At 42.6% G+C, this 123,849-nt stretch overlaps 4 protein-coding genes across 9 annotated transcripts; 2 read left to right on the forward strand and 2 right to left on the reverse strand.

Moving 5' to 3' along the window:
• The first annotated feature begins 21,336 nt into the window (after positions 1-21,336).
• Positions 21,337-28,458, forward strand: LOC146716395 (NLR family CARD domain-containing protein 3-like). Its single transcript, XM_085452565.1, has 3 exons — positions 21,337-21,560; positions 21,702-23,502; positions 28,263-28,458. The coding sequence occupies exons 1-3, from the start codon at positions 21,353-21,355 to the stop codon at positions 28,456-28,458; spliced, it is 2,205 nt and encodes a 734-aa protein (XP_085308691.1). The 5' UTR covers positions 21,337-21,352.
• A 7,849-nt stretch (positions 28,459-36,307) lies between these two features.
• On the reverse strand, positions 36,308-82,228 carry map4k2 (mitogen-activated protein kinase kinase kinase kinase 2). 3 transcript variants are annotated; one of them, XM_085451814.1, is made up of 32 exons: positions 81,665-82,228; positions 67,533-67,590; positions 66,497-66,587; positions 66,116-66,180; positions 65,374-65,429; positions 64,443-64,490; positions 64,311-64,353; positions 64,145-64,217; positions 63,402-63,533; positions 63,217-63,279; positions 63,028-63,109; positions 61,648-61,764; positions 60,481-60,559; positions 57,614-57,672; positions 57,472-57,518; positions 54,209-54,247; positions 53,534-53,567; positions 51,700-51,850; positions 48,207-48,376; positions 47,993-48,034; positions 47,447-47,531; positions 46,899-46,978; positions 43,159-43,219; positions 42,956-43,079; positions 42,738-42,796; positions 42,550-42,653; positions 40,925-41,102; positions 40,765-40,836; positions 40,603-40,689; positions 40,450-40,520; positions 40,291-40,346; positions 36,308-37,823 (listed from the first exon to the last, which is right to left on the reverse strand). In XM_085451814.1, exons 1-32 carry the CDS (start codon positions 81,755-81,757, stop codon positions 37,736-37,738), a joined length of 2,607 nt encoding a protein of 868 aa, XP_085307940.1. In that variant the 5' UTR covers positions 81,758-82,228; the 3' UTR covers positions 36,308-37,735. The 3 variants fall into 3 exon arrangements, with proteins under 3 accessions (XP_085307940.1, XP_085307942.1, XP_085307943.1); XM_085451816.1 differs by lacking the exon at positions 54,209-54,247; XM_085451817.1 differs by lacking the exon at positions 47,993-48,034.
• Positions 82,229-82,800: 572 nt separating this feature from the next.
• Positions 82,801-94,194, reverse strand: men1 (multiple endocrine neoplasia I). Of its 2 annotated transcripts, none has more exons than XM_085451819.1 (10): positions 93,936-94,194; positions 92,065-92,554; positions 91,784-91,992; positions 88,589-88,717; positions 87,936-87,976; positions 87,190-87,277; positions 85,497-85,633; positions 84,630-84,774; positions 84,109-84,282; positions 82,801-84,026 (listed from the first exon to the last, which is right to left on the reverse strand). In XM_085451819.1, exons 2-10 carry the CDS (start codon positions 92,498-92,500, stop codon positions 83,499-83,501), a joined length of 1,887 nt encoding a protein of 628 aa, XP_085307945.1. In that variant the 5' UTR covers positions 92,501-92,554; positions 93,936-94,194; the 3' UTR covers positions 82,801-83,498. The 2 variants fall into 2 exon arrangements, with proteins under 2 accessions (XP_085307945.1, XP_085307944.1); XM_085451818.1 differs by having other exon boundaries at positions 93,884-94,194.
• Positions 94,195-94,784: 590 nt separating this feature from the next.
• On the forward strand, positions 94,785-121,148 carry rtn3 (reticulon 3). 3 transcript variants are annotated; one of them, XM_085451822.1, is made up of 9 exons: positions 94,785-95,120; positions 102,177-102,224; positions 106,948-109,395; positions 114,806-115,013; positions 115,678-115,816; positions 117,016-117,085; positions 117,240-117,286; positions 118,587-118,645; positions 118,731-121,148. In XM_085451822.1, exons 1-9 carry the CDS (start codon positions 95,030-95,032, stop codon positions 118,777-118,779), a joined length of 3,159 nt encoding a protein of 1,052 aa, XP_085307948.1. In that variant the 5' UTR covers positions 94,785-95,029; the 3' UTR covers positions 118,780-121,148. The 3 variants fall into 3 exon arrangements, with proteins under 3 accessions (XP_085307948.1, XP_085307946.1, XP_085307947.1); XM_085451820.1 differs by lacking the exon at positions 106,948-109,395 and having other exon boundaries at positions 94,818-95,120; XM_085451821.1 differs by lacking the exons at positions 102,177-102,224; positions 106,948-109,395 and having other exon boundaries at positions 94,820-95,120.
• The last annotated feature ends 2,701 nt before the right edge of the window (positions 121,149-123,849 follow it).

Here is a 123,849-nt window from a genome sequence, read left to right on the forward strand (position 1 = left end):
AAATGTCAGGAGTCCGAACCACAAAAGAAGCACGTATTCTCGGAAAAGTAGTTGCAGGAGGTGAGCTGGCTTCAAACAAATGATGAACGCACAGAGATGTGGTGCGGAATGTGCCGTGAAAATTTAATAAATGACAAATTAAAAAGGCATGAACATTTTTTTTTGTATCGAAAAAATATCGAACCGTGACACCAAAGTATCGAACCGAACCGTGAATTTTGTGTATCGTTGCACCCCTACTATTTACCCAAACAACGTAACTTGTTTGGGTAAATAGTGGATTACTGTAATTTTAGTCTATAAGTATAGCAACCTGAATTCATACAAACACACAGCTCTAAATCTTGAATTGTAGGCTGCACAATAATGATCATTTGATTACTATGGACATTTAAATCAGAATCTATTGAACCATTACACATATTCTTTATAGAGATTACACAATCTCAAAAAAAGAAAGTGTTTAAGAGGATAAGTAAAGAAAGCTCAAAGTGTGTTTGTATGAATATTGTCTTAGTATGGGGTGTCAGTAAGTACATGAGTATAGAATAGGTGTAACAGTGGTTTTCCACATCTGTGCTTAGACTGCTCTAATACAGCGGTCCCCAACCCCCGGGCCTTGGACTGGTACCGGTCCGTGAGTCGTTTGGTACCGGGCTGCGAGAGTTGAGGCTCAGGTGTGAAATGTATCGTTTTCAGGATTTTTATTGGTTTTCAGCGTTATTTTGTTATCGTTTTATCGTTAACTCGGTTTTCCTTGGTCTTTTCACGTGTGTTATGAATAAATCTTCTTTTTTTTCGGTACCGGTACTAGTTTTATTTTGTTGTATTTATTCGCGACACCTTAAAGGCCGGTCCGTGAAAATATTGTCGGGCATAAACCGGTCCGTGGCGCAAAAAAGGTTGGGGACCGCTGCTCTAATATATATAGATAATGGGTCAGACATATAGTTTGACCCATTAAGTTTGTTTGAAAAGTTCATGAAGGTCTCATCCAGTGCTATGTGTTTCTGTTTATCATTTTATGAGGTCACACAGCTGACATGAGTCAGAGTAGAACCATAATATTCATGTTAATGATTCTACTGTTTACAGCTACTTCATGATGACTTTCATCCTGGTCACAGTACTATGTGAAAAGCTGTAAGAGGTAAAGTTAACCCAAATATTATCTGATCATAAGTCACTCTCTAACATTGATTATTTTTCAATATAATTTATTCCACAACAATGTTCTTTATTTTATCCCTGTTTCTTTAAATATGCACATCTATTGTTCAGCTGTGTGACTCTCCATACCTAAAGTATATCACAATGTGAACTTCATTTCAACAGTATTCCTTAGTTTGGTACCATATTCATCATCAAATTAGGAAACTGTAAACTAATTGAAAAAAGAAGCTTTTGAAAATTTCAATGTGGCATTTGGATATGTTGTTTATCCTTGCCACACGGTATGTGCAAAAAACTCCAACAAATCAGAGAACATATTTTGTTTCTCACTTCCCATGTATAAATATATATATGTATATGTATAAATTTATAAAATAGCCTGTGAACATAAACATGGCAAACAAGGATATGTTCACAATTCCAACGGATGCTTCAATTGTTTGTATAGATTTTAGATTAATTTGGTCAAACATCTGTTTGAACCTGTGGTTATCAGAGTGTTGATAAGAATGCCTTGAAAAGTTCATGACGGTCACATTCAGTGATATGTGTTTCTGTTTATCATTACTTTTGAGTGACACAGCTGACTTGAGTTTTGATCAGACAAGAACCATAAAGCTGTTAGTAGTAAAGTTAAACCAAGCAATAACTTATCATAAGTCACTCTCTAACACGGGGCAGTTTTTCAAGTATTTATTAATTGATATTCAATTAATTTTCAATGTTATTTTTTCCACAACTTTAACGTTCTTTATTTTTTTCCCGTTTCTTTGAATATGCACATGTGAATGTCTGTTTTAATTCACTGCCTGTGAAAAAAGCTTCAGGCGCCGCTCCGAGCTGGCAGCCAGTATCAGCAGCTCCAGCCTGACAGAGTCCTTTTTTCCCTTTAATATTTGTTTCTTTGTTGTTCTTGTGAACCTTGTTTTTGTTTTTCTATTGTGGACTGTGGACTGAGCTTTTCTTTTGTGGACTGATCTCCCACAATGGAGCTCGGAATTTTATGGACAATCGTTTTTGTTATTGCATTTGTCACGGCATCTGTGTCCGGAGAGCGCGTGGAGATCCAACCTCGCATTCTTTACAGCAGGGATCTGTTGTTAGCCAGAAGCTGTTAGCCCTCGGCGCTTCTGCTGTTCTGCCTACCACCGAGCAAGCCAACATCCCCCACAAGATACTGGACTACCTCACAGAACGCCCACAGTATGTGATGACACAGGGCTGTGTCTCTGATACACTGTCTACAGTACGGCATCCTCACAGGGAACTGTGCTGAATCTGTTCCTCTTCACCTCCTAGACTGCAGACTTCTCCATCACCTCCCCACGCTGCCACCAACAGAAGTTCTCTGACAACTCTGCCATAGTTGTCATCACCACAGGTCTGTACTGAGTCCACTGGTTTCAGGAGAACCACCTGCTGATCTACACCTATGTACATTACTTTTCTCAGTTTATATATACACCCACTTATTGGGAGTTACATGTCTACTTTTTAATGCACAAGTACGATACACAATCTGCAGTTTTGTAATTATTCTAAATATTCCTAACTATTTAAACATTTTTCAGTATCCTGCTCTGTTTGCACCCGATCTGTACTCAAATTTTAACAACTGTACTGTACTCTGCTTTGGTAACTATTGTCCATGATGTAAATATGTAACAATTGTGTTTCTGTAATGTGTCCTGTTCTGTTTGTATATGTGGGTTTTTTTGTGCTGCTGATACAAGCACATTTCCCCTTGTGGGACAATTAAATGATTATTCTAATCTATTCTATTCTAATTGATATCATATCCACCCAGAAAGCTCGAGTTCATCATTTTGCCCTACCACAATTATTTGAATTAAAAATTAAAAGAGCAGGAATGTTAAAATCAATAATGAAAGGAATTTGTTGGCTTTTTCAAAAGGTACAAATCAAATATTGTTTATAGACCTGCCCCCTTTATTATCTACAAAATTCAACATTAAGCTTTGATCAGTTCTGTTATTCTTCTTTTTTTAAAAACATTTTATAGCCTTCCAGTGTTCCAAAAATTACAAACAAACACAAATATAAGATTATTATGTAGAATTTTTAATATATAAATACTTAACACTGGAAAATACTAAAACTGTTAACTATAGTAGAGAACTTAACAAAATATCATTAAAAATTATAAATACTAATAGGAAAAAAATTCATACTTTTGAAGTTATAAAATACAATCCCATTTTTGAACAAAGTGAACAAAGGAACTGTACATTTTGTTTAAACTATTCGTATTGATATTTTTGAATATGTACAATATGGTTTCCCTTTATTTTAACAGTAACTTTGATTGCTGCCTCCTCCAGTTCCTTGTCAAAGGGACTCCACAGCTCACTTTGAATGTAAAGGCTCTTTCCATCCTCCAGTAACACCTCCAGCTGGTTTGGCATTTCTGCCGTGGCCACACCAATGATGAGAATGTCAGCTCTCTCCTCGACTTTTGTCTGTTGACACAGCATAGGCACACATTTAGCCCAGAAAACGTTGGGCTTCTTTATCCAACAAGAAAAAAAGAAAACCTATGGTCATCACGTGGTTTCACGAAGTCACCAAGACACATACATACACACATTATGTCTTGATGCATGCTCAATCATCCAGGTAAGTAAATTCCAAAATGGTTAATTATGTTCACCTGGAAAAAAATACCCCGCTCGCCCCTGCGGGCGGTCAATCCTTCAAGCTCGGGTCCTCTACCAGAGGCCTGGGAGCTTGAGGGTTCTGCGCAATATCTTAGCTCTTCCCAGGACTGCGCACCACTATGTCCGGTTGGCTAACCAACCGGACATAGTGGTGCGGGATGTCTGTCCAGAAAAGTGCAGTTCTAGGAACAGCTAAGATACTGCGCAGGACCCACAAGCTCCCAGGCCTCTGGTAGAGGACCCGAGCTTGAAGAATTGACAGCCTGCAGGGGCGAGTGGTGAATCTATCTATCTATCTATCTATCTATCTATCTATCTATCTATCTATCTATCTAGTGTTTGTGTGCTGTAGATTTTTAAGGGGAACACGTTGTTTTCCCGACAGCACCTTCTTTACAGCAGAAACCTGAAAAGTAAATTGAGTGTAGTTATCTGTGATAGGTTTTTATTTCTTCAGTAATCTGTTTAGATTATGTTATGGTTGTTGTTAAGTATTCTGCACATGCCATTTATCTTATCAGAAGCAGTTTTATCTGTATCGGTCATTAGGATGTTTTTCATATACTGTGATTATGAAACAGGTTGTAGGAAATCCTTCTGTAAACAATACATTTTGCAACTTAGTTTAAGTGACAGCAACATAAGTGAAAAGTTTGCCAGTTTCAGGTATACAAAATCTATTTGTTTTCCATTATGTCCAATTCAGGGTACTTTTTGACCATTTCTGTTGTATCTGCTTTTATTTTTATTATAAAGGATATATTTAGATTAAGACTTTTGTGCGAATTTATATACAGAAGTGTATAAAATAATTATTCTGTTTGTTTTTATTATCAAGTAGAGACTGTTCATTAAAATCTAGCCCTTACAACACAAATGTACGTAGGCACAATGCAAATTGGCTGCAAAAATACCAGAAATGGTCTGAGGAAAATATTTTTTAAAAATTGTGCTTAACAATCTTAACAGAATTTAGTCTCTGCTTGACAGCAAAAACCCAAATTATTTTCACTGTAAAAAATACCGGCAATAATGGGTTATTTGGAAACCTAAATCCATGTAAATTCTGATGGAACCACAAATACTTACCTCCACCACCTCCCCTTGAACTGTCATGAGTCCCTCATTTGTGGAGCTCATCTTGAGTGGGGTGAGAGGAGCAAGAGGATGCAGAAGATCCTCTGCTTCTTTTACAAGACCTTCCCTCACACTTAGGGTCGGTGCCCTAAAAAATTGTGTTCTGGGTGTGACACTGATGTTGTAAGGGGGGCCTGTGCCCCTGAGTTCATGGCCTCTCATAATAAATGACCCCCCCTGCTGGACTTTAGAGGCATATTCTTCAAATATTGTGATCTTTGTCACAGTCTGGCCATCGGTGATTGCCGCAATGGTGTTCTTCTTTGTTATCAGGGGTGTTGGTGTTGCATCTTTGAAGTCCCAGCTAATGACTTTTAGCTGGTCACAGGACTTTAAAATTTGTATGTGCAGTGGGGGTGGCCGGAAATATGGCGTGTCAGGGCGGTTGTTCAAAAGCTTTGTCAAAGCCATTCTGAAAAAAAAGCAACACAAAAAATATTAAGGGGTTAATACATTTCTGTTATAGCAAGGGTCATATAATATGGTAACACGTGTAGCTTTTGTGCAGTCTTTTTACTTTCTGATGTCAAACAAAACTCATAAATACCTTTCTGAGGTTCCTGCTTAAAAATGACAGGCCAAAAAACACAGGCTTGTCTAAAAGTATTTTTTGATATACAATGTTGGTTTTAAAATAAAGCTGACAGTTCTAAGACTTCTATGAATTAATCTAAATATTACAGCAGAGACAAGTTGGTGAAAGTAACTTAGGACTGAACTCAAACTCAATGTTTTTTCTCACCAAATTGTTATTCATTTATTTTTTGTATTTTCTAGCATATAATCTCCTTTGAAAATACTGACAATAAACAAGAAATCATCATATGAAGATTATCTGTGCAAAGATTGATGCTGCTGAAGTGAAACAGTGAAATTACAGTTCTATTCATATTTCACAATTTGGTCTGTGGCTTTGAATTTCTAAAGAGCAGAGATGATTTAACTTTATTGAAATGCCTAAAATGCCCCCCCACACACACACACACACACACACACATACACACATAAACATAATGCAGTTGCATAGTCTCTGTGGCTCTTTCTATTGGTCCCCTGTGTTAATCATTTGAGCCAATAGAACGACAGTAATGTACCCTGTTTTCACTTCAGTCTCACCCTCTGTAACTGCGCAGAAAATGGCTTTTTTGACGAGAGGCACTGTGGGAGATGAAGTTATTCAGAATATGGTTTCCATTAGGTTTTTGTTTAACTCTTTTAGCTTAATTCCTATTGGTTATTCAGTTTTTGTATAGCTTAATTGAGAAAGTGCTAGAAAGTGTTGTTGCCAGGGCAGAGTGCCAGCCTTAAGCAAATTTAGAGACTCACAGCTCAAACTTAACATCTTAAAGTTTATAAAACTGTTATAGATCTTGAAGATTTGTCAAATTCGTTAAGATCTTAATATTTCATATAAAAAATTAGGACTGAAATTATTTTTCATTAATACATTTAAATCTTTTTTCAATTAAATACCCATGAGACAATAAGTTCATCAACTATGACACCCACTAATACATTACTGTCGATGTGAATTTATCGATAATGAATTTCTCTGCAATAGAAACGTAACATAGGAAAAAGAAAGAAAAGTCAGATTAAATTTTGGTACTTTGACAGTCTTTATATTGACAGCAAGTTAAATGGCTAGATCTTGTGTCTTGCCCTATATTGTATTATACATATTATAAGGGTAGTAAAAAAAAACACCCTCAAAATTCAATACTTACGTTTTATGAAGTTTTTGAGAACAGTAAGAGTCGTCTGTGTCCCTCGAAGTATCTTAGAAAGATGCAGAAAGATCAAATAAGGCTCCCGCCGGTCTTTAAGTTACAACTTGTGATGTAATCTGTTGTCACCCGCCCTGATTGGCTAACTACGATTGTGTTTCATGATTGGACCGCCTTGTGTTGATTTTATGTTATCACTGTTTTTTGGGTTTTTTTGTTCGTTAACTCGTCTAATTTTAATTATGGAATTATCATTACTATTTTATAAGTCTCAAACGTAAAATTTGAGATTTATAAAATCTGTTATAGGGCTTTGGAGTTGACGTCACGCCGCAATGCATTGTGGGAACATGCCACCATTTTATCAGGCCACGAATCAAAACAAACACACTCATTTGGAAGGAAGATACAAACCGTACTTAAAAGCAGCTCAAAACAAAAAGAACTTTATAGACTCAGATTGTGTCAGATGCGAAGAGACAGTACTAAAATAGCATACATTGGAAATGTGGACCCGTATGAAAAAACGGCAGTGGAGCAGAAACCCCGAAGCCTGATATATTTCCGTACCTGTGGAGTCAGCGCATACACAGCGAACCAGTTTCGCAATTATAATGTCTGGAGGCGCACATCCGATTAACCAATGGTTGGTTACAAGGTTTGGCTATTTTTAGACAGCTTGAGTACTGCCAGTAAAATGCGTTTGATTTCCCTCCGAACATTCAGATTAGTGCAGCATAAATTCATTCATGAGGGGAAATTACAGTGAGAACATGTTGAGGCTCTGTTAGATGGATAACATAGTGAGTTCAGTGCACTGATATGACCATTGTCCTGAAGGATTTAGTCATTCTCTATGGTTAAAGAAATTGCACTAATGAATTCATATTTATTATATGTAATTCTAATTACACGTCTTGCTTCCGTGTTTGTGTGCTGTGTAACTAAAATACATTTATTTTAGTTTTATACATTGATTAATGACCTGCAGTCTTTGATCGTCACTTAAGTTGAACTTTATGTGTTGTCTTATAAATCATACACAAAATGCCACATTGAAAAAAGGTTTTATTATCATTTTGACACTTGAATTAAATTTATTTCCAGAAATAACTTTTAAAACGTAGGGTAATTGAATATCAGTTACCTGTATTCTAGTGCTATTTATTAAAATTACATTTTAATAAAGGTATGCTATTTGGGTACTCTGTTGGACACTGAGAAAGGTCAGAGAAATTATACTCTGAGAGACTTGGTAAACAATGCATGCATGGTTGTTCAATTCAGTCCAGTGTTGCTGTTTGTCTACTTGTAAAAAGATGAATTCACAGAATTCTAAATGACTCTGACTAACTCAGCTTCATTTTGAGTGCCATCATCTAGCCCTCTTTGTACCTGGTGGATGTCACAGGCCTCTGCCTCTCAATTATTGTATAGCCATTGTGTGTAAGACTGCCTCTCTATGTGCTTTAGTGCAGACAGAGCAGAGGTTCGGGACCCTGTTGTCCTTATTTCTGATCGGTGTTGGTGTGTAGCTGGCAGTGTTGTCTGGGCTTATGCTGGGCAGACACTCTGTGATTTTTGGCCCATTTTGAGCCGATTTCTGAGTGATCGGCCCGATTTTTGCCTTCATCGTGCATCGTGTAGTATACGTGGGGTAACGAGAAGCGATTAACACCTCACGACCAGCTCCCGATCATCAATCGCTTGGTCCTGAGGATTTCAAACCTGTTTGAAATCCGCGACCGTCGTGAGGGTGTCATCGCAGCTTCTCACACTGCGCACGCGCAAGCACATATGTCAGCGAAAAAGATGGCGCAGCACGGCAGTGCAGCGTGTGATCTGGACACAAGCGATGGAGGCACTTGTAGAACTTTGGAAAGCTCATCCGAGCCTTTTCGATGTGGCCTCACAAAATTATCACGACCACAACAACCGTGAAAATAGTTGGATAGACATTGCTGCTCAACCACAGCTGCCTGATCAATGTTTTTCATTAGCAATTTAGCAAAGCTGGTGGCGGTGGTGTGTCTGTGTGAGTGAAAGACAAAGAGGGAGAGCGAGCGACAGAATTTCTGTTATAACCTTCATTTCATGGACGCACAGTGTGAGCACTCGGGTCGCATCAGAGCATCGGGTCGTATAGTGTGAGACCCTGCATCGTGACGTACGAACTTCTAACCCCTGCGAGTCAATCGTGCAGTTTGAGCAGGAGCTGAATCGCGCGACTGACAAAATCGCACAGTGTGAGCCTTGCTCTTTCAATCAGAAATGAAGCTGCAGGTTGTCTCTTCACACCTACACCGAGACAGAGCAACAGTGGGACAAACCCAAACAGCACTGAGATTCATATTCAGGCCTGACCCTTTAATGTTCTTTTCTAACCTGCAATAAATAATATGTTATATGCTTGTTTGATAAGTATTTAAAAAAAAAATTGTTATTGCTTTTTTTCAGGGGTTGGAACCAGGGCCAGCTATTAAAATGGTCACCACCAGACCAAGGCTCAATTGAGTCATGGAAGGAGGAATCAGGTGAGATAGTAAGCTGCTGTTATATACAATATTAGTGTACAACAGTCAGGTAACATGCTCCAAGCACAATAGAAAGTGCAATGTTTAAATATAATTATATATACATCCTATAGTAGGGCTGCACGATTAATCGTTAGAAAATCGCGATCTCGATTCATACTTATGTGCGATCTCATTTCCAAATGACAACGATTAAAAAAAAAAAAAAGAGGACGACGACGATTGTACCGCATTTTGATCCGGGACGTACTCTGCATGAAAACAAGCCCTCACTCTTCCTGCTCAACAAATGACAAGGGCGGAGCCTTACACCACGTGATACAGAAGCTGTGCCGTGTGATGCTAATATTAGCAGGGAAAAAACAACGGAGAGCACGTCAGGGATGACGAGAAAGTGACAGGAGAAAATCCGTCCCGGTCAACCACCCAAACATCAATAACGGGAACCTTGTACAGCGCTTCCCTATACCCGTCGAACTCCCGCAGGCACAAAGAAATCACGGAGGCTATCACTTATCACCTGACCAAAGATATGGCTCCCATCAACACTGTGCAAAACGAGCGATTTAGAAAAATGATCAACACCCTAGACAAACGCTACACAGTGCCGTCCCGCAACTATTTTTCTGTTGTTGCACTACCTGCTCTATACACGCAGTGTCGAGCAACGGTGGAGACGGAATTTCAAGCAGTACAACATTTTGCGGCAACCACAAAACGTGAGGCATTTGTTGTTTTTATGTTTATTTATTGTTTTTATGTTCAGTCTCAACTGTTACGAAGTTGATGAGCAGTTAATAAGTGCAATAAATATTTATACTGGAAAAGAAAATCGTGAGAGAATCATGATCTCAATTCTAAGCCAAAAAATCGTGATTCTCATTTTATGCAAAATCGTGCAGCCCTATCCTATAGCAGCTATTCACAAAAGTAAAGACAAACAAACATAAACAGTAAAACTTGTAAACAGACCATAAACTGTCAGACGTTGACAATCCAGTTAAAAGTGATTTAAGTGATGAATAAAGTGCTCTAACTTTAAATGCTCAGGTGCAAAACTATTGTGTGCGGGGTAGTTTTTAAGTGTATATATTGTTGTTGTTGTTGTTGTTGTTATTATTATTATTATTATTATTGTCATTATTGCACAGATGACTTTCACAGTGCCTCATTTTACCCTCATATTATTATGTGAGGCATTTAACAGAAATAAACTGTACAACGACTTGGCTGGTGACCCACTTCACATCTCCTTGCTAAACACTGGAGAATCATGCAAAGACTTTGATGTAACAGATTGACCTCTAACAGCAACTGTTAGATATTTTAGTATTATGGGAGCATTTATTGGGTACTTTTTTTGATGATATTAGACAGAAGATTCTGTGACTCAACAAGGCTCTTTATGTTAACCGTCATTTTCTCTTGCTTTGTCAACTCAAGATTTTATGGTGTGAAAGTAGATACTAAGGTTGGAGGGAAAACACCAACAAATCACTCTTTTACTTATCACTCCCTTGCAGAGGATGTTTATGTGAAGACCATCTGGGTTGTGTCAGAACTCACGGATGTAGGAGACCTCTGTATAAGATTTATAGGCCTTGAGAGTGCATCTTACTGCAATTGTAGAACAAAGGATTCTAACTGTCTAGTGTTTAACGGACCTGTCAAAGGTATGTTGAGATACGATAGTAGAAGGCCTCTTTCAGAGCTGGGGGACCTTCCTTATATGGTTTTAACTTGAAACTTGTTGACACATGAACTTTCTGCCTATAAATACTGCTGCACAAAAGAATAAAACTTTGAGTTGATTTTGGGAAAGCAACCTGAACAGTCTCTGTATCATTTTGTTCTCCTAACTGCTCCCGACGTCGTAACTAACCCGCTGACGGCATATCTGAGTGCTACTTGAGAATATATTGCTGAGTGTTACTTAAGAATACTTTTGAATCTTATAGGGTAAAGACAAAACTCTGCTTATAGACGCCCACGCCTCGGGGAAACCCGATCCACGGACCAGACCCGGGACGGAGTTTCTTTCAGTGACCACAGTGCACACTGATGTCGCTCACAGTGGTCCAAGGAACCGCTCAGGGAGTTTGTGTGTTCGCTCAGACACCTGAAAAATTAGAGGGAACATTGGGCCTCTGACATTCAATACCCAGTTATTAAAATGTTAAGTGTAAATCATCCCCAGCCCACAATAGCAGCTGAATTTACTAGGATTTCAGATCTTTTTACACGTCAATAAGAAACCACCGATGTGTAAAACAGGCTGACAACAGAATGACGTAAACCACACTGCTGCAACTGTGCAGCTCTCAGGTTTTATCTATTGTTTCTCTGTGTGGCCAGCAGGGGGAGGTGTTTTGCTTAGTTTTTTTTTTTTTATATATTAATGAAAACATTTTCATGAAAGTTGCAAATTTGTTATCTGTTTTTATGACATTTTTCACTGTGGATTACAACAACATCAACATTAGAAAATGAAATACATTTATAGTAGGTGATCATTAATCACTATTATTGGCACTATTAAAGGGCCCCAAAAATCAAACTTTGCTTAGGGCACCACGGAGGGCCAATCCTTTTTACACTTCAATGATTGTACACAAAATACAATCATCCATCCTTCTATCTATTTATTTTTGTCCACTTATATAATTCAGCATCACAGGGAAGCTGGATCCCAGTTGTTTTTCACAGAGGGCCAAGCAGTGGAGGGAGCTGCCGACCTCCCAGCAATACATGTAAAAGCTTTATTTTATGCTGACTCTGGTCATCTTTATCTATCATAAAAATTTGCTTCACGATCTGAAACACGTAAGTGTGGCAAATATGCAAATAGCTAAGAAATCAGGTTGGGGTAAATCGTTTCTCACTGCACTTCTGTTAGGCGACTGAATAAAAACACAAAGTCAGCAGTCTGGCTATGAATGTCTTTAATGTTTCCAAGATCAGAATCACATCAGGGTGTACAACCTCACCCCTGGCGCCGTTGCCCACCTCTCAATTTTAAATACACGTAGACATTGAGGGCTACCAGGAGAGGCTATGCGCTTACCTGCTGCTGAGTAATTGCATATGAGAGCATGAGGGTGGGAATGGATGTTTGTATCTGTGTGTGCCTGTTTGTCTGTGTCCATATGTCAGGTCGGGTATCAGACGCCACCTCTCTGGGGACATCTCAGGCCCTCCAAGGTATGGAGGCCTATCTCCCCCCAGCACTCCCCCTGCCAGTGGCAGACGCCTTCAGACATCGGTGCATTGGTGGTTCTTTGTGTCTGGGGATGGGCGTCCAGGTACTGCTTGTCGGGGCCTGGAGCCTGGGGCTCGCTCGGGCTCCTTCAGGGTGCGGTGCCTTTGGCCTCTCAGCCTGGGGCTCGGTCACTCTGGCACAGCTGGCTGCCGGCGGAGCTCACGGGCACGTCACGTTTAAATCATGCTTTTTATCTGTTTTTGTTTTTTAATGTTCTGTAAAGAACTTGGGATCACCTTGTTGTTGAATTGTGCGATATAAATAAACTTGCCTTGCATTTTGGCTGCTACCTCAAAGCACACTGTGCGCTGTCGATCTTACGTGCTGCACAATAATATTCAATATTTAGTATTTACAATTATATTCACATAGATCATCGTGATGATGTTGTTTATTATATTGCTCTCTTTTGTTTGCTTGTTTTCTCTTTTTTCTTTCTCAACAGGTGATCCAGGTGATTGATAGATGGATTTTTTGTCTGTTTGTTTTGTTGGCTTGGACAACTTCCTACCAGACCCGTGGAAGTGGAAGCTTCAGTGAAGAAAGATTCCTGCTCCCAGCCGTTCATTGGCTCGGCATTTTAAACCCCTAAAGGGTCACCTGGCCTGTAAATAAACAGGGCCAATAAAAAAAAAATCACAAGAATAATACAAAGATTTCAGCCAGTTTATCTTAATACATTAACTTATTCTTGTGTACACAGTAATTCATAAATAAATAATGTATATTATCAATAAAGATTGATCTAAACAGTTTAACTGCTATGTGCAGATAAAGGTTGCATAGCTTTAAAACATTTGCTATCCAGCAAATATCAGTCAAACTCAACACAAAAGGAAACACAACAATGGTTCAAATTGTTTGGACCGGTGATCCAAATCAACTGGTGTTGGTCAAACAGATGTGTGGTAGACTTACTCTGAAGGAGCTGCTACCGACAAACCAGCAAATAAACACCAAATATTTCATCTGTGACGTTTGTGAGGTTTCCTCAAACACACTCCGTCAGTCTTGTTGCTGTTGAACGACAAACTATTTAAAAATGTCGCGGGTTTACCTGGTCATATTCTCATTCACGGGGCGATCGCCAAAACAAAAGCAAACCATTAACACCACGCCGATGCTGTTCACAGGACAGCAAGAGTAACGATCAGGAGCATCTGGTCTTCGTTATCGTTCCCCTCGTACGTGTTATTACTGCGATTTCAGCGTTTTCGCTTCACAACTAAAGTGTGCAGTTTACTTTGTGTGCACTCAAATGGAGTCAAGTCAATTAGCGCCACCTGTGGTCAAGTGCCATAGCCTACAGCCAGATGAACTTGTGACACACATCTGAGCCACGTTTGAATTCCTGTTTCATGCACAATACATTTGTAACTTTTCATTTTTTCTGTTTTGTGTCTTGCAAATAAACCTTTAAACTGATTGAAATGATGTTATGTATTTATTTTTGGCCTATAGCTACGGTGGCCCTGAGAGGCCAAACGGACTGCAACTTAAGAAAACACCAGCATTAAGAAAAACGCTGCAAATGCACAAAAAACACAACTGAAATAGGAAAAAAGAAAACACAAATAGGAAAAAAGACAACGGAAGTGTTTCTGGGGAGACAATAGTAATCAGTAATAAACAGAGCCAGTGTGACTAAGTGGAGCTTGTGAGAGTGAGTGGATTGAAGAAAGTGAGGGACTCAGATGTGTCAGTTGGTTTGTCTTTGTTTTTGAGTGTGGAGGAGAGATTGGGTTGGTTTTAAAGCTAAGTTAAGAATATTCTGAGTTTCAATTCAATTTTATTTATATAGCACCAAATCACAACAAGTCGCCTCAAGGCGCTTTATATTGTACAGTTTAATTTCCAAAACTTGCATATGATCTTCAGTTTGCAGCTGGACTATCACATAGCAGCTGGAGCAGTCTCACATGGAGGCCAGTCCACTGCTGCCACCTGTGGCCAAGTGCCATAGCCTACTACTAGATGAACTTGTGACACACATCTGCAGCAGAGGCTGAGTGGCTGCTCTCACACCTGGAGCATCCAAATCGACCCACAAACACGCTGAAAGATGCAATGCCATCAATGTGGATTGTCAAGACTGAGAGACCTCTTCCCTCTGACCCCTCCCCAAACCCTCAAACCCTCCTACCCACCTCGACATACAAACTCTGTGTGGCTTCACGTGTTCTGTTGATGTTTACATGATCGAAATAACATGAACACAAACACAAACAAACAAAGAGGAAGACCGCACCGGAAGGAAACAACTACAAGTCCCAGCATCCTCTGTGTTTAGGGAGCAGCAGTGAAAGTGAAAGTATTGAGCCTCCGTTCAGAGCAGCAGGAGGAGGAAGGTGGAGCTGAGGCAGGTGAGTGTTTACATGAATATGTTTCTTCTTATGACATAAAATAATTCCACGCTGTTCGTGTCTGTGGGTGAAATGTGAGGCCGGTCGGCTCCTCTGAGCGCTGGTTTCCTGTAAGTAGAGAGGAAGTGAGTTTAGCTGAGCCTCCGTTTAGTGTGAGAGAGCAGGAGGAGAGTGAGAGCTGTGCTGAGGCAGGGTGAGTGTTAACACCGCTCTGACATTACTGTGTCTCTGTGGCGGGAACAACAGGCTCCGTCAGTGGAGGCAAAAATAATCAGACTTTGGTTTTTCAAAGGAAACAACTTTATGTCGGAAGTTCCCGCACGCTCATTGGATAACGATGTGTCAATCTCAAGTTATTGGCCAATGAGCGTGCGCATTCACAGAAAGACCCGCCTTTATCACGGGACTTTTTAAAAACTACAATGGCGACAGAAACTCCGTGAGTGGCAAGGGTGTAGATTTGGTTGTGGCATTGGTGGGGACGGATGATTCAACCATCGACCCCTGCCCCGTTTCTTATTTTTTCCTTTTTGTTTTTGCTTCTTGATAAAAAGAGGAGAAATATTCTTGCCTACATGTGTTATTCTACATGCTTTTAAACCGTTTAAAATTACAATTCATAGTTTTATATGTGAATTATATAATGTTAAATTACTATTAAGCAAATGACTGACTAAGTATTTCAGGCTTTAGTTTACTTCAGCCATATTCCATATAAATCAGGTATCATACAAAAGTAAAAATAGCTTCAAATACATTCATGACAATAAAAGAATATGACTTTAAGGACTTAACAACATTACTTCAGTTATAGTACGCCAACATCTCTGATACATTAGCACTAAGGGAACACTGAATGATCTGGTGGGTTTTGTCCATAAAACTACTCATCTAGGATTACCACAAAGTAAATGATCTCTCAGCAACATTATGCAACATTTTAGGCACTACTGCCCTCTATCAAATCAGTGAGCTGGGATGTTTAATTCTAAACATGAACTACTGTTACAGCAACAGATATGGACTACATGCCCACACAACAAACACATGCCTGCTCCTGTCGTTAGCTGAAATGAACTGCTGGCATATTTGTTTTACATCTATACTGTCCAGTCTCTCCTGGTGGACATGGAATCACATTATTCGTGGTTACATACAATTTTAGACTGATGTGGACCAAGCCTAGCACCTACTTGCCAACCTTGAGACCTCAGAATTAGGGAGACATTGGTTGTGTCCAAATTCATGGGCTGCATCCTCCTGAGGACCCGGCCTTCGCGGTCTACGTGGGCCGGGTCCTCAGAAGGTCGGGTAGGCCAGAAGTAAACGGCTGGGGAAATTGGACGGTCGAGCCTTCTGATTAGTGTCCCCGCTGTCTCGGTGGAGTTTAATAAACTCGGCCGTCTGCTCCTTGCTATCTAAAATATAACAGGACACTGGCGTAAATTCTCGACCGTCTCACACTTCTGTTTAATCAGTTTTCTGTTTAACGTTTATTCAGCTGTGTGAAAAACCAAGGAGGAACCCACCCGGGGGATTAATAAAGTTTTATTTTATCTAATCTAATAACTTTAATCTCAGCCAAACCGATTTACTCACGAACAAACAAAACACTGAAAAAAGCCCAACAATAACATTTTTAGGTTGTCTAAGTGACTTATATATTACGTTTAACCCGAGTAGCGAAAGTCCGTGGTGATCTGAAAATGATGTGCCGGGAGTTGTGCCGTTCTCGGCCACATCAGTAGTCCTCGAGCTCTCGGCTAGCTATCGAGCTGGTGGGTAGCAGACGTCTCTGAAAACGTCGAAGCACTTTTGCAAATATGCGATATCTTGATAAACCGAGCAGATATTTGATGTTTACACAGCTACTTTCTCACCTGAAAATATGTTAAAAGTTTATTTTGCGACCCAGAAAGATTAGTATGAGTAATTTTAAAACTTAGTAGCGGCCGCCATTGTTGGAAACTGGAGTTTGGCTGGGCCGCGCTATGAATTCTGGGATATGGTAGGCCACGAAGGACACACCCGACCCATCCTTCAAATTCGGGGAAAAGGAGGACGCATTTGTCGGCTGCATTCGGAGGAGTCTACAAATTTGGACAGCCTTTGGCGCGTCGCTGTGACGTAATCGATCTACAAATGCGGCCTCAGGAGGATGCAGCCCATGAATTTGGACATGACCATTCAAAGGGGCTGAGGGGGGGATACATGTACATATATATATATATATACAAAAAACTTGAAACTTACAGTGTTTATTTATCGGATAAAATAAGTTAAATGTCACTGTTATTATTGTCCAGCCGGAAACAGGCCGGCGGAGTCCAACTTCAGAGGCTGCGTCCACCTGAGGACGCGGCCTTAGTGGTCTAAGTGGGCCGGGTCCTCCGAAAGCCGGGTAGACCGGAAATGAGCAACTGTGAAATTGGACGGTCTAGCCTTCAGAATTACGTCACCTGCCGTCTGTTCCTTGCTGTCTAAAATATAACCGGACGCTGGCGTAGATGGTCGAATAAACTGCTGTTTTCACACAGCAGTTTATTCAGCTGTGTGAGAACCCCGGCATAGCCTGTAACGTTATTGTGACGGACACATTATATGAGTGAACTTGACTTTAAGTGACTTACAGGTTTCTTTGAAAAACAATTTCTTATATGCAGGTTCTTCCTTTGCGCTGCCATCCTCCTCTCCTCCTCGCAGCGCAGGTTTGCCGCTGCTGAAACTAAACAGAGCTCCCTGAAAGGCTCAGCCAATCACATTGGCCATATTTGTCACATGATGTAGGACTCCAGTAGAGAACGTAATTTAACTTTTTCTGCTCCGCTCGCTGAACGAGACGCTGACAGATCGTTTTTTTCTTACTATCGGGTTTGTTTTTCTTTACTCGAAGAGATCAAATTATTGGTGGGGACACGTCCCTTCCGTCCATGCCAAATCTACGCCCTTGGTGAGTGGAGTTCAGGGTGACGTTATGAAACTGTGACGTTTGAGCCACTTCCTGTTCTCAGTCCCAGCGTCCTGATCACCGAGGTTTCTGTTGCTCTGATATCTGATATTGATTATATTGGTAAACAGGCTGTAGCATAAACATCAGGTCTGTTCTGAAAACTGGCTTTATTTTTTCAAAGTAAGGGAATATCTGTGGTCTGATACCGCGGGCTCATGGGCTAAGGACTTGGATTGACAAGTCAAGCGCAGATGATTGTGTTGTTTCTTATAAAGGCTTGTGTGTGTGTGCCTTCCTGTGTGTGTCCTTGTGTCAGTGGAACTGAATCAGTGTGTTAGAGAAAGTGCTCCTCTGCTGTGCCGTCATCGTGTGGACGCTTCTTTTAAAGTTGGAACTCATGTTTTTATGATCTGCTTCATTTCATTGAACCTTTATTTCTAACCATGAAGTCCCTTTGAGGTTAAAGCCTTCTGGTTAGGTTTAGGCTGTTATTGTGCTTCAGGCTGAAATATGAGGAGGAAGGAGTGGGGCTGGTTAGCCCTCATGACCCTCACCATAACACATACGTCATAGGACAGTGTTTACCACAGAAACTCCATGAAATGATCAATGAGAACTTTAGAAACCCATCAGTGTGATGCTTCCAGTACAACAGCACCTCTGAGTGTGTGTGTGTTTACCTCTCAGACTAACTCCACCCTGACATCAAGAAGATGGAGGAAAAGGATGGAGCAGGATCTGCAGCATCCAGCTGTGTGTCTGTGAGGAGTGACTGGTCCAAAGGATTACTTCCAGACTTCAGTAATGAACCTGCAGCAACAATGTAAGAGAGCTGCTGACTCATTTATTCAGTGGAAATAATGATTTTTGATGCAATGGGAGAAGAAAAATGACAAAAACAGTTTTAAAAATAAGGATTAAAATATTAAAAACTATGTTTTTGAGTTTCCTGATGTAGCACAAAAATATATGAACATAACTGTATATAGGACAGATATTTACGGTTCTTTTAGGCAGCACCAAAAAACAAAAAGACTATTTTAAGCTGTCTGAGGTAGTGAGTCAACATGTCACACTGGGTCAAAGGTCAGGGAGTAAAAGTGTGTTTTAAAGGAGGTTTAAAAGCAGCGAGTGAAGGAGCCTGTCGAGGTAAATCGTTCCATAACTGATCAAATTCAGTTGGTGGACCTCTGTGTGAAATCAAGCATCTGGTTCACAGAGGATAACCCTCAAATGGGCTGTACAACATTATATAGGGAGACAAAAACAGAGATTATTGTAGCCATCGCTCTCTCGCATGGACGTGGCAGTCTTGCTGTCTGCTGCGAATCCTCCCCGTACCTCCGTGACCTCGTCTGGTATCTGCTCCCTCCTCTGTGAGAGACAGTAAAGGAAAACACGTCTCTGCCTAGTCTTGAAAATCTAATCTTATCATCCATTGTTCTTCTAGGGCCTCTTCTTCTTGTGGCCTCAGCTAACTGCTAATATTTAAATGGCTAACATTAACATGTGTGCCATTAAAGTAACAAAAGGTACTTTAATGGCACAGTTTTTTTTCAAAAACGTACTCAAGTAAACGTAACGGAGTAAATGTAACTCGTTACTACCCACCTCTGGACTTGACTGCGGTAGTTTGTAACCAAAGATCATCACACTGCCCCTCTGATTGTCTCCCCCCAACTACTCTTTCAAGGATTGTCAGGTTGGAGATTGGCCTATAATTAGCTAAGACAGCTGGGTCTAGGGATGCTTTTTAAGTAAAGGTTTAACTACAGCCAGCTAGGGATGGGTACCGTTTAGATTTGAAAACCTGCTAAATCAGAATCAGTTGCTGATGATGGCTTTTTTCTTTTACATCAATCACGTATAAACTTAACTCAAAGTGAACATAGACTTGATTGAAGTAACTCAGATCAGCCAATTCAAAATGCTAATTCAATCAACTCTGAGTTTATTTCTAGACTCAGTTTGTTGGCCCTGCACCTTAAATATTGTTTTCACATCTTATGTCACGGCTAGCGGGGCGAGCCATGTTGAATTTAATAAAGGACCCAAGATGCCGACACTGCTGTGACGTGAGTGAGCTGTATTGCAACGGTGAAGTGCAGTGGAGATGGCCTGTGTAGAAGCTAAGATAACCTCTACTGAAAAAACCAAAAAACTAACCTGAAACCTTAAACGGAGACACGGGGAGACAACACAGACGAACCAGCAACAAGCAGGAGAAAACAAAGGGCTCATATACACAAAAGAGCCATCAGGGAATGAGAAAAGGGAGACACAGCAGGATTCATTGGACATAACCAGACAAGGGGAAGCAAAAGTAGACACACTAACATAGGACATGGCACTGTCAAAATAAAACAGGAAGTGAACACAGAGACACAATACTAACACAGTACAGAGGGAACACAGAAACCAAAACCTCAGAACTAGAAAATCTTAATCAGAATGAAATTGTAACAAAAGACAATAACAATCAAAACAAAACCACTGAGTCCACAGACTCGGGACATACATCGGCTCAAACTGTGGTCATAAATATTTTGTACTTGTAAATCAGACTGTGTAGTTTTGAACTGAGTTTTGTAACATTGTGAAACAAAATATCTGGAAAGTTCATGTTTTTGCGTTCATTGATTTGTGTGTGTAAAAATGTAAAAATGTAATAAATGTAAGAAACATTAGAACTACTTTTGCTGACACAAAGTTTGGCGAGCACTGCAAGTTGTCCCTTTAAACCAGTCACTGATATAAAGAGAGCACCTTGTTCCAGGGCATCTGAGCATGGAGGGAAAGCTTTATGCAGGAGATGGTAAGAGCTGTTGGGACTAAAGAAACTGAGCAGAAAACTACAGACATCTGGAAACTGAGTTGTTAATTCTCAGTGGGATCAGCAGGACTAGCAAAGCTCCACCATGACAGTCATCTGATTGACTGAACCCATCCAAACATCACTTCATGGACCTTTAGCTTGTGTCTGTGTGTGGACAGACATAACATGAGCTAATTATACATTACTCCTCCACAGAGTGGACCAGCAGAGAGCAGAGGTTTCCACTGGTCAGTCTGCACAGCAGCATCAAACACACCTGGACTCTGTGGTTATGGTTTGTAGTACTACGTTTACATTTGTTCTTTTCAGTCACCTCTATGCTGCACTTTGTGGACCAGAGGATTGTCATTGTGTCCAACATAAATCAGAGTTTGGGCTCCATGATTTCAGTCAGATTGGGGTGACTGTAGCTCAGGAGGGGAGCAGGTCAGCTACTAGTCAGAAGGTTTGTGAATCAAACCCTGGCTGGCAAATGTACTGGGTAACGTACTAAACCCAAGCTGCCCTCTGATGCATCCATCAGAGTGTGAAAGAAAGTATTTAAGCATAGAACAATGTGCTTGGTTGAATGAGGCATGTTGTATAAAATGCTTTGTGTGCACAGAGTATCAAAGAGAGCTATATAAGAACCAGTCCATTTACCACTGGGTAATTCATATAGTCTTCTTTTCCAGCGGCTGGAGGAAAACATCACCATGTTTGTGAAGAACGAGCTGAAGAAGATCCAGAAGCTTCTGAGTCCAGATCACCCAGAAACTTTAAAGAGCCAGATGGAGGATGAGGAGATGTTTGAAGGAGAGGATGAAGATGAAAGAAAGAGCTGCAGAGAAGCATTTCTGAAGATCACACTCCACTTCTTGAGGAGACTTAAGCAGCATGAGATGGCTGACCATCTGCAGAGCAGTAAGAGAATTTCTCTAAAGACTGAATATTGATCTTTCCTAATAGCTCAAGAAATGGACCAATAGACATTCATCCTTTCAGGGTACTGAAAGGCTATGATATTTATTATATAATATTTTTTTCTGAATTTCTTACCTTCAGAAATATTTGCTCCACTCTGTAAACGAGAACTTAAAGCCAAACTGAAGAAGAAGTTCCAGTGTGTGTTTGAGGGCATCGCTAAAGCAGGAAGCCCAACCCTCCTGAACCAGATCTACACAGAGCTCTACATCACAGAGGGAGGGACTGCAGAGGTCAATGAGGAACATGAGGTCAGACAGATTGAAACAGCATCCAGGAAACCAGACAGACCAGAAACAACAATCAGACAAGAAGACATCTTTAAAGCCTCACCTGGAAGAGACGAACCAATCAGAACAGTGCTGACAAAGGGAGTGGCTGGCATTGGGAAAACAGTCTTAACACAGAAATACAGCCTGGACTGGGCTGAAGACAAAGCCAACCAGGACATCCAGTTCATATTTCCATTCACTTTCAGAGAGCTGAATGTGCTGAAAGAGGAAAAGTTCAGCTTGGTGGAACTTGTTCATCACTTCTTTAATCAAACTAACGAATCAGGAATCTGCAGGCTTGAAGACTTCCAGGTTGTGTTCATACTTGATGGTCTGGATGAGTGTCGACTTAATTTGGACTTCAACAAAACTAAAATCCTGACTGAAACAAGAAAGTCCACCTCATTGGATGAGCTGCTGACAAACCTCATCAGAGGGCACCTGCTCCCTTCTGCTCGCCTTTGGATAACAACACGACCTGCAGCAGCCAATCAGATCCCTCCTCAGTGTGTCAACATGGTGACAGAGGTCAGAGGGTTCACTGACCCACAGAAGGAGGAGTACTTCAGGAAGAGATTCAGAGATGAGGAGCAGGCCAGCAGGATCATCTCCCACATCAAGAAAGCTCGAAGCCTCCACATCATGTGTCACATCCCAGTCTTCTGCTGGATCACTGCTACAGTTCTGGAGGATGTGCTGGAAACCAGAGAGGGAGGAGAGCTGCCCAAGACCCTGACTGAGATGTACATCCACTTCCTGGTGGTTCAGGCCAAAGTGAAGAGGATCAAATATGATGGAGGAGCTGAGACAGATCCACACTGGAGTCCAGAGAGCAGGAAGATAATTGAGTCTCTGGGAAAACTGGCTTTTGATCAGCTGCAGAAAGGAAACCTGATCTTCTATGAACCAGACCTGACAGAGTGTGGCATCGATATCAGAGCAGCCTCAGTGTACTCAGGAGTGTTCACACAGATCTTTAAAGAGGAGAAACAACTGTACCAGAACAAGGTGTTCTGCTTTGTTCATCTCAGTGTTCAGGAGTTTCTGGCTGCTCTTCATGTCCACCTGACCTTCATCAACTCTGGACTCAATCTGCTGGAAGAACAACAAACAACGTCCATGTGGTCTAAACTATTTGATAAACCAAAACTCCAATCTCTCCACCAGAGTGCTGTGAACAAGGCCTTACAGAGTCCAAATGGACACCTGGACTTGTTCCTCCGCTTCCTCCTGGGTCTTTCAATGCAGACCAATCAGACTCTCCTACGAGGTCTGCTGACACAGACAGGAAGTAGCTCACAGACCAATCAGGAAGCAGTTCAGTACATCAAGGAGAAGCTCAGTGAGAATCTGTCTGCAGAGAAAAGCATCAATCTGTTTCACTGTCTGAATGAACTGAATGATCGTTCTCTACTGGAGGAGATCCAACAGTCCCTGAGATCAGGAAGTCTCTCCACAGATAAACTGTCTCCTGCTCAGTGGTCAGCTCTGGTCTTCATCTTACTGTCATCAGAAGAAGATCTGGATGTGTTTGACCTGAATAAATACTCTGCTTCAGAGAAGGCTCTTCTGAGGCTGCTGCCAGTGGTCAAAGCCTCTAAAAAAGCTCTGTAAGTTATAAAGTTTTTATTATTTAATTTGGTTGGTATGTTATGAAAAACACACTGCCATGAACCTCTGTTTTGTTATTGTCAAAATCACTGTAATATAATCACTGTACCTTTATATACACGTGACTTGTATTAATGCTGCTGCCCTCTTGTGGCTAAAGTGTAATTATGTTCTTGTTATTAGGGAGGGTTTGAGAGTAACATGCCAAGTGAGTCAGCAGCTTCGCTTTAGCTTAAAAATCCAAATTCTTATGTCATCAGTTATAGTTGCATGTATTCATTATCATAATTTAACCTTTAATATTAATGTCTTAAATTTATTTTGAGTAAAGTAGCAATAATTTTATGGTTTATTAAATAAATACATCACTAATGAATTATTTATTTCAGTAATTAATTAAAAAAATATATTGATAATGAATTATCGGTTAATTTCATTTAAAATAATTCATTATTTATTTATGTACAATTCTAATTAGTTAATTACATATTTAATCAATTATTGGTTTGTTTTCTATTTTAATTATTTTACTGACACATTTAATGAATTATTTAATGATGTATTTATTTAATTCACGTTGCTACTCCTGGCCCTGCATCGTTGTTCATAAATACATTTTATTTGTCAGCTTCACCCATCAAAGTCAGGGGGCGGGGTTAATGCTGATCAAGTCAAAACCATTGCTTTGGTCTGGTGGGCGTTCTTTTAGTGGGCTTTTCTCAATACTAAGTAGGCCTACACACCAGGGTTTGGACATGTGTGGACCCAAACTATACTTTTACCCTTTTTTGTGTGTCACCAAATACACTTTAATATTTTCTAGACAAGAATGTAGTGGCATAATCTTTAACCTCTTTTGGCTCCAAACAGAAGTGACAGACTTGAGCAGGGTTCATTTAAAGGCTGACAGAAGTGGAGTGGTGACGGGGAGATGTTTGACAGGACAGTGTTTCAGCCTCCACAGGTTCATGTTGTGCTCCATCAGTCAGTGAAGATGAAGTCAGTGCTGATGAGGCTGTAGAATGTGTGAGGGATGTGAATGAGGATGATGAAGATCTGATGATAGCAGATAAAAACAGGCTGCAGAGACTTTGAGCCATACAGGGCACACAGTGTGTGTACAGAACAGCTGAAATCATTATGGAGGCCTCACTGGGATATGGAAGCATCACAGTACAGCTTCAGTGAAGCATTAAAGTCTCTGATATGAGATGAGAAATGAAGCAGCCAGAGCTTTTTCATGAGTGGAAACCCACTGTGACTGTGAGCTGCTGCTACAGCCTCCAGATTAGCCAGCAGCTCATCCTGCTCAACATTTTCTCACCAACTTTAATGGAAGTGTGATGTTTTCAGCTGGAGTGATGGTCAGGGTGGCCTCCCTCTCCTCTTCTTCTCCTCTTCCTCTTTCATTTGTAAAGCCACTTCTGCTGCTTTCATTCATTTGGAAGTCCTGTAGCTGAGTTTGGGAGAGACTAACAGCCTCGGCAGCAGAGGGGAGAAAGGCTGTAACACCACCACTTTACTCTGTTCTACCTGTCACATCGTTTTATCAGGAAACAAATATGCTCATGTTTTTACTATGTTGGTCTTGAAGATGTAAGAAGATCACATGGTGCTTTTTATTATTGTGTTGGTTTGTTTGCTGTCTCTTGGATGGAGCCCAGCTGTGCGTGGCCCCTGGACCTGTGGTCAGAGTGTGTGCTGGATAATCCGGCCCAGGATGAGGCCAAACTGACATGGGATGAAATGTCTGTCACATAATTGAGCTTAGTGTAGTTTCATTTCTGCACAATTTAAAAACAACCAAAACTTTGTTCTGTCTTTTCTGTGTTATACTGTAGACTTTCTCTGATACTGTGTCCAAAAGGAGCAGCTTTTACTTTGAAGGGGAGGCGTCTCTGTTTCCTCTTCAGGTTGGATGATGGAAGCAAATGAGTGTGTGATGTTCTTTCAGTGTTGCACTTTGTAGACGCTCCCTGAGCACTGGTCTCACAGCCAGCTGCACATAGAGACCAGTGTTGTTAGTCCAGGTCAGAAGATGACTTGTTGGAATGAAAATGAGCTTGTAGTTTGTCTGCTTTAATAATGTGACTGGAAAAAGGTGTTGGACTTCAAATATGTCCATTTCTTTCACACTTCACCTTTAAAAGTGAAGCCTTGTGGTTCCTGGAAGGAAAAACACGACTTTTTCAAGTCTTTGTCCTGTTTTTATGATAAATGTACGACTTTAATGTGAAACATTCAGAGTTTTTTCTCGTGTTATGTTTGTTTGAAGCTGCTTCCTGTTGGCTTCAGCTGTTTGGAGTTTCCATTTTCTAAACTTCTACATTCTGAACCTTCTTCAGCTCTGAACAGATGATGAAACACTGAATGATTTCAAGCTCACACTTTGTCTAATAAACTTACATCTTTCATTCTTTATACAGATTGTGGGGCTGTGGTTTGTCAGAGATCAGCTGTGATTATCTGGCAGCAGCACTGAAGTCCAACCCCTCCCATCTGAGAGAGCTGGAGCTGAGCTGGAACAACAGGCTGCAGGATTCAGGAGTGAAGCATCTGTGTGGTTTCCTGGAGAGTCCAGGATGTGGACTTGAAACTCTGGGGTCAGTCAGCATGTTTTAGTTGTGCTGAGATGAATATGATGTGAAAGTTGTGCTGACACTAAACTGCAGACATCAGGCTGATATTATACTGATCCACACTGAGGATCTTCATGGTAAAGTCTGTTTTCTTCTTCTCTGGTTTAGTCCATTGACTGCAGCAGAACAATGTTCACATTTCAAACAGTGAGACTCAACGTATGGCCCGCGGCCCACACGCGGCCTGCCCACCTTTCCTGATTCAGAGAGAGGGGACCCTGATTAACTGTGTAGTGTTCTTCCTCACAGTTCTAAGTATCAGACACAACAATGAATAATCCACAGCTGACTGTCTTTAGCAGGTCAAAGGTCACGGCACACAGCAGACAGTGGGAAATATTATAACTCTGATCATTTATCAGCACATATCCATATGTATAAAAACAAAGCTGACACTGTGAGACTTGATCAGAGGTGTGATCATCACAGCAGAGGCCTTTGTGTCAAAGTCACTGAGGATCAAACAGAAACACATGAAGCAGATTTTCCTGTTCTGGCTTTTTATAGCAGATAACCTTCAAAATATTCTGCAGTCCATCAAAAACTGAAGCAAACCATGAATCAACATGTGAACATGAGCTGATGCTGCTGAAGTGAAGCAAAGTTACAGAGGTTTGATTACAGACACAGCTGAGAGTTTGTAATCTGTCATCATTTTAAAAGGTTTACATTTCTTCAGTATTGAACAGCAGAAATGAGGCTTTGTTTTGGGAGGCCGACAGCAGTGAACACAACAGCAGACTGGTGCGTAATAAGCAGTGAATAATGCAGGAAACAGATTTTTGAAGGTAAACTGTTCTTGAAGTACACTGAGAGAGAGAGAGCTGTGCAGGAAGTAAACGTCAAAGTCAGAGAGAATTCATGACGATGTTCATCAAACGTAAAGCGTAGTTTGGATCTTCTTCTGCTGCTGGTTCACTCAGTTTTGGTTGGAGACAGATGAAACCTGCAGCTTCAGGATCTGTGAGCTGTCCACTTTCAGCCCCGACGGCGTGTCCGTGTACGTGCCGTCGAGTGAACGATCCACGCTCTGTGTTTCCATCTTTGTGTGTTTAGCTGCTCTCATTTACTGTTTTATCTGTTTGCTTGTTGTTGAAATACTTTTGGGAGCTTTAACCTGAGATTCTGGCAAAATACATTTATATTAAAAATCGATTCAGGATTGAATGAATCAACATCGCTTTATTCAAATTAAAACCATTTAAATAGGAAAATCCATTTTTTTACAGCCGCCTCTAATGCTGGGTAATGTCAGCTGGTCCATGTGCAGCTGGCTGTGAGGCTCAGGGAGCGTCTACAAAGTGCAACACAGAAAGAACATCATCCATAAATATTGAGTAATAACTGGACTCTCATACAGCGAGACTCAAATGCCTTTAAACATCAGCTTATCCTGCTGATCCAAGTCCAACACTGAGTTTGTAAAAACATGTTTGTCAATCATTTTGTTTGGTTTCTGAGGAAAATGATTCAATAACTTGCTGCTAATACACAACATTTCATCATATGTCCTCATAACCCTCTTTTGTCTGACCATTTGATCCCATTTGAATTTGCAATAAAGGATCCACAGAGTTTGGTGACAATAATGACAGTAGATGTTTGTGTGGAAGTGCTGGAAGCAAATGAGTGTGTGATGTTCTTTCAGTGTTGCACTTTGTAGACGCTCCCTGAGCACTGGTCTCACAGCCAGCTGCACATAGAGACCAGTGTTGTTAGTCCAGGTCAGAAGATGACTTGTTGGAATGAAAATGAGCTTGTAGTTTGTCTGCTTTAATAATGTGACTGGAAAAAGGTGTTGGACTTCAAATATGTCCATTTCTTTCACACTTCACCTTTAAAAGTGAAGCCTTGTGGTTCCTGGAAGGAAAAACACGACTTTTTCAAGTCTTTGTCCTGTTTTTATGAGAAATGTACGACTTTAATGTGAAACATTCAGAGTTTTTTCTCTTGTTGTGTTTGTTTGAAGCTGCTTCCTGTTGGCTTCAGCTGTTTGGAGTTTCCATTTTCTAAACTTCTACATTCTGAACCTTCTTCAGCTCTGAACAGATGATGAAACACTGAATGATTTCAAGCTCACACTTTGTCTAATAAACTTACATCTTTCATTCTTTATACAGATTGAGTCTCTGTGGTTTGTCAGAGATCAGCTGTGATTATCTGGCAGCAGCACTGAAGTCCAACCCCTCCCATCTGAGAGAGCTGGACCTGAGCTCCAACAACAAGCTGCAGGATTCAGGAGTGAAGCATCTGTGTGGTTTCCTGGAGAGTCCAGGATGTGGACTTGAAACTCTGGGGTCAGTCAGCATGTTTTAGTTGTGCTGAGATGAATATGATGTGAAAGTTGTGCTGACACTAAACTGCAGACATCAGGCTGATATTATACTGATCCACACTGAGGATCTTCATGGTAAAGTCTGTTTTCTTCTTCTCTGGTTTAGTCCATTGACTGCAGCAGAACAATGTTCACATTTCAAACCTTCAATGAAGAAGAAAAATCCTCCACTGGATAATTCACTGTGAAACTCTCCAACTCTTCATTCCACCTTAAAGTCTGTCTGACACTGAAATCCAAAGCAAAATGTGCGTTTGCTTTACAGACAGCAGTCCAACACAAACATACACACATCATCCAAAACACAGTCCAACATCCAAATCTCCTCCACTGCCAGCATGAATGATGGGAAAGAGAAGGAGGAACACTCTGACATTCAGGGTTAGAATGAGTTTCATGAAGCAGACTGTGAAGATCAAAGCTGCATTAGAAAGCTTACATGAATGAATGAGTGGACAGAAGTGGACAGAGATCATCTGAAGCACTTCAAAGGCTTTAAATCAGCACATTTCTCTTTATTCTTTATCAACTCTGTTAGTTTCTCTCAGTTTTCTGTGGAATGAAGCTAACAGCAGGCTAATAAGATGCTGACCAATAGGTTTCTATTAAAGGTTGTAATTTGTATATGAAAAAGTGCTTTGGCTCAGCAGGGATCAGCTTACAGGTAGAATACAGCTGCTGGATGGGATTAGCATGTCATAGCTATCTACCAAACTGCTAACTGGGGGATTTCAGGCCATCTATGGATCATTTTTGCTAACTGTTTATTCAGCTTAGGCTCACAGGGCTGCAGCCTGTGCCCTAGCTGTCATAGGGCAAGAGGCGTGGTCCACCTGCACAGGTGAGCAGTCCATCACAGGGCCAACAGAGAGAGACAGAGAAGCACTCTCTCACATCCACACCTACAGCCAATTTAGAAGCACCAATGAACCTAAGCAGCATTTCATTGGACTGTGGGAGAACATCCAACCTCCACAGAAAGGCCAACAAGCTTCAACCTACAACCTTCTTGCTTTAAGGCACTAGTGCCAACCACTTTTCCCCATTTCAGCCCAAATCCTGCATCTTCCTGTTTCTGACTCCAGGCCAGCTCCACTAACACTTTCTCATCAGACACTGCCACCTAGTGGAGGAAGTCTTAGTCCCATTTGAAGCTTCAGATGACAGTTAGTTCCTTTACAAAGAGGTGGAGGTGGTGGGGCCACAGCACCATCATCACTGAGTGCCATAGGACACTTAACCTTTGTTTCCATATGCTGGGAACTTCCTGTTGTTCCAAGGAGGACTGGAAAATGTGTGAAAACCTCCCAGTCAGTTCCTCACAGCACACTTCAATCATTTCCCTCCCACAGCATCAGGACCAGGGCTTTTTCTCTCTTTGGTCCCACTAAGAGATTTCCACACAAACACCTCATCAGTGGGACTCTCAGAGCTACCAGCCCTTTGCTGCAATCACAAAGCTCTTCATTGAAATCAATGATATCAAAGCTGGAATCCAATGAGTCCAAGTCTTCTGCTGATTCAGCATCACATTCATCTTTGCTCCTTGTTCTGCATCCCCACCATGGACTTCATTCCTTTCCAAGCCAGCCTTGAGTGTCCTTTATTCAGCTCATCCTCTGCTTTACTTTTACACCTGATTTTAGCTGCTTTATCTCTCTTTCAACAAGTTTCTGTGCCTCAATCTTTTTCTTTTCTCCCTCATAACAAGACAGCTTCTTCTGCCTGAGAACATGTTGGAGTGATTTACTAATCCAGGGCTGCTTATTGGGGAAAATACTTCCTGTTTTCAAAGTACTCCCCATTTTTCCCAGAAAGAAATGTAAGTAGAAATCGATGATCTAAGTGAGAACATGAGCCTTTAAAAAGTCCCAGTGGGTGCAGTCAAAGCAGTCCCTCAGTCCCAGTATAGAGTCTTTGGTCCAGACTGGAACAACTGTGTGCCCAGTTTGAGCTCTCTTCAGTCCTGTGACCTGACAGACCCAGAGGGGCCATCACATCACATTTAGAAGCTCCCCTAATGGAGCCACAACACATGTCCAACACTTCGTCTGTCTTGTTGGACCAACTGGAAGAAATGATTCAAGGACTTAGTCACAGAACAGAGATTCAAATCTCCAAAATCCAACTGGCTGCATCAGGACATATAGTCTGAAACTCTGCACAGTTTCCTGTTTGAAGCTGCTTCCTGTTGGCTTCAGCTGTTTGGAGTTTCCATTTTCTAAACTTCTACATTCTGAACCTTCTTCAGCTCTGAACAGATGATGAAACACTGAATGATTTCAAGCTCACACTTTGTCTAATAAACTTACATCTTTCATTCTTTATACAGATTGAGGAGCTGTGGTTTGTCAGAGATCAGCTGTGATTATCTGGCAGCAGCACTGAAGTCCAACCCCTCCCATCTGAGAGAGCTGGACCTGAGAGGAAACAACCTGAAGGATCCAGATGTGAAGCAGCTGTCTGATCTTCATCAGAGTCCAGACTACAGACTGGAGACTCTGGTGTAAGTAGAGTGATGGAGTGAGTGGGTGGTGCTGTCAGCAGTATTGTACTAAACACAGTCAGTATGAAACAAAGATCCAGTGTTTCCTGTAAAGCTGCCGCTTCTCAGTGAAGCTGTGAGAGGAGAATGGTGACAGGCTTCAGGATTGGACACAAACACTTCCTGTTTCTGACCTTTATGGTCACCATAGTAATGGCTGACACGCTCTGATCAAACACTGTCAACAGCCAATCAGCTCTCTGAACAAAGCAGCACGCAGACCAATGACTGCATTCGTTTCCAAGTTTAAAGCAGTGAAGAACACAGTCTGTAGGTGAGGAAGAATTTAGTGAGAGCAGATGTTTGGATGGAATTCCTCCAGTTAACAGCTGGAACCGTCCATCTGGATTGTTGGGCTTGTTGTTGGGGTTCCTACAGAGCTCAGAGTGGACACACCAAGGTTCTTCTAATGAATGAAAGTCCAAACTCAAACTAGGAGGGAAAAACATTTTCATCAACTTCAATAAAAATCCAAAGATTAGAAAAAGTGAAGCAACAATGAGTCCTAGTACAGTCCCAGCACTGAAGTCCCTGCTGCTCTTTATACTGGATGTGCTGCATCACTGACTGACAGCTGATGAAGAGTCTCTGGAAACACTCGTTTATCTCCTCTGCTCTTCCTTCTTCTCTCTGCAGGTGGTGGTCATGGTAAACAGGACGGTGTGTGTGCTGAGAGAGGAGGAGCTGTGTCCTGATGATCCAGAGAGGTTGAAGCAGCAGCAGCTTGTGTGTAGAGACGCTCTGACTGGGCCATGTTACTGGGAGGTGGAGAGGAGAGCTTCATCCAGCAGTGACTGACAGAGGAATGAGAAGAAGTGCAGATGACTGTCAGTGCTGCAGAGTGAACTGCTCTGAGAACAGCTCCACTGTCAGACACAATGTAGAGTCCAGCATCATCCCTGTGTGTCCCTCTGGATCTGACAGAGGATCATCAGTGTATCTGGACTGCTCTGCTGCTGCTCTGTCCTTCTACAGTCTCTGCACAGTCTCTGTCTGACTCTGGCTTCAGACCCTCCTGGATCAAACTCACCTGGAAAGACTTTCAAATTCAAATTTTATTTGTCACACACACAACCATACCCAGTATGACATGAGGTGAAATGCTTGAAGCTGTGCAATGCCCGACCATTAAATGACAGTGGTTTTACACTATTTACAATTTACAGGTTGTCAGGTTTTGTATTGTTGATTATCATTTATGCTTAGAAATATCTACTTATATATGCTTAGTTTTATAATTAGTTTTAGATTGGTAGAGGTTTGATCCTTAATAGTCTGCAAAGGCTTGGTGTGCATTCCAGAGTGTTCTGGCATTCACACCTACATCCTGGGAGCATGGGAGAGGTCGTACCTTGTCTTATTGATTTATGGTAGGATAAACGTATCTGTAAATGTTAGGGAAAATGTTCTAAAACACTTCTTCAGTAAAGACTCAGAGAAGAGAAAACACACAGAACTTCTTGCTAGCAAGGGCAGCCTCCACTCTAAGAGACTCCAGTGAGAGAACTGCCCCGGTCTTTATTGTGTGTGTGCGTGTGTGTGTGTGTGTGTGTGTGTGTGTGTGTGTGTGTGTGTGTGTGTGTGTGTGTGTGTGTGTGTGTGTGTGTGTGTTGATCAAAGGGTCATATAACATGAAAGCACAAAAGGTACATCCTTGGTCATAAAGAGGGTAGTCTCCCCCACCCTAGATGGCACGGTGAGGAAGTCCAGCAGTTAAAGCACTTAGACTAAAACAGACATAGCTACGTTAAAACAATAAAACAAGGTACGACCTCTCCCATGCTCCCAGGATGTGGGGGTGAACCAAGCCTGCTAAAAATCACACATCCTGTCACTACCAAATAACTACAAACAGCATCCTACCATAAGCAAACTTATATCACTAAAAGATTATACTGACTACTAAATACAATTTTCCATTGACAATATCTGTTTTAGTCTAAGTGCCTTTTGTTTAGATGAACTGCTGGACTTCCAGCGTTCGTCTGTGCACATCCTTTATCTATTAAAATTACAGAAGGAGAAGAAAGTAATCATCAGAGCAGGAATCATGATAAATGATAAATAGATTACCAGTACATACAAACATAACACTTGGATAATTTCTCTGATAACGCTGCATTGGATGGGTTTATTAACTGTGGGCTGAAATTGTACTTCAGTCTGCTGGTGAGGAACTTTTTTGAGTGTTGAATAAAATGTCCTCCACAATCTGTATATGAATTGTCATTAAAACCACAGAGATTCTTACTTATAAAGGAAAGAAAAGTGGGACAAAGCCCATCAACATATAATGTATATTTTCTGAAACATTACAAAGATGCAGGTAATTCTGGGTTCACCTGAATTACAGATTAGACTGGTGGACAAACAGAGATGTTGTGTACAACTGGTGACAGCATCAGTGACAACAAATTAATCAGCAAGGCTGGAAGCAGAATTAGGAGGCGTCAGAGTCAGCGAGGGTCAGAGATCGACGAACAAATTTCCCACCTTCATGGATAATGCATCCCCCTCAGAAGGATTCAAAATTAGGCCACGAAGAACAGTTCAGGAAACCTATTTTGTTTCGTCTGTGAAACTGTATAAATGAAATGTAAATTATGTTAAAGGCAAACACATTTGTAAGCCATAAGAAACAAACATGCTTTGCATTATACCTTCAAACATCTGTATAGATTTGATACATTATTTATTAATGGTGATATTTTTGACAATGCTTTTAAACTTGATAAACAAATTAGCTCTGTAGTTAAGGGATCTTTTTATCATTTGCGGATTTTAGCCAAAGTCAAGTCTTACCTTTGCAGGAACTATCTAGAAAGAGTGGTCCATGCTTTTATTACTTCACGGCTGGACTACTGCAATTCCCTCTATGCTGGCCTAGATCGTTCCTGTCTACATCGCCTTCAACTGGTGCAGAACGCTGCCGCTCGCCTGTTGACCGGTTCAAAAAAAAGAGACCACATCACTCCGGTTCTCTGCTCTCTCCACTGGCTCCCAGTTGCCTTTAGGATTGATTTTAAAATCTTATTGCTGGCTTTTAAGGTTTTAAATGGCACTGCACCTTCTTACCTGTCAGAACTCCTTAGTACTTATCGCCCCAGGAGATCTTTGAGGTCAGCCGACCTGATGCTTTTAGATGTTCCCAGGTATAAATTAAAGACAAAGGGAGAGAGGGTGTTTGCTGTGGCTGCACCCAGACTGTGGAACAGTTTACCTCCTCACGTCAGACTCTCCAAAAGCCTAGAAACTTTTAAAACCGCTCTTAAAACTCACCTCTTTTCATTGGCTTTTAGAAAGGTTTAATTTATTTGTTTTATATATTTTTATTTTATTTTTATCAGCGAGGTGTTATTACGAAATTGTGTTCTATTGTATTTTTATCTGTATTTACTGTACAGCACTTTGGTCAGCCTTGGTTGTTTTTAAATGTGCTCTATAAATAAACTTGACTTGACTTGACTATTAACTGAATTTGCTAACATGTCTTACATAGTGAGAGTATTTCTTTTACTGATGATATTTCAGTGATATGTATTTTTTATGACTAAATAATGCTCTATCGAACACCTGGCAATAACAGCAGGTGTGGCAATTTTGTAATTTGTTGTTTAAATTTGATATTATTGTAGGCAGTATATTTTCTTAGCCTTTGTCATACTCATGCTTAACCCTCTCAGGCTCAAATTAAGTTTTTGTTGCTAATGCACAAAAGAATACCTGCAGTGGTACTTCTGAGTAAAAAAAACTCATAAAATATGTATGTGGGGTGATCAGGTTGTTAGCTTTTAACTGTTGCAAATCTGCAACGCCTGCCTTGAGAGGGTTAACACAGCAATCTCAGAAACAGTACAGTAATTTTGGGTGTGGCTCACTGGGTAAAAAGTGGAGATGGCCTAGAGTCAGAATCCAGTGAAATATCAGTGTCACCTCTTACAGTTTTTGTGTAATCTGAGCTCAAAGATGAGGATATTAAAAGTACAGTACTGTATATAGGGTAAATTTTACTGTAAATTTTCTCTGAATCGTACAGTAATTTGGGCTGTGGATCACAGGGTGAAAAGTGGAGATGAACCAAAACTGGGAGTGGATTGTGAAGTAAAATAGTGTCAGGACACAAAAGACTGCATTTCTAAGCCAGTCGGCACCCGCACCGTAATATGCATAAGAATAGTGCAACAACATTTTAGGTGCGGCTGGCTTGACTGTGTGGTCGTAAGTGAGGGCTCACTTGACCGCGGTCAAATATGGTGCTGGAGAAACAAACTACAGAGAACTTCGTAAAGAGAGTATTGAGTGCTTTGGCGATGTAAATGGACTGGTTCTTATATAGTACTCAAAGCACTTTAAAGAACTTGCCTCATTCAGGTGTACGCAAGCACTTTTCTCTGTAAGCACTTTCTGTGTAATGTTCACACACATTCGGAGAGCAACTCTGCGTTGGTATCTTGCCCAGGGATATTTGGCATGCAGACGGGGATTGAAGCACCTTCCTCTACTACCTGAGCAAAGCCACCCCATGTTCGTCTGTGCACAGATTTCTTTCAATACAGTATTATCACAATTGTGCAAAAATACAGGCATGAAAGCTTAAAGTGCGCGATCACAATAAAGGTGACGTTCAGAGACTGACTGAGTGATCTGAGAACTCATCAGCGCTCATCACTGCCTTCACTTACTTGCTGCTATGGGTGCAGGAATAACACAGTTATGCAGTTACTTTCTCAGTCTGCTAGAGCCTCCACTTGAACGCAAGAACCTTCATTTATCTTCTCAAACGGAATTCAAAATGTTTTTTACAAATTGAAGGATTAAGGGCAGCACGGTGGTTAGCACTGTTGCCGCACAGCAAGAAGGTCCTGAGTTCAATTCCACCATCAGGCCGGGGTCTTTCTGTGTGGAGTTTGCATGTTCTCCCTGTGTTTGCGTGGGTTCTCTCCGGGTACTCCGGCTTCCTCCCACCGTCCAAAGACATGCAGCTTGTGGGGATAGGTTAATTGGATAATACAAATTGTCACTAGGTGTGAATGTGCGAGTGAATGTGAGTGTGAATGGTTGTCTGTCCCTGTGTGTTGGCCCTGCGACAGACTGGCGACCTGTCCAGGGTGTACCCTGCCTCTCGCCCTATGACAGCTGGGATAGGCTCCAGCGCCCCCCGCGACCCTGAAAAGGATAAGCGGAAGCGAATGGATGGATGAAGGATTAAGATATAAATCGCAGAAGCATCGATCCACACATTCAAAGAAGAACAACCCAACAAACTCTTCATAAAACTCCAAGAGTATGAAAATCTTTATTTCTGTCTATTCTGTGTTGTTAATAACATCACATCTTCACATAGTAGCAAAAACATATTAAACAAACATTAATCTCAACATGCATACTGTACTTCAAGTTTCTCTCATGGAAAGGCCAGTGTTACTTTTATAGTATCCTTTCCATAAATATCATAAATATCTTTACCCATGTAGTGGAATTATTTTATTTTTTCATTTTAGTTAACAAGTATAATGTGACCACATTCACTTTTTATCAGGACAAGCTACACCACCACGGTGGTTAGCATACAATAACACTGCCTTGTTCTCAAAGCTTCTTGCTAACTGTACTTTTTTCTGAGATGTTCTCTTTAAGTAAGGATACTGAAAGTGTAAGCAGTGTATACGGTCACATCACGTGCTTAAGGTTGTGTTAGCACTGATAATTCCTTCACAGTTCTTTAAAGATGCTGAAGTCATCATATCAGCTGTAAATGCAGTGCTGCTGCTGTCCTTACGCTATACTTTCAAGCATCACACTTTCTTACTGACCAGTTTATTTCCACTTTTTATGCTCTAGTATGGTGTGACTGAATGAAGTCAGCAAACCAAATTCTGTCCATCTGAGGATGAGAAAAAACTTGCATGAAATGGGAAGAATGAGATGAAGATGGCTCCTATGCTTTAGACGTGGCACTGTTTCTGCCATTGTAAGTACGCTAATGCTTGAAAGATCCATTAAAAGTCTGACACTTCACTCTTCAGCTGGAGCGTCCATCAAGTTTTACATTCCAGGTTTCCTCGTTGGGATTACGACTCAGACGATGATGTGAAAAATTAGTTATTACATTAAACCCATAAAATCAACACTGGCAAAAAAGCCGTGCACTTCACAGAGCAGCTTTCTATGGCCGAGCAGCTCCTGCAGGTGTAAGGTGTAGGTGTCACAGCACTCTGGTCCAAAGAGGTTATGTGCAGCATGCAGACAGAAAATGGCTTTACAGAATATGACTGAATGTTGAGGCACCAAAACACACTCAGTCTGCCCCTCAGTCTGATCAAGAAGAAAACCTGACTGAGCGCTTCATAACATCAGTACGATGATGTCCCAGAGGCCATGTTCAGGTTATTCTCCCGTCCACACTGAGCGGGCGGATCAGTGGAGTCTGCATTAGCTTTAACAGAAAGGTCTGATTTAAGCAGGTAAGCTGAATAGACAAGAAAAGCTAGAAAGCTTTATCAACTATAACCCCAGCGAGGACCTTGACAGGTGTCTTGTGTACAGGTGAAGGCTGGACAGTCAGCAGGATACCTTCCTAACATTTGTCATTCCCAGCATTGAACCGTTTCCTGGCACAGCCTCAGTGAAACAGAGCATCGTTTCCACCCCACAGTTACAGACAGGCTGTGCTTTTCTTTGGTAACACCGTCGAATGAGCCCCGTGTCCTCTCTCAGTAGCTGCTTTCGTGTCCTGTCAGGATGTACAGGCTGCTCAGTGCTGACGGGTCATCAGTCGGTGTGCTCTGAAGGATGATGTCTCTGCACATTGTCAGCAAATGAGAAGGAGATGAGTTGTAAAGGAGAACCAGAGAAAGGCAGTACTAACCTAAAGCCAGTGCCTCCACCTGCTTCTACTCCTCCCACCTCTAGTACTAACACTACTCTACTGATACTACAACCACTGTAGTTTGACTTTAATGCTACACACTGGTACAGTACTGGTACACTTACTGGAGTTTTACTCCTGTTCCTGCTCATCACCACGCCTACTACTTTTTTAAACTTTATGATAAGTGTGAACATTTACACACCAGCATACAAACAAGTTTAAAGTAGAAAAAAGGAAGCAAAGAGCTGAGAAATACATAAAACATAACACAGAAGAAAAAGAAACCTTTGCAGGGATTCCTTCTACACCCAGTTTGAGTAAAAACTAACTGAAACACAAGGAAAGAAGATAAGATCAACTAAATAAGGGTTGTATAATAATACTTAGTACTGGCAGCCAGCAGCGCTAAGCCTCAGCCTCCCAGTAGACACACCTATGGTACCGATTTAAAATCCTACATGTCTTTGTTCTCAGGTTATCACGTTCACAAACTTTGGTGTCCACGCTATTTGCCTGCCAGGCTGACAATGATTTAGATCACAGAAACTTTTTTAAGCTGTTATTCCTGGTTTCACAGTGGAAAACTCCGGGTAACGTCCATTATCTTTGCTCCTGTATAAGACTTTCCTGAATGCTGAGGTTTGGTCTTCCACATGAAATTCAGTACTTTTGTTTCAGTTTCATTAATGATGCATTGATTTTGGACATCGATGTAATACATATGTGATACACGACAGTCTTTGAGTCCGTCCTTCTCATATATAATCCCACTGTTTTTGCACTTAGTAATGACTGATTTAAAAAAGAAATTGCGAAATATTTCTAATGAACTCACCACGATTCTTATTACAAACTTCATTAAGAGCTGCTGGATCAACAGGGGTGTCCTGGATTTGTTAGTAATATAATATAGTAATATATTATTATTAGTTTTAATTATTTAGTCAAAAATCAATTCCAGACTGCTCTGAAAGAAATCAAAAAGAAAAGGACATTTTCTGAAGACTGAGCTTTAATGCCAGATATCTATACGATCCAAATGTAAACACACACTTGTAGTTACTGAAATTATTCATTTTCACAGGTTGTGTGTCAATTGTTTGAGAAAACCTGGTGTTAATGTCCCCTCCTCCCACAAAAATGATCAAAAGGAAGTGCTGAGGTTATTATCAGGATGTCCTAAAAGCTCTCAGTTAATCCAACATGCTGCAGCGAGAGTCCTGACAGGGACTAGAAACAGAACATTTATTGGCTCCAGAATAAAAGATTCAAAATCCTCACATAAAAGGTTTTGAATAATCAGCCCCTGTCTTATCTTAATGACTTTATAGTACCATATCACCCCATTAGAGCACTTCGCTCCGAGTATTTAAAAGTAAAATGGGAGCCAGACCCTTTGGTTTCCAGGCCCCTCTTGGTAAATGGTAAATGGACCGGTTCTTATATAGTGGTTTTCTACTCTGAGCACTCAAAGCTTGCCTCATTCACCCGTTCACACCCATTCATACTCTGACGGATGCACTGGAGAGCAACTTTCATGCAGGATATCTGGCATGTAGACGGGGAGTAGGTAACCTGCTCCCCCACCTGAACTACAGCCACCACTTCTGTGGAACCAGCTTCCAGTTTGGGTTTGGGAGACAGACACCCTCTCTACTTTTAACATTAGGCTTCAAACTTTCCTTTCTTCCCTGAATCCTCCCTTAGTTAGCCTAAGTCTAGGCTGCTGGTGGGTTCCCGTGATGCACCAAGTGTTTCTTCTTCAGTCGCCCTTTTCACTCACTATCTGTTTATACACCTCTCTGCATTCAATCATTAGTTGAGAATATTCTCTGGCTCTCTTCCCCAGATTGTCTTTGTCCCGTCTTCCTCCTCTCACCCCCCCAACCAATCGCAGCAGATGCCCGCCCCTCCCCCAGCCTGGTTCAGGTTTTCACCTGCTAAAAGGGAGTTTTTCACCTTTGTGCACCATAATTGCAGGGCCTTTACCTTACAATATACAGTGTCTTGAAGTGACTATTGTTGTGATTTGGCACTAGCATAAAGAAAATTAGCACTAAGGAAAGTAGTTTTCTGTACAAAGTGTCAGGTAGACGGTAGTTGGTAACTTTAATGGCTGTTTTTCTTTGGAGGGCTGCATGCAAACACATAGGCTGCATTTCCTAAATCCTTGGATCTGAGTAACCAACAGAACAAACACTCTAGTGTGACTCCTGCTTTAATGCTACCATTAATGCTAGCAGTATTCATGCTACTTCCACATGCTACTCTGAAAATCACTTCCAGGTCTATTAACAATAGTATCAAGAAAAATACTATCCTGATTACTTCTGATGTACTAGGATTACTAGTTTCTCACAGTGATTGATAGTTCTTGTCAGCATACAGTTAACATACCTGTTTGTTCCCAGAACTCTGAACACACGACTCTCATCTGTAATTTCTTGTGTTACCTGCACATAAAGTGAAAATTCACATGTGTAATGACTTAGAACTAATATGATAAGCACATGATACGAGCTCAGCCAACGTTGGATGAATTTACTAGTTCATCACCTCATCTGAATGGAAACTCCTCCCTTTGAGGCCATGCTTCCAGAACGCCAGCACACTATCCTGCAAGCAGACTGACAGAACAGGAGGTGTCACTCAGCTTTCAGGACACACATCAGCTCTCATTCACTTTGTTTGTCACATCATCATTTCTACCTAGTGTTTCAATGGGGAAGTCAAAGACTATTTCTGCAGCCAGCTGTCTGGATGGAAGTCCTTGCAGGTTCACGACCTTTACAGTTCCTGTCCAAACGGTACACAGATTGAGAATGAGCATGAAAGACATTTGAAGGATTCACAATATGCGAGGGGACTTACTTTCCAAGGTGATGAGAACAGTGTCTCGGTCCAGCTGGGTTACCTGCACGGCTCTGAGTGCTCCACTATCTCCTGATGCACGGAAAGAAGGAAGCTTGTTGAAACAAGTTGAAGCTTGAAGCTTCAGGAAGTCAGCAGAGAAATTCAGAAACGGTCCTACCTGGCACTGGAACAGGAGCGCCGTTCAGCTCTATAATATCAAACCTGAGCTGTTGGCCGGTTGGTGGTTTATCATTACTACAGTCTCTCACTCCAACACACAGCTGAGGAAACTCATCTGTTGCCAACACCAGCAGTTCAAATATCGGAAGAGAATCTGGGAGTCTGATGGCGAGTTGCTGTGAAACAGTCACCAAGGAAACAAGAAAAACTAAATAAATTCTCATGATGGTTAAGTGATGCTTGTTAAACCGGAGCTGATCCTGTTCATACAACCGTCCAAAACAGCACAACAGAATTCTTGTATGATTAGCAAATCTTGAGATTAAAGATAAACTGATGCCATCCACCCATCCATCCATCCACCCGTCCGTCCGTCCATCCTGCCGTCCATCCAGCCGTCCATCCACCCATCCATCCACTCATCCATCCGTCCATCCATCCATCCATCCGTCCGTCCATCCGTCCATCCATCCATCCATGCGTCCGTCCGTCCGTCCGTCCATCCATCCATCCATCCATCCATCCACCCATCCATCCACCCATCCATCCATCCAGCTGTCCATCCATCCACCCATGCGTCCGTCCGTCCGTCCATCCATCCATCCGTCCGTCCATCCATCCGTCCGTCCATCCATCCATCCATCCATCCATCCATCCATCCACCCATCCATCCAGCTGTCCATCCATCCATCCATGCGTGCGTCCGTCCATCCGTCCATCCATCCATCCATCCATCCATCCAGCCGTCCATCCATCCAGCCGTCCATCCATCCATCCATCCATCCATCCACCCATCCATCCACCCAGCTGTCCATCCATCCATCCATCCGTCCGTCCATCCATCCATCCGTCCGTCCATCCATCCATCCACCCATCCAATCATCCGTCCATCCGTCTGCTTCCGGTTATCCTTTTTCAGGGTGGCGGGGGGCTGGAGCCTGTCCCAGCTGTCTTAGGGCGAGAGGCGGGGTGCACCCTGGACAGGTCCCAGTCTGTGGCAGGGCTAACACATAGACACAGACAACCATTCGCACACATTCACACCTATGGGCAATTTATCGTTTCCAATGAACCTGTCCCCTAACTGCACGTCTTTGGACTGATGCCACTTTTCCATAATGTTGTGACACAGGCGTGTTTCTCCAAGCAGCACTGTGTTAGGACTGCAGACAGGCTTAACACAGAGCTCTGTTCTCACAGTACATACATTATCTTCATGAAATGTGCGAGACATTCACAAAAAACCTGTCAATTAGTCTGCTATGTGATCTAATGGTGCATGCTGGCGTTGAACTGTGTGCTGATAACACTGTTCCTGTAGCACAGAAAACACATGGTAACCATTCAGTTACACGAGCTTGGACCCAGAGAAGGTGCTGTTGGTGTTTTTGGACGGCGTTTATACAACGTTTCTTTTATTTAGTCTCTAAAATCTTGTTGGGCTTGAATAAAAAGTATGCATATGTTATTAAAAAAAACAATGACATGCTTCAGATTTTGATATGCTGTCTGTCTACTTTTATGTAATCCAGGTCTAATGGCTGGTTTGCATTGTGGAAATCGGGGTAGAGTTAGAAAGGAAGACATTTATTCAGGTGGCAAGTTTGACATATCTGTACAAACCTTTAGATGCATGAACTTTTGAAGAGGCTCATACCACAAGAGTAAAACCAGGCCAGATGGGACAGCCCCGCACAGAAATGTGCTATCTGTGTATGGGTTTCTTGCTGAAACAGAGAGAGCAGGACTAAGTGTCTGCAGTTGTTCTCCGTGAACAAACAGACTGACCAGAGTAACTCTGCATTGCTTACCTACACTGCACCTCCTACAACCTTTAGTGTCAGGAATCTTTACAGATATGGTAAACTTTCTGTGGCCAACAGAGAATATCCAGGTCAGAACAAGCAGACAAAATTGGGTTTACAGTATCCTCCTTCCTCAAAATCAGGTGGTAGCATCATACATGACATTATTAACACTGCTGCACCTACAGCTCCTGTTTCCCTGCATCTGTGATGGCGTGTCGTACCTGAGACTGATCCGCTCAGTGAGGCGGTTGGTGCTGAGCGACAGGCTGCTGTGTTTCTTGTGCAGATGTCCTTTCTGTTCAAACAGAGCTGGCAGGCTGTGCGAGTAAAGCTGGGCCGACTTGCCTGCAGGATGGAGCCTTTTTAGAGCAGCATATTATCGAGTGGACACAATGTTCTCCGTTTGTGTCACGCTGTTTGTTACCTGATACGGACATCAGCACATTGTTCATAACATATAGCCATATACATCGCTGAGGGAGGAGCTGTGGGGAAAAGACAAGCAGTTCACTGAGACTTCAAACATCCAGCTTCAGTCATCAGACTGTTCCAGAAACATCATTTCCTGGTTTTCAGTGCTCCTCCTTTCATCAGGAGCTGCACTCCTTACTCAGGTTTTTCAGGGTGATGCGATTAATGACTTGCACTTTGCTGTTATTACTTGCATTTTTACACAATGCTCTTCTACTCTGACTGACACTTTCAACTACCAGCTTGACCGCGCATCACTCTTTTCTACCTCAAAACGACCAGTTACACATGTCTGCATGAATTCTGCACGCACGTTTGCACTACAAGCTGCACACAAACACGTGCACACACATGCGCACACTCACATGCACACATCCATGATTTACTCCAAACCTAACCTTCGGCGCTTTTTAACTTCCAACCCCTTCAGTGGAAACATCGGGAGAAGTTTGCCAGATTTAGGGTTTGCAGTGTTATTGCAGTGTTAAGCATAGACTGGTTTTAAGGAGGTCGCTCCTTACTGGGGTTATATTGTCATAGTATCTTATGCTGCAGACCTAACCTGCGCTGGACCGAGTTATTCCTCCTGCACGTCTGTGCACGGATAGTCGAGCATCTTATGAATATAGCCACTTGACCTTTGACCCATTTCAGTATAAGATATTGTGAAAGTATTAGTCTTAGCTGACTTTCCTTCGTGTTTCTAATAGAGATGGCACGATACCACTTTTTTATGTCCGATACCGATGCCGATATCATAAATTTGGATATCTGCCGATACCGATATGAATCCGATATAGTGTTTTTTAATCAACAAAACTGGTTTTTTTTAAATATCTTGCTCCATTTTGTATAAGTTCATACTCAAGTTTAAAACAACAACTACACTAAAGCTATTCTGTTATAACTGTATACAAAAAAAATCTTTCATAGTTCAGCACACCATGCTGTGGTGTGCTGGGGGAGCAGCACAGCAAAGAAGGACTCATCCAGGCTGGAGAAACTGATCAGGAGGGCTAGCTCTGTGGTCGGCATGAAGCTGGACACTCTGGTGACAGTGGCAGAGAAAAGGACATTAAAGAAACTGATGGACATTAAGGACAATGCCAGGCATCCTCTGCACACGGCCATTAACAACCAGAAGAGTCTGTTCAGTGACAGGTTGCTTCTCCCCAAGACAAGAACTAACAGACTTAAAAACTCCTTTGTCCCACACGCCATCAAACTGTTTAACTCCTCTCTGGAGGGGAGAGGGAGGGGAGACAGGAGGACAAAGGAGGGGGGAACAACTAAGCTGTAGTGCCTCTTCACCTCACTGTGCAATACCTTTTGTGCAATACTTTTGTAAATAGTCAACAGTGCAATAGACTCAATACTTGAAATGTGCAATTCACTTGTATTTTTATTTTTATTCCTATTTATTCTATTTATCCCCTTCGTATATTTTATTTATATTGTCTCTGTATTTATATATATGTGTGTGTGTATAACTCTGTAACTTCTGTCGGTGCTGTGCTTTTTTGGAAATCGAATTTCCCAGAGGAACCCACCCGAGGGATTAATAAAGTTCCATCTTATCTTATCTTATCTTATCTTATCTTATCTTAGCAATACTGATCAATCTAATAAACTTAAACCTACACCATCCTCCCTATTCTGGTATTTTAAAGAGTACTTAGCGTAAATATTAAGCAACCTAACTAATAGGGTTCCAACTCCCAGCAACAACAAAAATAAATAAATAAAAAATAGGGAACCACCCCTCACGCTCCACCTCATGATGCTTAATCAACGTAATCAACCTTAATTTGATGCAGTGTGAAAAAAATGCACAGAAATCAATTATTTTTCAAGAAATATTAAATAGATTCAACATCTTTCTTCAACAAAATTGCAGACTGCACAGATGGTACCTTCCCAAAGGAAAATGTACTATAGCTTACTAGGATATATATATATTAGACTTAACAGTTACTATATACAGTAATGGACTTCTATACATTTTACATCAGATTAAAACTTTGGGTGTAAGATTCAGATAATTATTTAATAACAGCCAGACATTTTAAATGAGAATAAGAAAGAAAAGTATGTCTTTGTGCCCCCTTTTCCCTGTTCATGCCCTATCGGCCCCCCTGGCTAAACTTTGCTAGATCCGCCCCTGCACAGTTACAGCCGTCAGCTGCGTAGAAAAGGATCCAGGTCTAGAAAGTAATATTAAATACATTCTAACAACAGCTTATCAAGCTTAAACATGCTGCTGTTGTTCAGCCGCTGGTTTCTTCTTTCTGGTGCAAAGTGGGCCAAAAACAAAGAAGAGAGACGGAGTCGTGACAGAAAAGCCGATCAGCTGATCATTAAGCAGTTTCATGATTGAAGTAGCAGCAGGAGAGGCAGTCGCTCGTTAAGCTTAACGCAGGAATGCTTTACAAACATTCAGAGATGGACTTACACACGTGCTTTACTTCTCTCGGGGATAACTTTGTCGGAGATGAAATGCCAGGTTGCTAGCGAAGCTCCAAATAAGATAAGATAACTCTTTATTGTCATTGCACAGTCATACATAGTACAGTAGTACAATGAAATTGGAAAAACTGTCCTACGTCGGCACTACATATAACACAACACGACACGATATGACACATCACAACGTAACAAACAACACAACACAGTATATTAACTTAGTATAAAAAAGAAGAATAAGTGTATGTGTATTGCACACTGTTATTATTGCACATTAATTATTATTGCACCTTGTTATAAATATAAATATTATTGTTATTGTTTTAAACATTGTTACCTCCCCCTAAAAAGTCCAGGGAGGTATCCAGTCAGGTCAGCTATTTACATTGATCAGGGCTATTGCCCTGTCCTTGAGTCTATTTGTTCGGGACCTCAGCAGCCTGAACCTCCTGCCAGACGGCAGCAGCTTAAACACCCGGTGTCCTGGGTGTGTGCTATCCAGACCACCGACAGGTCCCGCATGCCACAGCTGCTCTATCACGTGATGCATACTGCTCGACGTGCTAACGTTCTGAGGTGAGTTACGGCGTGTTGCAAGTTTTGTGAGGTGCTTTCGTGACATTTAATGGATCGGATTACATTTTTTATTTTTCTCCGATATCCGATCCAGTAATTTAGGTCAGTATCGGACCGATACCGATACGTAATATCGGATCGGTCCATCTCTAGTTTCTAATGTTCTTGTGTTACTAGTAGCCCTGATGTTTCCCCTGTCTGACCTCTGTCTCGTCTATGTGTTGCTCAGTTTTCTGGTGTGTCGTGTTTTTGTCCGTCTTCCCTCCTTTTCCTCTCATCGCCGTCATCTGTGTCCAATCATTTTAGCCCGTACCTTGATCCCCATCTGTTCATCTTTGTTCTAATCCCTGTTTTGTAGCATGTAGCATGTCTTCCACACATAGCTCCTGCCTCTGTGCTCATTTTGGGATTCTGTTTTGTTGTTGGCTAATTTTGTGCACAGCTAAAGTTTGCTTTGCTGACTTTCCCTTGGTGCTTTGCAAATAAGTCGTCTTTCCAATAACTTCACCAGAATGGAGGGCAATGAAAAGCATTAAAATGTTACCAATTATACTCATTAAACACAGGACATGTAATAAAGGATTCAGGCCAGTTAAGTGGAGTGGACAGCATGGCTGTTAAAGCATTATAAATGTGAGAGAATTACGATCTTACCTTCTCTAATGTATCTTCATGAAGTTCATTAAGGTTCAGTGTGTAGATGCCTTCTTCTGCCCCAAGAATAAGATACTGATCTAAGTAGGGAAAGTGTTTATATAAAGAAGTTTCCATCAGCACCAAACACCATCGCATCACAAGGTTCAGACACCAGACCTGCTTTCACTTTGGCTGCTATCCCCATTAAGAGTGCCTCTTTGTGCTACAATGTCAGGCAACAGCACGCACATGACCCATGCTGTGTGCAGGCACCTGGCCACTACAGTGCCACATCACATTCATTGTGACACATTGAAGGACGTGCACACGTAACAAAGAGCATCTCTGCACAACAAGACCATCTTAAAGAGAACACAGCCACATTTAAGTCAGTTACAGCTTTCCTTTCAAACAAGAAGTCTCCTTTTCATCGTACCTTGCATAAATGAACTGTCTGCTCACATTAATATAAACCTGTTATAAACCTGCTGCTGTGAGATTTCTGAGAAAACGCTCTCATTACTCCACTATGAAGTAAAAACAGAACCACAGACCAAACCACTGACCTCTTGTTTTGGGAAAAATCCAGGTGACGGCGCAGTTGATTTTTAGAGGGCAGCCATTGAAGACTTTAGAGAAGCAGGCTCCCATCTACAGAAGCAGCAGAGCAACTGAATCACGTATGGTCTGGCATGTTTAGATTGACTCTTCAGTTTAGGTATGTTATCTTTCCAACAAAACCAAACTGGCTGTTATACTTTTATTCAAAGTTGCACAAGTAATTTTTTCTGTTCAGTCATCCAGGTCACGGTAATCTGAGGAGCTTTGTCTCCCAATAGGGCTTAAAATCTGGGACTCTCCACCTACTGCTCTTAGAACTGAAGGAGCTTCTCAGATAAGAGATGAAACGTCCCTTTGTCTTTCAAAGCTCCTTAGATCACAAACCAGTTTGCACAAGAGTTACTCTAAAAGTGAGGAAGTAGTGAGAAGGTGCAGAGGTTTGTGGAATCTGTTGGCAGGACGCAGCCATTAAAACACACGGTTGTACGTGAGGAAGCATATCGTGTTAGTCATGAGAGCTTTGGGCGTAAAATGTTAAACTTCACACTTACATGGACTTGAGGGGTGGGAGGAAGGCCATGACAATCAGCGCTCTAAAAATGTCAAAGGTTACACATAACAAATGTTATTATTTTTTGTAAATGTCACAAATCAGCATTTTGACCGTTACACGGTGTGTAGTCCGACACCTTTAAAGGATCCAATCATTAGGAAGTTATAAGGTTAGCAAGTCACACAGGCTGATATGCTGAGGCTTCCACTTACATCATCCTTCGTCTTCCTCCTCAGTGTGCTCCATTCTGGTGATAGTGGGGTCTCTCGCTTGGGTGAGGAAGCAGTAGTAACCAACTCTGCTGGCACAGCGCCCTCCGCTGGCCGACATGTTTCACTGCAGCCCTTTGTGATGTCCTGAGTGGCCGAACACCTGGCCAAGGCTAAAAGGAGAAAGAGATTTCTGTGGGACTCATTCTGAGCTTGGTCAGCTTAAAGTGGAACTATTACGGTCATAGCTGAAGTTAATGCATGCATGAAGTCATGTCTGCAGTAACTGCAGTATACATTATTACATGGTATTAAAGTTCCACATCACGACATCACGACATTTACATTCATTAGCGTACAAAACAACAAGCAAGCGCAGTGTGTCAGCCTGAAAAAGCAGATACTTTGACAACCTCTACCAAAGTACAAAGATGACTAAAATATGCAAGAAAACTGCTCCTGCTGAAGGTGGAAACAATAAACAACAAACGTGTTTCACCACTTGAGGCAAAAACACTCCATCGAGTACACCCAGATCACGATGGCACACAAGGAGGAGACACTAACAACGTTAAGCAGTTGTTCAAAAAGCCTGAGCCAAGATACAACATCCCAGGTAGAAGATAACTTTTTACTTTATGTGATGATATTGTGGAGTTAGAAGGTGATTTACTTTTCTGTTAAAGTGTTATATGTTATGTTTTGAGTTTTCTACGATACTTTCGTCCTTACATTTGTCTAATTCTGTGTAACTGCTCTGCACTCTAACTCTGCTGATGCAGGCGCATTGTAACAATTCAATTTAATGTATATATCAACAAATAATCACAACATTTGCCTCAAGGTGCTGAATAGTGTAAGGTAAAAAACCCTACAATAATACAGACAAATCAGAAAACCTCAACAATCATATGACCCCCTATGAGCAAACACTTTGGCCACAGCGGGAAGGAAAAACTCCCTTTTATCAGGAAGAAACCTCCAGCAGAACCAGGCTCAGGGAGGGGCGGGGCCATCTGCTGCGACCGGTTGGGGTGAGAGAAGGAAGACAGGATAAAGACCCATCAAGCAACTTATAAGGATAAATGTGCAGGCAAATTGTTTATATCCAGCAAAGCTGAGAATAAAACTGGACACCGGAGAGAAGACCTAACAGAGGCCGCACGGCGGCTGAAAGAGCTCTGAGAGTCTGAACAGGGCGTGGAGAAAGAGAGTGCATCGAAGAGGAGCTGAAGGAAGGCTGGAGAAGCAACAGGGAGGCAGCGGTGTCAGCATCAGACCTCAGGGCCCTTATGCAGGAAGAACTCTAAATTAACTCAATTCTAGAACGACTTGAATATGTGTTGATTGATACGTTGAAAGTGACAAAAGAAAGAAGAAATCGAGACAAAGAAGTAGATGCACACAACATACAGTGGATGTTTTGTTTCGGCCAAAACATCGAGGCAGATAGGTTTCAGATAGTAAAATATCCCATATTAACAAACAATATATTTATAAAGTTCAGACGGGGGACGCGTTCAGGTTTAACATGAGTGGATTACACTCACCTAGGATTTATTGACCGTTTCTTATCAATTTTTACTCCCTGAAGAATTTTTTAAAATTCCATCATGTTGGATTTTATACTTGATTTAAAAAAACATATCAAATAATGATTTCGTACATTGATTTAATATTTCTAAGCGTGAGACTCAAGAAAAATACAAATAGAAAATGCGAGGTATTGAGGGGTGTCATGTAGGGGGTTTGGTGGTGGGAGGAGCTCAGACGGTCACGTCCCAACAGGTTTATTTTGTTCATAGTGAAAGGTAAGGACTCTCACTGGCTGCTATAAGCATGTTTTGACGTGTTTTCTGTGGCAGTAGGAATGAGTATAAACACTCTGCTATCAGATTTTTTTCATGCTTCAACATTCAGGATTTTGCTTGCTGTATCAGCCACACTCGTGTTTTAGTTCTGTTTTATGGCTCCGAGAGGTTGTGTCATTTCTCCAGACAACTTTGGTTTGATTTGTGCTGAATACACTGTTAAAAGTCAACAAAGGAACATAAGGGATTTTGCGAATAAAGTTTATTTTGCTTACTTTAAAATGAAACTTTGGGATCGAGACAAAACACCCTGATTTTTTGCAAAAAAACAAACATTTTTGGATTCAGCACCCTAAAAATATCCCATTCTCGCGTACAGAGCAAAGGGGAATATGCAATCATATAGAGAAAATGACACATATGCACTTTGTTAGTTATAACATAAAAGGAATTAATAACCTGATTAAGAGAAACAAATCCTGGGACAGTCACAGAGACTGCAGTGCTCTGCAGCTTTGATTCTAGAAACCGACCTGAGACAGAACATCATGTAAGGCAAAAAGGGACCCCAGACCTGATTAAAGATATCTCTCCCCTTAACTCTGTACATGACCTGTTCATATCAACAAGAGTTAGATGATGCAGTATTATCCTGCAACCTGTCATAACAGCCAGATGCACCCAGAGCCTCTGTCTTCCAGACAGATTCATGCTGTCAGGTAACAGACCCAGGACACACAAAGCTGGAGTCTTAGAGAGATTAAGATGAAAAAGATCATTCATAAGGTTAACATGTATTTTCCACATGCATACAGCATATGAACTGACATCCTGGCTTCTTTCTGACATTTCCAGCAGGTTCTGGAATAACTCCTGGATACTAGATGGAGGGTCTGGGTTAGTCTTCAGATTAGATCAAGGTCCAGATCCCCCAGCTGATGAATTCCTGCCCTAGCACACGCATCCCACTTGAACGCTTTCTTACCAATAAATACTTTCTTGTTATACCAGACAGAGGTGAGAGAGGTGAGAGAGGGATTAGTGTTGATGAACTGGGGAGCTCTAAACTAAGTCTCTTGTACAAAAGCCAAAAACTGGACCTTTAAGGCCTCTAAAGGTGTAGGAGCCACTAAGCTTTCATCAGTCGCCACCTATGATGGCAGGAGAGTTATTCATCTTAACTAACTGAGAGATAGTGGCATAGTATCCATTTTCTATCTCTGATAGCATATATGTTGAACTGATTGAAGGATGGCTTTTGCCTGCCCACATATAACCCTCCACACAAGCCGTCGAGTTGCCAACAATATAAGGAAAGCTCTAAATTTACAAATCGCCTTTAATGTTTCTTAGCTTGGATGCTGAGAAACATTCGACTGAGTGGGTTGGGTATTCCCGGAACAAACACTGATAACAATGGTATTTGGAGAAACATTTGCTACATGGATCAACACTCTCTATATAAAGATCGTAGGGGGGGTCAAAGGTCACAGTTAACGGATGCTACTCTGATTTCATCAAGTATATAAAGACATCGCTGGGATCACATATGTTTACCTCACTGTCTGAAATAGTCTAATACAAACATCTGAAACTGCAACGTTATGTGGGACAGGACAGAAGTTAAAAGAAAAAGCGTCTGTTTAAAGGCAGACAAAGCTGAGGTCTAATGTTGTGATGAGTACCTGTGGTGGAGTCGGCTGTGACAGCGCTGTCGGGGCCCAGTGTACAGGTCGGTCTCGGTGTAAGATCTTTGTCCTCTGTGCTGGGAGTCAAAGAGCTGAAGGCTGGCAGTGAGGCCGTAGACGGACTGAACACACTGCTCTTTCTGCCTCCCTGAGAAACACCATCAAACATGTTACTAAATACAAATACACATTACTGCATGTGACAAGGCTGATGTGCATGGGAATGTTGCTCCCATGGTTTCATACTGAACACATTTCTGCATGTTCATCAGATGGAATAATGCCTCTGTGGTGAGTCATGGTGTTTCCTCCCTTCTCCACTGGCATTAGAGGGTGTTCCCAGGACCTCAGCTGTCGAGGGCATTTTACCCCTGCTACAACTGGACCAGACAATAAGCGATTAAAAACCCCACGAGAGGTGCAGCCAATGCTAGGGAGGAGGGGGGTAGTCAAGGGTGAGTGCCTGGTGGCTGGGCCCCAGCCAATGGTGCCTGGCCAGCAGCACCCCAAAGGAAGCCTGCACTCCTTTGGATCCACCACCTGCAGGAGGCGGCCAGAGGGATTCAGTGGCAAATGGATTGGGCAGTGGTCAACTCCTTGGGGGAAAGTTTCTTAAGGTTTAGGATGGCTTAAGGAGCCATCCTAGTTGATACAACTGAGAAGGTGCCTCTGGATTGGGAGATTAGGGCACCCTAGGAGCCTCTGGGCCCCCAGCATCCCTGTGAAGGTCTGTGCTAGGGTACAGGAAAGAAGAGTCCAGCAGTTAATGCAATCTTGGATCCAGAAAGAATAAAGCAATTTTTACCCTGGTCATGGAAGGCTGCACCAAATCCTTATTCTCCTGGGGACATTCAAGTTTCCCCAAAAACTCAACACGTGTTTTTGGACTTAAATTAGGCATTCAAGGCCTCCCTTGAAGTGTCCTATTATAGTGTTGATAATTATCAGATTGGAATGAAAATAATGAAGAAGCCACTTTGCCTTTGACACACTAGATCCTGCTGGACTGGAACTGAACTGTTGCTAGACAAGCAACAATAAGTTTGGACTCACACATGGTTTGATCACTCAGAGACATTCCCAAGCATTTACAGAGTCAGTACATGGGAGTAGGTTTAGCTGGTTGAGGGGGTTATGTAGCTGGCTAAGTAAGCCTTCTTTACTCTTTATCTCCTTTACATCTATGGCCAATTTAGAACTGCCAGTTAATCTAACATGCATGTATTTACACTGGGACGAAGCCAGTTACCCAGCGAAACCCCAAGAGGCAGGAGGAGAGCGCACCAGTGCCACACAGAAAGGCCCCAGGTGGGGTCTGAACAAGAGTTACCCACTGTAAAACCACGCCACCTAGAGGCTGGTTGGAACAAATGACCTGTACTGTACTGAGGCAAACGTAGAATTTGAGGAAGGCTAATTTAATTTTAAAGTTAGTAGAACGCACAGGCAGGAAACTGATGGAAAGTCATAATTAAAGCTTTCTGCACAATTTTCATCTTCCATTAAAACACTTATGCTACTTTGCATTTTTAAGCATTTTTTGTAATCTTCAGGTGTACACATATTAAACTAGTATGGAAGAGTAGAAACTGCACATACTACAAAAGTATTCGCTCATCTGCCTTCACACGCATATCGACTTGAAGCCAATTGATTCTATACAAGTTGGAACAGCTGAATTTGATGATCTGGACAGGTGAGTGAATACCTTTAGCAACATATAAACTAGTATATAAAAGTTGAAGATACACACAGACACAGTATATATGAACAACTCTAGAGTGACTGAATTGTGACAGAGATTTTGTTTATGGTAGAATGATTCACTCACATCAGCACATGGCACTCTCTTGATGGTTAAACTCCTGAAAGACAAAGGAGCAACAATGGTCATGCTCTAGAAGGCGAAGACGTCTTATAATGAAATCCACATCAAGCATAATAGAAACAAGCCGGACATAAAGGCAGGTGCTGGAGATGCTGAGGGTTGGCTAAGAGCAGGACATGAACAAAAATCTGAAGGAAACATTACAACAAAGCAAGCAAACACCAGACGTTCACTGAGGCGGTGCTGGTGTGGAAACCTTTTAGAATCAAACACTATGCAGGAGGTAACAGCTCCCCTCCTATATCCAACGACATCATGGATAAAAAGAAGAAATAGAAAAAAAAAACCTGCACTGTCCAAAATCTAGTCAGTTTTCCACATAATGTGAGGGAATCAGCACAAGCACCACATCAGTGACAAGTAACACAAACCCAAAGAAGTTAACAAAACAAAACACGTACATTTGTGCTAAATCAAACGTGCTCCCAAACTCCAGTTCATGGAGGTTGGGATTAGATCAGATTGAACACAAACCTGCTGATTATACCCAACACACAGACAATGGCTGATTTTCACATCAAGAATAATTCCATGACAAGCAGCTTATTTCAGGTGAATTCAGGTGGGATGGGGAGACATTGGTGTTAGGAAAGGCTAGAGTTAATGGACATGGCCTACCTCAGCTCGAGAGCTTGCTCCACACATTCCAACAGGCTCCTGCAACACGAAGACCTGATGTTTATCTGACTACAGGCCTGAATGGCCCAAGAAGGAATTAACCCAAGGTTTGATCACTGTCTATCATTTCAAACTCAGGCTTAGAGCACTCGTTTTTGTGCCAAGGGTTATTTCCAGTTTACCTACCATCAAACACAACTCACCCAGTTATATGCTTGAAGAGTTGCAGCAGGGATTATATACAGTTGTGGTTAAACGTTTATAAAGCCTTTTAATGGACTTTTAATGATTTCTTTTCCTTAATGACTTAAAAAAAAACAAGATCTGGGTGTACAAGTTTGAATTTAATTTGAATTTTTGCAGATCCACACAGAGTCAAAAGTTTGGACACATCTTCTCATTTGATGTTTTTCCTTCATTTTTACGACTTTCTACACTGATGTTTTCAGTTTGTAACTACAAATATACGAAGCAAGACATATGGAATTATGTCGCGAAGAAAAAACTGATAAATAATTCTAAATACATCTTATACTTTCAAAGTAGACTTTGCTTTGTTGACAATGCTGCAAACCCTTGGCCTTCTCTCAATGAGCTTCATGATGTAGATGCCTGAAACATCATGTTGATGCACGCTCAATCATCCAGCTAAGGAAATCCACAAAGGTTGATTCTGTTCATCTGGACGTTTTCAGTGGGAGAAACGTTTCGTCACGCATCCAGGTGACTTCTTCAGTCTCAGCTGACTGCAGGTTTCCAATCTTATAAACAGTACATTTGCACAATGACTGAAACCAGCCCACTGAAGGAACAACAACCACTGATCAGTGGCCACGAGTACCATTCACAGAGAGCCTGTGACCTGTGGTATGAGGTCCGGTCAGTAGCTTTGTCTTGTTCTAACTGCTTCAGACAGTCTGTCCCCCTCTTACTGTAAACACTTCCTGGGTCTCGTTTCAGGGGCTCGTGATCAGTTCGACTAGCGGGATGGATGTTTTTCTCCGCTTGGGTGAGCTGTTTGTCAGACAAATTCTTCACCCACTCACTGGACTGACCAACACTCAGAACAATGTGGAAGTCCAAGGAACTCAGTCAAGATCTAAGAAGGAGAATTGTAGGTTTATGCAAATTGTCAGGGTCTCTGCAGATTCAAAGGTCATCAGTTCAAACTTGTACATTAGTACAAGTTATACCACTTTGGGTTTTCTTCCGGACTTTGACAAACACCCTTGGATGACAGGAAATGAGCCGGGGCGTTAAAGAACAACCCACAAATCACCAAGGTTCAAGACTCAAGACTGGCATGGACCAGAAACTGCTCAACACCAGCATCACTGTCAACAATGAAGACAGTTTTACGTCGCCATAGCCTGAGAGGGTGCTAACCAAGCAAGAAGCTCCTGCTCCAAAATCGACACAAGCTTGAGGGAAATTTGCAGCTGCCCACATGAACAAGCCAAACGCCTTCTAGAGAAAGGTAGTTTGGTATGTGTGGAGGAGTAAAGGTGAGTCTTTCAAACCTGAGAACACTGTCAAGCGTAGTGGTGATAGCATCATGCTTTGGGGCTGTTTTGCTGCCGGTGGTAATGGTAGGCTACACAAAGTGGGACACTGCAGGACAATGATCCCAAACACACATCAACATACATCGCTGGTTCTAGAATGGATAAAACAAACAGGAAGCTTATGAAATCACCTTTCCAAAGCTCTGACCTCAACTGAGGTCGGGTCTGTACCAGGAAACCAACCAATTTACCAAGTTTTCCAAGAACAGTGGTTCGATAGAATTACACCAGAAGCTTGTTGATGACTACCAACAGTGTCCAGTCACAACTTGTTAAGAAATATTTAAACAAAACTGCATATGCAGCCAGCATATATACTTTGACTCTATGTGGATTAGTGAAAATCAAAACTTTATTTAAAGTTTGGTGTTTTTTTAAGTCATTAAAGATGTTGTTGTGTTGATTAAAGCCCAGAGTGGACGTAAACATCTGATCACAACTGTAAACGATTCCTTTGTGCACATGTCATCATTTTAAAAACAAAATAAAAGAAATTAAATAGAATATGCAACCATCTTTTTTTCATAAATATACACTTATTGGCCACTTTATTAGGTACACTTGTGGGTACACTCGATTTTTGCCGGTCGTTGCTCATTAATGCAAACATCTGTTGGACTTGAAGTTCAAACTGAGCATCAGGACGAGAAGTGACGTGTGAGACGAGTGTACCCATTTTCTGACAGCTGCTTCAGCAGGATAACGGTCTTAAAAATGACAGCGAGTTCACTGTGCTCCGCGGTCAAAGGTCTCAGTGCAATCCTGGATGTGCAGCAGCAGTGCATGCAATGCCATCATGTCAGTTTGAACCGAAGTCTCTAAGGAATGTTTTCAGCACCTTGTTGAATCTTTGGCATGAAGGCAAAAGGGTCCAACACAGCACTACCAACGTGTACGTGATAAAGGGGCCAATAGTATAGTCTCCATTATTTTAACTGGCACCTGGAAGTATCCAGACATACGGAGCATTACTTCATTATCACAATCTGTGAATAACGCAGTTAGATTGGATCAGCTGGAGGGCAGAGGCACAAACTAACTAAACAGAGTCTGCAGTTGATTCGTGTTTTGTTTATTGTTTGTTTATTCATCCACTCTTACTGCAAACAGTTAACGTATGCAGTTAGAATAAATCATACTAAATTTCTTTTTGTTTATTTGTTTTTACTACAGGTTACTCCTCATTGCTCTGGGAGGACACTCTGTTCTGTTGGTACCTGCAGTAATACTGTTCTCATACTGTATGGATAAGCTGGCATTCTGGCCACATAGGAACCACACGTATACTTTTATGAGTTATGATTTATGGTGCTACATCCTGGAAAAAATACCGAAATCACTCCATGTTGGCTGAACAAAGCAAACACCTGCTAAAATAATTCATGCAAAGTTTTTTCTAAACTTATACATGCTACCCATCAGTTGGATTTTGTAAATAAAAACAAAACAAACAACAATATAAAAATCCAGATAAGTTAGCCTAGCCCAGTCTACAAATGACTGATGTGGCTACCTGCTACCTGACAGAGTAACAATCAACCACAACAGAACACAACTTCCCTCCAGCTGATCCAATCTAGCAACTTTTTAAATGCACCTTGTTATATTATAGTGTGCAGTGTGCCAATGTGACATCTCAACAGCCAAAAGCAACGATATTTAATAAGCAACTGAAGAAAGATGAAACAAAGGTCTTACGGTGAGCCTCCTTCATCTCCAGACAGACTCCAGTCATCATAACAGGCCTGCAGAAAGGAAAACCCAAACACAACCTTTGGTCAAATCCGCGTGTTGTCATGGACTGAATGCCATCAGTATACCTGCAGGAAACATGCATTACCAAGTCAGGATAAGGCTCTGTCACTTTCCTCAGCGGAGGCCCAAACTTCACCTGGTCAACTGCAAAAAGAACACAACACTGGGCTTAGCACGCTAACAAAGGCAGACCAACACATTCACACACAATCCCGGTACTTTCACAGTGTTTACGGTGCACCGATTCCCATCGGTGTGCACTCCAGAGATAACCTGTGACATCAGCAGTGAACAAGGGCCGAGTGAAGTCTGCAGACCTGACCCCACACATCAGGTGAGCACAGATATCAGAGAATAACTACATTTTTACTCGATGACAAAGTGTCATTGAGAAGAGACGTCTGAACACAATAAACAAGGTACCATCAAAATCATCTGGAAGAATCAAAAGGTTTATAAGCATTTAGGGGCTGATAAATCGTAGCTACTGGTTTCAAATGAGAGACAAGATGACAGCTGGTTTAGAAGCTCCCACAGGAAAGCTTTTTAAAATGACATTAGATGGCTTATTCTACCTGTAGTATATCAGAGTATGACATTTGTCATTAATGTTAAAGCCTGGAACACGCCTGTGTGTGGGGAGTGACAGCTGACATGCATCACAGTACCGCTGGAAGAAGACACGCCTCCTTCAATTCAATAGAAGTATTTGTATTCCTAAGTATGTGTGTGTGTCTTAATGCTCAGTCAAAGTGACACTTTTGATTGCAGGTCAGGCAAAGTGACAAATTGAATGAACATATGCTTGAATTGGAATGTATCAAATGTACACTGATATTGAGTCAGGGCCCAAACAGGGATGGAGCTGGGTGCAAAAAACAGCATCACCAGTCAAAGAAATTTAAAAATTAAAAAGAAAAAAAAAATCACACTGAAATTATGATAAGAAATAGAAATGTGAGGTAAAAAGAAAAGGTTTCACTGTTGGTATTCAGTCAGTTTTAGGGTGTTAGCAATTTAAACTAAAAGTCCAAGATGATAGGAATACCAACAGCCAGGTAATAAGACAAATAAGAACAGGGCACAAAATGCGACCAAGGAGTATTTATAACATCAGTTTAGGCAATTCCCTGCACTGCTTTCTTGAGGCAGCAAGTCAAAACATCAAGTAATGGCTCGATATGCATCAAATCTCACCACTAGATGTCATTAGACTGCAGTTAACTGGATTCTGTCTTTTTACATCTCCCAATTCAAGTGGAGAATCTCAGCTACTACTGCTGTACATGTAGTACACAGTACTGTGATGTCATTACTGTACAGGATGAAACAAGGTGAAAACACTGGTTTCCATAGTAATCAGATAGTTAGTTAGCAGCCCTTTCTTTTAAGATCGTTTAAACTAGTCATTAGTTTGTTTGTAAAGAAATTAGAAATTGCACACATGTGGCAGCATGCAAGGTCTTCGACTAAGATCTGCAGAACAGCTTTTATTAGCATCTTGCCTCAGTTTCTCTAATGACTTCACTGTGATGTGAAAGGAGGAAGCACAGCGATCACATGATCATTTCGCTTTGAAGCAGGAGATGAGGAAATGACTAAACCAGAAAGCAGAAGCTGCTGCTGCGTTTCGGCTCAGTTACTTTACAAGGTGTTGCTGAACGCCTGCAAGTGAATTTGAATAAGAAGTCCAAAGTTTTTCTGTTTGAAATGGGATCAAAGGAGCGGTCTACAAAAATGCTCTCAACATTTCAAAAGTTAATCTTCTGATTCAATCACCTCAACAAAGTGAATACTTTGGAAACTATTTTGCCCAGCAGTCATCGGTTGCTCATGTCACAGTTATGGTTAGTCATGTTACTGCATGAAGATCATCGTGCAGAAACATGCAGCAGAACACCAACACCTTACTGTTGCAGAGCAGGGCTTGGTGAAGGCTAATTACTGCATTACTGTATTTTCAAGTAATTATTTGTATTGAGTAATGCAGCAGAAGCTCAGCAAAGGACGACAGCAACAAGAAGATGATGGACAAAGGTGAGAAAGCTGGTTTTCAGGCTCGTCAGTTGTAAAAAGGTTAGAAACTGCACATTTATCGAGACAACTTCCATCCAAATATGCAAAAGCTGGAGGGACACAGTGTAGCAGTAAGACTGAATGACCTTCCTATACTTCCCCAGACTCATGTACATGAACTGGCTGTGCTAAATAAACCAGTAATCTTGTTTCTGATACTATTTAATCAATACTAAAAGCATAGAGGTGTAACACACAGACCATGGCACTAACAATATACATTGTATCAGTGTTGACAATGACAGATACAGTATATGATACATTGTAGCACCTGTGTAAGCCTCTAAAACCATACTGGTCAAAGGGCAGTGCAGGTGTTTGTGGCTTACGGGGCTGTGTCTAGCACACTAGACTACACTAGTAAGGGAAGTTGAGGTCAACACCAGACTGATTTATGATTTGGTGTGTGAATACAGTCTGTCACACCAGGAACACAAGCAGCCCATTGGCATCTGAGCAGTATGAAGTCAGACAGCAGGCATGTTCCCAGCGCCATCCTCTGACGAGGCCTCCGTCCCACACGTGTGGATGGTTACAGAGCGAGAGCAGCAGTCAGCACGCTCACTGAGGGGCTTTTGTTTCTATTCATATTCTACAAGCTGCTTCGCTGAATACAATGGGACAATGAAACCACTCTCCCAGTACAACCGACATATATTATATGTACACATATGTACACACAGGCACACATTCAGCCATCAAGTGCACTGCACGGTGTAGTGCATCAGAGACAAGCTGCAGGGTTTTTATTCCCTTTGTTCCATTCTAGCACAAAGCCGGTGACCTCACTGTGACGACGAGACGCCAGGAATCTCATCCTGCTATGTTTAAGGAACCACCCACTGTGTGCGTGTGTGTGGAAGGGGCGGGACTCACATTGTTGTTCAGACGGTGTCCTTTCCACAGGCAGGTGTTTCCCTGCTGACTGAATCTTGTCAGGAGCCATTACCCCAACCTGTCAAGACAGCAAAAACCGTACAGACACAAATCACTGCGGAAACAAGTCAATCCCAGCTTTTCCGAAGGAAGAGCATTTCTGTAAGTTCACCTCTGTACATCATCACAGTGGACTTGGAATCAAACAATCAAGATGTGATTAAAGTGCAGATTTTCAGTCCCCATCTTCAGAGGCTCACAGTGACTGTTTGGATGTTCTTGGATGAACTTTAGACTAAATGCAGGTTTCCTCCCTTCAGTGCTCTGTCAGGCCTTTACTGCAGCCACGTCCCACTGCAGCTGGTTTGCTGGTCAGTCTCTACGTGCAGTTTTGTTTTCAGTCACTGACAAGCACGCTCTGTGGGGCTGATATCAGGTGACTGACTTGACCATTGGAAATTGAGAATTCTTGGGTTTAGCAGTTTGCTCGCTGTTATGTGCACAGTGAAGCTCTGTCTGGTTAGTTTTGCAGCGTGAGGTTATCGCCCTGTGCACTCCTGAATTCATCCAGCAGTCACATCATCAATAAACTCTACTGACCTGGCTTCACTGGCAGCCATGCATGCAACCGATCTCCTTCTCTATACTTTTGTCTTCTCGTTGTTCTGGTACAAGTTCATCTTTCCAGACTGGACATGCTCCAAAGGTGTTTTCAGTCAAAGTCTAATATGGCCTTCATGTTCCCGAGTGTAACCAGTGGATTGCACCTTGTTGTAAACTCTGTATTTCCATTTGTGAAGGCTTCTCTTGAAAACAATATTAAGACGACCTCATCGATAGTGTTCTTGCAGAGTGTAGGTTTCCTTTTACCAAAGTACCAGATTGTTGATTTCCAGAGAAAAAGAACCCAAATGATCCATGTTGAAAGCTCCAGATATTTAGTCCGTTTAACTCCTTGTGAAATAGAGCGGAAATACGAGTGTTCAATCACTTTTAAGCGTCTGAAATGGAACACCATGTTTAGAAAAGACACTAACCCTAAACAGGTAACACACTACTCGAATGAAGCTGCACGTTGATAACATCTTAATTGTTTGGTTTCAAATCCACAGTGTACAAAATCAAATGTCCTTATCCAGTGAGTTTAGCTACGCTGTGAGAACTGACCTCCAGCTCAATGTCATCCATGGTGTTTGTGTGGGGAGTGTGGAGCTCGGGGTTGTTGGCCATGTCCAGCAGCTCAATGATCAAGTTACGGGTCAACAGCTGTGTCACAAACGGATGCTAAAGAAAGAAGGCACACACCTTAAACGGGAAATGATGGCGCTAATCTCAGGTCTCTCTTTCGCTTTGTTTTTGTCTTACAGTACAAAGAAAATAAAGTTTCTTATGTCTGATGTGCAGCAACAAGTGAAAGAGAGCAACATTTTACATAACACTGGCTCTGCCCTTTGACCACTGCAAACCTGCGGTCGACTTTCGACATTTCAGAAATCTCTTGCCTGAAGAAGCCTGAAGCTCTAGAGTCCATATTCGAACCCTTCATGGCTGTGACATTGACACTGTTAATTGTTACAAATACTTAAGATTGCTCAGCTCGCTGAGAAACACATGGAGGACATGGAAAATAAAAGACTAAGACATTATGTTTCTGTGTGCAAATAATGTAACAATGTAACAAATGCAAACATGCAAATAATGTAACAATGTAACTAGATTTTTAGAAATGCGGTATTAAAGCTCTTACTCTGTTTAACAGCACTTGGGAGATACATTTCAAAAATGACATTTTCATAAATCTGTCCACTTCTGTATTATTTCTAAACTGACTATGAGGTCCAATCAAAAAGCAGGACGTATGCGACTGTGTATGAAAGAAATTAAAGGCATAACACAAACGGTATGAGCGTGTTTGCAGGTGAATGTTGTAAAAAGTACTTTGATAACAGCTGATAGCAGCCAGTCTCATTGCAAAACATGCCACATAGAAAAAAAAAACCCAAACCCAATTAGCTATAAATGTAATTTTGGGGTACTGTGGCCATACAGCAAGAAGGTCCTGGGCTCAGATCAGCTGGTGGCCTTTCTGTGTCTGGGTACTCTAGCTTCCTTCCTGTCCTGGGTGCACCCCACCTCCCATTCCCCACAGCCCTTAACTGGATGGAGATGGACAGAACTATATCTCCACCAGCAGAGCAAGCGACCCACGCACTGAGGGCTCGGATGTTTTTGATCGTACATCATTTGATATCTGCTGATTTGACAGCTCTGTAATATTTGTAGCAAAATGTGACATTTAGATTTTGTGTAATATCACATGTTCATCAGCATGTGAAATTTTACTGAATAGCTCCCAGTATAAACTGTACAAATGCAATGCAATCATTTCCAGTCGCTCTCGTAACAGCCAGCCTCGGCCAACCACCTCCCTTTGTGCTAATGTTACAAACAGAAGAGAAAGATGTGCTTACAGCTACTGTACACACAACAGTGCCAGTGTGAAGACGGACGGTTGGTTCGTTTTTCCTTGTTTAGTGACAAACTAACCTGCAGCAGTGTCTCAGCTGAGGGCCGCTTACGAGTGCTTTTAATGAGAGACATCTTCACAAAGCTATGGAAGCCAGCAGACCTGCAGACAGAGGAAGACAAAGATACATGTATCAGCAGTGAGGAAGATACTGATCAGATCACAGGTGCTTATGCACTTGAATTTCAGACCATCAGCAGCACATTTACCACTTGGCTTTGTCCTTAAGTTTTGGAGGCTGGAAGCTGCTCTTGGACATCAGCATCAGCGCTCTGAAAAACAGTGTGAGAGACGTCACTGGACTGGAAAATGTCCAAGCAGCAATCACCCAGAGTCTGCCAAGTCTGTCTGTCTCCAACTGTTTGTCCAGTCCCCATTGTTTATGCTGACTCACCTCATTGGGTGCAGGTCAAACATGGGCGGCTGCAGCTCTGCCAGCTCGATGGCAGTGATGCCGACGGCCCAGATATCACACAGGTGGTTATAGCCACCCTTCTTCTCCACCGCAGCCACCTCTGGAGCCATCCTGCTCAGAGAGGAAGAGTTAGTGGGCCTGATTCGCAAACAGGTGTGTCCAGGAGTCAACCACTCATTAACTTTCAATGACAAATCTGTGAAACATCAATATTTGAAGATGGCAGCTGACTGCGAGCGGTCTGTGGCTTTGTTAGAAACTTGATCCTTGAAGTGATCAGGTATCGTTGCAATAACTGTAGCAGTGCTTCACCTAAAGATAAATATGTTTACCTATATGGAGAAAGACAGGTCGTGTGTTTTTTATCACTTTATTGTAAATCGAACTAAAACAAATCTGTCCTTTGCACATTTTCTTTCATAGACTTTGGTTTAGTAGATGCTTTCTGAGGGTTAAACAGGCTGATATATTGAACCGAGGCTATAAAACAGACACGAATTCAGCTAAAGTGAAAGCAGAACACTTAACTGATACTGTGACACAAAAGCACAATAGATGAACCTACAGCTGAGCATAAAGACAAAGAGCGCTGGCAGCATACCAAGCTCACAGTGATAGCAGCACTGTAGAAAAACAGAGAGGTCTGTGTCACCATCGACAGACAGACACTGTTTGCTCAGGGTTTGGTAAGGTTAGGTTTAGTGGTGATGTATTCATCTTACCAGTAAGGAGTTCCAATAAATGACTTCCTCTTGGCCACAGAGGCACTGATCTCTGCTGCGATTCCAAAATCAGCTGGACACAGAGGAGAGACGCAGGGTCACAGTGCAGCTAAAATCCAACATCGTGCTTACCTAAGCCTGCATAAGTACTGCAAATCACACTGACCCAGTTTCACATCTCCACGCTCGGTCAAAAGGATATTGGCTCCCTGCAAAGACAATAAAGATCCAAGCTTGTTCACAGGATGATCCACAGTCTGAGCGTCACTATTAAACAGTAACAACTAAACAGCTGTACCTTTATGTCCCTGTGCATTTTGCCAGTTTCGTGCAAGTGATACAGGCCCTGGAAAAGATGGAAATCAGCCGATTACTGTGAGAATGTATTTAATTACTGCTTAAGTCATGGTTTACAACACTGAACTGGGAAGAGAGAGAAAACATACAGCTGAACTGACTGACTAACAGTCTCCAGGGGTGGCAGAGCGCAGCCAATGATTTGGGCGGTGTTAATGACCCACTGCACAGCACTCCACCCAGGCAGTAGGAGAGCATGCTGTCCCATCTTCATCTAGTCTTGCATGATCAGGAACAATATCTCTATGTTTCCTTAGTTTGATTTTTGTAACCTTTACGTGCTTTGAATGCAGACTCACTGATCGTGTACAGCACTGGTGAAAGTTTTGGAAGCACTTTTTCTGGTGTTTTTTGCTGTCAGTCTGCAAAGCTGATCATCCAACAAAGCTTTGAGTGGGCAGAAGGTCACGGTCTATGAAAACACAGTGTGCCGTATGGCTGCTGTGGCTCAAGAGGTCAGGTGGGTTTTCCAGCACCACCAGAATGTTGGCAGCTCCTCCCACCTGCGTATCCACCCGCCCCTGGTAAAGACACTGAACCGCATCCTACGCATTTATTGCGGTGAGCATGTGTGTGTGATTGTTTAAAAGGAATTAAAGGAATAAAATGAACTGCAGTGTGAGTACAACTGTATATAGGTGAAAGGGACTTGTAGCACTTCGTTAGAAAGAAAAGAGCTATATCAGGACCAGACCATTTATCATGTTCTACTGCAGAGGCAGTTTCAGAACATCTACAATGCACTTAGTGGTCTGGCACGACTGGAGCTGCTCTGAAGTTGGGAAAAAACACATGACTCATTGTGTCAGCAGGGTGTCTGTAAAGACTTTGCAGTGCAACAGTAACAAGCTTCCTGGACTGAAAAGCCTTACCTGGAGAGTTTCCCTGCACACAAATGCTATCTGCTTCTCCTTCAGTGGACCCGTCACTGTGGAAAAGAGTCTGATTAACAGCTGTGAGACATGAGAGTAAGAGTGGATCATTGTGCCTACTTCCACATCTGCTTTATACCAACTATTCAAATGACTGAGCGTTAAAGTGGTAGTTACAGTTGGACATGCTGGGAAATGCTTCAGCTGCCTCACTCAGACTCATCGGGTGGAAACAGTACTCATATAGTTATGTTTAAACAGCTCCACTATGGTCGTATTCATCCTTATTGGCTCATTTGGAAAGTGTAACGACAGAAAGAAATGCAACATATAGCTTTAGTTTGTGATTTTAGCTTTTTAGTTGTTTCTTGCTTTGCAGTGCCTAAAAATAATTCCTGGTCCTGAGAAGGAAACATTTCCTCTTATTCCTCTCTCTTTGAGTAGTTCACCACTTATATGTTAGGCTAGCAGTCTTTGTTTTTATTTTAATACATATTAGTTGGTTCACAGAAGGACAAACTAGAATCTATGACTGATAATTATTTAATTACATTTCCCTTAATGACAATCCTTTCCCGTATCCAATCCACGTGAGGTACATTCAGAGATTCACCCAGTCAATCACAGGCCCTCATTACTAAGAGCGGACGACACTAATTTAATCACATGCTGTGAATTCAGCCGATCGAGGACAGTAGATGCGTCGTGTTCTGACATGAATTTTAGATGTGTGTGTTTTTACCATGGTAGATATCCTGCAGGGAGCCTCCACCGCAGTACTCCATGCAGATCCACAGCTTGGTGTTTCTAAAGAGAGACACTCAGCTTTTATTTGACATGTCTGACATGCGTGCTGCTCTCTGTGGCTGAACAGCTGTGCAGGCATTGGTTAAAAACAAGTACTGCGTTTAAGAAGGAAGCAGACAGGCCTTAATATAATGAAGTCAATGCATTTACTCCCACAAGCACACAGTATCATGCATGAGCTGGTGGGCCAACAATGTAACTAAGCAGTTGAAGGAGTGGGAGAGGAATTCAGCGCGTGCAAGATAAAAGTCAAATTCCACATATTTCAGTCCACCAACAATCCGAGGAATTCCACACATCAGAAAACACCCAGCACCTGTGGTAGCTCCCAAAGTAGGCCACGATGTTTTTGTGCTTGCACTCCTTCATCATGGTAATCTCCTGCTGGATGGGGGTGATGTCATCACCTGAGCACAGACAGCACAGCGAGGGTTTACTGACTCATGACAGCTAACTTCACACAGTTACAGAACAGCAAAACATAGCTAGACAACTGGGAGGACTGGTAGCTTCTCCATGGAGCAAGGGATGTAGTGAATCTGGGAAATTCCTTTAGTGGAAAAAAATACTGCACACCCACGTGGTGCTCAGTGTTATCAGCTGTGTTGGATACAGTGAAATCAGGTCTGTTTTTTACAACTACTCAAATGGCACTATTAGTTATTCAAGGATAGGTTCACTTTTTTTCATTTCTAAGCTAGAAAAGGACTCAATCCGTTCCTTATATCATTCCAGTATAACCCATATACTGGACAATATATACGGGACAAATCCAAAAGAAAATCTTTGTAGTGCAAAACACCTTCCTTTAAAAAGAAGTTCATGAAAGCAAAGATGGCAGTAACAAAGACTTACACAAAGCTCCATACAGCATTACCACTTTGACTCTTTAGTACTTTCTATATGAACACAGCAGACTTCTAATAATCGTAGTTATCGGGCCTTTCGTCAATTTTTCACCCATAAATCCTGAAGTTGACCTTTGACTCTGATGGATGTAAAAGAATTTGATTGGATTGTAAACATGACCCCACTCTCACTCACACTTCATCTATAATAAAGAAATGAATATTACTGATAATAGCATAGTGGTGATAGGAGGGCCCAGCCACGCCTCTGTGATCAGAGCAATAACATCACAGTTAGCAACATGTGTGACAAAGCAATATAATAAGCCATTGCTTGATTGCTTAATCCTGTTGTTGCTGTGCTGTAAACTGTAAAACAGCTGATGTGACCCTGAGTAATATTATTTGCAAGTTTCACTGAAACTGACCAATACTGGGAACTATGGACGTTGAATGGACACCTTACTGTGCACTTCCTGTGCTGTGTTTGGGCTTTTAACACACCTGAGTCGAGCTTGACAATCTTGATAGCTGCCAGTTCAGACGTCCTGATGTTTCGAGCCTGAAAGGAAAGCAAAATAGTCTTTATAATAAATAACATATAAGATAAAAGGATACGCAGGTAACTGCACCCAAAAGAAGCACAGTGGCCTGTGTTTGTATAGCGCTTTACACATCCAGTCATCCACACATTCACACACTAGTGACGGGCTGCGAGGCTGCCGGACACTAACGCCACCGGGCCCTCTGACCACCACCAGTAGGGAGCAGGTGAAGTGTCTTGCCCAAGGACACAACGACCGAGACTGTCGGAGACGGGGCTTGAACCAGCAACCTTCCGATTACAAGGCGAACTCCCAACTCGTGAGCCACGATCGCCTGCCCGGCCTATTTGGCCAAAAAGCAGAAAGTAGCTTACAGAAAACTGAAGTAAGACAAGACTTTATACGTTTTACAGAGTGAGTGTGTATGTTTGTAACACAAACTTGGACCAATCTGGACGCTGCAATAACAGACAGCACACTCATACACACAGAGTCAAACACATCCTTCAGTGGCTTCGGCAGAGATGGAAAAATATCCAGAGTACATCTTGTCAAGTGGTTAACTGCTTCATTCAGCAGCAAGAAGACTGTTTCACATTCCTAAATGTGGGCAGTGATGAAGGAATATGGGATGCCCGATAGTGTTATTAGAATGGTTCAGTTTAGTGGGAAAGCTGTTGCCTTTTAAACTGGTTCAACAAGGAATGTGAAAACAAAGCAGTAGTTCTGAAATGGGAACATTTTAAATCCAAATGACAAAGCATGAGTAACAATTGTCAGTACCCATATTATACCAAGATGATTATTTCTTGCTACTTTGTTTCCACTACAGCACAAAGTCATGATGATTCTTAATGAATTATGTGTTGAACTGATTTGTGGGACAAACCGTGACGTAACAAAAAGGTGTCCAAAAGCAAAGTGAATGGCAGCTTGGATGTGGCTGACCTTAGTATCACTTAAAATCCTTTTTATTAAATGTGTTGGGAAACACTTTGGGTAGGGACAATGAGGCCGTTTGGTCCAAGTTGAAAGGAGAGGTCGGTCTGGTGTCCCTAACACACCTAACATAAACAAGAATCATGTATGCACAAAGCAAATTTATAGTATAATTAATGAAAACAATAATGGGGGTTGTAATGTCATGCTCACTCATCCCAAAAGGTTGATTCTGGTCATCTGAAAGTTTTCAGTGGGAGAAACATTTACATCCACACACAGCAGAGCCACCTCGTCAGGCCAGGACTCTGCAGTCTATTTACACCTACAGGCCAGTGACACTCTCTCAATCATGAGGATGTAACATCCTGGACAGGGAGGAACGCTGGTTTGAGGGCGGAGTCAAGGAGCCCATTTACGTGAAAAGGGAAAGACCATCTCTGAATCGAGGAGGGGCCTAAGGGTACATCTGTCACCATCTTACATGCTGTGATGGCAGCCATTCCCCAACTCTCTGTGAATGGTACTCATGGCCATTAATCTGTGGTTGTTGATTAATGGTCATGACAAGGAAGGAACTGACATCACAGCCAGCCATTGTTCTCCAGTTTCAGTCATTATGCAAATGTACTGTTGATAAGATTTCGGGGAAACCTGCAGTCAGCTGAGACTGAAGTCACCTGGATGACGAAACGTTTCTCCCACTGAGATGAACAGAATCAACCTTTGGGAATAACGAAGGTTTAACACAGTATAAATGTTTTAAATATATGAATGTTTTTGGATAGATTTTAATAAATGTTCTTTATGTGTTTTGATGTGTTTTGAGAGTTGAGCTAGTTACAGTCTGGAAGGACAAGTTCAGAGAACAGGCCCAAGTTTCAGTCACCAGAAGAAAATCCAGGTGTGGAGAGGTGAAGAAGTCGTTTAGAATAAAGGTTTTATTTGCTAGTGACCTAGCATTAACCAGACCCAGCCTGTCAAAAACAGGGTTGATGTCTGGCTGGGACGCACGATTGATGGGATAAAGAATCTGGTGATCAGAATCAAATTGCTTTATTAAACAAAGCGCGCTGTGTGTAGTTGCTGCTCCTCAGGAAAAGTTTCACTTTTGTTCATTGGAGAACAAAACTTCTCTCAATCCACGTTTGAGAGAAAACTATTCAAACAAACACTCCGTGAATAAGGAGAAAAAAGCTGAAGCAACTGAACGTGCTGCATGGCAGTTGAGATATGTGCACCAAAGACTCCACCTCTGTGAAGATGGGGCGATAGATGCCATGAGAGCTGGACAGTAAGATGCAGAAGCACAGGTGTGGTCCATCGGTGAGTCAGTTCCAGGGATCGCCAAGAGACAACCCGAGGTCCAGGGAAAGTTTGTTCAGAAGAACGTGGGGATCAGTTATCGGAGACGCAGCCATGCAGTTTTTAAACACACTGCTCCGTTTCCCCGTCTCCTGTGGCATTTCTTCCTGGGAGGAAGGCAAGGTGGGCCTTGGTGAAGGAGGATTGGTGCGCTCTACAGACAGGTGGGATACAATACTCCTGACATCCTGGGACCAGTCGCTCTTCAACAGTGGCTCTGATGCTGATGAAGTCATAAACCAGGACAATGGAGACATTTTTTAAGAAAACAGATGTCAATAAAGCAATCACAAACAGAGCAGGTAAGCCACACACACCGGCGCCATCTATCCACCATCCAGCAGATATCAAGAAATCCTCCCAATAGCTGGAATAAGCTGACTGAAAGAGGATGGCTGTAGTGACAGATGTAGCTTTACTGAGTGATGAAGAAAGAACACGAGAACCTCGAGAAATATCAAGGCCTGAGAGAGAAATTCAAGAAGATGTGGAGGGTGAAGACAACAATGGTCCCTGTGGTAATCAGAGCACTCGGGGCAAAGACCCCCAAGCTGAGCGAGTGCCTCCAGCCGATCCCAGAAACATCATCCCAGATCTCTGTCCACACAGTCCTCAGGACCCTCAAGCTCTCGGTCCTCTAGCAGAGGAAGTGCAGCCGACGCTGATGCTCCTACTATGTTATAATTACACTTAACCAACATAACAATTTAACAGATTTTAACAGAAAGAAACTTTCAGCACAACCAAGCAAGAGATTAATAATAACTAATGATTAAATGCACCGTGGGGTATAAACACATAATTAGTAAAAAGGTGGGTGAGGACAAAACACAGGAGCCTACATCTATTACAGTGAATCTAAGGGAGGATTCAGGGTTACCTGATCCAGCTCTCACTATATGCTTTATAAAAAACAAACATTTTAAGCCCAATATTGAACATGTTGTGGTTTTGAAAGCCTGAGGTGGATTCTCACAGCCGGTGTCAAGCTGCTCCAAACACCAGACGAGGTGTCTGTTTGGGAAATCCAAACTGGAAGCTGGTTCCACAGAAGAGGGGCCTGAAAACTGAAGGCTCTCCCTCCCATTCTACTTTTAAATACTCTAGGAACAACAAGTAGGCCTGCAGAGCGAGAGCGAAGTGCTCTAATAGGGTGATATGGTACTACAAGGTCATTAAGATAAGATGGGGCCTGATTATTTAAGACCTTGTATGTGAGGAGCAGGATTTTGAATTCTGGATTTAACAGGAAGCCAATGAAGGGAAGCCAAAACAGGAGAAATATGCTCTCTCTTTCTAGTCCCTGTCAGCACTCTTGCTGCAGCATTTTGGATCAGCTGAAGGCTTTTCAGTGAGTTTTTTGGACATCCTGATAATAATGAATTACAGTCGTCCAGCCTGGAAGTAATAAATGCATGAACTAGAATAGGTGAGAATAAGGAAGGGAACTTGTATGTTAGAACTTTGTTTTTCTAAAACCAACAACAGCACAAGCATGAGTGGCCCACAGACAAGCTGTACCACATATATTTTGCACTGCCTCCATTTGACCACATAGCTCTCTGCACCAGACGGGCAGTCCCTCATCTGCCTGCAGACTACAAATATCTCTGCAGGACCACAAGTCCACTTTTCTCCTCTCTCTGCCCATTTGTCAAAGTCGGGCAGTATTTCACAGAAGACTCACACCTCTGCTCTTGTGACCCTTACTGTCCTACATGATGTGCCAAACTATGGGCACTCTTCAACAGATGCACCTCGTTCTCAAGTGAAAAAAGTGTCAATGAGAGATTAACTTGAGAAGGAGATGTACATGTAGTGTCAACCCACAGAGCACCAGAAATACAGTAGCGTCATATGCGTCACATGCGTCCCAACGCTGTGGCAGAAAGCAGTTTTGTGGTTTTGACAGCCTGGGTGAGATGCATTCAGCTGGCATAAAGCTGCTCTGTACACCAGACCAGACATATTGTGTTGTGCACAACAAAGATCAATGGTCCCGCGTTATTTAACACGGGGCCAACAGAAGCCAAACTATCAAAAGCGGTCATGGTTAGGAAACTACTGAGGTCCCAGGTGGTGGTAGTCACATATTAACTTTTTTATTTTATTTTATTTTAACACATCTATTGCAAAAAAATATGTCTATGTTATTATTTATGTGATGCATTACTCTGTATTTTGGATTACTTGGTGCAAAACCTTCAATACTGTTCTTCTTCTGCTCCGTGACTATGCAAAGGTCCCACTTTGTGATGTTTGCAGGCACAAAGTATCACAACCTTAGTGAAGACACACACACACACACACAGAGAGAAATGGAAAAAGTGTACTTTGAGTTAGCACATGAGTCAACACATAAGCACAGCTCAGAAAGGCATTAAAAATAACACCAGAGCACCAAAGCATCCACTCTGGGTTGAGAGAGCAGTACACCAAGAGCAGACTGACTAACCTGAGCAGCACCTGGACTACAACAAAGCCTCAACTTTCAATTTATTTATACATCGACAAATCACAACAACAGTTGTCAGTTAATGCAGATCAATGCCCCACACATGGATGTGCTTGGCACTGTACAACACTAATAACATACATTAGGAACTCAGTGAGACTGTGGAAGGAAACACTGGAGGCGTGAACTGCAGGGCAATTCCACATGTCACCATCAAGTGCAGAGTATACCAAGCTGATGCACTGCCCCCACTGGATCTGACATATTCAGACTGTATAAGTGTGGCCAAATGGTGGGAAAGTGAGGTGGAGCGGCTAGAAGGCATGATAGCATACATCCAGGACAGCTACAAGTACCTGGGTATTCCACAGACTAACGGAAACCATGAGGATTCAGGATTCAGCCAAAACCTCCAGAAGGTGCTGAAAACCCATCTGAACTGTAGGGATAGAATCCAGGCTATCATTACCAGTAATGAGCTACTCAATAACAAGCTGGCCACAGGATGGAAAGATGCCACTGAAGTCAAGACATGAAATCTCCTCACAGTCCACCCACAGTCCTGACGCTGTTCAAGCAACAGGTGAGGATTGGTGAGCGTCAGAGCTACGATCTAGAAGGAAACACGGACTATCCACAAATATACACCCAGAGACCTTTATTTAAACTGCACCCACACTCTACAGAGAGGAGACTAAAACTCAGGATAGTTTGATTACATCAGAAAGGGTTACATTAAACTGCAACGTATGGACAACACAGGCTGTGGACTCATGTATCACAGTAAGAGCTCATTGTCTCCCAGAGGACTGGTGATGGCTATCTCACACCCAAAATGCCAAAGTAGTCAACATACGTTTGTTTTCAGTTGGATGGGAGTGAAAACAGTTCGGTTTGTCAGGTGCATGTAGCATTTATGACGGGATTTAGTGCCAGCTGGTCAGCCTGTGTCTGTCTGACATACAATATCAACAGAGAACCACGTTAAAGCAGAATAAACTAAAATACATGAAAATAAAATTAAAAAACATCAATAACAAAACGTCTGTGAAGGTTCTCAGTCATCCAGGTCATCATAGTTCGTAGGTCACACAAGCCACACCCGCTTACACACCTTGGCTCATGTGATTAGGTAGAGGATCAATAGGGGGTCCACGACCCTCTTGGGGACACTCCCAAAGGGCCTAAATCTGGGACTCTCCACCAGTCGCTCTTAGAACTGAAGACGCTTCTTGGATGAGAGGTGAACTCTTCAGGAAACTTAAAGAAGTCCAGACGCTTTTCTTTCCAAGCTCATCAACAACACATGAATGTCAGCAGATCTGATTAAACAGAAAAGTGTCTTTTAAAAGACTCCACAGAGTCGCTTAAACTTAGCCGGAGTGGTAAACTGTTCCAGACCCTTGGTGCCCAGCTCTGTCTGTCATGGTCCGATTGAGTGTCTGGGAATTTTCCATCTGGAGCCTGCGTTTTCCTGTCTCAAGGTCTCACCTGAAATCTGTTGGCGGCTAATCAGCAGAGGGAATCTTCAAACTGCTCTCCTCCAGTTTTTCAGCTACCTTCTGGTGGTAACTAGGCCTTCATGTTCCTCATGCCTCTAGTTCCCCGCCACTTTTTCAAATCTACTGGACGCTGGTCACGCCTGCGAATATTGTGTTTGCAGGTATACACAGCAAACTGTTTTAAGAACCAGTTGGACCCACACACACGTACTGGCCTATCTTATCTTATTCATAGCCTTTTCCTTTTTTGTTTTCTTTAGGTCACGAGCAGTTGTCCAAGCATTTCACTGCATATCGTACTGTGTATGACTGTGTACGTGACAAATAAAATTTGAATTTGAATTTGATTTGGCCCTGGGTCCGTTTTAGTATGAACTGGCCGGAAAATGGACCCAACAGATCCAATGCAGACTGCAACTGCTAAACAGGGATCTGGGCTCGTTCACTGCCTCATTATAAGAATGGAGCAGTTCTTTAAAATATTGTATATGGACAATCAAACTTGCAGTCGACTGACAGGGTTAAATAAACATCAGCTCTCGAAATATTCAAGTGCGTTGGCCGTCTCTCACAGTCCAAAGACATCCACACATTTTAGGTTATTCTAACTCACTCATGGTTGACAAGTAGATAAATTACTTAAAGGGTACAGAACTCTGCACTGTATAAAAGTACATTAAATGTGTATAAATAAATAAATGTATTTAAATTGTAGTCTAAAGTGCGTTGACTGGTCAGGTAGACAAGAAAACTGTTACATAAAAGCTCATTCAGTCCATTTTCACTGATTTGCCCTCCTGGTTGGAGCTCTGCTTCCTGCCTGCTCCACTGACTGACATACATACCTGGGCAAATATCCAACAGCTCAATAAGCTATCTTGAAGTTGAATGTTTCTAATGATTGTAAACTACACTCGACACTGAGTTTACCCTGCCGTCTCGCTGTCCACAGGTTAGACAGTCTCACAGACAGCTGCTAGTTAAAGTAGATTAGAGCTAAAGTAGATGTTTTAAGGGGTGTATATATTTTCAGCTTCCTCATGTCTGCCTGAGTACAACAGTCATCACTAGCCACTCACTCCGATGATGTCACATGGACACAATTTCATTCTGGCCATCCACAACAAACAAGGCAGCGATAAATGGGATAAGCACTTTGGCTCAACACAACCTGTGGCCCGCCTCTATTCACTTCCTGTTTTCTTTCCTGTTCCACCGCAGAGCTTCCTGTGACTGCACTCATAGTAACATCTCTGGCAGGCTTTTCATGCAGCCAGGCATGAAATAACACCCAGCCTGGGTTACGTACAAACGGTGGTGGAAGAGGAAGCGTCACGGCACTTTGATCAGGCTCCCACATGACCTGTGACGATGCTGTGTTTTGCTAAACTGCAGTGTGCCGTTTCCCACTGAATGCAAATGTTAAAGTGGAGCGTGCGTGGCCTTTCACACTAACAACAGGTTTCACCAAACAATGAAACTGGAAACCTTTGAGTCAAGAAACCAGGTGAATTTGAGCTTATATAGTTACATTTACTAAAAAGTGAGATATTAAAGTCAGATTGTTGGCATCACATTCTAACACGTTTGAACTGGGACTTAAAAAGCTGCAAAAGGCTCTGAAACTGTGGAAATAACTTCTTACAGTTTCAGCCTACAATTTTCAGGTTGACATGCGCCATCTCAGCTTTGCATTTTTGCATTTCTGATCCTGGTCTAGCACGAACGAGCAAAAAGAGGAAAAAAGCAGCAGTGAAAACCCACACGCACTGATCTGATCACATGCTAACAGCGAGACAGCCAATCGGGTTTAAGACATTCAACTTGAACCTTGTATTTGTCACGTACAGAACTGGAGAGAGAAATGCTAAAAGCTAACTGACAGCATCACAACAGCTCAACACCAAACTGTAAGACGAGCACTTTAATAAAAATGAGATCATTCTGGTTCATATAAACCACACAAGGCTTTTCAGCAGTCTGACAGAAAAATGCCAAATTGTAACAAAATCACCATTTTGTGTCTGTGCACTCTAACTCCAACCAGTGTTGTTACAGTTGCGTATTTTAATCTGAACGATTTTATTTTTGAACTAACACATGGCACTACGACATGTTCAATTATAATGAGGACGATGAAGAACATTGATATTTTAAAAAATCAAACCTTTTTATAAAAGTAATATTTGGGAAGCTTCACTTTATCACGACAAATCCGTTTTTATGAATCAAGTCAAAAGTTGAAACATTCTAAATGTATAAAAAAAAGCATTTATGCTACAAAGTCAGAAGCAGTCTGCATCTGATTGGCTATGCTCTGTTAGAGATGTACACTTTGAATAACAGTAATGTTCTGACAGTCACATGTGCAGCCCTCGCTCTTGACTCACAGCTCCACCAATCCTGTAATCGTTGTGGGAGATGAAAACGGGCTATTGTCTGGTGTGTTGCTCACAAAGGCTGCAAAATGTCCAAATGTTACTGTCCTACAAATATGCTGCAGAATGTCAGCATGTAGCTTTGCTTTCAGATGAGATCAGCTGTCACTGACACTGTTAGCTCCCTTTTGTTTGTACTGCTGCTTTAAAAGAAAGTGGGACTAGCAGATATAAGAAATATAAAAGTATTGCATCCACGTAAACTTCTGCTCCACTAAAGAGGTACTGAGAAAAAAATATCTTGTTCTGCCCTTTAATTCTGCAGTGATCTGAAAGTGCTGTAACTCAATTTAAGCACATAATTCCTCTACTGTTATCTTTTTTAATGCCAGAGGAGCTACCTGAAGTCTGCTCCCACAAATCCAAATCAGAAGTACTTGACACCCTGTTATAACTCTCACACGTGCACCTTAAAGCAGGTAACTCATAAGCTGGCATCATTATCAGTGAGCATGGAAGAATAGTTTGCTGCTTTAAGAAAAAACCCTACGTCTTACTGCTCATCGCTGATTAAAGACAATAAGAACAACCCCAGGTTTCTCTTCAGCACTGTAGCCAGGCTGACAGTCAGAGCTCTGTAATGACTTCATGAACGTCTTCACAAATAAAATTTTAATCATTAGAGAAAAAATTATTCAAAGCCATGCCATAGATGAAACATTCAGTATAACAGCTTTAACACCTGGTGACATTTCCTATCAATCTTCTGTTTACTTCAATTATTTATTCCCCTGAACCATCAACGGGTCCTTTAGACCCTATTCCTACAAGACTGCTGAAAGACATTACACCAAAACTTCTTGAAAGAGTAGCTGCCAAAAGGTTAACTAATCATTTGCAGAAGTTTATTTAAATTTCAGTTTCAGTCGGGATTCAGAATAGTGAAAGTTACAATTGATCTTCTTATGGCCTCTGACAGTGGACTCGTCTCTGTGCTTGTCCTGCTACACCTCAGTGCATGCGACCATAATATTTAACTTACTGCATGCCGTAGCTGGTTTGTATCATATCTATCTAATTGTTTATATAAATGGAGACTCCATAAACAACTAGAGGTTAATTATGGAGTTCCACAGGGTTCAGTGCTAGGACCAATTCTGTTTACACTATACATGCTTCTCTTAGGCAGCATCATTAGAAGACATAGCATACATTTTCACTGCTATGCAGAGGATACCTACCTTCTATCAATCTATCAAGCTAGGTAACAAACACCAATTAGTTAAACTGCATAAATATCTTATAGACACAAAGACCTGGATCAGCTCTAACTTCCTGCTTCTTAATTCAGATAAAGCTGAAGTTATTGGACTTGGCCCTAAAAGTCTTAGAAATATGGTAATTCAGATGCTTAGTGTGGATGGCACTACCTCAGGACATTCTAGGAGACATTTTTGAACACAACACGTCTTTCAATGTGCATATAAAACAAATATGTAGGACTGCTTCCTGCCATTTGCACAGTATCTCTAAAATTAGAAATATCCTGTCTCAGATTGATGCTGAAAAACTAGTTGATGCATCCCTTACTTCCAGGCTAGACTACTGTTATTGTCAGGCTCTCCTAAAAACTCCCTGAAAAGCCTTCAGTTAATCCAAAAATACCCAATCACCCATTTTTCCTTTGTATAGTAATAATAGCAGCAAAACACAACAACAGTTGCTTCAAGGTACTTAAGAAACTCCAACAATCAGATGTCCCCTCTATGAGCAAACAGCTGCTTGCTCATAGCAGGGGGGCCTGGTCTTAGTTACACTGCCATGGGTCTAGCCTGCTGGGGGCTTCCCATGATGCACTGCATAGTGTTGCTATTATATTCATCACTTTTCACTCACAATGTGTTTATACACACCTCTGCATTTAATTAGCAGTTATTGCCATAGGTGGCTGACAAAATGCCATGCTCTCAGACACTTGTGAGCTTGTTGTGCACACTAGTGAACATCGCTGTATCACTAACACTGAGGCTGTGCTATCTCACAATCGGCACCTATGCCTATCCCAATAAGGAAGACACACACACACTTGGGGATGGCAATTTCAAGCAAACAATACTTCTAAATATGAATGGGGAACTATTCAACCATTCTTCATAACAAACAGAAACATCTGGGAGATTCATGCTGCTGTAGTGTCATAGTCGGGCTCTGGTTGTTTGGACTTCCTCTTATTCCTCCAAGCAATCATCCCGAAGGCACGCTCCTTTTCTTTGGGTGGAGTTTGGGTTTCCTGCTCTTCAGCTGCACACACCTGCCTGTCATCCGTTTCCTCAACTTCAGTATAAAAGGACCAGCTTTGCCATCCATACTCTGCCAGATAGTCTGCCTCCAACAAGTGGCAAACACCTTGTTCCTTAGCAGTTTCCTAGCATTCCTATTCTCACGTGCCTCTGTCTGTTCCCATGTTCCTCCCATCAGCTGAATAGCTTTTCGTTTCCGTTATCTTCCATCAGATGAGAAAGTTGGTTCGTTCACAGTACCCACCTGGATCACTCTGCACTACTCTTCCATCTGCCTGCTCACCCACCTACGGCAACGCTTACCTGAACTCAACCAGCACACTGTCCCTTCCTTTTTGGAAAGTCTCCTTCTTCCCCCAGACCCGGAGGAAGCCCCTGTGCTATTCCCATGGCCCCTCAGTACTTACCTCAATGTTTTCATATGTACAGTAAATAAAGACTGTAATACTTTGATACGTGTCTCTGTTGGCTCTGCTTTTGGGTCTACACGGTTGTTACAAGAGTAGGAAGCAAAGTTCTTCACTCCTACTACAAGCTGATTCATCTCTGCTTTTAGTATCTGTAGAAATTAGGCTTTGGTTGTTTTACTTAACATCCCGAGTTGAATCTTTTCTCTTTAAAGTTAATTATGATTCTCTAAAATAAATGGCAAACAGAAAGGCAGCCTCTTCAGTAACCAGGGCCCTTTACTACAAAGCTTGTTTAACATATGCAGAGTTTCGTTTCATCATCTGGATTCACTTATCCTAGCATTAGCAAACACGAAGCTGGTCATCAACTCCAGTTAACCCAGGATTTCCTCTACGCGTTCACATTAAAGTCGGCGTCTGACAGCCACAGAGGGGGTGGATTCACAGATCCTATGTCTCTTTTTTAATGGAAAACTGTCCCTTTGAGAGCCACCTACTCCAAACAACGTATTCAATTGTCATTAACCACAAGTGGTTCCCCTCAGCCTCCAAGTAGACACACCTATGGCATCAATTTCAAAATCTAACGTCACCTTGTTCTTGAGTTATCACATTCACAAACTTGGGTGTCTAAGCTGTTCTACCTAACCATCAGCCTTTTAAATCTGAGGGGTAAAAAAGGATGAGAGAAAATCCTTCTGTTAATTTGCTGGTTTGCACACAAACATTCAATTCATCACTGTATGCACTCTCTCTGCTGCTGATTGCTTCTGAGGTGATGGCTGCACATTAGAGCTCTGAAACTTTAAACTGGATCCACTGTCCCACAGCCTGCTGAGGGAGGCATGGAAACTACTTCAACTTCAAATAATAGTGACTGAACAGGTATCCCTGGTCTGTGTTTCCAGGAGTGTAAAACATTTGTCAATGTTTTAAATCATCAAGTTAATACTCGGACATTCCCGTGACAAGGTGACGCACAGTTTGTTCTTCCTTCAGTGGTGTTAGTAAAGGTACAGCTGAACAAGCTGCACATATAAAACCCATTCCTTCAGTCTTAATGCTTACAGAACAATGAAACTGCTGTAAAACAGTTTTTATAAATGCTCATTAGGGAAAAACAAAGACGTTACACAGAATTAAACTTCAGAACTTCCTCAGCTGCACCTGAAGATAACATAACACTCCCAGTGTGAACATCTCAGCCATGCTGGTGCTGTTGGCAGGCAGGACACAACACTGCTGCTGTACTCGTTCAACATTCAGCCCACAGTGTCGTGTACACAGGCTGTCAGGCCTGCCGTGTGTAAACCACTGAAAACAAAGCAAAAACACAGCACGCCTGTTGCCATATTTCAGATGTCGTGGGAAAGACAGCTGTAAACGATAAATTGTGGATTGAGAGAGTCTTCAGCAAACTGTGCATTTTCTCTTATTTGAGGACGGTTTCATAAAGAGTTACAGTGATTTAGTCTTTGATGAGATTTCTGAGGTTTCACTGTGGAAAGTTGTTCACTGTGACCCATTTTAAAGAACAAAAAGAGTCAACATCCTGTTTCTGTCAGTTAATGGCCTTTTCTATTGATTTTTTGGAGGGGGGGGGGGGGCATCTCTCTTGATTGTGTTTTGTGTTAAACAACAGTGAAGTTTTACTAGGACATCAGCGCTAGTACTGAAACTCTGCTCTGTCATTGCTGTTTAGTCCTCTTTGTCCGGCTCATGCATTCTGACCAAGCAGACCAGCTAGTTTGTGAAAGGTATTGCTGAAAGTTATTAAAACAATATATATAAATTATATAAAAGCATTATTGGATACTATGTATCTAAAAATTTAAATCTCACCTAAAAACCGAGATGTTTCTTTGAAACGTTTTTGTTTCATACAGTTCACCACAACACTGTCATAGAAGTAAAAGGTTAATTATTGCTTATTTGGTTGCTGTGATCCTTAAAAGTTTAACTTGGAAGAACAAGAAAGTGCTACATATGCAGTTTGACACACCCCTGCTATATTTAAGATAACCTGACTTAGAGCTGAGGGTGGATGCCTGGCAGTTTAAGACACACTTTAGTCTTTTATTCGTTGAACATTAGACTCACGGCCGCAAGCTGCTAAAATAAACGTGTTTGTTTTTCCATAAAGGCAACAGGGTTGCTGTCCGTGCTGTCAAATACAAACTGGATGCACAAGCCACCAGGGTGTGTTAACTGCACGGTTCCAGTCAGGGGTTAATATTTCGATTAGATGACATGGTTCACTTCAGAATCCTGCCACCTATGTGAAACGGCAGATATGACACTACGAGGAACGCATTTGTTGCACATCTGACAACATCAGTCTTTCTTACTCGCTTGTTTCGTCGATAATGTGTTGATTCTGCCACTTCTTCAGTGACAGCAGTGAAAACAGGAGATTTCTCCGCACACCTCCATGAAAACATTACGAACCTGTGGCCCCGCGCACGCAGCACGCTAGTACCGCAGCGCTCTGCAGGAAACCTGCACTACAGCTTTGTTGGAGGCGCACAGTCTGACACACTGATCATGTGTCAGTAAACAAAATGCAACTCGGACTTTTTCTGATTCTGTGCCTCGGTAGGGACTGCTGTGTCACATCAGGCTCTGTACATGTCCAAAAAGACGAAGTTTCACCTTGATGACAGGAAGTGACATCCCCAGCGCCCTGATGGAGGCTTTCTCTCTGTCAGCGCGGTGCAAACACGGGGACAGGTTCTCACTCACCTTGAAAACATCTCCGTAGGTGCCGCACCCAATCCTGTGGATGAGCTCGTAGTCATCCAGCGGGTCCAGGAATGACACTCCTATCCGGTCCATGTCTGGAGACACCTCTTGCTGCTGCGGGGAGCCTGGCTGGCTTTTTACTCACACATAGCCGCTGCTGATATCGGCGGAGAGAACGGAAGCACGGGCAGACGAACTCTGTGAAATGGCCCAGGGACGACTGATCGGAACCGGCTAATTATACCGTTTAGGCAGGCAGAGGGAGCGCGGTGACACAGCCGAGAGCCGCTCGAGTCAGAGCACGCGTGAGCGAGCACGGTCCCCTCAGTAAGCCTCCCACCTCTGCGCGCTCCTGTGCCCTCAGATGAACATCCTTTTCAAACGTGGCAAAATCACGTCTGAAATAAACCCTTGGCACGAACACGCTTAAAGGCGTGATTTGCGAGCTCTACGAGAAAAGCCCGTCAGGCTTGTTTTAAAGTTTGACATCAGTTAGTTTCCGCTTAGAGTTCTTCATACGTGTGACTTTCTCTCATCGCAATCTGGACCTGAAAATACTGACGACCTAACTGTTCAGATGGCAAGTTCAAAAGTCGCGCATGCTCACTGATGAGGTGAACATTTCTGTCTCAGTGTTTACTGTAACGGACTTCATGCATGTGTGGCTTTCTTACATGAACATCCTCCATCACATGCTGAAGCAGGAGGCTTTCAGCAGACTTTCAAACATGAAGAATATTTTTACTCCTTCTGAAGTATGAAAACACATAACTGTACATCATCACTTAACTCAGCATTTTACAAGGTCTGACTTTGGCCTTTTGCAGCTATTAGCTTAGCATGTTATGAACTTTTTGAAAAATATTTAGTGACACTACTTCATAGTAGTGAGGCCATGCAGTCTGTGCCTCTTCTGTTTTGAGTGGATATGACGTGGAACTTTAGCGCACACTTTTGCTCAAGCAGAGCTCGTGTCGTCTCTGGAAGATGATCGTGAGGAAGGCGAGCCACTAACGTCCTGCATGATGTACCAGATGATGACAGAGGCTGTTTAAAGTTGATATTACTGACAGCCACTCACAGCATGTGAAGGCGCCTTCATATATATGTAATACACATCATTGGACCACATGTCGTTCCATTTTCATCAGAGCTTTATTATTGCAGATAGAAAAACAAGAACACAAACCACGAGTCAATCAAATTTGATGGAGCAGTGCCATCTAATGTGGCTCTGTCTCAACAGTGCATGGTCTTACTGCTCTCTTCTCATTGTTAGAAATCCGTCTAACTCAGCTATTCTCAAAACTAAAGGCCACCTACTTTAAAAAAGAAGACAGGCAAAGTAAGGCAACATAGAGCTGATAAGAAAGAAGCTGTCAGTAGAGCAGAGTGGACAATGTTACACAGTAACTATCCTAAATTTAAACACTTCTGAGGCTTCAGTCATGAACAGGTTAGTTCATGTTGGTATTTTACACGTCTGAAAATCATGTTCTGGTCCTCATCACTTTGGCTTTAAACATCCAGACAGCATGTAACGGATACCTAACAGGCTGCCAATCAAAACGCAAACTGACGATCAAACCAGGCACGTCTCCAGAAACCATTTCTTAAATAAAAACTCAATTAAATGTTCCAACCTGATAAGTGACGCTTAACTCAAGATAATCTGTGCATGTCAGACATATTGCTCGAACTAGGATATTGACTGAGAGGGCCCTCTGGGTGAAAACACTGGTAAAAACGTTGACAAGCAGGATCGAGGTTAATCGGTGTCCCCGTCTCTGTTCACAGTATGTCCTACAGTCTCTTCCTGCAACAATCAGGATGTCTACAGTGACTTACGCTGGCGCTTCAGGAATGACATGGAGTAATCTCCCGCCGGAGTGCTCTTCTGCCTCTTCATCTGGACCTGTGACTGTGCGGTGAGCTGCAGCTTGATGGCGCTGGAGTTCACCTTGGCAGCGCACAGGAGCTCCTTCATCCCCTTCATCTTCTCACTCTGAAAGGCGATTACAGTGCCAGCTGGCGAGAGGGGGGCCTGCTCCGGGGAGAAAGGAGAAGATGCGGAGTCTGGGAGACTGGGGGACTTGGGTTTTCCTTCAATGTCTCCAGCACGTAGTCCCTGGGAGGAGCGCCGGCGGAGCCCTCCTTCTCCCACCTTCTTGGGCTGAGCTGCCACTGCAGCCGGCTGGCTGCACGGGGAGGTAGGAGCGGCAGAAGGAGGAGAGCTCTGGTCCTCCAGCTTGGACTCCCTCCTGGGGCCACGCCTGCGCCCTTCCCTGAAGTCCTCGCTCGACTGGTCGTCGTCGTCCTGGGGATCTGGCTCTTTGGTGATGATTGTTACTTTCTGACGCACCTTTGGAATCGGAGCACAAATGTGTGTTTAGCTAGAAAGCGCTAACACGTCTGTGGCTCTCCTGCAGTCACGGGCAACTCACCTGGGCATCAAAGCGACTCAGAGACTGGACAAGGTATGTGGCCCAGCCCACATGAAGGACCGGCGTGGGACTCCCCTCCTCCCACTTGCAGATGCCGTCATAAAAACGCAGCAGATGGGCAAAGCACTCGGGGTCCTGCAGTGCAGAGACAGCCGCTGCCTGCTTGGGCTGATCCTGCAAGAGAGCAGAGGTGCAAGACTGAGGCCACATCTGTCAGTGAGTAATATTCATGATGTGCATCTAACAACATGATCTAAACTCAGGTGGAGGTGCGCTCTGTTGGTGTCTGTTAATGTTCACGAGTTTCTACATGTTCCACATGCTTAATCAGAGAGAAGCTGGATTTGGAAGTCATCTGATAAGGAGCAAGAGAAAGAACATGTTCTGTTGGGTTGAGGTGGTAGTGTGATTGTTACTGAAGAGAGAATTAGAGCTTTGCATTATTACAGAACAGCTGCTAGTGGAGCCCTTCTCCACCTACGGCCTGTCTGTGGGTGTATGTGCTCTGGAGAAACAGTCACCTCGTCCCCTCCTTCTGTCTCCTCTCCTCCCTCCCCAGGACTCTCTGCTGCTGTCGCCGTTTCCTTCAGCAAGGTAGGGATGACATCATTTGCAATGTCAAAGAACTCCTTGTAGATCTCCTCATCCTCGCGGAAATAGTTATAGCTGCAGGAAGGTGGAGAAGGAGCTTTAATACATACATGCGCTTTTCTCCTGTCACAGCATGAAGTCCAGAAAAAAATATAAGAGTAAAAACAGGATGCTGTGACATGTGGCAGACATGACAACAAGTGAGGAACAAGTGGACAGGTTCAGAAAACAAAACAAAGCACGGGCACGTATTTCTCTGTGAGGCAGCAGAGCGTGGGCTGAACCTGAAGAACAATGGGGAGCAGGAAACGGAAGCTGATGGATGTGGAGAGAATGTGTGTGGTGGGTCAGAGCTGCTATTTATAACTGCAGATCATGAACAGTGTTTAGAGGGAGGAGAGCACATGAGGATGCAGAGCTGGATACTTCCTGGACTGAGCACCACACCTTTCCAGGCCAAGTGTGACTGAGCCCTTAGTGGTGGCTGGGTTCATAACGAAGCAACAAAGAACCACAAGGGCAGGAAACACAGCTGCTGGTTTAGTGCCATCTTGTGTTCATCTGCTGAAATAGCATTCACGTACAAATGTCATCTGGGACCAGCTAAAAGAAGAAAAAGGTGTCTAGTGTCTGAATAACACTACTTAAAAGTGAGATCAATATAATTTTGTTTTCTTCTATTTGTCACTTTATCTAAACACTTCATTCAGAATCATCAGCACGCCGGGGGAGGAGCTGTGAGGATGCAGAGATACTGGACGCTTCCTGGATCAGGAGTCTCATTAGTGTGAACTTACTCCTGCATGACCTGGGCGGCCTCAGCCCAGGACCTCAGGGCCTCCCGCACACTCCTGTGCCTGTAGTGGAAGCCAGCCAGGTACATGTAGGGGTAGATGTGCTCGTTGTTATAGTGCTTCTGAGCAGAAGTGACGGCCTGAGAGACACAGACAGATCAAAGAAAGTTAAAAAAATGATGCTGAACTCAGAATTAAGAGGGTTCAGTATCAGCATTCAGCAACAGGTCATGGTGGAGACGTTTATTCAGTTTGACAACGAGCAGCAAACCAGAACTCCAGTGATCCCAACAAGCACTTGGACCTGAGCATCAAACAGGAAGAAGGGTGTTAACCAGAGAGATCCAGCAGGTGTGCAACTTCCTGCATGCTGTCACCACCAGTACCATCACAGTACCGCTTTTCTGTGGAACCGGCTTCCAGTTTGGATTCGGGAGACTGACTCTAGGCTGTGGGGGATTCCCATGATGCACTCAGTCACCTTTTTCACTCTCTTTGTGTTTATATCTTGGTCCTCTTGGCTCCAGCCGAGCCTCGGGTACATCGGTGTTATTTTGGATTCTGCCATGTCCCTAGAGCAACACTCTGGACAGTTAATTAGGAACAGCCTTCTTCAGCTAAGAAACATCTCCAAACTGTGAACCTTGTTGTCTAAATCTGAGTTAGAAATGCTTTTATTTCATCTCTCTTAGATTGTTGTTAAAGTCTTTTTCTTTGTTTGAGCAAAAAGAATCGTAACCGTCTCCAGTCGGTCCAGAAGGCTGCTGCGAGCCTCTTAACAAAGGCACAAAGACAGCACTGGTTTTACTCTCATTACACTGGCTCCCAGTACGTTTTAGAATTCATTTCAAATTCTTAGTACTGACTTTAAAGCTCTGAGTGGTGACGCTCCTGCCTACATCTCTGATCTTTTACAACCCCAGGCTCCCTCTCACAGCCTGAGATCAGCCCCACCAACACGTTTTAAGACCAGAGGAGGTGGATCAGTTAGAGCGGAGGCCCCCGGGTTATGGGAAGCTTTACCTCCATCGTAATGTTGCCTTGATTGTATTTATGACTTATTTATTTAGACTGGCACAATTAGAGTTGTGCTGTATGATCCATTGTGTTGTTAATGTTATTGTGAAGGACTCTGTGGTTCTTATCCTGTGAAGAGTGAAGTAAAGTTATTATTATTGTTTTATACACCACTCTGCATTTAAATACTAAAGTGCTCTGCACAGTCTGTCCACTAGAGGGTGCTGGATCATTACGGTATAGTCTAACTACACATGACGTCATAAAAGGCCTAGCCCCCCTGGGCCAGCAGAGCGCTCAGCATCTAAGTTTGACAGTCCTCTCACACAGCCAATGGCAGAGTGAGGCTGTTATTTATCTATGCAGCAGTCAGTTGGACACGTGTAAACAAACAGCCAGTCACTTTCAGTGTTGTTAGCACCCCCTCCTTGGTTTTGGACTCAACCGAGCAGTAATGCTTACTCCAGGTCTCTTTCCACACTATGTTTTGATAGAGACCAGCAGCTGATTTCCAGTAGCTTGTGTTGTACAGACAAAGATGAAAAACTGCTGTCTGATCTTCAGCCCCACTAATGCAGAAGATCTACACGAAAAGTTTGACATGTTCTGTAAATATGAAGCCTGTAAAAGTCTTCCCTGCTCGCCGCTATGTGACCTGGGAAACTGGTTGATGTCTTACCTTCAGGTGGATTTTCAGGGGGTTCTCTTTTCCTGGAATTGGTTCCTGGTCTTCAAGGTCTGCCAGAGTGCCCATGGCCATGGGATATCTGGTGCGTAAGCCGAGACAGAAGCACAATGTCAACTTCGAGGAGTTACGTAAGCATTTTTTTTAAAATACAGCACATGTAACATTTCTGTTTTCTCCAATTATGGACGCCTTAATGACCCTGGCCCTGCATAATATAGAACACCGTGACACACATTATTCATCAAAGCTGGACCTTCTAAATGACAGCTCACAGCTATGTGATGAAATCTGACCTTCATCACAGTAACGAGTTCACTGTAAAAGCATATTTTATAAACTGTAATAAGATATGTAAATATTACAGCAAAGTGAATGAGGGAGCACTAGTGTTCACCTTAGCCAACTAAAACTACATACACTGTCTTTTTAACTCTGTATTGTGAGTTTATGAAATATGTTCAGACTTCAACGCTTTGGTCTCTGCCCCCTCCGATTACTGTGGGTTCAGTCACTCTCTAAAAGCACTGGGTGGAAACCAAAGATGGCAGGAAGAGAAGCAACATGATGACGCACTGTCCTAATCTTGGGTCAGCCTGAGTTGTGTCGTGCTGACAGACGTACATCGATGTACCATTAAATGTTACGGCAAAGTGAGCACGCTTGCTGCTCAGCTGGTGTCAGGGCAAATCTGAAAGAGTCTTTAATGAATCCTCAGCAGTGCACTGGTACACACTCACCTGTCCAGGTCGCCTCGTTCATACAATAGCCAGAGGAGTTTCTGGTAAAGCAACGGGAAAAAGAAAGGTGAGGAAACCAAGTGCAAGACTGTAGCGTATTTCCTTCATGTGTGCCTGGATGGACTTTCACAGGCAGTACAATGTTTCCAGTTGTTCCAGGTGTAGATTATAAAATTACAATGTAATCACAAACTGTACGACTGAAGGTTTCTGTGCTGCTGAAAACGAGAGCTGATGATGGTGTGGACGTTAATCAATATCAACACTAATTCACTGCCCAACCTAAAATCCCTCAGGTCAGAGTTTTACTGTCCATGTCCAGAAAAGCTTTTACTTCTATATTTTTAAATATTAACACAAATTAATTGAGCCAGTATTTTCTATTATTTCACTTTTAATCATAAAAATGTTATGAAAACCTTTAAATGAAGATCGTCTAGTACACACCGCGCCCCCTTTAGACTCACCCTGTTTGCTTCCGTGTGAAATAAGACGGCTGCCGTCAGCCTTCAGTGAGCTGTATATATTAAATGTGGCAGCGGACTAAGTCAACAGTTCATCTGCATATTTTAAAACAACCTCTGGAGGCTTGATGCAGATTTTTTGCTGTGTAAAACAAACATTCATCGTTACCCTGTAGGTGCAGGCCTCACCTGTTGCAGCAGCAGAAGCTCGGAGCTGTCTGTGTGCAGGTCCAGTGATGGGTTGATGGCACAAACCATGAAGGCCACCTCCATGTTTCTGTCACACTTCATGTAGGAACCCTTCAGATACAGCCAGCTCTGAGGGACAGACGAAGGATCACAGCTACACTTTGTGAATAAATGGTAAATGGACTTGCTCTTATATAGTGCTTTTCTATTCTACTGGAGCACTCAAAGTGCTTTACACAACATGCCTAATTCACCCATTCATACAAGCACTTATCTATGCCTGAGTGCTTTCTATCCAACATCCACACTGCGATGGACGCATCAGAGAGAAACTTGGAGTCGGTATCTTGCCCAAAGATATCTTGATGCATGCTCACTCATCCAGGTAAGGAAATCCCAAAGAGTGGATTCTGTTCATCTGGATGTTTTCAGTGGGAGAAACGTTTCATCATCATCTTCAGTCTCAGCTCACTGCAGGTTTCCCCAATCTTATCAACAGTACATTTGCACAATGACTGAAGCCAGCCCACTGAATGCTGGGAGGTCAGGTCCTTGATCATAAATATGCTAATTCTCATGACTACTGATCAGTGGTCCTGAGTACCATTCACAGAGAGTTGGGGAACGGCTGCAATCACAGCATGTAAGATGGTGACAGATGTACCCTTAGGCCCCCTCCTCCACTCAGAGATGGTCTTTCCCTTTTCACGTAAATGGCCTCCTTGACTCCACCCTCAAACCAGCGTTCCTCCCTGTCCTGGATGTTACATCCTCATGATTGAGAGAGTGTCCACTGTAGGTGTGAATAGACTGCAGAGTCCTGGCCTGACGAGGTGGCTCTTCTGTGTTGTAGCCAGAGGTTGTTTGGTTTCCCCGATGTATAAATCCTGACAATCCTCCTGCACTAACAGCTACACTATGTTACTCTGTTTGTGTCGGGGGACCTGATTCAAAGCTGCCTACCAACGGGTTGAGGATTGAAGCCAAAAACGTTGAAATGTTAACGGTGACCGAGTCGATCATAAGGACAGTTTGTTGTAAAGGTGCATCCTGTTTATGTCTTCGGTAAACTATACAGACTTGGTGTAAATTCCCCTCCGTAATGCCTGTGGTATGACGTCCGGCCAATAGCACCGTCTCATTCTAATTGCTTCAGAGAAACTATCACCCTACAGTAACCACTTCCTGGGTCTCATTTCATGATAGCCTTTCTGGTTTAGCAAAACCATCCACCTACCGTTGTCTGCTGCGAGGATGATAATGTTGTTGTCATTACTAAGTGATGTGAGTGCCCTCCTCTCCTCCATGCTGATTTTGGATGCTGGGGCTTTGTATTGTTGAGACAGGCTGAAACCAGTTGCTCTGCTTCCACAGCTGCAATGTTGCTGTTTCAAATTGCTGTTTCTGTGGCTGTGATCAGCTCCACTAGCAGGATTAGTCTCAGCGTCACAGCCCATTGTTCACTCAGTGGGCTAGTTTCAGTCATTGTGCAAAGATAATGTTTATAAGGCTGCGGAAACCTGCAGTCAGCTGAGTGGTGACAGAATCAACTTTATGGGATTGCCCATGGATACTTTGATTTGACTGGACCAGCCAGCCAGGGACCAATCTGCTCGAGCTCCTGAGCTACAGCCACCCCGAGTCCCAAGATTTGCCTAAAGCTGTGTACACACTGGAAGCACTTCACAGCAACATGGTGATCAGGGATTATAGAAAGTAAATGCTTTTTGGATATTTCAAGTGATTATGAGTCAAAAAACAGCTGGTGATGCAATAAATCTGAAGTACAGAAAGTAACTTTTGAGGTTTAATAGAAAAAAACCTCATAAATATACTGATTAGTGTGTAAGTGCATTTTCAGAAAGCTAATACTATAGCAGCTAATGTTGGTCTGCCCTAAAAATCACACTTTCCTTCTGATAAACAGTTTGATTACATTCTCAAATCTTACGAGAGTTTATTATCAGTGTCAATGTTAGGATCCGCTTCACTAACGCTAACTACCGGCTGCTAACAGCGACGACACCAGCAGTGCTTACCAACAGGAAAGGTTGGAATATCCACAACAACTCGCCTCAGCATCGCTCTCATCACACAGAATGAGCTTTGCTGACCTGTAAACTCTTATTTGACTCCTTACACAAAGTTTTACAGCCTCCTCGCTGCAGATGAAGAGTGCCACTGTTTGTCCTACAGCGGATCGGATTGCACACTTGGATTGTGAGAAGTAAGAAAACAGAATTCATTTAACTGCAGTTGAATGAACAGATGACGTGACTGACTTCCTCAAGAGCTTTGATGTGTGTCAGATATATTTGAGTCCTGAAATGTGCAAAAGTAACCAGCTGGCAGCCTCAGAGCGACGTGTGACGACCAAATCACTCCCAGTGTGTACACAGCTTAAGATTATTTTTTAAGCACTACATACAGCTTGACTTCATCTTCTAAATCCCTGCAAATGTAACCAATCCAACATTTATTGATCATTTTCTGAGCAAAAATATCGTACATTGGTATCCTCTTTGTACAAAACTCCTTTACATCGGGGTCATGATCTTGTCCTTGATGGAAATATGTAAAATTGTGTATGTTTCTGTTCTGTGTCTTGTGTACCGTTTGTTTGTATATGTGTCTTCCTTGCTGCTGTTACACCCAAATTTCCCCTTGTGAGACAATTAAAGGATTAATCTATTCATCTGTGCATAGAAATTTCTTTCTGTCTGCATGAACAGCACACTGGTTTTCCCACTTGAGGTAAAAGCAAAGACATGGAGTAGGCCTCTTTGGTGCTAACATATGACCCATGCAGTCTCACTCCTACTAGAGCACGCTGCTGTCGCTGGTGGAAAATGTCCTTCTTTTACTTACACTGCTCACTATAGTGTCAGAATATCAACCCAACGTGATGTCGCTCTAACTCTAATTCCAACCACATGAGTGGTTTAGCACCACACTCTTCTCGTGGAATTAGTATCAACAACTGTACATTGACCATCTCTCACATTTCTATGCAGGGAAGACTTTTCATGATGATTTTCTTTTTTTAATCGCGACATTTTAAAGAGCTTAATGATCTGTAGAAGTTAAAATACATGAAAGAAATAGGCTTGACTGTGGTGTCTAAAACGTGTCTACACTGAGCATACTGATAGAGCTAGAGGCAGCTGGTTCATTCTGCTGACAGACGGGCCTCACCTTCTCATTGACTCCAGCTGTGACGGTTTGTCCTCGCCGGTCCTCGTTACCCTTCCCGTGCCAGGTGACTTCTGCTGTCTCCTCACCATTTTTACCAAATATCACCCAGGCGTGGTCCTCAGATAGTGCCAGGTGTACATCATTTAGACCCAAGACCTGACAGGCAGCCACTACTGCAAAGGCCACTCCAGAACTATCCAGTTTGGTACCTGGTTCAATTCAACAATTAATCAATAAATGTTGGACTCACCTAACAAGCATCATGAGAAAAACCATGTTACCTGTGATGAGGCTGAATAGGGACTGGATGTGGGCTCGATCCTTGAAGTAAGAACGACTGAGACTGTTCCAGATCACATCCGATACCTTCTTCACCAGCTCTCGGCTGGATCCCGCAGCAGTTCTCCGATACTGGGACAGATCCACAGCCCCACGGATCTGTGCTGTGAACCGCTCATACAGAGCAGAAATCATGCCCAGCTCCACTGTGGGGAAGCAAGACATGGGACAATCCGGCTCCAGCGGCTCAAAACGGACCCCTGGAACATTTATGGGGATGACTCGGTTCACAGCCAGGAAGTGCTCAACAAAACCCAAGACCAGTGAAAGAAGAGCCAAGTCCGGCTCTGGTTTCCGGAGCTCTGCATCAAACAACTGAACGACTCCATCGATTCCCCGCAGAGGAAAGTGCTTCTTCTGGGCCGAGTGCAAACCCATGATGCCTGCTGTCAGTCACAACTTTGATGTATGCGTGCCTCCTCACCTGCAGTACTGAACGGGGAGAGCAGTCAGTTCATCTGTAACTCCAAATCACACGCTAAACTGTGGGAAACAGGCAAATTCCAAAGCTGACCCATTAAAAATAATTCCTTATAGAAAACCACGTGTTTCCTACGTACTGGCTCATCGCCAAGAACTCTGGTTTCTCAATGAAGATGAAAACATTAAAAACAAAACAGTTCACAACTATAAAAGCAGACTTATTTCATTAATCTTTAAATAAAAGTCAGTAAGTTCATACATTATTGTTACTGTAAGTTTTAAATTACTTAATTCATTCACTCGCCTCTGTCAGTGCGCTCCAGGGCGGCTGTGGCTACACTGTAGCTTGCTATCACCAGTGTGTGAATGGGTGGATGATTGTGTATAGTGTAAAGCGCTTTGGGGTACTTAGGACCAAGTAAAGCGCTATACAAATACAGACCATTTACCATTCACAAGGAAACATTTGCTGTGGCCGCGGTTCTCTGGTCTGCTGAATGCGTGTGACAAACCACGTCAGCACAGACGAATACGACACTAATAAAAACTGGTTTATTTTTAATATTTCATATCCGAACGTAAGATAGCGATACTGTAACACTGATTTCTACACAGAAAGCTAACAGAAGTTACACCGCACACAACGCAGCATAACATGTGTCACGTTTGGTTTACAGTCTCGGGTATGAAGGAGTATACGAAACATTTATTGGTTATTAATGAAGGTTAATAATGCCAGCAGTAACTGTTAAGTGCTGAACAGACTAAGACATAAACACTGACATAGCACTGGACCGGGGCTGAGTGGCTGGACTTGTTGCGTAATGCCGGTTACATATATGCCGCTAACGCCGGTTATATGGCGCTTCGGTGGGCGGGGCAGGTTCACTGCTACCTGCGTACATTCAATGCAGAGCTGCAAACAGCCGCTCTTTTAGAGTTTCATGACAACGATCACTGTGCCGAAACGCATCCGGAACACCACTGGGGCGAACACTCTGTCATCCTAAAACGAAATACTCCGTTAGGTCCATTTATATGGTAGAATAATGTGTGACGTAAGCTAACTAGCTAACTTTACTAAATTAAGTTAGCTACTCATTTCGCCTTTCAAGCCGCGCTAATTTGCTGAATTAGTCCTGCTTTGTTTAAATAAGTCGGACGACATGCAGACACAAACCAAACCCGAAAATGAGTCACACGCTGAGGGGAATACGTTATCTGCCTGAATGAGCAGCTATTAAGCTAACAAGCTAACGAGCGGCTATCAGCTAAAGTCACTACTATTGGAGCTTTTGGAAAATATATCGCACCAGCTATACAACAACACCAACTCACCCTCAGCTCTACATCAGCCAACAATCTGACCAATGTTTAAGTGATCGCATACCCGTTTTCTCACAGCTCGCGCCACATGTTTTTGTTTGTGTCCCCTTTCTTTTGCCGCGCAGCTCAATCTGCCCGAAAGTCAGTTGGCATATGTCGACGTTTGCGTCTCGAAGCAGATCTCGCAGCAACAAGCACGCTTCTCTCGAGCGCAAATGTGCGCCTTTAGGCCCATCCCTATGCTTCGAGATCGTAAGTCCTGCGCAGTGGGGTTTTCCTCGTGTATGCTGGGAAATGCAGTTCATTTTAGGGTATTCCCCTACACCCCCAGTAGAGGTCACCACGACGCCTTTAAGAGATACGTGCTTTAAAATGGAACAACAGTAAATGTTACATAACGGAAAACGGGGCACGTATGGAGCATAAAACATTTAGGATAACATAAGAATGTACCGCAGAGTTGAACTCACGGCATATTTATCTTTAATATGTCGTTGGCTAAACAGTATGTCGTTGGCTATGACACAAGCTCAGACATATGTGTGTCTACAGAATAGAACAGAATAACCTGTTATTGTCATTGTACACGTTGATCGAAATCGTGGATTTGCACTCATGATCTAATATTTCAATTAAACGTATTTCAAATTCAGTCTACCAGTAAATTAATAGCTAATTTCCGAAGTACACAAGGTATTGTCCATGGTGCCCTGTGCTAAGGAGTCGTTGTTGTGATGCTGTGGTCTGTTTTTTATGTGCTGCTCGGGAATTCAGTGACACTGCACTGTTGTAGTTGATATAATTTTTTTAAATAGTAGAAGCGAGACGGACAGATCAGCCAATGGTGATAAATGATAAAGGCTTTTTTTGCTGGTGTTGTTGAACGCTGACACGTCCTACTGGAAGCGTAAGCCTTGAACGTCTCACACGCAGACATTTTTTTGCCCCTCCTCCACATTCTGCCTCGTTTCCCTCCGTCTCCGCTCCGCTCCCAGTGCTCGGACATAGGCTGAAGGTGCAGAGCCGAGTCCCGCTTTTGAGGGAAATTCGAGGAAAGTCAGACGTCACAGACACCCTGATAAACCATTACAAGAGGAACCCATCCGAGACGACAGACGTTTCGCCGCTTCTGTGCAGTTGTGTTGTAACTTATATAAAATGGATCCAGTGACTCAGTCCGCCCAGATATCGTCGTCGCAAGGCTTTGCCGATGGACAAAATTCTGCTACCAAAGAATCAAAGCTGTCTGGTAAGAAGTAACCAAAGGATACGGTAGCTAGCTAAATGTAGAGCTTGATGCGTGTTTTATTCGTACCTTACGTTAAGCTGTATGTGTTGGGCTTTTATTTACACGCATGAATATCGGTTAACGTCCAGTTTATAACGCAGTAACGTAATGACTACAGCCATTGTAATGCTGAACGCCCTCACTGTGTCTCCCGTTGCCTGGATGAGGAGCTGATTTCAGCTGTGATGGGAGACACCTGTGGTCGTGGATATTTCCTGACACACGGCTGCCCAGTCACGCTCCGTGCAGCTGTGGCCTGCCTGCTGTCTGGGCTCGTTTTAGGCGAAACAACAAGCTAACACGGTGTTTGAATCCCTCTTTTTATTTGGCCTTACTGACAAACAGGAGCACAGCAAGTAGGCGGCCCTGCAGAATCGGGGATCATATATTTGACAGACGGTAACCAGCCTGCTACTGAACGGCGTAATACTGTTGAAAAGGCCTCGTTTAAAACAAAGGGAACACGTCTGATTAAAGTACGTGTGCGTGGGACGTTTGATGTCAGCTAGATTTAAATGTAAATCCTGCTGTCCGAATAGAGCTACATTCTTATTCATAAGTGCAGAAACATTACATGACGGGTTTTTCTGCTGAACGTTGTCGAAATGTTGCGTTTGCCTGCAGTGCAGAGGCGTTGTCACTGTGCAGTTACCACAGAGGCACCTCTTAAAGGCACATCGGCCTTTTCCTGGCACTGCCTGGATTATGGGAGCCAGATGAACATCAGCATAACCGACGAGCTGCGGCACGCTCATTTACTACTTAGTTTATAGCTGTCGTCAGCTCCACTTCCACATGGAGCCCGTTTTCAAACAAAAACTCACAACCTGGATCTACAGTTTCACCATCACGCCCTCTCTATATCCGCGTATGAGGCTGACATGATTTAAACTCCATGGTTGCGCCACCTGAATCCTACAAAGCTGAAGCCGTGAATCATAAGATTGTAGACTTTCAAGAAATGCAGCAGGTGTGGTGATGCCAGCAGCTGGATCCTACAGGGCGTGGCACATTCTTCCTGCTGAAGTAGATAACTGTGGTTTGGCAAGTTTGCAGAAATTTCCATGTAATGCGTAACATGATAAATAATTAAGGACAATATATTTAACAATAAATGTTAAAATTCAGTATTCGTATAATCGGATTATTCAACAGTTACAGATGGTGCAAGTAAGTTGAGTTGTCTGTGCTTGTATGAATCCTGGAAAAACATTGTCAAGTTAGTGTGAGGTGTAACTGGTTTGTTTTTTATGAATGAAGCACTGAACTAACTCGCCTGGTGTTTAGACTCTGATCAGCAGCCTGTCTGCAGAGATGCTCCTCTACAAGGAAATAACTTTGTCATCCTTTACAACTTTTTTCAAATGCATGTTGTTAGTGTGTAATATGTGTTTAGGGTTATCACAGTACTATAACTTCTTAATTGATATTCATATCAATAAGTTTGCAACAGTATCAACACTAGCAGAATAAAAAAGCACTAGTACCTACTCGGCCTGACTCGACTAAGTTTTTATGGTTTTCCATTAGCTGGTAGTCCCTTTCCTTTTAGTACCTACTCGGGTTCCAACCAAGCAGAGTCAAGCCAAAAATGTGACAGACTTCTTGCCACTGATTGGCCAGGAAATGACTTCACTAGATGAGTCATTAGAGTGACTCCTGCACAAGAATTTAACCCGACAGCGAGGTTTAACTCTCTCTTGTTTGAGTCTATGGAGAGAAAACAAGACGGAGCAGCAGGTATACCATCAGCTCAACAGTTTGTTGTGTTTGTGTCAGGGATAAGCCACCCACACTGAGGTGGTACTCTAATGGAAGACGACCGAAACTGAGTAGACTCGAGTTGAGCCGAGTAGGTGTTATTGAAAATATAAAGGTTTTAATCTCTTAATTTAAACATATTTGACTGCTCCTTGTGTCTTATCTAATTAAACTACGTGTGTCGTTTGTCATCACTAACGGATTAATTTCTGGGCACTATCCCACGAATCCTGCAGAATCTTTTTTTTAAATATATTTTTATTGCATGTCCAATATGCAAGGTGGTAAGAAGAGGTTAAATTTGTGTGCACAGAACTTAAGACCTTTACCAATACTGGCCTCATTTCCACATTAGTAAATGAGGCCAGTATTTTTAGGCTGTCAGAGGCTGTGCTGTGCTTTTGCTGTCAAATAGAGCTGGTGAGGAAGGCTGCCACTGTTTGTCTAGTTGCTCGTAGACTTTTCTTAGCTTTAATCTCGAAACCTAACAATAACATAATTGTGTCTTTGTCTTAAATTAACACCACGTTGACATTACAGGCAGGCAGAACTGATGTTTGCTGCCTAGTTCCTACATTAATTTTTTTATTATTGACCTTAGCCACTACCTTAATGTTAACTAGGGATGGGAATCCCAGTAGTCCAATTCCTTCGATCGATCCCGCTTATCTATACTTGCACTCCTGCTACAATCAGCTGATTTCAGGTCGTGTGTCGGAGGAGAATAATAGTGGGGCAGTCTACAGCATGGACATTACTTTTATTTTTATTGCACAAAAGGATGAGAGCGCGGCGGTAAAGTGAAGACTGCAAACAACTGCAGTATACTTGTTAACACAACGTTGGCTCTTTGCAAGCACCTGAACTTCAACAGGTAACAAACCGGCGAGCAGCCAGGCTGCAGCCTCCGTTTCTACCTGCTCATGTTTCTGCTAAATACTAAGAGGAAGATATGTGTGTCCTCATTAGGATAGGGATTTATGTTGGTGTGTGGGACTGTAGCCTCAAGTTTATGCTGTTAATTGGTAATTATGAGACTGCGCGTTTCAGATCATTTTACAGAGTAACATGAAAGTAACTTAACAAGTAGTGTAACGAATGTCTTTCTCCTGGGAGTAATTAAGTAACGGACCTCATTACATTTAAGAAAAGTGTTCTGTGTAATACGTGCAATCAATTTTTTGAGTAACGACCTCAGCAATGATCACAACAAAGATGGGAAATACCCACAGCATGCAAAAAAGTCCACTCGGCATGTAATTAATTTGCATGAATGTAATGTCTTTGATATGTTGCTTAGAGATGGTGGTGACGTTCAAAGTGGAGCCAATGAGAGTCGATAATGGAATCTGAATTGCTAACTTCTCATCAGTTCCCATCGCTGCGTGGGGGAGTTCGCCCAGACAAATGTGTTTTAAAACTTGGAGGAGAGATTCGACAGCATCCTTTTGGGGGATCCTGTGGGAGGTGCTACTCGAGTATCTGGCCTGTTGCTATGAGCCATTCAGTTCCTGTATAACCGCAGCAAGAGCTCGGTCCACCTTGTCAGCAATAAGTCAAAGTCGTTATTGATTCTGTTCATAATTCACAGAATTTGTAAGTGTAGGCAAGTGTCTGAGGCCTCTACTTTAGTGGCGTCAGGATCACGTGCCTGCTTTTTGCAGATGATGTGGTGCTTTTGGTGTCAAAGATTAGATTTTGAGACGAGTCCATGAACATGACTTATTCCTGAATAATGTTGGAAAATTCTCCCATGATTCTGCTTCAAAACAGCATCAGCACACTGCATCTTTCCCTGTGCTTAAGGCCCAGTTATTACATGCGTTATGCTAGAGTTGTATTGACAAGAGAAAATTATTATTGTAGTTTTTGGGGATTTTTTTTCTTTTCAGGATCTCTCTTTTTTTGCTTTTTAGAGAATTGTTGGCAGCATTTTTCCTGGTAATTGTCTCAGGATTTTGAGTCTGTGGATGTCAGCGCGAGCAGATGTCCTGGCCTGCCCAGCTTCTATCTGTTGCTCAGCCCATTACACTTGAGTTCCACAGTGGTGATTGGCTGTAGTCACAAAGGAAGTGGCACACTTTGAAATGGGGACCTCATTTCTCAAACTATGTTGCATCATATTTACAGGACGAGTTGGCTTTGGAATCCATCAGAGTATCGCTGCAGTTTGTGGTGAATTTATGCAGCGCTCATAATCATCAGCTCATAATTTGATGGTTAAAATCCTCTACTGTGTGCATTCTTCATATTGCATCATGTGCACAAACAAACATTCGTTAGTAGTGAATGTTTAACCCCCATCAGTCTGTTTTCCCTTCTCTGCTTTGCTCTAATGCAGACTGCAGCTACTGCAGTTGACAGTATCCAGGAGTTAGTGATGCGCTACCTACAGCCAGAACCTTCTATATGACTTTGTTTATGATTTCTTGTGAGAACGGTTCACCACTGAGCAGTTAAAAGTGAAGCACACAATCGAAGCTTGAAAGAACAGTGAGTTCTTTCAGCCCCCATCCCCCTCGCTGGCTCTCTTCCTTCTTTGCCAAGCTGACCCTCCTCTCTCCAGTCCCTGCTGAGGGTCACAGAGGCAATCAGATAGCCCTCAGGGGTGGACAGTACAAGATAGCTCGAGCAGGAATTGCAGGCATGGCAGTAGAGCCTCCCTTCACTTCCATTCAGGCCCTAAACTAAGAAGCTAGAGTCCATTTTTTCCCATGCCGGTCTGTGGTATCTGGATGCTTATTGTGATTGCATGGAGCCTCGTCGTATAGGCACTCTGTTCCAGATCCATGATTTCTGCAATAAGACATTGGTTAAAGCTGCACTAATGACTACTTTCTATTTTAAGGAGTCATTTGTGGCTACAGATCCACAGAGAATTATCTCTAACTCTGGAGTTCACCTTAGCTCTGAGCTGTATGGCCTCCTTTAGCTCGTAGTTTGTTTTTCACCTTTTAACTGGATTTCTCAGCTAACGTTTATGCAGGGGGACAAAAACGGTAAACAAGCAGCTGTTTCAGGTAAAAGGCAACACGGTCTCTTGTTCCTGCCATCCTCTTTCATATGTAAAGTGTTGTTCTTGTTGTATTTCCACACTTTTTCAAAGAAAACCCCTCATTTTTACGCATCTCACAATTTGTGACCTGATGTATGTGCAGATTTGTAGGTGTTGATTTGTTGTATGCAAGCAGATATGAATGAAGCTATTGAAAAACATAAACTTGCATCAGTGGTTCATATGGATTTAGCTTGGCTTGGAGTGCCTGCAGCACTTTTAAGGTTGGCGGTTCGATCCCTGGCTGTTCCCAGTCTGCATGCCAAATATCCTCGGGCAACATACTAACCCCAGGCTCCTCTCCTGTCAATGCAACCATTGGTATGAATGTTTGAGTATTAGAAAAGGCACTGAGTGCTCAGGTAGAGTAGAAAAGCACTATGTAAGAACCAGTCCACTTACCATTTAGTTCTTGCAGTCTCGTTAAAGACCAGAGGTGTGGTGTTTTGAAAGGGTAACAGTAATATGAATCTGAGAGAAGGAATGTTGCACCACACCAACCCTAACCTGCCCCACCTGTACCACCTTCAGTTGAGCTGAAACAAAAGCAAACGCCACACCTCATCTTTACGCAGCGAAAGTTCCTTTCCCACAATTCAAGTAGTCGTCCAATTTTGATTGATGACAAGGAAGAGTGAAGCATGAGCTCCTATTGGCTTCCACTTTACCGTGAAAGGCAGCGTTCACAGTAGAGGTGGGAATCACCATATATCCCACGATACGATATTATCACGATACTTAACGCACGATACGATATTATCACGATACTTAACGCACGATACGATATTATTGCAATTTTTAAAAATATTTTGCAATATTCAGATTCTGTACATAAAGGTAAACTTTATCAATATTCATTTTATCTAATATCAAAGTCTCACACTCAGTCTTTCTCTCATTTCAGTCAGTTTTATTGTTGACAAACTGAACGGTTTGTATTACAGTCTAGTCCAACTTAACTGAATGGAACCATCTGGTACAATTATAGCTATTCTGAACTAAGCAATTTATGAAAAATATGCAGCCCATTCAGCAACTGAAGAATTTGAAAGTAAATTAAAACAAAATATAATTTTACATTAAATAAAAAAGTTTTAAACTTAATTAAAATAAAAAATGTCTTAAATTAAAATAAGTAAACTGTCATGTTTATTGCTGCCATAAAAAAGTTAAACACATTTGGACAGTGAAGGAATGTCAGGATTGTTGCTCAGAAAAAGGATCAACGTGCTCTGAAGTCAGAGCACAAAAACCTTTTTTGTAACAAAATATCGATTTCTGCTGTCCCTGTATCGATACATTATTAGCAAACAAAATATCACGATACTACACAGTATCGATTTTTTCCCCCACCCCTAGTTCACAGTGGAAGATATGAAGTTGGGGTTGACTAAGAGCGAGTGGACCACAGCATTTTTACTTTAGGTAGATTCTGTAAGCTGGTTGGTGGCATTTAGTCACATGCAAAGCTTAGTGCAGGCCCGCTTTACATTCTGGTCTTGTTGGAGGTTGTTGCAGATGGAGCGCTGTCCAAGCTAGTCTAGTTTTTACACACTTGATTGGAAATCTTATGTGGAGCTCCCTTTGTGTACCAGGGGTACGAATAATCCAATCGTTCTATCGTACCAATGACTGATAGAATCGTCCAACCACAAAGTAAATGTTGTGGCGTAAATGCAACAAAAACTGAATTCACACCATAAAGACCAGTTTCTGACCGATGGACCATCTACAGTTCAGAAGAATGGCTAACACTCCCACAGCGTTGGTTATGTTACCTTTGTTTGTATCGGTGAAGTAGAAATGGAACGTGTGCTGTTTAGGTTGTATCCCAAACCAAGCTGCAGTCCAAAGTATGTGGAGATGGGTACTGGACAGAGCTGTGGAGCAATGACTGTGTAAATTAAATGTTTGTGTGTGAAGCTTCTGTCTCTTCGAGTGCTTTTGTCTGCTTGTTGAGTACATTGTCTTGATTTTTTTCCTGCGTAGCAAATATAAGTGCATGTGTTAAAGTTTTTGTAAGTTTGAATGAAACGATGGCCACCTGTAAGCACTGGTTTGTTCTGGTCCTTATGTGAAGTAGTACATGTGTAGAGTTGTTAAGGCTGGATAAGTTAACTTTTCTTTTGAGTGAGGACGGTGGATGGAGATGTTTGTCTTCTTCTACGATGATTATTCTTCTGTCCTCTTTATTTTTTCAGATTCCTTTCTTTCCTCTTCGCCTGTATCTCTCATTCAGTCTCCTCAAGGCAAGTGTATGGTTCTCTTCGATTGCTCGCCTGCTCTCTCTCCCTCTGCCCTGTACTTTCTTGCTGCCCTGCTGCTGTGCAGTTCTGCCTCATGCCTCTTTCTAGTGCCCCTCTCCTGCCAAATAAGAGCCCAGTAAAAACAGCTCGCCTGCAAAGAAACAGCATAGGTGGCTGTGGCCCTAACCTGCTCTTACCCCGCCCCTCCTGCAGACCTCAGTCTGTTTTCAGCATTCCTTTAGGCTGCTGCAGTTATTCTAAGCTGACCAGTCAGCAAAGCTCCCCTTGTTTTCAAGGACTATTGACTGATTGATTGATTTTCTTTTCAGGCTCCTTAGACACACCTATCCATTGCCATAATCTGAGCCGCAACAGCTCTTGTTCACATAGTCATACTGTAGAGTTAAAATAACGTCTCTTGCCACGAGTCACTGGCACTCTCAAAGCCTTCCTTGGGCCATATGAGAACTCACTGCTGCTTCTTCTTGCCCAGAATTGTACACTAAGAGTGTTGCTCATAAAAGCCTCTGTCTGCAGCTGCTAGCAGTGTGATCCATCTCAGTCTTTGCTGCCTGCTAGCAGGCATTATTTAGGTCAGCATCGCTCACTGTAGGTTCAAGATAATCCCGAGATTGCCACCTTATTTTAGGAAGGCAGAGAAGTTCAAGTTCACATTGTGCATAAAGGACCAGAAATCTAAAAAAGGATGAGGTTGGTGTCTCAGGGGAATGATTCTACCTTCCTGCTGCCCTAGTATCTGAATTCCCCTTCCCAGTTTCAGTCCTAGAAGCTATTGTGTACTGGAGGATGAGTGGCACTGGAGATATCATCGACCGCCCAGTGGCCTGGGTCTGCCATTGCCTGTAGCTCATTCACCCTCCATCCCACTACCTACTTACGGCTCTATAGGCTTTGTGCATGTCTCACATCATTGCTTATGCAAAACAAGTAGGTACATTTTTCCTTAACCCCCCAATTTAGCTTCTTCGCTTTCTGATTCTTTTTGAACTGTTGTTTCTATCACCGCCAGCATTCTTTACTTGTTTGTTAGACAAGCCTAGATAAGGGATAGCGTGAGTGATAACATGAGCTGCACCAATACAACACACAAGCAGCCGCCCTGAGGTTTGACCGACTATGACCACACCCTGTGGAATCTGCACTCGGACTCACTGGCTTCTCAGCAAAGATACAAACTTCACACTTTTTAGCTGTTTTTGCAGAATTTTAATCAATTTTGGACCCAAATCCAAGTACAAGTTCAGTAAGCATAAACAGGAGTAAAACTCAGTCTTGGGTCTTTTTGCTGTTTTATCAGCTGCCACAAATAACAGCTGAGTCCTGGAAGACTATTTATGTGGCACCTCTGTTGTTGTAAATGGCAACAAGTATTTGAGGGATCAGTGAGAATATAGTTGAATAAGAGCGTGTTAAGTAGATGAAAGACATTTAGAAAACCAGGATTTTTATATCGTCTCTAATAAGGCAAATGTAATGAAAAATGAGTGAAAATGTAAATAATTTATACTGTAGTGAGCTCATACACAGACTATAATGATGCTAACATAGACCATCAGACTGCCAACCTAAAAGAAACACCTGTGAGTGAAAGCTCAGGTGCACTAGCACAGTGGCAAGGTCCACCAGCAGACAGGTGTGGGGTCACCCACTGGAGCTCACAGATATTCAGACACAGCGCTGCAACCAAATGAAAATATGGAGTCACTCTGGGCCAGTTCATAGTCTCCATGATTTTCCATTCTGTGGCTACACAACAGCTCCACTCAACTCTCCATTAGTGTAACAGCAGATTGCACGAAGCAGAAGGCTACTCATTACCCATTTGTAAGATGCCACACGATGGCACATGGGGATTATTAATATGCAAATATGGTGACAGTTGTAACTAAACAAGTTCTTAAAGCTACCTTTGAATCGAAGCACGAACGTCCTAACAAGGAACCCGAGCACTAATATGTGTTTTGGGATTTGTTTACAAGTCCAAAGCTTCCGTAACGTTGTTGGAAAGATGGAAAGTGCATTCATGTGGCCTGGTTTGAACAAAGCATTGTATTGTGGTGCAGGGGAGGTGGCAGCTCTACCAAAGACACAGTGGAGCAGTCAGCTGAGTATGGCTGGAAAACTCTTATACAGAGAGCAGGGAGGGAGGGGTGCTGACAGCTCCCCAAAAAGTAGAAGAAAATGTAAGTTTGGAGTAAATTGAAAAGACTGATCAATGTCAAATTACAAAGTAAAGCCTTGGTCATGAGAATTTGGATGTTGCTGTGCACTGGTTATACTGGGCTGATGTTCATTTCTTAAAATATGTGCCAGGTACTTGTCACCATGGGGACTGAAAATGACTCATCTTTGTAGCCTGGAGGATTGCCGAGGGCACAGGGTTACTGCAGCCGCAGTGAGAGAGCCTTCAACACTCCAAGAGAATAGAAAGTGCTTCAGTGGCCCAATTTACTGCTCAAGGGCAACAGTATTATCTAACTCTTCACATATTTGTATAAGCACGTTACATAATCGCGAGCTAACGACGAGCCAGTGTTAATTATGTAGAAAATAACTCGACAACTAAAAGGCAATTATGACTGTTTTTATCTTCTTGCTTTTTTTAATGAAATTTGTATTAAAAGTTGTAATGAAGGCTTGAATTCATTATAAAAGTCTGTTCTGAACTTTTCCTATAAGTTCACTGTTTAACTTTATTCACCTTTAGTGATGAGTATTAGTAATTGGGCTGCCAGTGTAAAGTGTTTCTGTTGCTGGCCTGCACGGCTTGGATATGAGTCAGACACAGGACGTCTTTCCTGGTTCAGAGTTGGTTCTGTACTCAGAGCCTGGGTTAAGGGATGTAACCAGTGTTTACTGGTAGTGTGTTTTTGTTTGTGTTAGGGCTGTGCGATATGACCAAAATCCCAATATAAGACATTAATCGTCCCGACAACGATATATATCACAAAAAATTTACATTTTCTGTAAATTCGGTGAATCTTGGGCAACTTAACTTGGGTAAAGTGTTTCCAGCTGAGCGTCGTGTGCCTGGAGTCGAGTGTTACACAAGTTGAAATGGCCGCAATTGTCTTTGAGTATTTATACACGCCGTGCTGCGAGGAAAAGCCTGTTCTAACGTTTGACTCTAAGGTTTATTTTTTTGCACCTGGCGGCTCTTTTTAGCTTCTCCGTAAACACTCTGCATACTATTTCACGTGATTCGGTTTATTTTGAAAAATCTCAACAGGATCTTCAGCTTTATTGTGAAAAGTTTATGTGGAAAATAAACAAGCGGACGGCAGAGTCACGTGATGGTTTTACCGTCATTATTGCTAACGACAACACGTAAAAACAGGGGCTTGTCCGTCCGCAGTGTGGTTATATTAAATATAAGAGAAAGCGAGAACTTTAAAAAAATCCTACAGTGACCATCAAAACGATGAAAAAATATTGTCGTAAACAGTTTATTTTGCGACACCACGAAATAAACGATAAATGTTTTCATATCGTCATCCGATATATGTCGTTATATCGAACAGCCCTAGTTTGTTTGGGGTTCTTCTTCTTCTATTGACTTGCGCCACCTGTACCTCTGTCAAACAATTAATATTTAATATTTAGCCCATTGTTTAACAGTGTTCATCCACATAAGAGGTAAAGAAGCTGAACAAATCTGAATTTTAAACCAGCTTTGCCTCATTTAAGTTTTTTTGGTTTTTTTGCCCCAAATTCCTACACAAATATTAATGCTGCCATGTTCCTAGTTTCCTGAGTTTCCATAGTAGGGACAAACAGCTTTGAGTAGTGGTTTGATTGCTTCTTCTTAGTTCCAGTGCTTGACTGTTTGAGGTGAACTCACTTGTTGTTTTTGAAAGAATGCAGTTTTGTTTTGTTTTTTTGAAAGGTAAGTGCTATATAGCTTGTTAGCTAGGCGTATTGTTATGCCTGGTTTTGGAAATGGTTGTGTTCATCCCCTGTTACTTTAGCTTTTTAATTCTGCGCTCTAAGTAAAGGTAACGTTAGTCACTGTTGCGTCGTATGGAGTGGCTAGTATTAGCAAAAAAAATTATAGTGTGTGTGTGTGTGTGTGTGTGTGTGTGTGTGTGTGTGTGTGTGTGTGTGTGTGTGTTTATGTGTCTGAGAGAAATCAGAGGGGGGTTTCAGTTGTAAATGGCGGGAGAAATCTCTTGTATACCCTTGGACACAACCACAGATTAATTGAGATGAAATCAGGGGTCGAGTTTGGAAATGGCAACAATGAATATCTTTAGCAGATTATATCTCAGTGGAACTGCTACCAAATCAGCGTTTTCAAGGTGCACAAGCAAATGTATATTGTTCAAAAAGAAATTGTGCTAAAGTCTGCAAGTGTGAAACAAGTCACATTTGTTATACACACTGCAGTGAACATGCATCATCACCCTGTCCACACATGATGTACTGGTAACATTTTTATTTTCTTCTGTTGCCTTTTTTGATCATGCTGATAATTCCATTTCCATACTAAGTACTCGTTAAACTTATGAGCAGCATGGAAAAGCTTGGATATCATCCATAGTATCAATATGCCATTCATTTCCATGATGCAGTGCATGAATGCTTAAGCTGTCGCATTAAGGCCTTGCTGAACGATATTAAACTGCACGTGTGTTTAGTGTGTGACGTTTATGACCTCACCTCCTTTTTCCCTCTTGGCTGTCATTCCCCATACACGACATTCCAGACAAAAGAGTGGTTTTGGGATCTGACAAGTCCTGCGAAGGTGTAGCGACATCTCTTCGCTTTCCTTCCAAACCTGGTTCATTTTCCCTTGGTAATTATGGAGGTGAAGCAGGACCACCGGACGCACCGCCGGATTCACCAATAAAGACATCCCCTGTTTCTGAGCGAATAAAGGCCCTGGAGGCTCTCGCTGCCAAGAAGCAGCAATCTGATTTTAGAAGCGATGGAGGTTTCTCTCTTTTCAAGGACCGCCACCATGAGAAGTCTCCTACTGACAGCTCAAAATCCCCTATTGAGAATCGGATGTCTCCAAATGAAAAAATTACACCAACTATTCAGAAAATGGGAGGTTCTTCTGAGCAGGAATCACCAGGATCCCCCTTTGAAGTTCTTGGAGATTTGAGACAAGTAAACGAGTTTGAAGAAACAGAAGAGTGGATGAAGGCTCATTTGCCACCTGTACCAGACTTAACTTCTGTAGATTTAACTGAAGGCACCAACAGTGTTGAATCCAAGGACAAGGGGACTCGGGTTGTTATACCTACTTCCTTTACGAGTGTCCCTGATGCTTTTATGGATTCTCCCGTGGAAGCTCCCTCAGTGAAAGATGACTTTGATAATGCAAAGAAGCAACCAAACGTTGAGGAAGAGTTTGATTTTAACTTTTTGCCAACAGCGTACATGTGGGATCAGCAGGACAAATCGGATGACCAGCCTCCTTCAAATCTTGACTCAGTGATTGCATCACCTCCTGCAGGCTTTGGCACTCCATGTCCAGAGGCAAAGCAGAATGCTTCAGATGAAGAGAAGGCCTCCCTGACCCGCGATCCAGAGCCCCCAGAGCCAAGTGAAGCAGACAGCTCAGGAGAGTCGGATGACACTGTTATTGAAGACGAGGCGGGTGCTCCTGCTTCTGCCCCCCATCCATCTTTTGAGCCACAACTTTCGAAAGATCCCACCGCTACACCTGCATCTTCGAATGTTCCCCCTGCAGAAAAGGAGACTCCTCCACCAAGGTCGGAGAGGAAATTAATGCAGGTTCCAACAATCAATGTTATTGAGACGGATGAACCAAATTACAGTGAGGAGGAGATGGAAATGGAACCTGAAGCGGAAGATGTGGATTATGAAATTGAAAATCCCCCAGCCAGCGAGAGCCCAGAAACCTCACATTCACAACCTGAAGACACTAAAACCGAACTACCCAAAACGCGTCCCCTGGAAACTGAGTTCATGGAAGGCTACTCGCCTCCATCCTCACCTGTGGATTCTGATGCCGAGTACTCGCCCAAACGCAACATCGTTGCAACTTCTCCAGAAATAGACAATCGGGAATCTGCAGCCAAGTCGGAGACCCTACCCAAACCCCCTGCTCCAAGGGACACTGCATCGGGCATCTCCCAAGCACAAGCTGATGAATCACAGATTCCTCCAAGTAAAATGAATGAAGAACCTTCCCAGTTCACACTCACAAATGCAGAAGTGGACTTTCCAGACAATGATGATGAGTGGTCAGACGAAGCTCAGGAGCACACACTGCCCAAATTGTATGAGAAGGGTAATATGCCCACAAAAGAGACTTTCATAGAGACTGTTCCTCTTTCTAAAACCACCTTTATGCAGGATGATATATATGACAGACAATCATTTGATTATGATTATGATGCATCTTCTCCCTTGTACGACATTGACCATAAAGAGCTGAGCAATGCTAAGGAGCGGTTTCTTTCTGATCCTTCCCCAACTGACCCTGATACGCCGAATGCATGCTCTGCACAAACCGATGTTACCGAGGACAGGCGAAGTTTGGGTGATATCGCTTCACTGAAAGATGAAGCTTCCCCAGAGCAAGCTGATCAGCCATCTCTACAAGAATACCCCCCAAATCCTTACTCCTCTTTCCAAAGCGAGGCACAAAGGAGCTTCAGCGAGCAAGAGTCCAATCAGGAAATGAGCAATGACGTTGTTGCAGATGGTGCACAGAATGAGAGCTCCATCTCCGAACGTACAGACAGTTTTGTGGAATTCATGCGGGAATGTCTCAAATCGAGGCAAGATGAAGAATATCCCGACAGCGTGCATCAAGGTGTTCACGGAAAGAGCGAGCTCAACAAAACCAGTTTGCATCCTTCCCAGTTACCGCCAACCGTGGTGCTGGATCTTGAACAAGAACAACTAACTATCAGTGCTCTCAAAGAGCTTTGCAGCAGTCAGGAGGAGGAGGCGGTGAAAACCCATACCAAGGCTTCAGCCCGAGACCAAACTGACCTCAGCGCTGCATCTGTACAGCAGTCTTCCTTAGCATCAGTAACTAATCCTCCATGTTCCCAGCACGTCCGTGCTTATGACAGCAAATATTCCAAAGAGGTAGAAGCTATCGATGAATTGGTGGCCGAGGCCTATCATCTTGCTGAGCATGTCTTGACAGCAATACTAACCCACTTATCAGGTAACATCTCTTTCTTCTGGGCAGCAAGCCTGCTAACCTCACGCACGCTCCTTAGCTGGAGCAACTTATAACTGCCTGTGTAGCAAAAGGATTCCTGTTGTTGTTTATCGTCAGCTTTTTGGCCCTCTCAGCCTTCTTATCTTGGACTGTGCAGTGTGTCATGTCCTGTGACACGTAGCTGAAACTTATCACCAAGAAGCAAAGATTTATATTAAGAGAACATAAATAACTAAAACAAAAAAAAAACAGATCATGCTTAGCTTCTTACTTCTCACTTACAGCGAGGAGAAAAAGAGTAAGCATGATCTAAGTTATTTATGCTTGATTCTGGGTGATAAGTGACAGCTACATGTCACAGGACGTGACACACTGCACAGTCTAAGATAAAAAGGCTGAGATTTGTTTGTTTTTTTCTTTTTTGTAAGTGAAAAACCTCAAAAGCAATACAGACAGTGTTGGGGGGGTTTAAACTTAGCAAGCCACTGATATCATGTTCAACATAACAGTGGATTTTGCAGCTGAATGAAATTTCTGTCTACATGATTGTGCTTGGAGTGAAAGGAGTAGTTGGTGTTTAGAGCCATCCTTTACTTGAGCTGAGTTGGTTGTCAGAGTTCAGTGGCATCTAAGAATTACTGAGAAGTGTAATCAAGTCAGTTTTATTTATACAGCAGCAAATCACAGCAGCAGTCGTCTGAAGGTGCTTTATATCGTAAGGTAGACCCTACAATAATACATACAGAGAAAAACCCAACAATCATATCAACAATCAACGCTGCTAAAATCTGCCTCCACTTAAAATGGCTAGCTGCATATCTGATTGTTAGAGTGTCCAGGCACTCGTTAACACTCGACACTCATCAATCCATACTGAGTACAAGCATGTTCGTCTGTTATCTTCTTTTTGTCCTAACAAACTTTGAAGGGGAAAAATAATTTTTTTATATTTTTACGTTTTTAGCTGGATTTTTTGTTTTTGGGGGGGTTGTGTTGTCGTTGTCGTTCCAAACCACTTACAGGCTCGAGCTCTGTTGTAGAATTCAGTTTGTTTACAGAGTCACTGGAGTTTGAGCTACTTAAAATAAGCTTTGGCCTGATTCTGACAGACAGTCTGTACTGTTCATGAGGTGGTCACCAGATGGGAAGATATTATATGTGCGCACACACACACACACACACTGCTGTGTCTGTGCTGGTGTTCTTGAAATTAGAAACCCAGTAGAGTGTGCAGCCACACACGTAAAGAAACTTTAGTGTGACTTTAAAGCTGCTATGAGCCTCGCTCTCTGCTCTCAGTGGACATTTTTGTAAATGTTTGCTAACTGTATTATTAATGAGCTTTGAAATGAAGCTCTGTTTTGCCGCCCCCTCCCCCCACGAGCTTGTGCTATTTTAGTGCTGCTCTGCGAGGTTATTAAGTGGGATATTCTTGGCTGGGTTTGTGTCAGTGTGTGTATCTGATGTCATGCTGATGGGAATTTTGGAAACCAATTCGCAGACCTTTATTTTTTCTCTTTTAAATATTTATTATTGCTCATTAATAAGGCAAGAGTATTTCTTATCAGATTACGTCAATCAATGGAATAATTAATAGATTAATCCATCACTAAAATAATCGATAGCTGCTGCCCTGATCCTCATGCAAACCCAAAATATCTTCTGTACATGGATATAGATCCTTTTTAACGTGCCTAACACTAATGTACATAAAAAAGATGAGCATAAACCGTTTAGTTACAAGCTGATTACCGAATTTCCCAGAGGAACCCACCCGAGGGATTAATAAAGTTTTATCTTATCTTAGATGGAAATGAACCCATTTCACTTTCTTTCCTCTTTAAATGGATTCATCTGTTCCAGCAAACTTTCCAACGAAATTTGAAGCTTGTGTCTGAATGTTGCTGAGAAGTAGAGCAAAGGTGTTCCTCGCTTTTTTTCTTACTCAACTTATTTAGAATGAAAATTAAGTGTTAAATGCCAAAAGCAACGTGTGTGTTTGAACTCATGTGGATGTTATTAAAGATGCATTTGAGGCAGAGTTGCTTAAATCAGTAAGAGTAATATAATCGCTGACGCCCAGCATCCTCATTGTCCTGACGTGCTGTTTAGTCTTACTGAAGGTGAAGGCACTCCATGAATTATACAGTGTCTTTGTTATGATGGGACGCCTTGTGTGAGCGTTGGTTCACTGCGTTCGACACTCTGAGCAGTTGTTCACAATTGTGCTGGTGTGTTCTGTCGTGCACGACAATAAAGTTGTGTCGATGGGTGATGAGACTGGTGATTGTTTGTTAGCTGAGGCAGGTTTATATGCTCATGTTCCCATTGAAGTATTGAATGAATATCACAAGATTCATATTGAATCTATAGTGTCATGTCACACCTCTGCATATACCAAAAACAACCTAACTGCAACATAGACGAGTGGGCAGTTCAGGGGCTAATGGAAGATAATCTGACTGCATTTGAAGAAACTTATCTATTTATATATATCTACGTGTCTTTTTTTGCCCGTTGTATCTCTTTGTTGGTGCAACAAACTCCTGTGAGTGAGGGCAGGGGTAAAGAGACGGGGGATTTCTCTGCGAGAAGAGAAGCTGGTCTACATGTTGTGGATTCAGGCAGTTCCCAGTAACAATGTCACCAGTAGCTGGGAAAAAATGGTTCAGAATTAAACTGGTCCCAGAGATTAGGGCTCTGCGATATGACCAAAATCTCATATCCTGATAGAAGACATTTATCGTCATGACAACGATATATATCACAAACATTTACATTTTCTGTAAATCCTGTGAATCTCTTATTTTGAAAAATCTCAACAGGATCTTCAGCTCTATTGTGAAAGGTTTATGTGGAAAATAAACAGGCGCTTGTCTGTCCTGATATCTTAAGTATAAGAGAAAGAACTTTAAGAAATTAAAGTACACTACAGTGACCATCAGAACCATGAAAAATATTGCAGTAAACAGTTTATTTTGCGACACCATGAAACAAATGATAGCGTAAAATGAAACGATAGAAGTTTTCATATCCATATATCGTTATATCGAACAGCCTCACCAGGGATGCAGAGATGCTGCTTTGCTCGGCGAGCCAAAGGAGGACACTCCCTGCATGGTCGCTCCTCCAGATCAATGAAACAGCCTTAACTCTGTTGCAACTGTTGACTTCTTCCTTTGCCTGCTGAGTTGGCGTTTCCTGTGATGCTGTGATGTTGTGGTGAGAAGGCTGGCCCAAGGAGAACCATTAATGCAGTCATTTGACCTCTTAATTGGAGATGCATCATGCATTTCATCGGGACCAAGGGACAGGCAGTTTCCTCAGCTCTGTCACCATCAGTCTCTTGCTGTTGAAAGATGAAAAATCCTATTTAAGAATGCATTTATTTACAAAATAATATCAAACTCAAACCAGAGAAGTTGACATATTTCTGTTGCTACTGGAAGGAAATGTTCGGCATTTATAGTCAAATGCTGTAGTGCAAAGCAGCTGGCTGCCTGCAGTGGCTTCAGAGCTTTTGTTGTATGTTCTCCATCAGCCTCTGTAAGAGTATAGAGATCACTTCTCCTCACTTCAGGTGAGAGCAGAGCTGCAGAGATCGCTGCTTGTTGCTCCAACAAGCGTCCCAGCATCTCCAGCGTGCTGCTCCATCCCCACTCCAGTCTATTGTCCATATAATGTGAGGTGATGGCTGCAGCTCTGCATGTCAGCTGCCACAGGTTATAGCGACTCGGCTTCAGATAGGTGCATCTACTAAAAGTCTGACATCTTTGGGTCTCATTGTCCTCGACTTGAACGTCAGAGGTCAAGCTTTCTGAAAATCTCATGAACTCAAGAGCGGTGACGTAGGATGTTGAACGTGATACCCTGGGCGAGTCTGCTAGTTGGCTGAGGGTAACGCCGCTGTTGCAAGTGTCTAGTTGGTGTCCTGTTTAAAACAAAACGATGTGTAGCTGCTTTTCACTGCTTGTGTGAGCGAGTGAGAGAGGCCTATATAACAGTTGCTCCAATTAAAGCTGCTGGAGCACTGAGGCTTGAACTGTCCCCGTGGCATAAGCCCATGTGGTTTCTGCACCGCAGAAGGCTTTTTTAACTGCCCCCTTTTTTCCCAATACACTGTAAGGAAGTCAGTTTCCAGTGTGCCAACCCATCCCGCCGTTATGTAACTGCGGCTGTTACGTCTGCACGTGCATACAAACATGAAACGTGTGTCCGAAGTTATTCAGTTACTGTGGGCTGCAGATGCCCGAGGAGACTGATGGTGAACACTCAGGTTTTATCTGATCCCACTCACAGAATGTGTTCTTGAAGGAAAATGGCTTCATTTCCCCTGAAATCAGCCAGTCACAGCTGATGTGCTGCGAGTGCCTGAAAACGACCGTCTCTTTGTAGATAACTGACTCGTCTACAAAGAGAACCAGAGCAGCTCTGACTTCATGCCTGAATCATCTGACCTGTGTTTACCAGACCACCCTCCTGTTGTCTCTCTGTGGCAGCTGGCATGTTTTTATGTTTATGTCCTGTAACAGAGGCCGTGTTACCTTTGGTCCCTGAAACAACACTCCTACTGCTATAAATGGACCAATACAATACAGTTGTGAAAACTGCAGCGGTCGGGCGGTGTTGACGCCCACGTTTGTGAATGCGATAACTCGAAAATGAGGCCGCGTGGGAGTTTCAAATTGATCCTATGGCTCCCGTATCAGTACTTTTATTTGTTATTACGCCTTCAGCAAAAATCAGTTTTACAGTGTGAAATAGTTTCAGGCTCAAACCTCTGCAGATTTTTTGGTATCAGACTCATTTTTATAAACTCCAGCAAAAATGAAAATGGATCTTATTGAGCACAATTTGCAAAAAAACCGCTTATGCATGAAAATCAACCATTTCCAACAGTGCAGCTTAAGATCCAAGTGTCCCAGGAACGACTTCCAGTAGCACCAGTAGCACCAGTGAAAGGCCCTGCAGGAGGGAAAAACGGTTTTTGCAGATAATGGCGGACATGCGATAGCTCCTGCTGACGATGCGATGGCGTTTATTCCAACATGGAAGCGCTATGAATAGCTGACAGATCAGCAAACGTGTTTCTGGATTATGTTTTTGTTGTTTGTTTTTTTTTACACAAGTTTTGCAAAGGCATTAGTGGAAGGAAGCCACCACCTGGTTGAATTCAGGAAATGTAAGTGTAACTCGTCCGTTTTCTCATGCAAAGAACAAAAATATTGCTCTCGCTTATTTGGTTGCAAATCTACCGGGATTTAAAAATAGATATGTGAATGGGACTGCGGAGACGCCTGTAGGCTTAGAAGGGTTAAAGGTGGATTAAAGCTGCAGGAGTTTGCAGGAGTTTAGGGCTGGAGTCAAATGTATGTTTGGAAATGTTCACATTAGTCCCGTCTTCTCTCTGCAGCTAAGGATCTGATTCACTGGCGAGACCCCAAGAAGTCGGGCGTGGCGTTCGGCCTGTCCTTGCTGATGCTGCTGTCGCTCGCAGCCTTCAGCATCATCAGCGTGGTCTCCTACCTGCTGCTGGCTCTGCTCTGCGTCACCATCACCTTCCGCATCTACAAGTCTGTGGTCCAGGCTGTGCAGAAGTCCAATGAGGGGCACCCGTTCAAGTAAGACGGCCGCAGATGGGAGATTTCTCTGCTTGTCACAGTTAACTGCTGCCACCATGACCCAGTCAGGCAGGGTTGGTGTGCTGGACAGCAAAAACGTTGTTTTATCTGTTTTACTGAATAAAGTTGAACCTTGAAGACATAAATCACAGTTTAAAAGAAGTGATACATTTCAATATATGATGATGTAATACTGCCCTACCTAACCCAGTCCTATCAAAGGGGATTATTGTGATGATCTGCTGTCATGTGGAATCTGATTCCCACCTTTATCTTGGATAGAAAGTCGGTGAAGCTGTAGGTGCGGGCTGCTGAAAATGTTTCGTTTGGTGAAATCAAATCAATTGTGCTGATTTATATTTTGTTCATGTTAGAAGTCGGTCGTTCTCCTCCACACCTTTCTGAGGAATTTCGTCCTTACGTTCCTCGCAGGTCCTTGGATCAGCCAACCAGCTGCTTTTGGTTGTCCCACAAACTAGCCTGAAACTTAGAGAACAAGCTTTTTCAGTTGTGGCTCCCAAACTCTGGAATATGTTGCATTTAAATATTAGAAAGGCGTGTTTTTGTTTTGTTTTTATTTGTCTTTGTTTTATTTTATGTGAGTGTTTTAGTGCGACTGGTTTTATCCTTTGTGCTCAGCCTCTTTTCCTCCGTCCCTCCACAGAGCACTGATAGATAAGGATGTCAGCATCGCTCCAGAGTCTTTCCGCAAACACGTGGATGCAAGTCTGACCTACATCAACCGAGCTCTGAAGCAGATGAGCCACCTTTTCTTGGTTGAAGACCTTGTGGACTCCCTAAAGGTGAGCAGCTCTGAGCTTGTGTCAGTCGGTAGCGGTTTCCTCTTCCTGTCGCGCAGCACCAGCCCCGATCTCTCCCTGCTCGCCTGCTGCAGCCTTTGCTTTGTTGGTGCAATGTTAACTTCAAACCAGGTCACGGTTGGATCGCATCTCCATCCTCAGAATAACCCCAGGATTTATGACCGTGTTATGACTGTGTCCCACATCAGTACTCCTTATCCAGCTGCAGGGAAGCGCAGACAGATCTGCCTCTAGATCCATCCGGTCCTCTGATTTCCTGACTGGGAATTCCTAAAAATGATTTACTAACGGCTGTGATTTGATTGTTTTATTGATCAGAGCTCGGTCACCAGATGAACCTGAATTATGTGTGGGGCAGATCGTATTTTAAATCTGCACAAAGGCACGTTGATTAGTTTGGAGAAGACTCTGACTTGGAGGTAACGTGGTGGCGATTCTGAACTCCAGGATGAGACGTGAGACGTCTTCAAGAAGCTCAAAGAAGTCCAGTCGCCTTTTTTCCGAGCTCTTTAAATGTTGGAAATTCAATATCAAGCTAGAATGCCTCCACAGAGAGCAGCTGTCAGAGTAAGAGTGCTTGTTTGGACTTGGGCTGCGTATCGTCACTGATTTCTAGAATCGATTTCGATTTGAATCGGGGACATTTTGCCACTATCAGTACATATTGTGTCTGACGGGTCGGCTCTTTGTGTTTACGTCAGAGTCCGTGTACCTGCTCTCATTTCCTGTTTCAGCTGTTTGGTGGTTGTTGAAATTTCGTGAGCTTTACCTGAGATTCTGGCATTTGGGGCAAAATAAATGTAAATTAAAAAATCGATTCAGGATTTCAATGAATCGATATCACGCGATTCAAGCTAAAATCGATTTTAATCAAAACCCATCCCCAACGACAGCGACGCTGTTCTTTAGGGAGGAAACAGCATCTGCTCGTTTGTGTCAGGACTGCACAATTAATCAGCTTTTAATCTCGGCCATGACTTTGGTTTTTCCACTGTTAAATAAACACAATTAAACAGTTTGAAAACGAACACTCAGCCAGGAGAACGCAAATCAAGCGCTCCCTACACGACTAAGGATTTAAGGAGGATGAGTGGCGTCACACTGAGCAGATGTCATTCGTGTGTAAGCGCTGCTTGCTGTTGATCTTGAGCTCTCTGAGTTGCTCTTTGTTTTTCTCGCAGCTGGCTGTGGTCATGTGGCTGCTGACCTACGTAGGCGCCGTCTTTAATGGAATCACCATCCTCATCCTGGGTAAGCTTTGAACCGCTCACTGTTCATGCACGCCGTGCTGCGTTCTCATGTCGGTCAGGTGGTTGTGTTGCTCTGGGGTCAAAGAGCGACTCCAAGCTTTGCACTTGCTCTGCAGGATCTGCTGTCGGCTAACGTGTTTCTCTCTGTTCTCCAGCCGACGTCCTGCTCTTCACGGTGCCTCCCGTCTACGAGAAGAACAAGGTGAGTCTCAGGCTTCCTGATCAGCTCAGCGGTGTAAACATGGCCGTCAGCAGTGAGTGCAGTCTCATCACACACTGAAGGCTTTGAGGCCCTGACAACATGAAGTCATTGGCTCACTGAGGGGATTGTAGTCACGGACTGCCAGGAATGGCAGGCACCATCATCTGTACTGGTCCCAGTTTATGGCTCACAATAGTTTAAAATTAACCAGTGTGGTTGCTGTCAGTGACACGGTCCCTGAATGTCTTTGTCATCCACTGTTCTTTCCTGAAATGACTGTTATGTGTAAAAGGAGAGCCCATTAGGGTCGGGCGATAGGTAACAATTTTCCAACCGACACTCGTCAGTCCAACAGGTGACATATCCACGCATGCGCAGACTTTGTGATGGGCAGAGCCATGTAATCGTGCATGGACCGATTTGGGCGTTTACAACACAGAAAAAGTCCAAACACGGACGAACTAATTTCCCGAAACATTCGGGCTGTCAGCGTTAACGATTAACCCGATTAAAATGTTCACGCGTTCGACACATCTGGAGCGCAGAACGAACAAACTTTGGACAAACTGCCGAAATTTCAGGGATTTAGACTCAGTCTGCGCTCCAGATGGTTAATCTTTAATCGCGTTAGTCGTGATGACGGCGCGTTAACGCTGACGGCACTAAAAGAAATAAAAAGTCACCAATTTGGGATTTCTTTGGCTTTAAACCAGATCATAGAGGTAAACCTGAGCATGCTAGGCTACCAGCAGCTTCTGCAGCTCCATCGACGAGCATTTGGGCGCACTCTGAGGAGGGGCATGTGCTCGCAGATGAGAGATTTTTTTATTTTTTCTGCTGACTGCTTCTATTAGCTCCATTATTAGCAAACTTACTCATGAGCAAATAAGGAAATAAATAAATCACCCTTGTAAAAACGATCGGCGATGGGCTCAGCCTGTCGGCGATAGTCGATACATTCGTCCAGTCGCCCGACCCCAGACTCCAGCCATTCTCTATCCGTTTTTTGAGGGTTGCAGGGGGGCTGGAGCCTGTCCCACGAGACGCAGGGCTAACACACAGAGACAGACCCATTTAGATTGACCAGTTACCCCACTAACAGGAGACTGACTGCACTTTACACTGGGTGACTGCAGCAGGTTATTTGATGCAATGAATTTGATTCCGTTTTGTTTTTAGTAAAGAGTTTTTGAAAACGTGGACGACGACTGCACACAGAGAAGCTCGATGCGCTCCAAAGGGTTTTCCTTACTTTGTCTTCCTCTGAGGTGGTAACATCTGCTCTCATTTGTTGTTCCAGACTCAGATTGATCAGTATATCGACCTGGCACGTACTCAAGTCAACACTACTATTGCCAAGTAAGTGTTGCAGAAACGTGTCTTTCGTCTTCGTTCAGTGTCCAGGTTGTTGGATTTCACTCCTGTGGTGCTTTCTCTCCCGCAGGCTACAAGAGAAACTCCCAGGAGCTGTGAAGCGCAGCAAAACTGAATGATCCCCCAGCCCCAAACCAAGCACCATGTCCCCATCATCTTCATGTCCATCACCATATCTTCCCTCCCTTATCCGACTCCCCGGTCTAACTCCTCCTCCCCACACCGTCCACCATCAGCACCCTACTACACTGAAACTTCCTAGATAGAAAATCTCTGAGCTACTCAATAATCAACTACTGTGCAGCTTAACTTGCAAGCATTAGAGGAGAACTGTGCCTGTGCAGACAGGAAGCACATAGCAAGCGAGGAAGTGGCGTAACGGCACGACGTACCCCGCCTGGCTGTGGACGTGCCGCGGGGGGACGGAGACGGGATCGAGTGAACTAGACTGAATCTATGACCTGGTTTTGTCTCGTGCAGCGAGCAGAGGGTGTACGATGGCAGCTGATGTCACAAAATAGCAAATGTCTGTACTTGAGCCGCATGTTTGCCTGAAGGTAGATGGCAACGTTGTCTCCAAGTAAAAAGTCGGCATCCTTTTGGGTGGTAACAAGTTTCCATTCACCGTACAGACACTTGTCTATGTAAGTAGTTTCTGAAATGCACTGAACTTTATTTTTTCATGAGCAGGTTGAAATAAAAAGGATGGGAACTCTGAGCCAGCTGTGATAATTTGGTCTAGTTCACCTTCTGATCAGATGTAGGTTTCTGTGTTCGAGCACGTTAGCCTCGCGTTCTAAAGGAAAGTCCCGTACTCCAGAGTGTTGAGTTCTCACGTTCACTTGTAAATTTTGATTCTTCTTCTCACTTATTACTGCTATTGGTATTAATTATACATTAGCTGCTTGATCTCCCTACTAGCTTGACAGTAGCAATGTAAGAGTTATGTTAAGTGTTTTTGAGCTTCATAAGTTTAACGTGGAGGTCTGTCAGAAGCCTCCCGAGACATGAATCCCTGATTATGAACTAGGTTAAGCAGCACACACTCGGAGCTGTGCCACAACCCTTAACTCTAACGTCCCGGCTAACTTTGCAGACGATTGTTTTGTTGAGTTTCAAAATGACAAAGTGTCAAATGTTTGAATCTTCCAGCATTGTCATGTGTTTTAGTTTGTAACTCGACTTTATTAAATGTCTATTAAACAGAGTTGCTTTAGCTTTGGTGCATTTTAAAAAGGTCTTATTAATATTGTTTGGGAAATCTCACTCGTGCGATGCATCGGCTGCGAGTTTAGAGCATAGGTGTGGGTTTGTAGAAACAGGCGAGTGCGTTTTGAATGTAGTGTTGCTGGAGGAGATGGGGCGGGTTACTACAGAGCTCTGTGTGTCATCTTGTTTTTCTTTGACTGCCGTGAAGCGCAGGTGTAAGCTGGAGTCTTTCTATAGGCTGTATCATATTCTTGATCCTGACTTTGGTTTAATATGAATACTCGTGATTGTTGTTATGGTGTTTTTGATCTCCTGTGTCGGCACTACTGCTTAATCTCCGTATTAATTTAAGGGATGAATATGTGGATGGAAATGAGACATAGTGTGTGTGTTAGTGTTGCTTCGTCGTGCAAGTCTGCTCATCTCCTGAACGTACCCAACGGCCGGCGGCGAGAGGCCGCCCCTGCCTCGTGTGCTCACCGCTCCCCATGCATGTCCTCTGTGTGTTGACTCCTTCTGCATGTGCCGGTGTCTTGTTCGCACTGTGGGCGAGCGAGACATCCACAGGTGTAACTCCCTGTTAGCCTGCCGGCCGGCCTGTGTCCAGCTGCTCCGGGTGCAGAGGGCACGGCATGTGTTTGAGCTAATCACACTTTAGATCTCACATAGATACTGTTGTTATGCACCCTCTTTCTACATTTGAATGTGAAGACGTTGCATATTGAAACTTATTTTAAAGTTGTCTTGTCATTCAGATTAGATTTATTAGATGTTAGATTTCTACATTAAAACGAAATGTTTTAGTTCTATTTCACATCTGCTTATTAATGAAAATGAAGCCGTTGCTACTTTTTAAGGAAACATTTGTAACTTTTATTTTGTCAGCATCTTTGATTCCCCCGTTTTTATTTAACTTCTCTGGAAAGCTCATCCTGACCCTTTAATATTCACCCAGCTGACCTCAGGCTGTCAGTCGTCCCACCAGTATTGCTATGAAACAAAGAGAACTAGCTTCCAGATGCACAACACCTTTTGAGTGTTACGTTCGACTCACGATCTGACCAGAGTGTGTCTGACTTTGATTTTTTTGGTTTTTTGTCAATGGCTTTCTGCTTTACTGATATGTAGGTGTTGTTCACTAACATCAGCTGTTCTGTATTGGCTGACTTTGGTTCCAGTTTGTGAAGCTTTGGGAAGGCTGGTGTGGAGGGAAGGACAAAAAGCATATGTGTCTCTGTACTGATGTCAAAGTGAAATGAATAAAAACACCTGAAAGGTCTGTGGCTTTTTGGAGGTCTCTTCACTTTTGTCTGGCTTTAAAGAAACTAACCATTTTCCCAGCAGCCCCCACTGTGGGAGTGAGGAGGACTCAAATGTAACCTGATAAAATGTCTAAATCAGGGGTCTCAAACTCGCGGCCCACGTCACCCCCACTTGCATCATCTAATGCAGTTTGACCCTCGAAGTGACTTTTTTGTTACGGAGGATTTGTTTGAATGCAATGTTCAAATAAGTTCTTTAAAAAACAAAAACTGATTTAATATGAAGGCAACATGAGCACAAACATGCTGAGGGATCGGCTGTGTTAGTTCAGTGACACTTATGTCGCATTTTGAGTTTGTTTTGTACGACTTGAACACTAAAGGAGGCCACAGCTCATTTAATGTGAGGCCCTAAAGTAATAAGACTGGACATGAGAGCCTGCTGTCTGTTATGGTGTTTGGGTGAGGAGAGGATTATAGTTTCTAATTTTAGACCGGGCCCCACGCTACAACCATGAAGTGTTGATAGTTACACACATATTGAACATCCCCCTTCCAGCTATTGCATAACCGAATAACAGCCACATAGTTGTAAAACTTGAATGAAACGTTTGAAAATCAGCTCTTGTGTGGAGGCAAACAGTTGGAACAAGTGGAGTTTATTGAAGACAAATATTCTCCGAAGGAAAGTGACGTTCTCTGTCATATGGTTCTCACTCAGAGAACCAAGGTTACAATGTAACCGTACGACCCAAAGAAATGCAAGTCAGCAGCTTTTCGTAAAGGAAACGATGTGCTGCGTTTGCATATAATACAAAATAATTCTATAAAGACATTTAAAGTATCCAAAAGGACTGGTGTGGTTACAGTGTAGCATACACAGTTTATATAATAACACAGAGCAGATTATTTATCAGGATAAGTGAAGATATTTGATTTTTTTGTTTTTTTTAAACCCCAGAGAAGCGCAGAGTGCTCACTCGGGGTCAAAGACCAGCTTAAGAACCATCTATTGGAAAATCAAAAGTAGTTGTATTTCAACTACACCTTCATAATGAATTCCAAGACATCAGCAATGGTTTTAAGCATGCAGTGAATTCCCTTTGTTTAACCACAGACATGAAAACCTAAACCTACAGCAGCAGTGCTGCTCGTCACCAACAGCTCCACGTTTCGGCGTCTGTGGCACCAAAGGACTCCACCGTCTCCTCCTCAGTTCACCTCATCATCATAATCTGTGTAATGATTTACTTTTGTTTGTGTTTGACGAGGTCGGTGGTCTCGTCACGTGTCACAAACCGTGTTGACACCAGAGGTGTGGACTCGAGTCACATGACTTGGACTCGAGTCAGACTCGAGTCATTAATTTTATGACTTTAGACTTGACTTGAAAAAATGTTCTAAGACTTGTGACTTGACTTGGACTTTTACACCAATGACTTGGGACTTGAATTGGACTTGAACCGGTTTACTTGAAAAGACTTGATATTTTACCCAAAATATAAAATTTAACATGCATATTATATAGAGATTGAAAATGTGACGTCATTCACGGGTAGAACCGCAAAGGATTCTGGGAACTCGTGGCAAGCGGTACTAGCGCACGCAGGCTTTCAATTAAAATCAGTCACACAGCGATAAAAAGAAACACAAAAATGTCAAGAAGCTGTTGTATTATTAACTGCAATAGCCGGTCGCATGACAGCCACGGGAAGCCGACGGGTAAAGAGATCGGTTGTTATCGGATTACGTCGTTGAAGAGAAATTGTTCGAGCCATGTTTCCGAAGTAACAAAGACGCGACTGGATTGCAGCCATTCAAAGATCAAATATAACGTCCCAGAACCCTCCAGCTCACAGGTTAGTCTGCTCCAAGCATTTCCACAAAGGTCAGTCTGCTGTTGTAGTTAATGCGTCATTTTTCTTAACATAATTGGTGATATAGGTTACAAGCAAGTCTGGCGCTGAACAGAAATGGTCGCGCTATGCTCCTTTATTTATTGTGCATAAATAGTGAATTGTCCTGACACAATATTGCGTTTCGCTTCTGTTATTATGGTACACTGACAAAAACACATACTTTTATTCACAGGATAAAACAGGTTTTTTGTATCACTAATTGCCCAGTACGATTACAGCATACAATATTATTGTCACTGCCTCATTTCTGTGATGCTACCAGAAATTATTTCCACTACTAATTAATTACCGTTGAGCTCAAAGGTCCTATTAATAAACGGTTAACGAATGTGTATTTATGACGACGATTTGTGAGACTGGTAAACTTATGATACGTACGATGGTCTTTCGTTCTACACGGTGCATTTCAAGGTCCTGCACCCATCTGTCGGTAAACTGTACCTGGGCTTGTTGCAGTGACCTGAAGTTACTAAACTTCATGAGTGTGTGCACTCACTCCAAGAACCGTATAATTATAAATATGCATATAAATATGCTACGATGAGATAGCTGACTTCATCCAACTAGCAAATGTTTTCCAGGCTACGTTGGTGATACAGTTTTTTTAATGTGTATGATATTTTTGTCATGCGATTTTAAAGCTGGTCCTACAACCGCATCCAAGAATAACATGCAGCTTATCTCAGAACTGTCGGTGAAAATTATTCTTGGAGCTAGGTTTAATTGAGCTGCATTTTAAAGAGGTGCAATTTCACAATTTGTGTATATTTTCTAAGTTCACTATTTTGTCATGTGTTGA

The sequence above is a fragment of the Copadichromis virginalis genome, linkage group LG3, assembly GCF_057382275.1.
Source record: "Copadichromis virginalis isolate Kocher_CV1m ecotype Utaka linkage group LG3, C_Virginalis_male_GT1.1, whole genome shotgun sequence".
Classification (NCBI taxonomy): Eukaryota; Metazoa; Chordata; class Actinopteri; order Cichliformes; family Cichlidae; genus Copadichromis; species Copadichromis virginalis.

Bases quoted from the DNA above. Each gene is read 5' to 3' on its own strand.
- LOC146716395 (XM_085452565.1), top strand. From the start codon at position 21,353: ATGTTTGTGAAGAACGAGCTGAAGAAGATCCAGAAGCTTCTGAGTCCA. The intron at 21,561-21,701 runs GTAAGAGAATTT...TCTTACCTTCAG, and splicing joins GGCTGACCATCTGCAGAGCA to AAATATTTGCTCCACTCTGT. The intron at 23,503-28,262 runs GTAAGTTATAAA...TTCTTTATACAG, and splicing joins AAAGCCTCTAAAAAAGCTCT to ATTGAGTCTCTGTGGTTTGT.
- map4k2 (XM_085451814.1), bottom strand. From the start codon at position 81,757: ATGGACCGGATAGGAGTGTCATTCCTGGACCCGCTGGATGACTACGAG. The intron at 67,591-81,664 runs GTGAGTGAGAAC...CTTTCCTTTCAG, and splicing joins CCTACGGAGATGTTTTCAAG to GCTCGAAACATCAGGACGTC. The intron at 65,430-66,115 runs GTAAAAACACAC...TCTTTTCCACAG, and splicing joins CCTGCAGGATATCTACCATG to TGACGGGTCCACTGAAGGAG.
- men1 (XM_085451819.1), bottom strand. From the start codon at position 92,500: ATGGGTTTGCACTCGGCCCAGAAGAAGCACTTTCCTCTGCGGGGAATC. The intron at 91,993-92,064 runs GTAACATGGTTT...GAATTGAACCAG, and splicing joins CCTATTCAGCCTCATCACAG to GTACCAAACTGGATAGTTCT. The intron at 88,718-91,783 runs GTGAGGCCCGTC...TCTGTCCCTCAG, and splicing joins CAGCTGGAGTCAATGAGAAG to AGCTGGCTGTATCTGAAGGG.
- rtn3 (XM_085451822.1), top strand. From the start codon at position 95,030: ATGGATCCAGTGACTCAGTCCGCCCAGATATCGTCGTCGCAAGGCTTT. The intron at 115,817-117,015 runs GTGAGCAGCTCT...TTTTTCTCGCAG, and splicing joins ACCTTGTGGACTCCCTAAAG to CTGGCTGTGGTCATGTGGCT. The intron at 117,287-118,586 runs GTGAGTCTCAGG...TTGTTGTTCCAG, and splicing joins CCGTCTACGAGAAGAACAAG to ACTCAGATTGATCAGTATAT.